Source organism: Pristiophorus japonicus, chromosome 27 (genome assembly GCF_044704955.1).
Source record: "Pristiophorus japonicus isolate sPriJap1 chromosome 27, sPriJap1.hap1, whole genome shotgun sequence".
In the NCBI taxonomy this organism is placed as follows: Eukaryota; Metazoa; Chordata; class Chondrichthyes; family Pristiophoridae; genus Pristiophorus; species Pristiophorus japonicus.
Window position 1 is genome coordinate 21,995,492 of NC_092003.1, and position 137,067 is coordinate 22,132,558.

Consider the following 137,067-nt stretch of genomic DNA (forward strand, 5'->3'; position numbering starts at 1 on the left):
AATCAGACACTCCGCGGCGGCGTACAAAAGTCGGATCCGGGCGACGAAATGCGTCCCGAACCCGAAAGCGCGCAGAGTTCCGAGCAGATAGTCGTGATCCACCCTGTCGAACGCCTTCTCTTGGTCGAGGGATAGGAAGGCGACCGACAGACCAGCCTCCTGGGAGCAATGGATGAGGTCCCGGACCAGATGGATGTTGTCGTGGATTGTCCGGCCCGGGACCGTGTATGACTGGTCGGGGTGGATCATGTGGTCCAGCACGGCACCAAGGCGAGCAGACATCGCCCTGGCGAAGATTTTGTAGTCCGTGCTGAGGAGGGAGACCGGGCGCCAGTTCTTAAGGAGGCGGAGATCGCCCTTCTTAGGCAGCAGGACGATGACTGCCCTGCGCCAAGAGAGGGGCATCTCCCCGGTCGCCAGACTTTCCCCCAGGACCCGCGCGTAGTCGCCCCCCAGGACGTCCCAGAACGCCCTGTGGAACTCCACGGTCAGCCCGTCCAGCCCCGGGGATTTTCCCCTCGAGAGCCGGGCGAGGGCACCGGTCAGCTCCGCCAGGCTTAGCGGAGCTTCCAGATTTTCGGCGCCCTCCGGGCCGACCTTCGGCAGGTCCTCCCACAAAACTCTACGCGCTTCCTCGCTGGACGGATCCGGAGAGAACAGAGCCCCGTAATATTCACGGACCCTGTTGTTGACGCCCTCCGGATCCGAGACGAGAGAGCCGTCGTCGGCCAGCAGCGTCAAGAGCTGCTTACGGACACTCTGCCTTTTTTCCAGCGAGTAGAAGAAGGGGGAGCCGCGGTCCAGATCCCGCAGGAACCGGATCCGCGACCTCACGAACGCGCCTCGGGACCCGACGAGCTGCAGGTCCTTCAGCGCGGCCTTCTTCGCTTCGTACACCGTCCGCAGGGCCGGGTCCTGGACGACTTGACCGAGACGGGCTTCCAGGTCGAGCACCTCTTTTTCTAGGCGCCCGACTCTGGCCGCCCGCCTCTTGGTCGACCCCCTCGCGTACTCTTGACAGAAGACGCGGACGTGAGCCTTGCCCACGTCCCACCATAGCCTCAAGGAGGGGAAGCCCCCCTGCTTCCTTCTCCAGTCGGACCAGAATCGACGGAACGAGTCCTGGAACCGCACGTCCTCCAGCAGCCGGTTGTTAAAGTGCCAGTACGCGGACCCCGTCCTCGCGCGGAGCGAAGCGAGCTCCGCCCACACCAGGTGGTGGTCCGAACACGGCACCGGCCGCATGGAGGCCGCCGGGACGCAGGAAACGTACGCCCGAGACACGTAAAGGCGGTCGACTCTAGACCATCCAACTCCAGGCCTCACCCAAGTAAAGGCGCTGGAGTCGGGGTGGAGATTTCGCCAGACGTCCACCAAGTCGAAGGACCCGACCAGGTCCCTCAACTTCTCCATCGCCGTCATGCACTGCGGGGCACCGGAGCGGTCCCTCGCCTCGAGGGTGCAGTTAAAATCCCCCCCGAGGACAATGCAGTCGCCGACGTCGACGGAGCCAAGAAGAGCGGACACCTCTTCAAAGAAGCGCGTTTGCTGCGGGCCGGGATGAGGGGCGTACACGTTCACGAGATGGAGCGGCACGTCCCCCAGGCGAACCGTTACGTGCAGCAAGCGGCCTGGCACGGGCTCCTCGACCCCCAAGATCTCCGGCTGAAAATGCGGGCCCAGCAAGATGGCCACCCCACTAGAAATGGCGGTGAGGTGGCTCATGCGGACCTCTCCTTGCCATTCCAGGAGCCACGTGGCTTCGTCTCCCGGAACGGTGTGGGTTTCTTGCAGGAAGCACACCGCATATTTCCCCTCCCGCAGGAGCGAAAAATTGTCAAATCTACGGCGTGCCCCTCTGCCGCCGTTGATGTTGAGGCTGGCTATGGTTATCTTCATGGCAAAAGCATAGTGCAACCTCTACCTTAACCTATTGTGGGGGAGGGAGCGGAGTCTTTTGTTGAACTCCGCTCCCTCCGCAGCCCAGCGAGGAGTCCCTCGAGCTCGCGCAGCTCAAGGTGCTGCTCCTTTGTCAAGGGCCCGCCCGCGGCCAAGGTTTTAACGGCGGCGCGGACGGACCCCTTGATCAGCTCCGGCTCGGACCATTTTTCCAGGGCCAGTCGGGCTTGGTCGCGGCGACCCCGGCTCTGGGCCAAAAAGTCCCGGAGTTCCTTTGCAGGAACGAGGAGGGCCTCAGCGGCGGCCGCGAGCAGATCCACCGCCTCCCTGGCGGTGGTCTCTAGGTCTTCACCCGCGTCCCCCACCGAGTCCCCGTCCTCCTCCGGGAGGTGGCCGCCAGCAGCCGGCCCATCGACCGCACAAGGTACGGCAAATGAACCGGCCGCTCCAACCGGCCCTGGCACTGCCCCGATCCCACCCCCAGGATCGTCGGCAGAGGAGTCCCCACTGGGCTCTTTTAAAAATGGTGCTGGGTCGGGAAATGACAGCGGAAGGGGTTCCCCCTCCGCCCCAGGAACCGGAGAACAAGGAGAGACCCGGCCATAGGAAATCCCCAGGCCCTCCAAGTGCTCCAGCTCCAAAGTAAGGGGCGAGGGTGGGTGTTCCTCCCCCTCCCCGCTGCCACCCCCCGGCCCAGCATCTACAGTGTCATCGTTATTTGTTTGTATTTCTGCCGGGTCGAGCGACTCCCGGGGGAAGTTGGATAATAGCCGGGCGGGCTCAGGTTCGGCCTTTTCGGCCCCGCCCGCCTCGGTCCCCGGGACGCTCGACCCGGCGGCTACGCATTCCTCCGCGGTCCCCACGCCCCCCACGACAGGCAGATCTTCCACTCCATCCCCGGGAGGCAGAGGCTGGGCAGCCTCAACTGTCTCACCCTCCCCGGGGAAAGACTCCTCGCGCCTGCAGCGCAATTTGGGGGCGCTGGTGGGGGACGCGGGACACGCGGCGGGCACCGACTCCTCCGCGGAGGGATGTTGTTCCCCCTCCGCCTCATTGGGGCGGTGCCTCTTTTTGTTCCTGGGGGCGCGCGGAGTCAGGGAGACCTCCATGTCTGCCGAGGCCTCCCGCTCCGCCCCCCCCTTTTCCTTTTCTTGCCCGCGCCTGGGCCCCTCTGTGGTGGTATTCAAGGGCCCGGGCACGGGCTCGGGGCACCCCGCGCTCGCCGGTGACTGGGTTGGGCTGAGCGCGGTGGTCAGACTTTCCGGCGCACCGAGGGGACCCGCCTCGAGATGTTTCGCCTTCTTCCGCGCCTTCTTTCCGGTCGAACGCTCTCCCTCCCCCCCGCCGGAGGCCCTGAAAACAAAGGCCTCCGACGATGCCCGCGCACCCATGGCTCCCGGCACGCGGACGCAACTAGGGGGAGGGGTGGCGGCGGTGCCAGCCTTGGCCGCCTTCGGTGGTTTGGCGGCCTTGGAGGCGGGGCAGTTCTTACGAACATGCCCCACCTCCCTGCAGGCATGGCACCGCACGCCGTCCGACGTCCAGAAGACGCGGTAGGCAGTCCCCTCGTGCACCACATTAAAGCTCCCCTCCGTCGTCTCCTCCCGCGCCAGCCGGACAAAGAGCTGGCGGCGGAAGGAGAACACGTGGCGCAGGCTGTTCTCCCTGAGGCCGAGCGGTATGGGGTTGATCCCTGACCTTACCTCCCCCAGTTGTTGTAGGTGAGGGAGGAGGAGCTCAGCGGAAACAAAGGGCGGGACGTTTGAAATGATGACCCTCTGCGCGGTGGCCTCGAGAGGGTCCACCGGCAGGAACGTCCCGCCCACCGTGAGCCCCTTTTCAAGGGCCTGGGACACCGCCCGCTCCGACCCCAGGAAGAACACGGCCTTCCCAGACATCTTGGAGGCTGCGACAATGGCCGAGGGGCCGACTACCCCAGCCATCGCCCGCACGCACTCCTCAATGCTCATTGTGGGGTGAGTGTAGCTCTTGACCCCGTGTTTCCTGGTTATAAGTCTGAACGGTGGCAGGGCAGCGGGTGGCGCAGGAGGTGCCGTGGATGTGGACACCGCCTGCGCATACGTCCTTGCTGGCCCTGCCACCGGCGTGGATGGGGTCGCCATCACGGGGTCCCTTTAAGGGCTACACCCACCCCAAAGTCACAGGCCTTAATGGTCTTTAATGGCCTCTTATGTTAACTGAGCAGAGGAGCCCTTAACGAGGCACCTCTCCCCTCGTTGACAATTGGGGAGAGGCCTTGCTCCCTCTGCTCAGTTGTCTTAATTGGGTTTTTTTTTATTAATTTGGAAGGAAAGGGTTCTCAGAGAGAGAGGGGAGAAACAGAGGGTAACGGAGAAAGAGAGAGGGGGGTGGGAAGGGGGGGGGGGGGCTGCGAGGGCAGGTCTCCCCTCGCAGCTGTGGGTGGGTGCACTCCCCAGATGGCAAAACACAAAAGTCTTTGGGGTGGTCTTCAGGTGGGGGGAGAAGATGTCTTCACCTGGGGTAGCTGGAGCCACCAGGCACTCCCAACGATCCTCAATAGGGTGATTAATGACTCTTCAGCCTGGTAGCTCCAGCTATCCCAGGCTAGGCAAATGTGGGGGGGGTGGGGGGGGTTCCAATTGTGGGGGGGGCCCAGTTGTAAGCACAGCCCCCACGCACACTACCACACACACACACACACCCCCCGCGATGTTCCGGCCCTCAGTGGTCTTCTTTCCTCCCCCCACCGATACAACAAAGTCTGTTTGGGGAAATGCACCCACACCCACCTGTAGAAATGTTGAGTCTCCCTCCTTCCACACTGGATGTTGTTTGTCTTTTCCCCCTCTCTCCAACTCCTTGCAGAATGATGAAGTTGTTAAAGTTTTCTGTTCTCCTCCTCTCCCTCTGGGTAAAGTTGGTGGTGAAACCCCTTCCTTCCTTCTCTTCCTGGGCTGGTCTCAGGGCTCCCCAGGCAGGAGCTCAAGTTGCTTGCTGCTCCTCTCCACTGCTCACAGCTCCAACTGAGCAGGACACGCCTCCACTGCTGCACAATTGGTCCTTGTGCATGAAACTCTTTTTGGAGTTCACCTGCAAAAACATAAAACATGTATCCGTGCCACCCGACCTGGATGACACACACAAGACATTTACAAGGCCCCTTTTTTATTTATTTTTTTGTGTTTTTTTTTTTGGGGCACTAAAATCAAATTTTTCCTTTTTCCAGTGCCCCCTATAAAAGGAGAGGGGGACACTAAAAGCACCGGCAATTAAAACAAATTAAACTTTAAAACGTAAAATCAAATTAAAATTTGGTTGCCGGGCGTGATGATGCACTCCAGTCCCTCCGGTGCCCACCTCTCGCGGAAGGCCGCGAGCGTACCGGTGGACACCGCGTGCTCCATCTCCAAGGACACCCTGGATCGGATGTAAGAGCGGAAGAGAGGCAGGCAGTCAGGTTGAACGACCCCCTCGACCGCCCGCTGCCTGGACCGGCTGATGGCACCCTTGGCCGTGCCCAGGAGCAGTCCTACGAGGAGGCCCTCGGACCTACCCGCTCCCCTCCGCACAGGGTGCCCAAAGATCAGGAGAGTGGGACTGAAGTGCAGCCAGAATTTCAGGAGCAGCCCCTTCAAATAGTGGAACAGGGGCTGCAACCTTGTGCATTCAATAAAAACATGGAACACGGACTCCTCCAGACCGCAGAAATTGCAGGCGGCCTGGGAGTCCGTGAACCGGCTTAAAAATTTGTTGCACGGCACTGCTCCGTGCACCACCCTCCAGGCCAAGTCCCCGATGAATAGTGGGAGGACCCCTGCGTAGAGTGCCCTCCATCGGGGACCCCCGCCTCCTCCGGACGGCAAGATGGTACGCCATGGCGCGTCCGGACGGCCGGCGAGGATGGCAAAGTTGAGGGTGTGCAGGAGCAGCCCGTACAGGAAACCCCTCCGCGCGGAACTGAAAGGCACGGAGGGGATTTCCCCGAGGCGGCTCAAGTTGTGAGGCGCCGGCCCCCGAGGGAGGTTCCGGGGTTTGGCGCCGATGAGGAATTCCGTCCGGACGGGGGTCAGTTCGGACGGGATCTCCCCACGTGCTTGAGCCTCCTCGATACACCTAACGGAGTCAGGGCCCAGAGCTGTTTTTAGCGACTCGATGGCATCGGCCGCGCGGCGGACGTTGGCAGAATTTAGGCGCCGCGCCAGCGTGACTGGCGCCATCCAGCCCGCTCCTCCGCCATCGAGCAGGTCCCTGACCCTGGTCACCTCACCAGCCACAGCCCTCTCTTCCGACCGCCACATGAAGCCTCGGCCGTGGAGGTACGGATTCCCGAGCAGCGGTTCCTGCAGGACGGCCGCCACTCCAGCCGGCGGAGAGCTGCGCTTGGTGGAGACTTTGTTCCAGACCCTGATGAGTTCCCTGTAAAAGACAGGCAGCTCCCGGAGGGCGGTCCTGGCACCCCCCAAGTTCACAAACAGGAGCTGCGTGTCATAATTGAGGTCGAGCTGCTGGCGGAAGAAATACCTCGCCAGAGCACACCACCTAGGAGGGGGCTCGACGTAAAGGTATCTCTGCAGGGTCTGAAGACGGAAAGTCGCGAGCTGGGCGCTGACGCACACCAACGACTGACCGCCCTCCTCAAGCGGGAGACTCAAGACCGCGACAGAGACCCAGTGCTTCCTGTTGTTCCAGAAGAAGTCCACCAGCTTCTTCTGTATCTTGGCGACAAACGCAGGGGGAGGGGTCAAAGTGACCAGCCGGTACCACAGCATTGCGGCCACCAGCTGGTTTATGACTAGCGCTCGACCCCTGTAGGACAGCACTCGGAGCAGTCCTGTCCAGCGCCCTAGGCGAGCGGCGACCTTGGCCTCCAGCTCCTGCCAGTTCGCCGGCCAGGCTTCCTCGTCGGGGCTAAGGTAGACTCCCAGATAGAGGAGATGGGTCGTGCTCCAGGCAAAAGGCCTGAGCTCCTCCGGCAGGGAGTCCACCCGCCACTGACCCACCAGGAGTCCGGAACATTTCTCCCAGTTGATCCTGGCGGAGGACGCGGCCGAGTAAATCTCCTGGCACTCACGCATCCTCCGCAGGTCAGCGGGATCCTCTACCGCGAGGAGCACGTCATCGGCGTAAGCCGAGAGGACGACCTCCACGCCCGGCCCTTGCAGAGCCAGTCCCGTCAACCTCGTCCGCAAGAGGCGCAGGAAAGGCTCCACGCAAACGGCGTATAACTGGCCGGACATGGGGCATCCCTGGCGCACCCCTCTCCTAAAGCGAAGGGGCGCCGTCAAGGACCCGTTAACCTTAATCAGACACTCCGCGGCGGCGTACAAAAGTCGGATCCGGGCGACGAAATGCGTCCCGAACCCGAAAGCGCGCAGAGTTCCGAGCAGATAGTCGTGATCCACCCTGTCGAACGCCTTCTCTTGGTCGAGGGATAGGAAGGCGACCGACAGACCAGCCTCCTGGGAACAATGGATGAGGTCCCGGACCAGATGGATGTTGTCGTGGATTGTCCGGCCCGGGACCGTGTATGACTGGTCGGGGTGGATCATGTGGTCCAGCACGGCACCAAGGCGAGCAGACATTGCCCTGGCGAAGATTTTGTAGTCCGTGCTGAGGAGGGAGACCGGGCGCCAGTTCTTAAGGAGGCGGAGATCGCCCTTCTTAGGCAGCAGGACGATGACTGCCCTGCGCCAAGAGAGGGGCATCTCCCCGGTCGCCAGACTTTCCCCCAGGACCCGCGCGTAGTCGCTCCCCAGGACGTCCCAGAACGCCCTGTGGAACTCCACGGTCAGCCCGTCCAGCCCCGGGGATTTTCCCCTCGAGAGCCGGGCGAGGGCACCGGTCAGCTCCGCCAGGCTTAGCGGAGCTTCCAGATTTTCGGCGCCCTCCGGGCCGACCTTCGGCAGGTCCTCCCACAAAACTCTACGCGCTTCCTCGCTGGACGGATCCGGAGAGAACAGAGCCCCGTAATATTCACGGACCCTGTTGTTGACGCCCTCCGGATCCGAGACGAGAGAGCCGTCGTCGGCCAGCAGCGTCAAGAGCTGCTTACGGACACTCTGCCTTTTTTCCAGCGAGTAGAAGAAGGGGGAGCCGCGGTCCAGATCCCGCAGGAACCGGATCCGCGACCTCACGAACGCGCCTCGGGACCCGACGAGCTGCAGGTCCTTCAGCGCGGCCTTCTTCGCTTCGTACACCGTCCGCAGGGCCGGGTCCTGGACGACTTGACCGAGACGGGCTTCCAGGTCGAGCACCTCTTTTTCTAGGCGCCCGACTCTGGCCGCCCGCCTCTTGGTCGACCCCCTCGCGTACTCTTGACAGAAGACGCGGACGTGAGCCTTGCCCACGTCCCACCATAGCCTCAAGGAGGGGAAGCCCCCCTGCTTCCTTCTCCAGTCGGACCAGAATCGACGGAACGAGTCCTGGAACCGCACGTCCTCCAGCAGCCGGTTGTTAAAGTGCCAGTACGCGGACCCCGTCCTCGCGCGGAGCGAAGCGAGCTCCGCCCACACCAGGTGGTGGTCCGAACACGGCACCGGCCGCATGGAGGCCGCCGGGACGCAGGAAACGTACGCCCGAGACACGTAAAGGCGGTCGACTCTAGACCATCCAACTCCAGGCCTCACCCAAGTAAAGGCGCTGGAGTCGGGGTGGAGATTTCGCCAGACGTCCACCAAGTCGAAGGACCCGACCAGGTCCCTCAACTTCTCCATCGCCGTCATGCACTGCGGGGCACCGGAGCGGTCCCTCGCCTCGAGGGTGCAGTTAAAATCCCCCCCGAGGACAATGCAGTCGCCGACGTCGACGGAGCCAAGAAGAGCGGACACCTCTTCAAAGAAGCGCGTTTGCTGCGGGCCGGGATGAGGGGCGTACACGTTCACGAGATGGAGCGGCACGTCCCCCAGGCGAACCGTTACGTGCAGCAAGCGGCCTGGCACGGGCTCCTCGACCCCCAAGATCTCCGGCTGAAAATGCGGGCCCAGCAAGATGGCCACCCCACTAGAAATGGCGGTGAGGTGGCTCATGCGGACCTCTCCTTGCCACTCCAGGAGCCACGTGGCTTCGTCTCCCGGAACGGTGTGGGTTTCTTGCAGGAAGCACACCGCATATTTCCCCTCCCGCAGGAGCGAAAAATTGTCAAATCTACGGCGTGCCCCTCTGCCGCCGTTGATGTTGAGGCTGGCTATGGTTATCTTCATGGCAAAAGCATAGTGCAACCTCTACCTTAACCTATTGTGGGGGAGGGAGCGGAGTCTTTTGTTGAACTCCGCTCCCTCCGCAGCCCAGCGAGGAGTCCCTCGAGCTCGCGCAGCTCAAGGTGCTGCTCCTTTGTCAAGGGCCCGCCCGCGGCCAAGGTTTTAACGGCGGCGCGGACGGACCCCTTGATCAGCTCCGGCTCGGACCATTTTTCCAGGGCCAGTCGGGCTTGGTCGCGGCGACCCCGGCTCTGGGCCAAAAAGTCCCGGAGTTCCTTTGCAGGAACGAGGAGGGCCTCAGCGGCGGCCGCGAGCAGATCCACCGCCTCCCTGGCGGTGGTCTCTAGGTCTTCACCCGCGTCCCCCACCGAGTCCCCGTCCTCCTCCGGGAGGTGGCCGCCAGCAGCCGGCCCATCGACCGCACAAGGTACGGCAAATGAACCGGCCGCTCCAACCGGCCCTGGCACTGCCCCGATCCCACCCCCAGGATCGTCGGCAGAGGAGTCCCCACTGGGCTCTTTTAAAAATGGTGCCGGGTCGGGAAATGACAGCGGAAGGGGTTCCCCCTCCGCCCCAGGAACCGGAGAACAAGGAGAGACCCGGCCATAGGAAATCCCCAGGCCCTCCAAGTGCTCCAGCTCCAAAGTAAGGGGCGAGGGTGGGTGTTCCTCCCCCTCCCCGCTGCCACCCCCCGGCTCAGCATCTACAGTATCATTAAAATCAATTGTTTCATTCTCTGCCGGGTCGAGCAAATCCCGGGGTAAGTTGTGTATTGGCTGGGCGGGCTCAGGTTCGGCCTTTTCGGCCCTGCCCGCCTCGGTCCCCGGGACGCTCGACCCGGCGGCTACGCATTCCTCCGCGGTCCCCACGCCCCCCACGACAGGCAGATCTTCCACTCCATCCCCGGGAGGCAGAGGCTGGGCAGCCTCAACTGTCTCACCCTCCCCGGGGAAAGACTCCTCGCGCCTGCAGCGCAATTTGGGGGCGCTGGTGGGGGACGCGGGACACGCGGCGGGCACCGACTCCTCCGCGGAGGGATGTTGTTCCCCCTCCGCCTCATTGGGGCGGTGCCTCTTTTTGTTCCTGGGGGCGCGCGGAGTCAGGGAGACCTCCATGTCTGCCGAGGCCTCCCGCTCCGCCCCCCCCTTTTCCTTTTCTTGCCCGCGCCTGGGCCCCTCTGTGGTGGTATTCAAGGGCTCGGGCACGGGCTCGGGGCACCCCGCGCTCGCCGGTGACGGGGTTGGGCTGAGCGCGGTGGTCAAATTATCCGGCGCACTGAGGGGACCCGCCTCTTGATGTTTTGTCTTCTTCCGCGCCTTCTTTCCGGTCGGACGCTCTCCCTCCCCCCCGCCGGAGGCCCTGAAAACAAAGGCCTCCGACGATGCCCGCGCACCCATGGCTCCCGGCACGCGGACGCAACTAGGGGGAGGGGTGGCGGCGGCGCCAGCCTTGGCCGCCTTCGGTGGTTTGGCGGCCTTGGAGGCGGGGCAGTTCTTGCGAACGTGCCCCACCTCCCTGCAGGCATGGCACCGCACGCCGTCCGACGTCCAGAAGACGCGGTAGGCAGTCCCCTCGTGCACCACATTAAAATGACCTTCCGTCGTCTCCTCCCGCGCCAGCCGGACAAAGAGCTGGCGGCGGAAGGAGAACACGTGGCGCAGGCTGTTCTCCCTGAGGCCGAGCGGTATGGGGTTGATCCCTGACCTTACCTCCCCCAGTTGTTGTAGGTGAGGGAGGAGGAGCTCAGCGGAAACAAAGGGCGGGACGTTTGAAACGATGACCCTCTGCGCGGTGGCCTCGAGAGGGTCCACCGGCAGGAACGTCCCGCCCACCGTGAGCCCCTTTTCAAGGGCCAGGGACACCGCCCGCTCCGACCCCAGGAAGAACACGGCCTTCCCAGACATCTTGGAGGCTGCGACAATGGCCGAGGGGCCGACTACCCCAGCCATCGCCCGCACGCACTCCTCAATGCTCATTGTGGGGTGAGTGTAGCTCTTGACCCCGTGTTTCCTGGTTATAAGTCTGAATGGTGGCAGGGCAGCGGGTGGCGCAGGAGGTGCCGTGGATGTGGACACCGCCTGCGCATACGTCCTTGCTGGCCCTGCCACCGGCGTGGATGGGGTCGCCATCACGGGGTCCCTTTAAGGGCTACACCCACCCCAAAGTCACAGGCCTTAATGGTCTTTAATGGCCTCTTATGTTAACTGAGCAGAGGAGCCCTTAACGAGGCACCTCTCCCCTCGTTGACAATTGGGGAGAGGCCTTGCTCCCTCTGCTCAGTTGTCTTAATTGGGTTTTTTTTATTAATTTGGAAGGAAAGGGTTCTCAGAGAGAGAGGGGAGAAACAGAGGGTAACGGAGAAAGAGAGAGGGGGGTGGGAAGGGGGGGGGGGCTGCGAGGGCAGGTCTCCCCTCGCAGCTGTGGGTGGGTGCACTCCCCAGATGGCAAAACACAAAAGTCTTTGGGGTGGTCTTCAGGTGGGGGGAGAAGATGTCTTCACCTGGGGTAGCTGGAGCCACCAGGCACTCCCAACGATCCTCAATAGGGTGATTAATGACTCTTCAGCCTGGTAGCTCCAGCTATCCCAGGCTAGGCAAATGTGGGGGGGGTGGGGGGGGTTCCAATTGTGGGGGGGGCCCAGTTGTAAGCACAGCCCCCACGCACACTACCACACACACACACACACCCCCCGCGATGTTCCGGCCCTCAGTGGTCTTCTTTCCTCCCCCCACCGATACAACAAAGTCTGTTTGGGGAAATGCACCCACACCCACCTGTAGAAATGTTGAGTCTCCCTCCTTCCACACTGGATGTTGTTTGTCTTTTCCCCCTCTCTCCAACTCCTTGCAGAATGATGAAGTTGTTAAAGTTTACTGTTCTCCTCCTCTCCCTCTGGGTAAAGTTGGTGGTGAAACCCCTTCCTTCCTTCTCTTCCTGGGCTGGTCTCAGGGCTCCCCAGGCAGGAGCTCAAGTTGCTTGCTGCTCCTCTCCACTGCTCACAGCTCCAACTGAGCAGGACACGCCTCCACTGCTGCACAATTGGTCCTTGTGCATGAAACTCTTTTAGAGTCTACCTGCGAAAACATAAACATTAAACTGTGCCACCCGACCTGGGTGACACTCCAGACATTTACAAGGCCCATTTTTTTTTCCCCCCTTTTTTGTGTTTTTTTTTTGTTTTTTTTCTTTTTTTTTTGTTTTTTTTTTTGGGCACTAAAATCACAATTTTTCCCCAGTGCCCCCTATAAAAGGGAAGAGGACACTAAAAGCACCGGCAATTAAAACAAATTAACTTTAAAACGTAAAATCAAATTAAAATTTGGTTGCCGGGCGTGATGATGCACTCCAGTCCCTCCGGTGCCCACCTCTCGCGGAAGGCCGCGAGCGTACCGGTGGACACCGCGTGCTCCATCTCCAAGGACACCCTGGACCGGATGTAAGAGCGGAAGAGAGGCAGGCAGTCAGGTTGAACGACCCCCTCGACCGCCCGCTGCCTGGACCGGCTGATGGCACCCTTGGCCGTGCCCAGGAGCAGTCCTACGAGGAGGCCTTCGGACCTACCCGCTCCCCTCCGCACAGGGTGCCCAAAGATCAGGAGAGTGGGACTGAAGTGCAGCCAGAATTTCAGGAGCAGCCCCTTCAAATAATGGAACAGGGGCTGCAACCTTGTGCATTCCATAAAAACATGGAACACGGACTCCTCCAGACCGCAGAAATTGCAGGCGGCCTGGGAGTCCGTGAACCGGCTTAAAAATTTGTTGCACGGTACTGCTCCGTGCACCACCCTCCAGGCCAAGTCCCCGATGAATAGTGGGAGGACCCCTGCGTAGAGTGCCCTCCATCGGGGACCCCCGCCTCCTCCGGACGGCAAGATGGTACGCCATGGCGTGTCCGGACGGCCGGCGAGGATGGCAAAGTTGAGGGTGTGCAGGAGCAGCCCGTACAGGAAACCCCTCCGCGCGGAACTGAAAGGCACGGAGGGGATTTCCCCGAGGCGGCTCAAGTTGTGAGGCGCCGGCCCCCGAGGGAGGTTCCGGGGTTTGGCGCCGATGAGGAATTCCGTCCGGACGGGGGTCAGTTCGGACGGGATCTCCCCACGTGCTTGAGCCTCCTCGATGCACCTAACGGAGTCAGGGCCCAGAGCTGTTTTTAGCGACTCGATGGCATCGGCCGCGCGGCGGACGTTGGCAGAATTTAGGCGCCGCGCCAGCGTGACTGGCGCCATCCAGCCCGCTCCTCCGCCATCGAGCAGGTCCCTGACCCTGGTCACCTCACCAGCCACAGCCCTCTCTTCCGACCGCCACATGAAGCCTCGGCCGTGGAGGTACGGATTCCCGAGCAGCGGCTCCTGCAGGACGGCCGCCACTCCAGCCGGCGGAGAGCTGCGCTTGGTGGAGACTTTGTTCCAGACCCTGATGAGTTCCCTGTAAAAGACAGGCAGCTCCCGGAGGGCGGTCCTGGCACCCCCCAAATTCACAAACAGGAGCTGCGTGTCATAATTGAGGTCGAGCTGCTGGCGGAAGAAATACCTCGCCAGAGCACACCACCTAGGAGGGGGCTCGACGTAAAGGTATCTCTGCAGGGTCTGAAGACGGAAAGTCGCGAGCTGGGCGCTGACGCACACCAACGACTGACCGCCCTCCTCAAGCGGGAGACTCAAGACCGCGACAGAGACCCAGTGCTTCCTGTTGTTCCAGAAGAAGTCCACCAGCTTCTTCTGTATCTTGGCGACAAACGCAGGGGGAGGGGTCAAAGTGACCAGCCGGTACCACAGCATTGCGGCCACCAGCTGGTTTATGACTAGCGCTCGACCCCTGTAGGACAGCACTCGGAGCAGTCCTGTCCAGCGCCCTAGGCGAGCGGCGACCTTGGCCTCCAGCTCCTGCCAGTTCGCCGGCCAGGCTTCCTCGTCGGGGCTAAGGTAGACTCCCAGATAGAGGAGATGGGTCGTGCTCCAGGCAAAAGGCCTGAGCTCCTCCGGCAGGGAGTCCACCCGCCACTGACCCACCAGGAGTCCGGAACATTTCTCCCAGTTGATCCTGGCGGAGGACGCGGCCGAGTAAATCTCCTGGCACTCACGCATCCTCCGCAGGTCAGCGGGATCCTCTACCGCGAGGAGCACGTCATCGGCGTAAGCCGAGAGGACGACCTCCACGCCCGGCCCTTGCAGAGCCAGTCCCGTCAACCTCGTCCGCAAGAGGCGCAGGAAAGGCTCCACGCAAACGGCGTATAACTGGCCGGACATGGGGCATCCCTGGCGTACCCCTCTCCTAAAGCGAAGGGGCGCCGTCAAGGACCCGTTAACCTTAATCAGACACTCCGCGGCGGCGTACAAAAGTCGGATCCGGGCGACGAAATGCGTCCCGAACCCGAAAGCGCGCAGAGTTCCGAGCAGATAGTCGTGATCCACCCTGTCGAACGCCTTCTCTTGGTCGAGGGATAGGAAGGCGACCGACAGACCAGCCTCCTGGGAGCAATGGATGAGGTCCCGGACCAGATGGATGTTGTCGTGGATTGTCCGGCCCGGGACCGTGTATGACTGGTCGGGGTGGATCATGTGGTCCAGCACGGCACCAAGGCGAGCAGACATCGCCCTGGCGAAGATTTTGTAGTCCGTGCTGAGGAGGGAGACCGGGCGCCAGTTCTTAAGGAGGCGGAGATCGCCCTTCTTAGGCAGCAGGACGATGACTGCCCTGCGCCAAGAGAGGGGCATCTCCCCGGTCGCCAGACTTTCCCCCAGGACCCGCGCGTAGTCGCCCCCCAGGACGTCCCAGAACGCCCTGTGGAACTCCACGGTCAGCCCGTCCAGCCCCGGGGATTTTCCCCTCGAGAGCCGGGCGAGGGCACCGGTCAGCTCCGCCAGGCTTAGCGGAGCTTCCAGATTTTCGGCGCCCTCCGGGCCGACCTTCGGCAGGTCCTCCCACAAAACTCTACGCGCTTCCTCGCTGGACGGATCCGGAGAGAACAGAGCCCCGTAATATTCACGGACCCTGTTGTTGACGCCCTCCGGATCCGAGACGAGAGAGCCGTCGTCGGCCAGCAGCGTCAAGAGCTGCTTACGGACACTCTGCCTTTTTTCCAGCGAGTAGAAGAAGGGGGAGCCGCGGTCCAGATCCCGCAGGAACCGGATCCGCGACCTCACGAACGCGCCTCGGGACCCGACGAGCTGCAGGTCCTTCAGCGCGGCCTTCTTCGCTTCGTACACCGTCCGCAGGGCCGGGTCCTGGACGACTTGACCGAGACGGGCTTCCAGGTCGAGCACCTCTTTTTCTAGGCGCCCGACTCTGGCCGCCCGCCTCTTGGTCGACCCCCTCGCGTACTCTTGACAGAAGACGCGGACGTGAGCCTTGCCCACGTCCCACCATAGCCTCAAGGAGGGGAAGCCACCCTGCTTCCTTCTCCAGTCGGACCAGAATCGACGGAACGAGTCCTGGAACCGCACGTCCTCCAGCAGCCGGTTGTTAAAGTGCCAGTACGCGGACCCCGTCCTCGCGCGGAGCGAAGCGAGCTCCGCCCACACCAGGTGGTGGTCCGAACACGGCACCGGCCGCATGGAGGCCGCCGGGACGCAGGAAACGTACGCCCGAGACACGTAAAGGCGGTCGACTCTAGACCATCCAACTCCAGGCCTCACCCAAGTAAAGGCGCTGGAGTCGGGGTGGAGATTTCGCCAGACGTCCACCAAGTCGAAGGACCCGACCAGGTCCCTCAACTTCTCCATCGCCGTCATGCACTGCGGGGCACCGGAGCGGTCCCTCGCCTCGAGGGTGCAGTTAAAATCCCCCCCGAGGACAATGCAGTCGCCGACGTCGACGGAGCCAAGAAGAGCGGACACCTCTTCAAAGAAGCGCGTTTGCTGCGGGCCGGGATGAGGGGCGTACACGTTCACGAGATGGAGCGGCACGTCCCCCAGGCGAACCGTTACGTGCAGCAAGCGGCCTGGCACGGGCTCCTCGACCCCCAAGATCTCCGGCTGAAAATGCGGGCCCAGCAAGATGGCCACCCCACTAGAAATGGCGGTGAGGTGGCTCATGCGGACCTCTCCTTGCCATTCCAGGAGCCACGTGGCTTCGTCTCCCGGAACGGTGTGGGTTTCTTGCAGGAAGCACACCGCATATTTCCCCTCCCGCAGGAGCGAAAAATTGTCAAATCTACGGCGTGCCCCTCTGCCGCCGTTGATGTTGAGGCTGGCTATGGTTATCTTCATGGCAAAAGCATAGTGCAACCTCTACCTTAACCTATTGTGGGGGAGGGAGCGGAGTCTTTTGTTGAACTCCGCTCCCTCCGCAGCCCAGCGAGGAGTCCCTCGAGCTCGCGCAGCTCAAGGTGCTGCTCCTTTGTCAAGGGCCCGCCCGCGGCCAAGGTTTTAACGGCGGCGCGGACGGACCCCTTGATCAGCTCCGGCTCGGACCATTTTTCCAGGGCCAGTCGGGCTTGGTCGCGGCGACCCCGGCTCTGGGCCAAAAAGTCCCGGAGTTCCTTTGCAGGAACGAGGAGGGCCTCAGCGGCGGCCGCGAGCAGATCCACCGCCTCCCTGGCGGTGGTCTCTAGGTCTTCACCCGCGTCCCCCACCGAGTCCCCGTCCTCCTCCGGGAGGTGGCCGCCAGCAGCCGGCCCATCGACCGCACAAGGTACGGCAAATGAACCGGCCGCTCCAACCGGCCCTGGCACTGCCCCGATCCCACCCCCAGGATCGTCGGCAGAGGAGTCCCCACTGGGCTCTTTTAAAAATGGTGCTGGGTCGGGAAATGACAGCGGAAGGGGTTCCCCCTCCGCCCCAGGAACCGGAGAACAAGGAGAGACCCGGCCATAGGAAATCCCCAGGCCCTCCAAGTGCTCCAGCTCCAAAGTAAGGGGCGAGGGTGGGTGTTCCTCCCCCTCCCCGCTGCCACCCCCCGGCTCAGCATCTACAGTGTCATCGTTATTTGTTTGTATTTCTGCCGGGTCGAGCGACTCCCGGGGGAAGTTGGATAATAGCCGGGCGGGCTCAGGTTCGGCCTTTTCGGCCCCGCCCGCCTCGGTCCCCGGGACGCTCGACCCGGCGGCTACGCATTCCTCCGCGGTCCCCACGCCCCCCACGACAGGCAGATCTTCCACTCCATCCCCGGGAGGCAGAGGCTGGGCAGCCTCAACTGTCTCACCCTCCCCGGGGAAAGACTCCTCGCGCCTGCAGCGCAATTTGGGGGCGCTGGTGGGGGACGCGGGACACGCGGCGGGCACCGACTCCTCCGCGGAGGGATGTTGTTCCCCCTCCGCCTCATTGGGGCGGTGCCTCTTTTTGTTCCTGGGGGCGCGCGGAGTCAGGGAGACCTCCATGTCTGCCGAGGCCTCCCGCTCCGCCCCCCCCTTTTCCTTTTCTTGCCCGCGCCTGGGCCCCTCTGTGGTGGTATTCAAGGGCCCGGGCACGGGCTCGGGGCACCCCGCGCTCGCCGGTGACTGGGTTGGGCTGAGCGCGGTGGTCAGACTTTCCGGCGCACCGAGGGGACCCGCCTCGAGATGTTTCGCCTTCTTCCGCGCCTTCTTTCCGGTCGAACGCTCTCCCTCCCCCCCGCCGGAGGCCCTGAAAACAAAGGCCTCCGACGATGCCCGCGCACCCATGGCTCCCGGCACGCGGACGCAACTAGGGGGAGGGGTGGCGGCGGTGCCAGCCTTGGCCGCCTTCGGTGGTTTGGCGGCCTTGGAGGCGGGGCAGTTCTTACGAACATGCCCCACCTCCCTGCAGGCATGGCACCGCACGCCGTCCGACGTCCAGAAGACGCGGTAGGCAGTCCCCTCGTGCACCACATTAAAGCTCCCCTCCGTCGTCTCCTCCCGCGCCAGCCGGACAAAGAGCTGGCGGCGGAAGGAGAACACGTGGCGCAGGCTGTTCTCCCTGAGGCCGAGCGGTATGGGGTTGATCCCTGACCTTACCTCCCCCAGTTGTTGTAGGTGAGGGAGGAGGAGCTCAGCGGAAACAAAGGGCGGGACGTTTGAAATGATGACCCTCTGCGCGGTGGCCTCGAGAGGGTCCACCGGCAGGAACGTCCCGCCCACCGTGAGCCCCTTTTCAAGGGCCTGGGACACCGCCCGCTCCGACCCCAGGAAGAACACGGCCTTCCCAGACATCTTGGAGGCTGCGACAATGGCCGAGGGGCCGACTACCCCAGCCATCGCCCGCACGCACTCCTCAATGCTCATTGTGGGGTGAGTGTAGCTCTTGACCCCGTGTTTCCTGGTTATAAGTCTGAACGGTGGCAGGGCAGCGGGTGGCGCAGGAGGTGCCGTGGATGTGGACACCGCCTGCGCATACGTCCTTGCTGGCCCTGCCACCGGCGTGGATGGGGTCGCCATCACGGGGTCCCTTTAAGGGCTACACCCACCCCAAAGTCACAGGCCTTAATGGTCTTTAATGGCCTCTTATGTTAACTGAGCAGAGGAGCCCTTAACGAGGCACCTCTCCCCTCGTTGACAATTGGGGAGAGGCCTTGCTCCCTCTGCTCAGTTGTCTTAATTGGTTTTTTTTTTATTAATTTGGAAGGAAAGGGTTCTCAGAGAGAGAGGGGAGAAACAGAGGGTAACGGAGAAAGAGAGAGGGGGGTGGGAAGGGGGGGGGGGCTGCGAGGGCAGGTCTCCCCTCGCAGCTGTGGGTGGGTGCACTCCCCAGATGGCAAAACACAAAAGTCTTTGGGGTGGTCTTCAGGTGGGGGGAGAAGATGTCTTCACCTGGGGTAGCTGGAGCCACCAGGCACTCCCAACGATCCTCAATAGGGTGATTAATGACTCTTCAGCCTGGTAGCTCCAGCTATCCCAGGCTAGGCAAATGTGGGGGGGGTGGGGGGGGTTCCAATTGTGGGGGGGGCCCAGTTGTAAGCACAGCCCCCACGCACACTACCACACACACACACACACCCCCCGCGATGTTCCGGCCCTCAGTGGTCTTCTTTCCTCCCCCCACCGATACAACAAAGTCTGTTTGGGGAAATGCACCCACACCCACCTGTAGAAATGTTGAGTCTCCCTCCTTCCACACTGGATGTTGTTTGTCTTTTCCCCCTCTCTCCAACTCCTTGCAGAATGATGAAGTTGTTAAAGTTTTCTGTTCTCCTCCTCTCCCTCTGGGTAAAGTTGGTGGTGAAACCCCTTCCTTCCTTCTCTTCCTGGGCTGGTCTCAGGGCTCCCCAGGCAGGAGCTCAAGTTGCTTGCTGCTCCTCTCCACTGCTCACAGCTCCAACTGAGCAGGACACGCCTCCACTGCTGCACAATTGGTCCTTGTGCATGAAACTCTTTTGAGTTAAACTGCAAAAACATAAAACATGTATCCGTGCCACCCGACCTGGATGACACACACAAGACATTTACAAGGCCCCTTTTTTATTTATTTTTTTTGTGGTTTTTTTTTGGGGGCACTAAAATCAAATTTTTCCTTTTTCCAGTGCCCCCTATAAAAGGAGAGGGGGACACTAAAAACACCGGCAATTAAAACAAATTAAACTTTAAAACGTAAAATCAAATTAAAATTTGGTTGCCGGGCGTGATGATGCACTCCAGTCCCTCCGGTGCCCACCTCTCGCGGAAGGCCGCGAGCGTACCGGTGGACACCGCGTGCTCCATCTCCAAGGACACCCTGGATCGGATGTAAGAGCGGAAGAGAGGCAGGCAGTCAGGTTGAACGACCCCCTCGACCGCCCGCTGCCTGGACCGGCTGATGGCACCCTTGGCCGTGCCCAGGAGCAGTCCTACGAGGAGGCCCTCGGACCTACCCGCTCCCCTCCGCACAGGGTGCCCAAAGATCAGGAGAGTGGGACTGAAGTGCAGCCAGAATTTCAGGAGCAGCCCCTTCAAATAGTGGAACAGGGGCTGCAACCTTGTGCATTCAATAAAAACATGGAACACGGACTCCTCCAGACCGCAGAAATTGCAGGCGGCTTGGGAGTCCGTGAACCGGCTTAAAAATTTGTTGCACGGCACTGCTCCGTGCACCACCCTCCAGGCCAAGTCCCCGATGAATAGTGGGAGGACCCCTGCGTAGAGTGCCCTCCATCGGGGACCCCCGCCTCCTCCGGACGGCAAGATGGTACGCCATGGCGTGTCCGGACGGCCGGCGAGGATGGCAAAGTTGAGGGTGTGCAGGAGCATGACAGAAGGATAGTTTGCAGGTGAAGCAGGTAATCAGGAAGGCAAATGGAATGTTGGCCTTCATTGCGAGAGGGATGAAGTACAAAAGCAGGGAGGTCCTGCTGCAACTGTATAAGGTATTGGTGAGGCCGCACCTGGAGTACTGCGTGCAGTTTTGGTCACCTTACTTAAGGAAGGATATACTAGCTTTGGAAGGGGTGCACAGACGATTCACTCGGCTGATTCGAGAAATGAGGGGGTTACCTTATGATGAGAGATTGAGTAGACTGGGTCTTTACTCCTTGGAGTTCAGAAGGATGAGGGGTGATCTTATAGAAACATTTAAAATAATGAAAGGGATAGACAAGATAGGAGCAGTCAGGGAGACAAGAACTAGGGGGCACAGCCTCAAAATACGGGGGAGCCAATTTAAAACCGAGTTGAGAAAGAATTTCTTCTCCCATAGGGTTGTGAATCTGTGGAATTCTCTGCCCAAGGAAGCAGTTGAGGCTAGCTCATTGAATATATTCAAATCACAGATAGATAGATTTTTAACCAATAAGGGAATTAAGGGTTATGGGGAGCGGGCGGGTAAGTGGAGCTGAGTCCACGGCCAGATCAGCCATGTTCTTTTTGAATGGCGGAGCAGGCTCGAGGGGCTAGATGGCCTACTCCTGTTCCTAATTCTTATGTTCTTATGTTCTGAAAAGCGCGAGACAAATGCAATGTTTTGTAAACTGCTGTTGGGAATCCGGCGCAGGCGCACTGGGCCATCCACGCACTGTGCGGGGGCTCTGTGACGTCACGCGCGCGGCCGGCCTCGCGGAGCGGCGATTGAACAAGTCCCACCGCCGCAAAGGTTCATCCCAGCAGCCACGTGACTCCGAGCGGCGGAGCGGCTCTCCGATTGGTGAGAGCCGATGTCAATCCCCTGCGGGTATCCAATGGGAGTGGCGGACTCGCTGAGCGTGCCTCGGCGGCCTCAGTGCGCATGCTCCGTGCACTCCCCCCTTTCCCCTCCGCTGCGAACTGTGCGCGGCTTCCTGGGGAAGTTTTGTTGCTCAAGCCCGGAGAGGCGGCCGGGGTTCGGAGTGGAAGGTGAGCGGCCTCCATTGCGTGGGTGGGTGTCCGGGAATGAGAGCAGCGGGGCCGGGGCAGGGGAACAGAGTACCCCCTCACCCCGGGGCACAGAGTCGTCCTCCCGCTATTCCCCCCCCCCCCCCCCCGGGGGCGCAGGGTCCCCCCCCCACCCCCGGGGGGGCAGAGTCGCCCCCGTCGAGCGCTCCTCCTTGAGGGCACAGAGTGATCAGACAGGGTGCAACCTGGGGAGGAAAAAGTTTGTGAATTATTCGACAATTAACTTTTATTTCCATTGAGCAAACAAAAGTGTCGGTTAGATTCTACTTCACACGGTCAATATTTGGTCCATTTCCTGTCCTGCCAGATTTAGATCTCCCGGTGAACGGCGGAGTGATTGAGAGCAGGCCACAGCTGGAAGTAAACAGGGATCGTGGAATGAGGACCAACAGCAGGATCGTGAGAGCAGCAACCAGACCGACCCCTTCCGATTCAAAGAGCTTCCATCGATCGATCGGGGAGAAAGGTCAGAGAGAGTCCCATTGACTCAGATACACACTGGTCTTGGGGGACTGAGGAGAAAGGTCAGAGAGGTTCTCATTGACTTAGATACACACAAAGTGGGAGGAGACTGTGTTGGAATAGTCAAGTCAATAGTTAATAAAGGCATGGATATAGACACCCGACAGGACTCAGATACATTGTGAACCTCCATACACACCTGGCAGGATCCTGATACACTAAATCCCATACACACCTGGCAGGATCCGGATGCACAGTGATATCCCATAAACATCTGGCAACATGCTGATACACTGAAACTCGATGCACACCTGGAAGGATACTGATATACTGTGAGACCCCATACACACCTGGCAGGAACATGATACAATTAAACCCCAGACACACCTGGCAGGATCCTGATACACTGAAACCCCATACACACCTGGCAGGTTCCTGATACACTAAAACCCCATGCGCACTTGGCAGGATCCTGATACACTGAAACCCCATACGCACCTGGCAGATTCCTGATACACTGAAACACCATGCACACCTGGCAGGATCCTGATACACTGTGAAACCTCATACACGTCTGGCAGGATCCAGATGCACTAAAACCCATACACATGGTAGGATCCTGATACACTGAAACCCCATACACACCTGGCAGGATGATGATACACTGATACCCCATACACCCCTGGCAGGATCCTGAAACATTGAAACCCCATACACACCTGACAGGATCCAGATATACGAAACCCCTTGCACAGCTGGCAGGATCCTGTTACACGGAAACTCCATAGACAACTGGCAGGATCCTGATGCACTGAAACCCCATGCAAACCTGGCAGGATCCTGATACACTGAAACCCCATGCATATATGACAGGGTCCTGATACACTGTGAAACCCCATACACACCTGGCAGGATCCTGATGCATTGAAACCTCATACACATCTGGCAGGATCCTGATTCCCTGAAACCCCACACACACCTGGAAGGACCCTAATACACTGTGAAACCCCGACACACCTGGCAGAATTTCAATCCACTGTGAAACCCCATACATACCTGGAAGGATTCTGATGCACTGTGAAACCCCATACACACCTGGCAGGTTCCTGATACACTGAAACCCCATACACACCTGGCAGGATCATGATACACTGAAACCCCATACACACCTGGCAGGAACCTGATACACTGAAACTCCATACACACCTGGCAGGATCCTGAAACATTGAAACCCCATACACACCTGACAGGATCCAGATACACGAAACCCCTTGCACAGCTGGCAGGATCCTGTTACACTGAAACTCCACAGACACCTGGCAGGATCCTGATGCACTGAAACCCCCTATACACCTGGCTGGATCCTGATACAATGAAACCCATACACACCTGGCAGTTTCCTGATACACTGAAACCTCATACACATCTGGCAGGATCCTGATACACTGAAACCCGATACATACCTGACAGGATCCTGATACACTGTGAAACCCCATACACAACTCGAAGGATCCTGATACACTGAAGCCGCATACACACCTGTCAGGATCCTGATACACTGTGAAACCCCATACACACCTAGCAGAATCCTTATACTAAAACCCCATACACATCTGGCAGGATCCTGATACACAGCAACCCCATACACACCTGGCAGGATCCTGATACACTGTGAAACCCCATACACACCTGGCAGGATCCTGATACACTTTGAATCCGCATACGCACCTGTAAGTATCCTGATATGCTGTGGAACACCAATCGATAAATGGCAGGACCAGGCCATGTGATAGTGTATCAATAAAGATCTATTTATTTTCTGTGTTGGAGGATGTTCAATCTATTGGACTCTCAGTACTGAACACTTTTATGGAGCTGAAGCATCTGACAGTGGCGTTGGTTATCGAGCTGCTAAAATGCATTGGTAAAATGACTCCCGAAATTAATGGAAGGAAATATCTGGAAAGTGCAACTGGGCCCTGAAACTGCCCCAGAACCAGATTAATGCCGACACACTGGACCACAGCACCACTGCAGGGTCCTGAACACTGCCCACATATAATGTGTTTGTGTATTGCTGCGGTTAAATCCCATTCGCAGGACAGCACTGTGCCGCTCACACACAACACAAGAAGTTTCTGGGCAAGTGTTGTCCTGTCCCACCAGGTGTGTGTGGGAGAACTGCTGGGACTCGCCCGGCACTGGCAGAGACTCCCACACAACACCAGGGAAAGCCTTGTTCTCACCAGGCTCACTGTCCATTTAACAAGATTATTATTTTATCTACGGATGGGGATATTGTTTGCGATCTAGAATGCAGGTCCGTCAGTTCAACGTCAGGGCTGGGGGTAAAATCAGCAATTTCAGCACATTTGTAATTGACATGTAACAAATTATTTCAAAAATGTGTCTCTTTTACTGAACTTATTTGGAACAGGAAGAGATAAATTAAAATCTCTAATCACCTTTGTTGACAGATTTGTTGGCAGTGTGTTGTCAAATCGGTTGGATTTGATTTCTCCAGAAAGGCCGCTCCCTGTTCTGAAACGCGTGAGGAATGTTTCAGTTCAATCCTCCGAGGGCTGGCAGCAGAGCTCTGAATCTCTCAGAACACGGAGCAGATCAAATTCACAATTTGTGATTTGCTCAAATCAAACGGGGAACCTCTACCTGATTGGTTGCAGTGCAATAACAAGGATATACTTGGCAAAATCTGCACAGAAATAGAGACGGGCAATCCTTGCGGCATCGAGGTAAGGTAGCTGCTAAGCTTCATTGCTGTGTTTTATTCTTCCATACCTCCTTATACTCTTCCTCTCTAAAGCCTGTTTCCCGCGGTCTGATGTGTTCCCCAGCGCCGGGGATGCAGCTATTCTGAGAGTGTGGGTTCAGACCGTGACTGAGGGTAATCCATTTTACACCGGGGATTTCAGGGTTAAACCCACTACGCGTCTCCCCCAGTCTCCTCACAGACACATTTTAAAGCGGTTGTGGGACAGAAAGCAGTAACACGAATGATGGAATTTACACCATCCTGGTCCAGTGTTGCCTCCTCCCTATTGTAGAATTTACAGCTCAGACAGACAGGGTTGGAAACCTGGATCCTTCTAACTCGGTCTGAATGTTTTATTGACTCTCTCACTGGATCGTTTGGTGCCTAGTACAATTTTATTTAACTGAACAAAGGCGGGTCCAGCAGTTCAGACTGAACACACAGTTCAGCTCAGTAAATGGTGAACACATTCTCACTGGCCGATTATCGCTCTGTGCCGAGAACCTGGAAAATCAGCCTCTGGTTACCCGAGGGTGGACTGACCGTGATCCAGTCACAGGATCAGAGCAACTTCGGAGATAAAATCTGTCCCCAGTTAATTATAATAATTAATTAATGTTTAATGCGGTGATATCAGCTTCACTCAGGAACGGATATAAATTAGGGGGAGAATGGAGCAGGGATTTTATTAGTTGAAATAATTTCACTTTAATGAGGCAGTTATTTGTCAAACTGGCTGAAAAAAAGAGCGACTGCTCTCTTTCGAGAGAAGCACATTTCAGGAATGTTTAAGAAGGAAACCCGGTTCAGGGTAGAAACCATGTTTCACACAGATAGGAGAATCCTGATCGTTAATCTTCATAAAATTAATTGCTGAAATTACCAACAGGTAGGTGGGCCCTATCACCAAACCTTATATAGAAATAATTACTGAAATTACCAGCAGGTAGGTGGGTCCTGTCACTAATCTTTATATAGAAATAATTACTGAATTTACCAGCAGTTAGGAGGGTCCTGTCACCAAACCTTCTATTGAAATAATTACTGAAATTACCAGCAGGTAGGTGGGTCCTGTCACTAATCTTTTATAGAAATAATTACTGAATTTACCAGCAGGTAGGTGGGTCCTGTCACCAAACCTTCTATTGAAATAATTACTGAAATTACCAGCAGTTAGGAGGGTCCTGTCACTAATCTTTATCTTAAAAGTAAATACTGAAATTAGCAACAGATTGGAAGTTCCATCACCGATGTTTTTACAATGAGTAATGGATAGGATAAAGGAAAAAAAAGGGGGGCTTATGACAGATACCGAGGGCTAAATACTGCAGATTCTCTAGGAGTATAGAAAGTCCAGGGGTGAAATTAAAAAAGGTTATTAGGAAAGCAAAGAGAAAGCATGACAATTCTTGGCAAGTAAATCCCAAAGATGTTTTATAAATACATTAAGAGCAAGAGGATAACTAAAGAAAGGATAGGTCCTATTGGAGACCATGAGGGCAATGTGTGTATGGAGGCGGAAGATGTGGGTATGGTTCTTAATGAATACTTTGCGTCTGTTTTCACAAAAGAGAGGGGCGATGCAGACTCTGCGATCGAGGAGAAGTGTGAAATATTAGATGCAATAAACATAGTGAGAGAGGAGGTATTAAGAGGTGTAGCACTTTTGAAAGTGGATAAATCCCCAGGCTCGGATGAAATGTATCCCAGGCTGTTAAGTGAAGCAAAAGAGGATATAGTAGAAGCTTCATGTGTGGTGCCAGACGACTGGAGGACTGCTAATGTGGTACCTTTGTTTAAGAAGGGTGAAAGGGATAGATCGAGTAATTACAGGCCAGTCAGCCTAACCTCTGTGGTGGGAAAATTATTGGAAAAATCCTGAAAGACAGGATACATCTTCACTTGAAAGGAATGGATTAATCAAGGCCAGTCAGCAGAGATTTGCTGAGGGAAGATCGTGTCTGGCTAACCTGACCAAATTTTTCGAGGAGGTAACCAGAAGGGTTGATGAGCGCAGTGCATATGATGTAGTGTACATGGATTTTAGCAAAGCTTTTGATAAGTTCCCACATGGCAGACTGGTCACAAAAGTAAAAGCCCATGGGATCCAGGGTAAAGTGGCAAGTTGGACCCAAAATTGGCTCAGAGGCAGGAAGCAAAGAGTAATGGTGATGGGTGTTTTTGCGACTGGAAGGATGTTTCCTGTGGGGTTCCGCAGGACTCAGTACTGGGTCCCTTGCTTTTTGTGATATACATCAATGATCTTGATTTGAAAAACTGGTTATGATTAAGAAGTTTGCAGATGAGACTAAAATCGGCTGTGTGGTTGATAATGAAGAAGAAAGCTGCGGACTGCAGGAGGATATCAACCAACTGGTCAGGTTGGCAGTACAGTGGCAAATGGAAGTTAATCGAGAACATTGAGAATTGTGAGGTAATGTGTTTTGGGAGGGCTAACAAGTAAAAGGAATACAGATTAAATGGGAGGACACTAAGAAGTGAAGAGGAACAAAGAGACATTGGAGTGCATGTCCACAGATCCCTGAAAGTAGCAGGCCAGTTAGATAAGGTGTTTAAGAAGCCATACGGAATGCTTGCATTTATGAGCCGAGGTATAGAATATAAGACCAGGAGGTTATGCTTGATCGGTATAAACTACTGGTTAGGCCACAGCTGGCATACTGCGTGCAGTTCTGGTCACCGCATCACAGGAAGAACGTGATTGCACTGGAGAGGGTACAGAGGAGACTTATGAGGATGTTGCTGGGAGTAGAGAATCTTGGCTATGAGGACATATTTGATAGGCTGGGTTTGATTATCTTGGAACAGAGGCGGCTGAGGCGAGACCGCATTAAGGTGTATAAAATTATGACGGGACTAGATATAGTGGATAACAAGGGCCTATTTCACTGAGCAGATGGGTCATCAACCAGGGAGCATACATTTTAATAATTTGTATAAGGTTTACAGTGGATTGAAGGGGACATTTCTTCACAGAGGGTTGTGGAGGTCTGAAGCACTGCCTGAAATGATGGTAGAGGCAGAAACCCTCACCATACTTAAAAAGTACTTGAATGTGCACCTGAAGTGCCGTCACCTGCATGGTTACAGACCAAGAGTTGGAAAGTGAAATTGGGCTTCACAACCTCTTGTTGGCTGTCATGGACACGATGGGCCGAAATGTCCTCCTTCCATGCTATAAACCTCTGACTCTATGAAATCAGGCAGGCTTTCAGCTCCTGATCACGATCCAGTGATCACTGGGTTAGAAAGAGGGGAATATCAGCCAGGGTTCCTGCTCCTGATCAATGTCCAGTGACCCCAGGGTTATAGAGAGGGGAAATCTGCCAGAGATCCTGCGCCTGATCAATGTCCAGTGACCCCAGGGTTAGATCGAGAGAGGGGAAATCAGCCAGGGTTCCTTCTCCTGATCACTGCCCAGTGACCCATGGGTTAGAGAGTGGTGAAATCAACCAGGTTGACTGCTCCTGATCACTCCTCAGCGACCTGTGAGTTAGAGAGAGAGTGATGAAATGAGCCAGGGTTCTTGCTCCTCATCACTTTCTAGTGATCCCTAGCTTATAGAGAGGGGAAATCAGCCAGGGTTCCAGCTCTTGATATCTGGCCAGTGACCTCTGGGTTAGAGAGGGAAAATGAGCCAATCTTCTTTCTTCTGATCACTGGCCGGTGACTCCATCGGTTAGAGAGAGAAGGGAAATCAACCAGGCTCCCTGCTCATGATCACTGCCCAGGGATACCTGGGTCAGAGCGGGGAAATCACATTGGTCCTGCTCCTTATCACGGCCCTATGACCCCTAGGTTAGATAGAGGGCGGAAATAATCTAGGGTTTCTGCTCCTGATCCCTGAACAGTGAGCACAGGGTTAGAGAGACAGAGGAAATTTGCCAGGGTTCTTGCTCCTGAACATTGTCCAGTTACCAATTGGTTAGAGAGAGGAGAAATCAGCCAGGCTTCCTGCTCCTGATCACTGCCCAGTGACCCCTGGGTTAGAGAGAGAGGAAATCAGCCAGGCTTCCTCCTCCTGATCATGTCCCTGTGACCTCTCGGTTACAGAGAGGGGAAATCAGCCAGCGTTCCTGCTCCTGATCACTGTCCAGTGACCCTTCGGTTAGAGAGATGGGGAAATCTGCTCGGGTTCCTGCCCCTGATCTTTGCCCAGTGAACCCAAGTTTAGACAGAGGGGAAATCAGGCAGGCTTCCTCCTCCTGATCATGTCCTTGTGACCTCTCGGTTACAGAGAGGGGAAATCAGCCAGGGTTCCTGCTCCTGATCACTGTCCAGGGATACCTGGGTCAGACCGGGAAAATCAGCCCGTGTTCCTGCTCCTTATCATTGCCCTATGAACCCTAGGTTAGATAGGGAGCGGAAATCAGCCAGGGTTCCTGCTCCTGATCCCTGTCCAGTTCCCCATGGGTTAGAGAGATGGAGATCAGCCAGGGTTCCTGCTCCTGATAAATGTCCAGTGACTCCTCGGTTACAGAGAGGGGAAATCAGCCAGGCTTCCTGCTCCTGATCACCGTCCAGTGACCCTTTGGTTAGAGAGATGGGGAAATCCGCTAGGGTTCCTGCTCCTGATCATTGTCCAGTGAACCCAAGTTTAGACAGAGGGGAAATCAGGCAGGCTTCCTGCTCCTGATAAATGTCCAGTGACCTCTGGGTTAGAGTGGGGAAACCAGCCAGGTTTTTTACGCATGATCACTGCCCATTGTACCCCTGGGTTAGAGAGGAGAAATCAGCGAGGGTTCCTGCTCCTGATCACTGCCCAGTGAAACCTGGGTTAGAGAGAGGACAAACTCTGCAGGGGTTCCTGCTCCTGATCACTTCCAGTGACCCCTGGGTTAGAGAGAAGGAGATCAGCCAGGGTTCCTGCTTCTGATCACTGTCCACTGATCCCTGTGTTATAGAGAGAGGGGAAATCAGCCAGGGTTCCTGCTCCTGATCCCCGCCCAATGACCCCTGGGTTGGAGAGAGAGGAAATCAGCCAGGATTTGTGCTCCTGATCACTGCCCTGTGACCCCTGGGTTAGAGAGAGGACTAACTCCGCAAGGGTTCCTGCTCCTGATCACTGTCCAGTGAACCCTGGGTTAGAGAAAGTGAGAAGAAGTCAAACCGGGTTCTTGCCCCTGATTACTGCCCAGTGAACCCTGCGTTAGAGAGAAGGATATCAGCCAGTGTTCCTGCTCCTGATCAATATCCGGTGACCCCTGGGTTTGGGAGCGGAAATCAGCCAGAGTTCCAACTCCTCATCAGTGACCCTTGGATTAGACAGAGGGGCAGTAATCAGCCAGGGTTCCTGCTCCTGATCACTGCCCAATGTACCACTGGGTTAGAGAGAGAGAGGAAATCAGTCAGGGTTCCTGATCACTGCCAAGTGACCCCTGGGATCGACAGAAATGGTAAGTTAGCCAGCTTCCGTGCTCCTGATTACTGTCCAGTGACCCTCCGGGTTAGAGAGAGGGAAATCAGCCAGGGTTCCTCCTTCTGATCACTGCCCACTGACCACTGAGGTTGAATGATCAGCCATGATCTTATTGAATGGTGGTGCAAGCTCGAAGGGCCGAATGGCCTGCTCCTGCACCTAATTTCTATGTTTCTATGTTTACTTAATTAGAGAGCGGGGAAATCAGCCAGGGTGTCTGCTCCTTATCATTGCCCAGTGACAACTGGGTCAGAGACCCATGGGTTAGAGAGGGGGGAAATTAGCCAGGGCTCCTACTCCTGATCACTGCCAAGTGGCCCCTGGTTTAGACAGAAAAGGTAAGTCTGCCACCGTTTGTGCTACTGATCACTGTTTAGTGGCTCCCGGGTTAGAGAGAGGAGAAATCATCCAGGGTTATTGCTCCTGATCACTGCCCAGTGACTCTCTGGTAAGACAGAGGGGGAATCAGGCTGGCTTCCTGCTCCTGATATATGCCCAGTAACCTCTGGGTTTGAGTGGGGAAACCAGCCAAGTTTCCTACGCCTGATCACTACCCAATGTACCCTGGGTTAGAGAGTGAAGGGAAAGCAGCCAGGATTTCTGCTCCTGATGACTGCCCAGTGACTACTGGGTTAGAGAGGGAGGAAATCAGCCAGGGTCCCTGCTCCTGTTCACTGCCCACTGACTCCTGGGTTAGAGAGAGTGGAATCAGCTAGGATTCCTGCTTCTGATCAACGCCCAGCGATCCCTGGGTTAGAGAGAGAGGGAAATCTGCCAGAGTTCCTGCTTCTGATCACTGTCTACTGACACTTGGGTGGAGAGAGGGAAATCACCCTGGGTTCCTGCTTCTGATCACTGCCCAATGACAAGTGATTTAGAGAGGGGGGAAACTAACCAGGCTTCCTCCTCCTGAGCACGTCCCAGTGACCCCGGGTCAGACAGAGAAAAATCAGCCAGTGTTCCTGTTCCTGATCACTACTCAGCGACCTGTGGGTTGGAGAGAGAGGGAAATCCTGCCAGAGTTCCTGCTTCTGATCACTGTCTACTGACACCTGGGTGGAGAGAGAGAAATCACCCTGGGTTCCTGCTTCTGATCACTGCCCACTGACAAATGATTTAGAGAGAGGGGAAACTGGCCAGGCTTCCTCCTCCTGATCACGTCCCAGTGACCCCGGGTTAGAGAGAGGGGAAATCAGCCAGGGTGACTGCTCCTGATCACTGCCCAGTGAAACCTGGGTCAGACAGAGGAAAATCAGCCAGTGTTCCTGTTCCTGATCACTACTTAGCGACCCGTGGGTTAGAGAGAGAGGGAAATCAGCCAGGGTTCCTGCACCTGAGGACTGTCCATTGAGCCCTGGGTTAGAGAGAGGACAAAATCTGCAAGAGTTCCTGCTTCTGATCACTGCCCAGTGACAAATCGGTTAGAGAAAGAGGAAATCAGCCAGGATCCCTGCTCCTGATGATTGCCCAGTGATCCCAGCTTTGAGAGAGAGGGAAATCATCCAGGGTCCCTGCCCCTGATCACTGTCCAGTGAGCCCTGGATTAGAGAAAGAAGGTAGATCAGCCAGGATTCCTGTACATGAACACTGCCCAGTGAACTCTGGGTTAGAGAGAGAGGAAATCAGCCAGGGTTCCTGCTTCTGATCACCGGCAAGTGACAAATGGGTTAGAGAGAGGGGGAAATCAGCTGCAGTTCCTGCTCCTGATCCCAGTCCAGTGACCCCTGGGTTAGAGAGGGGGAATCGGGCAGGGTTCCTGCTCCTGATCACTGTCCAGTGACCCCTGGGTTATAGAGAGAGACAAAATCAGCCAGGGTTTCTGCTGCTGATCACTGCCCAGTGAACCCTGGGTTAGAGAGGGGAAATCAGCCAGGGTTCCTGCTTCTGATCACCTGCAAGTGACAAATGGGTTAGAGAGAGGGGGAAATCAGCCATGGTTCCTGCTCCTGATCCCAGTCCAGTGAACCTTGGGTTAGAGAGAGAGGGAAATCAACCAGGGTTCATCCTCCTGGTGTAATTGGTATCACGGAGACATGGCTCAAGGGCGACCAAGGCTGGGAACACAACATTCAGGGGTATTCAACATTTAGGAAGGATAGGCAGAGAGGAAAAGGTGAGGTGGTGTTGCTGGTTGAAGAGGAAATTAATGCAATGGTAAGGAGGGACATTAGCCTGAATGATGTGGAATCGGTATGGGTGGAGCTGCGGAATACCAAAGGGCAGAAAACGCTAGTGGGAGTTGTGTACAGACCACCAAACAGTAGTAGTGAGGTTGGGGACAGCATCAAACAAGAAATAAGGGATGTGTGCAATAAAGGTACAGCAGTTATCATGTTGATCTACATGTTGATTGGGCTAACTAAACTGGTTAGCAGTGCAGTAGAGGAGGATTTCCTGGAGTGTATTAGGGATGGTTTTCTCGACCAATATGTTGAGGAACCAACTAGAGAGCTGGCCATCCTAGAGTGGGTGATGTGTAATGAGAAGGGACTAATTAGCAATCTTGTTGTGCGAGGCCCCTTGGGGAAGAGTGACCATAATATTCTTTATTAAGATGCAGAGTGACACTGTTAATTCGGAAACTTGGGTCCTGAACTTAAGGAAAGGTAACTTCAACGGTATGAGGGGAGAATTGGCTAGAATAGACTGACAAAGGATACTTAACAGGTTGACGGTGGAAAAGCAATGGCAAACATTTAAAGATCACATGGATGAATTTCAGCAATTGTACATCCCTGTCTGGAGTAAAATTAAACGGGGAAGGTGGCTCAACCGTGGCTAACAAAGGAAATTAAGCATAGTGTTAAAACTAAGGAAGAGGCCTATAAATTGGCTAGAAAGAGCAACAAACCTGAGGACTGGGAGAAATTTAGAATTCAACAGAGGAGGACTAAGGGTTTAATTAAGAGGGAGAAAATAGAGTACGAGAGGAAGCTTGCAGGGAACATAAAAACTGACTGTAAAAGCTTCTATAAATTTGTGAAGAGAAAAAGATTAATGAAGACAAATGTAGGTCCCTTGCAGTCGGATTCAGGTGAATTTATAATGGGGAACAAAGAAATGGCAGACCAATTGAACAAATACTTTGGTTCTGTCTTCACGAAGGAAGACACAAATAACCTTCTGAATGTGCTAGGGGACAGTGGCTCTAGTGAGAAGGAGGGACTGAAGGATATCCTTATTAGGTGGGAAATTGTGTTCGTGAAATTGATGGGATTGAAGGCTGACAAATCCCCGGGGCCTGATAGTCTGCATCCCAGAGTACTTACGGAAGTGGCCCTAGAAATAGTGGATGCATTGGTGATCATTTTCCAACAGTCTATCGACTCTGGAACAGTTCCTATGGACTGGAGGGTAGCTAATGTAACACCACTTTTTAAAAAAGGAGGGAAAGAGAAAACGGGTAATTATAGACTGGTTAGTCTGACATCAGTAGTGGGGAAAATGTTGGAATCAATCATTAAGGATGAAAAGCAGCGCATTTGGAATGCGGTGACAGGATCGGTCCAAGTCAGCATATGAAAGGGAAATCATGCTTGACTGATCTTCTGGAATTTTTTGAGGATGTAACTAGTAGAGTGGACAAGAGAGAACCAGTGAATGTGGCGTATTTGGACTTTCAAAAGGCTTTTGACAAGATCCCGCACAAGAGATTGGTATGCAAAATCAAAGCGCATGGTATTGAGGGTAACGTACTGACGTGGATAGAGAACTGGTTGGCAGACAGGAAGCAGAGAGTTGGGATAAACGGGTCCTTTTCAGAATGGCAGGCAGTGACTAGTGGGATACCGAAGGGCTCAGTGCTGGGACCACAGCTCTTTACAATATACATTAACGATTTAGATGAAGGAATTGAGTGTAATATCTCCAAGTTTGCAGACGACACTAAACTGGGTGGCGGTATGAGCTGTGAGGAGGACGCCAAGAGGCTGCAGGGTGACTTGGACAGGTTGGGTGAGTGGGCAAATGCATGGCAGATGCAGTATGATGTGGATAAATGTGAGGTTAACCATTTTGGGGGAAAAAACACGAAGGCAGAATATTATCTGAATGGCGGCAGATTAGGAAAAGGGGAGGTGCAACGAGACCTGGGTGTCATGGTTCATCAGTCATTGAAAGTTGGCATGCAGGTACAGCAGGCGGTGAAGAAGGCAAATGGTATGTTGGCCTTCATAGCTAGGGGATTTGAGTATAGGAGCAGAGAGTTCTTACTGCAGTTGTACAGGGCCTTCGTGAGGCCTCACCTAGAATATTGTGTTCAGTTTTCGTCTCCTAATCTGAGGAAGGACGTTGTTGCTATTGACGGAGTGCAGCGAAGGTTCACCAGACTGATTCCAGGGATGGCTGGACTGTCATATGAGGCTCTCCTGGATCAACTGGACCTTTATTCACTGGAGTTTAGAAGGATGAGATGGGATCTCATAGAAACGTATAAGATTCTGACGGGACTGGACAGGTAAGATGCGGGAAGAATGTTCCCGATGTTGGGGAAGTCCAGAACCAGGGGACATAGTCTTAGGATAAGGGGTAGGCCATTTAGGACTGAGGTGAGGAGAAACTTCTTCACTCAGCGAGTTGTTCATCTGTGAAATTCCCTGCCGCAGAGAGTTGTTGATGCCAGTTCAGTGGATATATTCAAGAGGGAGTTAGATTTGGCCCTTACGGCTAAGGGGATCAAGAGGTATGGAGAGAAAGCAGGAAAGGGGTACTGAGGGAATGATCAGCCATGATCTTATTGAATGGCGGTGCAGGCTCGAAGCTACGAATGGTCTACTCCTGCACCTATTTTCTATATTTCTATGTTCACTATCCACTGTGTTTCTATGTTTCTATGACCCTTTGGTTCGATTGAGAGAAGAAATCAGCCAGCTTCCTGCTCCTGATCCATGTACAGTGATCCCAAGGTTAGAGAGAGAGAGAGAGGGGAAATCAGACAGGGTTCCCGCTCCTGATCAGTGCCCATTGACCCCAGTGTTAGAGAGAGGGAAAATCGGCCAAGGTTTCTGCTCCTGATCACTGCCTACTGAACCCTGGATTAGAACGAGGGAAATCAGCCAGGGTTTCTGCTCCAGATCACTGCCCAGTGACCCTTGGGTTAGATGGAGAGAAGATATCAGCCAGGGTTTCTGCTCCTGATCACTGTCCAGTGACCCTTGGGTTAGAGATACTGTGGAAATCATGCAGGATTCCTGCTCCTGATCACTGCCCAGTGAACCCTGTGTTAGAGAGAGGGGAAATTAGCAATGTTTCCTGCTTCTGATCACTGTCCAGTGACAACTAGGTTAGAGAGAAGGGAAATCAGCCAGGGTTCCTGCTCCTGATCACTGACCAGTGAACCCTGGGTTAGATAGAGGTAAATCCGGCAGGGTTCCTACACCTGATCACTGCCCTGTGATCCCTAGGTTAGAGGGAGGGAAATCAGCCAGGGATCCTCCTTATCACCGCCCAGTGAAAAATGGGTTTTAGCGAGAGGGAAATTAGCCAGGGTTCCTGCGCATGATCACTGCCCAGTGACCCCTGGTTTAATGAGAGATGGGAAATCGGCCAGGGTTCTTGCTCCTGATCACCACCCAGTGACACATGGTTTGGAGAGAGAGGGGAAATCAGCCAGGGTTCCTGCTCTGGATCACTGTCCAGTGACCGCTGTGTTGCAGACTGGGGAAATCAGCCATAGTACCTGCACCTGATCACTGCACTCTGATCCCTGGGTTAAAGGTAGTGAGGGGAAATCAACCAGGTTTCCTGCTCTTGATTACTGCCCAGTGATCCCTGGTTTAGCGAGAGTGTTGACACGGATTATTTTCCCTCAATCTGTCTCAGTGAAAACACTGACACGAACACCAAGTTACTCTGAGTTATCATTTATTAATGCGACATCGATGCTGGCTTGTCTTCACCAGGGAGTTCCGACTCTCCGGGAGTCAGTTATCCCTCGCAAGACAAGCCAAAAGTTAGTACAAACATACAGTAGTTATACATTTTCCAGACAATACACAGTTAACTGACACTCGGCTTGTCCAATCCCTGTCTCTCCGTTCTTCATTCTGGGCCAATAGGGCTTTTCTGCTGCACACGGTTCGGCAGACACAGCCCGCCTCACTTTAGTTTCCTCCCCCTCTGCACTCGAGACTATGTTCACAATATATCGGTACTGCACCATCTGGTTCTGCTACACCGACCTTATCCTGTTATCTGCACCACATTTTTAGCTGATTCATGCTGACTTAGCACCCCAACTGCTGACCAAAGTCTGTGGACACATGGCATTTTATTATGTTCAGTCCCTTATACATATTTCACATTCTTTCAACATTCCTCTATACTTTCTCACATTCTCATTAGCAGGGTATCTGCTGCTGATCAATGTCCAGTGACTCCTGGGTTAGAGAGGGAAAATCAGCCAGGGTTCCTGCTCCTGATCACCGCCCAGTGACTGCTGGGTTTTTTGGAGAAGGGGAAATCAGCCAGGGTTCCATGTCCAGTGATCCCAGGGTTAGAGAGACAAAAACAGGAGATAATCCCGGGTTCCTGTTTCTAATTACCGCCCAGTGACAAATGGGTTAGAGAGACAGGATTAATCAGCCAGGGTTCCTGCTCCTGATCATAGTCTAGTGCCCCCTGAGTTAGGGAGAGAATAGTCAGCCAGGGTTCCTGCTGCAGATTATTGTCCAGTGACAGCTCGTTTAGTGAGGGAGAGGAAATAAGCCAGGGTTCCTGCTCCTGATCATTGTCCAGTGACCCCCGGGTTAGATATAGGCGAAATCAGCCAAGGATTCTGCTCCAGATCACGGCCCAGTGAACCCTGCGTTAGAGAGAGGGGAAATCAGCCAGGCTTCCTGCTCTTGATTACTGCCCAGTGATCCCTGGTTTAGCGAGAGCAGAAATCAGCCGGGGTGTCTGCTGCTGATCAATGTCCAGTAACCACTGAGTTAGATAGAGAGGAAATCAGCCAGGGTTCCTGCTCCTGATCACTGCCCAGTGAAACCTGGGTTAGAGAGAAGGGAAATCAGCCAGGCTTCCTGTTCCTGGTCATGATCCAATGACCCCTTTGTCAGAGAGGGGAAATGAGCCTGAGTTCCTGCTTCGGAGCACTGCTCAGTGACACCTGGGTTTTATATAGGGGGAAATCAGCCAGGGTTCCTGCTCCAGATCTCTGCCAAATGACCCCTGGGTAAAAGAGGGGAAATCAGCCAGGGTTCCTGCTCCAGATCTCTGCCAAATGACCCCTGGGTTAAAGAGAGGGAAATCAGTCTGGGTTCCTGCTCCTGATCACCACCCGCTGACAAATGGTTTAGAAAGAGATGGGAAATCAGCCAGGATTCCTGCTTCTGATCACTGCACTATGATCCCTGGGTTAGAGATAGAGAGAAGAAATCTGCCAGGGTTCCTGCTCCTGATCACTGCCCAGTAACCACTGGGTAAGAGAGACGGAAATCAGCCAGGGTTCCTGCTCCTGATCCCTGTACAGTGACCATTGGGTTTTTTGGAGAGGGCAAAATCAGCCAGGGTTCCTGCTCCTGATCACTTCCCAGTGATCCCTGGGTTTGAAAGAGGAGGAAATCAGCCTGGGTTCCTGCTCTTGATCATTGTTCCCTGGGTTAGAGAGAAGGTAACTCAGCCAGTGTTTCTACTCCTGATCACAGCCCAGTGAAGCCTGGTTTAGATAGAGGGAATCAGCCAGGGTTCCTGCTCCTGATCACCGAAGCCTGGTTTCGATAGAGGGAAATCAGCCAGGGTTCCTGCTTCTAATCACCGCCCAGTGATATATGGTTTAGAGAGCGATAGGAAATCAGCCAGGATTCCTGCTCCTTGTCATGATACACTGACCCCTTTGTTAGCGACGGGAAATGAGCCTGAGTTCCTCCTATGGATCGCTGCTTAGTGACACCTCTGTTTTAGACGGGAAAATCAGCCAGGGTCCCTGCTCCTGATCACTGTCCAGTGACACCTTGTTTAGTGAGAGAGGGTAAATCAGACAGTGTTGAAGCTCTGGATCACTGCCCAGTGACTCCTGGATTCGATAGAGGGAAATCAGCCAGGGTTCCTGCTCCTGATCACTGCCCAGTGAACCCTGGGTTAGATAGAGAGAGGGAAATCAGCCAGGGTTCCTGCTCCTGATCATTGTCCAGTGAAATCTGGTTGAGAGAAAGTGGAAATCAGCCAGTGTTGCTGTTCATGATCACTATCCACTGACTCCTGGGATAGAGAGAGGGAGATCATCCAGGGTTGCTGCTCCTGATCACTGTCCAGTGACACCTGGTTTAGAGAGAGAGGGGAAATCAGCCAGGAATTCCTACTCTTCATTGCCCAGTGACCCCGATGTTAGCACAGATATGTTAAGTGAGGTCGTGTCTGACTAACTTGATTGGATTTTTCAAGAAGGTAACCAGTAGGCTCGATAAGGGCAAAGTGTATGATGTAGTGTATATGGGTTTGATCAAAGCTTTTGATTAGGTCCCACATGGCAGACTGACCACAAAAGTAAAAGCCCATTTGATCCAAGTGAAAGTGGTAAGTTGAATCCAAAATTGGCTGAGGCAGGAAGCAAAGAATAATGGTTGATGGGTATTTTTTTGACTGGAAGGATGTTTCCAGTAGGGTTCTGCCATGCTCAGTACTACGGCCCTAGCTTTGTGTTATACATCAATGAACTTGACTTGAATATAGGGGGCATGTTTAAGAAGCTTGCAGATGTAGGGGTGTGATTGGGAGTTTGTTTGTGTATACTATAATAGGTGTGTGTGTGTGTGTGTGTGTGTGTGTGTAAAACACTACAATAGATGTAAATCTCTCACCTTCTCATCCTCCCCACTTTGTGTGGGTGATGTAAACACAGAAACATAGAAAATAGGTGCAGGAACAGGCCATTCGGCCCTTCGAGCCTGCACCGCCATTCAATAAGATCATGGCTGATCATTCAACCTCAGTACCCCTTTCCTGTTTTCTCTCCATACCCCTTGATCCCTTTGGCCGTAAGGGCTATATTTAACTCCCTTTTGAATATATCTAACGAACTGGCCTCAACAACTTTCTGCGGCAGAGAATTCCACAGGTTAACCACTCGCTGAGTGAAGAAGTTTTTCCTCATCTCGGTCCTAAATGACTTACCCCTTATTCTTAGACTGTGACCCCTGGTTCATGAACTCCCCAGCAATGGGAACATTCTTGCTGCCTCTAACCTGCCCAATGCTGTCAGAAGTTTATGTGTTTCTATGAGATCCCCTCTCATTCTTCTAAACTCCAGTGGCTACAAGCCCAGTTGATCCAGTCTCTCCTCATATGTCAGTCCTGCCATCCCAGGAATCAATCTGGTGAACCTTCGCTGTACTCCCTCAATAGCAAGAAAGTCCTTCCTCAGATTAGGGGACCAAAACTGAACACAATATTCCAGGTGTGGCCTCACCAAGGCCCTGTACAACTTCAGTAAGACCTCCCTGCTCCTATACTCAAATCCTCTAGCTATGAAGGCCAACATGCCATTTGCCGCCTTCACCGCCTGCTGTACCTGCATGCCAAACTTCAATGACTGATGAACCATGACAGCCAGGTGTCATTGTACCTCCCCTTTTCATAATCTGTCACCATTCAGATAATCTGTCTTCCTGTTTTTGCCACCAAAGTGGATAACCTCACATTTATCCACATTATGCTGCATCTGCCATGCATTTGCCCACTCACCTAACCTGTCCAAGTCACCCTGCAGTTTCTTAGCATCCTCCTCACAGCTCACACCGCCACCCAGTTTAGTGTCATCTGCAAACTTGGAGATATATCATTCAATCCCTTCATCTAAATCATTGATGTATATTGTAAATAACTGGGGTTCCAGCACTGTACCCTGCGGCACTGCCTGCCATTCTGAAAAAGACCCGTTTATTCTGACCCTCTGCTTCCTGTCTGCCAACCAGTTCTCTATCCATGTCAATCCATTACCCCCAATACCATGTGCTTTAATTTTTGCACACTAACCTCTTGTGTGGGACTTTGTCAAAAGCCTTTTAAAAGTCCAAATACACCACATCCACTGGTTCTCCCTTGTCCACTCTACTAGTTACATCCTCAAAAAATTCTAGAAGATTTGTCAAGCATGATTTCCCTTTCGTAAATCCATGCTGACTTGGACCGATCCTGTCACCGCTTTCCAAATGCGCTGCTATTTCATCTTCAATAATTGATTCCAACATTTTCCCCACCACCGATGTCAGGCTAACTAGTCTATAATTCCCGGTTTTCTCTCTCCCTCCTTTTTAAAAAAAAAGTGGTGTTACATTAGCTACCCTCCAGTCCATAGGAACTGATTTAGAGTCGAGAGATTGTCGGAAAATGATCACCAATGCATCCACTATTTCTAGTGCCACTTCCTTAAGTACTCTGGGATGCAGACTATCAAGCCCTGGGGAGTTATCGGTCTTCAATTCCATCAATTTCACCAACACACTTTCCTGACTCATAAGGATTTCCTTCAGTTCCTCCTTTTTGCTGGACCGTCGAATACCTAGCACTTCCGGAAGGTTATTTGTGTCTTCCTTAGTGAAGACAGATGCAAAGTATTTGTTCAATTGGTCTGCCATTTCTTTGTTCCCCATTATAAATTCACCTGATTCTGTCTGCAAAGGACCTACGTTAGTCTTCACTAATCTTTTTCTCTTCACATATCTATAGAAGCTTTTGCAGTCAGTTTTTATTTTCCCAGCAAGCTTCCTCTCATACTTTATTTCCCCCCCTCCTAATTAAACCCTTTGCCCTCCTCTGCTGAATTCTAAATTTCTCCCAGTCCTCAGGTTTGCTGCTTTTTCTCGCCAATTTATATGCCTCTTCCTTGGATTTAACATTATCCCTAATTTCCCTTGTTAGCCACGGTTGAGCCACCTTCCCCTTTTTATTTTTACTCCAGACAGGGATGTACAATTGTTGAAGTTCATCCATGTAATCTATAAATGTCTACCATTGCCTATCCACTGTCAACCCTTTAAGTATCATTTGTCAGTCTATCCTAGCCAATTCAAGTCTCATACCATCGAAGTTACCTTTCCTTAAGTTCAGGACCCTAGTCTCTGAATTAACACTGTCACTCTCCATCTTAATAAAGAATTCTACCATGTTATGGTCACTCTTCACCAAAGGGCCTCGCACAACAAAATTGTTAATCAGTCCTCTCTCATTACACAACACCCAGTCTAGGATCGCCAGCTCTCTAGTTGGTTCCTCGACATATTGGTCGAGAGTGCCATCCCTAATACACTCCAGGAAATCCTCCTCCACCGCATTGCTACCAACTTGGTTAACCCAAATCTATATGTAGATTAAAGTTGCCCATGATAACTGCTGTACCTTTATTGCACGCATCCCTAATTTCTTGTTTGATGCCATCCCCAATCTCACTACTACTGTTTGGTGGTCTGTACTTAACTCCCACTAGCATTTTCTGCCCTTTGGTATTCCGCAGTTCTACCCACACAGATTCCACATCATCCAAGCTAATGTCCTTTCTTCCTTTTGCACCTCTTTAACCAGCAACGCTACCCCACCTCCTTTTCCTTTCTGTCTATCCTTCCTGAATGTTGAATACCCCTGGATGTTGAGTTCCCAGCCTTGGTTACCCTGGAGACATGTCACCGTAATCCCAATTATATCATCGTTAATAGCTGCCTGCGCAGTTAATTCATCCACCTTATTACGAATACTCCTCGCATTGTGGCACAGAGCCTTCAGGCTTGTCTTTTTAACACTCTTTATCCCTTTAAAATTTTTCTGTAATGTGGCCCTTTTGAGATTTTTGCCTTGGGTTTCTCTACTTTTACTATTCTCCTTTCTATCTTTTGCTTCTGCCCTCATTTTATTTCCCTCTGTCTCCCTGCATAGGTTCCCACCCCCCTGCCATATTAGTTTAACCCCTCCCCAACAGCACTAGCAAACACTCCCTCTAGGACATTGGTTCGGTCCTGCCCAGGTGCAGATGTCCAGTTTGTACTGGACCCACCTCCCCCAGAACCGGTTCCAATGTCCCAGGAATTTGAATCCCTCCCTCTTGCACCACTCCTCAAGCCACTCCAAGTCATCTGAGCTATCCTGCAATTCCTACTGTGACTAGCACGTGGCACTGGTAGCAATCCTGAGATTACTACCTTTGAGGTTCTACTTTTTAATTTAACTCCTAGCTCCCTAAATTTAGCTTGTAGGACCTCATCCTGCTTTTTACCTTTGTAGTGGTATGAGGAAGTGTATAAGACACATTGTGGGCCACCCCAGCCTGCGAGAGAACACCACCGCCGGTCGGGAGTATAAGAGCTGGAACATGCCACTGCAGCTTCAAGCGCGAGCCGCTCCAAGTGGGCGACGGCTTCGAGATGGGCGACTGGGTGATGTCATCACAACACAGGTCGCCCTTTGAAGCTTGGGCAGGAGCATCGGCTGGGCCCTGTTAATGCAGTGGAGCGGAAAAGTCATGGCAGACTTGCAACGAGTGATCAGGGCGGAGGAGCGATGAGGGATCGTGGCAGAGATTTGATGGGTAATCGTGATGGAAGTTCTGAGAATGTTTGCGGAGGGAGATCGTGGCGGAGTTGTGGTGAATGTTTTTGTGGCGGAAGAACAGCGAGAGATCGTGGTGGAGGTGCAGCGAATGAGGGTACGGGGCACGGAAGTGCCGAGGGCCCAGGGGCAGCACGAGGCCAGCCCACACTGAAATGTGTGCGCACTTCGTGCTTGCAGCAGAGCTGATCTCCAGTCGTCCTGGTTAACCCGTGCCACTGGATAAACGTAGAGCTCGACCAAGCCCGTGTGGTAGCTGATGTGCAACGGTCACCACACGTTAAAAATAATTCACGCACAGGCATCTTCCATTTCCTCAATTGGAGTTCAGGACGGGAACATCGGGTCCTTCATTGAAACATCTGTGAACCCATGTGGAAGCAAGTCATCCTCGTTCGAGGGACCGCCTATGATGATAACACACTGTATACCTATAACACACCACAATAGATGGGAATCACTCAACTCCCCCTCTGTGTGTGTGAGTGATGTAGGGGTGTGCGGGGATGTAGGGGTTTGTGTATGTTGTGTTTGCACTAACTTTTAGACTGAGTACTGTTAACTTCAAAAGGTGTAACCTTGGCTCTGCTTTGTTAAGGTCCAAAGTGAGGAATATACAAAATGGCTGGCGTTTTACACTTGGACTGCACTACGTGCATGCAGCCCAATGGCCTCCAACAGTGACGCCATCTAGTGGCAAACATACATACATGACAATACACCCCTCTAAGATATTAGCACAGTCTTTTACAAATTGAGACGGTCCGGTGTTTTACGCTCCCGGGTTGACCACCTCAGTTCGACCCCACCTTGGGTGAGTGTTCAGAGTCTGTTGCGACTGGGGACTGGGTAGCTGATCTGGGGGGAGTGGTCATGTTGGGGTTAGAAAGGCTAGATTCATTGACCATGTCAATGATTGAAAGTCCAGTTTCATTGATAACCGCGGAGTCCTCTAATGCTTGGGGGTAGGTTGGTTGGTCATCGATTGTCTCTTCCTCAGACTGTTCCGGTTCATCTGTGTGTTGCAGCTTTGTCTCATTCATATGCTCCCTGCATGTTTGCCCATTTTTGAGCCTGACGATAAAAACTCTGTTGCCCTCCTTGGCCATGACCGTACCGGCGATCCACTTGGGACTCTGACCATAATTGAGTACATGTACAGGATTATTTACAGAAATGTCACGTGACGCAGTGGCGCGATCATGATACCCTTGCTGACTTTGTTGTCTATTCAACATGATTGCTCAAGTCAGGGTGTACAAGTGAGAGTTTTGTCTTGAGAGATCTCCATCATAAGTTCAGCAAGAGAAACCCCAGTGAGTGTGTGGGGTCTTGTCTTGTAACTGAGCAATATGCATGACAAGCAAGTCTGCAGGGACCTTTGAGTGACCCGTTTCATACTCTGCTTGATGATTTGGACCGCACGTTCTGCTTGACCATTGGATGCGGGTTTGAAAGATGCTCACCTTACATGTTTGATACCATTGAGTTTCATGAACTCGAGCAACTCCTGACTGGTGAAGCAGGATCCGCTGTCGCGAACAACGATGTAAGGACCCATGTGTCGTGAACATGACATTGAGCTTTTCAGTGGTAGCTGTGGATGTGCCTGATGACACGATTATACGCTCTATCTACTTAGAATACGCATCCACCACCATTCGAAACATCTTCCCCAGGAAGGGACCTGCAAACCTGCAAAGTCGATGTGGATCCTTGACCATGGTTTAGATGGCCACGACCACAGACTCAACGGTGATTCTGCTGGTGCCTTGCTGAGCTGCATGCAAGTGTTGCACTGGTGCACACATAATTTCAGCTCAGAATCAATTCCAGGCCACAATGCATGAGACCTGGCAATGGCTTTCATCATTACAATGCCAGGATGTGTTCGAATTTTTCTCTGCCTTTCATAACAACACGATTTCCCCCCAGTATACAATCTGACTGACTAGACAGTTTGTCTTTGCGATGGATGTCGGGTTTGGTCTCATCGCACATTTGCTTAGGTATGGCAGACCAATCACCTTTGAGGATGCAACTTTTAACAACCGACAGTATTGGGTCCTGGCTGGTCCAGGTCTTAACATGTTGGGCCGTGATAGGGGTTCCTTCACTTTCATGACTACTAATAGGTCCGCCGGTTGTGGTGTTCCCACCTCCGGTGTGGGCAACGGCAGATGGCTCAATGCATCGGCACAATTCTCAGTGCCAGGTCGATGGCGAATGACATAATCATAAGCAGATAATGTCAGTGCCCACCTCTGGATGCGGGATGAAGCATTGGTATTGATGCCTTAATTCTCAGCAAACAATGAAATGAACGGCTTGTGATCTGTTGCTAGTTCAAACCGAGGATTGAATAGGTACTGGTGCACCTTTTAAACCCCATACACACATGCTAGTACTTCTTTCTCTAACATGCTGTAGGCTCTTTACGCTTTAGACAGACTTTTTGAAGCATAGGCGGCTGGCTGGAGTTTGCCCAACCCATTAGCTTTTTGAAGTACGCAACCCACCCCATATGATGAGGCCTCACAGGCCAATACTAAACGCTTACAAGGATCATAGTGTACCAGCAGCTTGTTGGAACAAAGTAGATTAGTGGCTTTCTGAAAAACTCTGTCTTGAGACGCACCCCAAACCCAGTTGTCACATTTCCTTAGCAGCAAGTGCAGTGGCTCTAATAATGTGCTCAATTTAGGTAAGAAATTACCGAAGTAGTTGAGTCGACCCAGGAACGAATGTAGCTTCGTCACATTCTGAGGCTTGGGTGCATTTTTGATGGCCTTGCTTTTCGCATCCGTGAGCCTGATGCCGTCAGCAGCGATTTTCCTCCCCAGGAATTCAACCTCCGGTGCCATGAAGACGCACTTCGAGCATTTCAGTCTGAGTCCCACTTTGTCCAGACAATGTAGAACCTCTTCCAGGTTGTTCAGATGTTCCGCAGCATCAAGACCTGTGACCAGGACGTCATCTTGGAACACGACAGTTCTGGGACTTCAATAGACTTCCCATGGTCCTCTGAAATATGGCTGCAACCGAGCGAATTCTAAAAGGGCACCTGTGATAAATAAATAGTCCTTTATGCGTATTGATGCATGTAGGTCTCTTCGACTTCTCGAACAGCTCCTGTGTCATGTAGGCCGACATCAAGTCCAGCTTGGTAAATGACTTCCTCCCCCGGCTAGCGTTGCAACCAAATCATCCGCCTTCGGTAGCGGGTACTGATCCTGTTCCGAAACCCTGTTGATAGTAGTCTTGTAGTCTCCACAGATCCTGAATGTGCCATCGCTTTTCAGCACCGGAAAAATGGGGCTGGCCCATTCATTGAATTCGACCGGTTATATAATCCCTTCACGTTGGAGTCTGTACAGTTCGATTTCAACCTTCTCCCTCCTTATATACGGAACTGCCCAAGCTTTATAATGGACGGGTCTTGCATCCATGTCCACGTGGATCTGCACCATGGCTCCCGTGAAACAGCGAGGGGAACTTGCTCAGTACTTGAGCACATGTATCATCTTCCGACGACAATGCTTTGATGTCGTTCCAGTTGCATTTAATTTTTTCTAGCCAGTTCCTGCCGAACAGCGTTGGACCATTGCCTGGGACAATCTATAGCGGTAACACGTGAACCGTACTGTTATACGACACATTAATTGTAGCATTGCCAATCACTATTATGAATTCTTTTGTGTACGTACACAACTTGGCATTGGCTGGACTCAGCCTAGGCCTCATAGCCTTTGTATTCCACAACTTGTCGAATGCCCTCTGGCTCATTATTGATTGACTCGCACTCATGTCCAGTTCCATCGATACCGGCACCCCATTAAATTTCACATTGATCATTATCGGTTGGCTCTTAGTTAGGAACGAGTACATTCCATACACTTCCTCCTCTGTTATCTCTGATTGCGTATCTGGATCCGCGCTAGACCGTTCATCACCCTCCACGTGGTGTGACGCGGCACGCTTGCTTAATTGCGGACACTCTGGAGATGCCCACTATCAAACAGCCTTTGCAAATATATTGCTTGAATCGACACCGATGGTGCCGGCGATTTCCCCCACAACACCAACACGGTGAAATCGGATAAATTCCCATTGGCAGACTTTGGGCAGCCACAGGTTTCGTGTACGCAGCCAGATAGGCCCTGCCATGTGCCACTCTGCCGAACGCCGAATCAATCACGTTTGCAGTACTTGCCGAGCTGCGATTTCTGGAAGATATCTGCCTTAAGCTTTTGTCCGTCGTCATGCATGACTGAACGATCGTGATGGCCCTGTTCAAATCCAACATTTCCACCACCAGCAGTTTGAGCAGGATCACCTCGTGGTTGATGCCGATTAAAAAGAAGTCCCGCAGCATGTCTGCCAGCGCAGTACCAAACTTACACGATCCAGCTAGACGTCTCAGGTCAGCAACGAATTCCGCCGTGTTCTGGCCCATCCAAGTGAATGTGCGTGTAAAGCCTGTATCTTGAGATGATGAAGATGATGCCTTCGTCTGGCTTGAGGTGGTCATGTACCAGGGTACACAATTCTTCATAATTCTTTTCTGTTGGATTTGCAGGCAAGAGCAGATTCTTTATCAGTTCATAAATTTTTGGGCCACAGAGCATGAGGAGGACCGCTTGGCGCCACTCTGCGTCTCCTTCCCCCATCATGTTGGCCACAAAGTACTGGTTTTAACGGGCTACAAAGTCTTCCCAATCTTCTCCTTCCACGAATCGCTCCAAAAATCCAATTGTGCTCATTCTTGCATGCAAGGGTTCTTGTTACCTCGTCGCCAAATGTTGTGTATGCAATAACTTGTTAGACTGAGTACTGTTAACTTCAAAAGATACAACCTTGACTCTGCTTTATTTAGGCACAAAGTGAGGAATATAGAAAATGGCTGGCCTTTTATACTTGGGCTGCACCATGTGCGTGCAGCCCAATGGCCTCCAACAGTGACGCCAGCTAGTGGCAAACGTCCATACGAGTGTGTATAACACACTACAATAGATGGTAATATCTCACCTTCCCTTCTTCCTCTGTGTGTGTGTGTGTGTGTGTGTGTGTGTGTGTGTGGGTGATGTAGAGGTGTGAGGAGGTATAGGGGTATGTGTATAACACACCGTATATCTAACACACTATAACAAGCATGGGTGACGTGTGGGGGTGTGAGCTGGTGGTCCTGGGGAGACAGTTCAAAGAGTCCCATCGACTCAGATACACACTGGTCCTGGGGATAGACTGGGGAGAAAGGTCAGAGAGTGTCCCATTGACTCAGATACACATGGGGACTGGGGGATAGACTGGGTAGAAAGGTCTGAGAGTCCCATTGACTCAGATACACACTGGTCCTGGGGGACTGGGGAGAAATGTCAGAGAGAGCCCCATTGACTCAGGTACACACTGGACCTGTGGACAGTGCACAAAGGTTACAAGTTAGGGCAGGAAATTATGAGAATGAGACTGGCAGTGTCTGACCACCAAAGAACCAGCACGGTGGGGCGAATGGCCTCCTTCTCTGTTCTACAATTCTGTGATTATATGATAATACTTTGACTTTGCAATACTGCAATACTGCTGGCGACACTTGTCCACTGGCGAGACACATCAGTAAATCGCGCTTGGGCTGCCCATGGTTAATTTATCGTTTACTACCCGCTGAGGAACAAAGAGTCGGAGGTCGATTTCATCGCAGCAGAGAATGATCCAGCACAGAAGGCCCATGGAGCCTGTGCCAGAACTTTAAAAGGGCCGTCCAATTAGTCTCACTCCCCTGCTCAGTGCGCTGAGCCCTATAATTAGCTCCCCTTCAATTATTTTTCCAATTCCATTTAAAAGGAATTATTGCATCTGCTTCTACTAATCTTTCAGGCCTTGCATTCAGGAAACATTGGGCCAAATATTGCCGTCGGAGGCTTCCCGTGGGCCGATGCCACTGACCGAATGTTTTAACGGAAGAACCTGGTGGTGCCTGGAGAACGAACAATTGCGCTCTAAGCTTCGATGTGCAGCCCTGCGCAGAGGCCCATGTATTCCGGGAGGGACGTGCATCCTGGGATCATGTGGGACTGGCCCACCAATCACCATGTAGTATTCCCATTCACAGCAGTGGGAGCTCCGAGCTCACGTTACTATCAATGAGGACATTGCTAAAATCAAATAAAATAGCATCATAATTAAAAAACAAACACTTAAAAAAAATGCATAGAAATTTCAATGTAAAAATGTATTTTTTTGAACTTTTTTATTAGTGTTAAAAAATAAACTTGCCTTCATAGATAGGGTTTTTATATAAAGATAAGTAAAAGCATTTATATTTTCTATCTATTAAAACTCTTATGCTGGTAAAGACTGGCCTTGTACCTGCTTTTACCAAGCCTAAGAGTTTGAAGGACATTCGCTCGGCAGGAGTTGGGCAAATAACCAACATCTCTGCCCAACTCCTGCCGAGGATTCATGCAATCTGTGAAGTCATTTTGACAGATCGCAAGTGCCTGGTTCAGGTAAATGTGCTTTGCGTGCCTAAACCCGAGAATTGTGGGGCCCTTTCGGGCACGGGGCACATCGTAAGCACCCGGAGAGTTCGCAATTTCAGGGCCAATAACTCGATGCCTGAAACAAATCTCACCTCTGGCTCTTTGGCCAATTTCATCAAATCTCTCTCCTATTCACACCGACCCTTCAGCCCGTAGATACAGTTTCTCCTTAGTTATTCTAACAAAGTAGCAAAATGCCTCATGATTTTGAACGCCTCTATTAAATCTTGTGTTAAACTTCATTGATTTATGGTGAACAATTCCATCTTTTCTAGTCTCTCCATGTAACTGAAGTCTCTCGTCCCCGCACCCATTCTGATAAATCTCCTCTGCACCCGCTCCAAGGGCCTGAGAGCCTTCCTAAAATTTGGTGCACAAAATTGGACACACTGCTCCAGGTGAGGCCTTGCCAAAGTTTAGCCTAACTTCCCTGCGTTGCACTCTGGGGAAAAGCGTGACTGACGGAGATCAACGTGGGAAAGTGTGAGGTCATTCACATTGAATCTAAAAAGGATGGATCAGAGTATTTTCTAAATTGTATTGAAGTTTTAAACTGTGAATGAGCAGTGGGTGTTACGGGTCCAAGTACAGTAATCACTAGAAGCTAGTTGATAGGGAAAATGCCTATGGAATGTTGGCCTTTATCTCAGGAGGGCTGCAATACAAAGGTTATGTTCCAGCTGTACAGAGCTTGGGTTAAATTCTGGGCACTGCACCGGAGGATGGACAATAAGAAACATCAGAACATAAGAAGCAGGAGTAGGCCATACGGCTCCTCGAGCCTGCTCCACCATTTATTACGATCATGGCTGATCTGATCATGGACTCGAGTCCACTTCCCTGCCCGCTATCAATAACCCCTTATCCCCTTATCGTTTAAGAAACTGTCTATCTCTGTCTTAAAGTTATTCAATGACCCAACTTCCACAGCTCTCTGAGGCTACGAATTCCATAGATTTACAATCCTCAGAGAAGAAATTCCTCCTCATCTCAGTTTTAAATGGGAGGCCCCTTATTCTAAGATCATGCCCCCTAGTTCTAGTCTCCCCCATCAGTGGAAACATCCACCTTGTCAAGACCCTCATTACCTGATATGTTTCGATAAGATCACCTCTCATTCTTCTGAATTCCAATGAGTAGAGGCCCAACCTACTCAACCTTTCATCATAAGTCAACCCTCTCATCTCCAGAATCAACCTTCTCTGAACTGTCTCTGAATCAAATATATCATTTCTTGGCTGCCTTGATTGTGGAGATGGTACAGCACAGATGCACCAGGATGATACCAGGGCTAAAAGCTTTGAAGATTGATTGTATAGAATGAAGCTTTGATTCCCTTGATTGTACAATATTAAGGGATGATCTAATTGAGGGGTTTAAGATGATCTAAGGAACTGATAGGATAGAAAGAGTTAACATATTCCCTTGGGTGGAGTAGTCCAGAACAAATAGGCATAACCTTAAACGTAAAGCTCAGCTGTTCAGTGGTGATGTCAGAAAGCAGTTCTTCAAACACAGTGTAGTGGAAATCTGGAACGCTAGCTCTCAAAAACCTGTTGAGGCTCGGTCAATTGAAAATGACAAACTGTGATAGATTTTGTTAGGCAATGGTATTTAGGGTTATGGAACCAAGGTGGGTAGATAGAGTTAAGATACAGCTCAGCCATTATAGAATAGAACGGAGGAACACACTCGTGCGAATGGTCCTATATTCCAATATTCTTATGCCTCCATTTATAAAGCCAGTGGTCCTGTCCTGTCACCTTCGAAGATTTCTGTATGTATATCCTGAGTGTTTTATGTTCCTGCAATCCCTCTTAAATTGTACCATTTTATTTATATTGCATCACCTAATTTCTCCTTCCAACATGCATCATTTCACCTGCCATGTGTCTGCACATTTCACCGGAGTGTCGATGTTCTCCTGAAGTCCTCTGCTATCCTGCACACGGTTTACAATGTTTCCGACTTTCATGTCATCTACAAACTTTGAAATGATGCCCTGTATATCCAAGTCCAGGTCATTAATATATCAAACAGAGCAGTGTTTCAAATACTCTCCCTGGGGACACCATTGTATACTTTGGTCCAGTGTGAAAAATATCGGTTCACAACTACATTCTGTTTTCTGTTCCATCGTCAGTGTATTATCCACGCTGACATTAATATCATTGGCTTCAATGTAGTTAACCAATCTATTATGTGATACTTTATCAAATGCCTTCTGAAAGTCCATATAGATAACATCAACTTCACAACCTTCATCAACCCTCTCCTATTTCATGCATTAACTCAAATCAAGTCAGCCAGACCTCACCTGTCTTTAAAACAAATCCATTTTGCGTGTCGCTAATTAAAACAAGTTCTTCCAAGTGACAATTAATTTTGTTTTGGATTTTTGTCCCGAGAAGTTTCGTCAACACTGATGTTGGGCTGAGTCACCTGTAGTTATTTGGTTTACCTCTACCCTCTTTTTTGAAGAGGGAAGTAACATTTGGAACTCCCCAGTCCTCTGGCACCTCTCCCATATCCAAGGATTGGACGATTGTGGCAGAGCGGGTGACTTTTCTACTTTGAGCACTGCCAACTGTTTTAGTATATTGTCCTAATCTATTGATATGTTGTCTAATTTCTCTACCGCCTCCTCCTTTACAGTAATATTGGAAGCATTCTCCTCTTTAGTGAATACAAATGGAAAGTATTACTTTAGTAACTTAGCCCTGTCCACTGCTTCCACAAGATGATTGTCTTTTTGGTCCTCAATCTTGCCCCACCTTTCCTTGAACTATTCTTTATATGTTTATAAAATATGCTATTGTTCCCTTTTATATTACGGCTAATTATTTCTCATACATTCTCCTCGTCCCTCTGTTGTTGCTGTTGTGGGTTTATTACACTAATGGCAGTGTTAATGAAAGTGAATTTTACAAAGTCTCAAACTGGTTATAAATTAACCGAACCACTTTTACATTGCCACTTTGGGGAGAGAAAATGACGCTAACCAATAATTTGATTGGGCACACGTACGTGGGCTCACACACAGCGAGATACGTGCACAAGTGGAGAATAATGATTGTAAAACAGTCGTCAAATCTACCACTTTTATATTTGTGGTGTTTTCTGTGATCCCAGAATTAACAGCTGTAGTACTGATAGGGCAAGAAGGACTGGATATAAAGTTTAACTAAGCAACGTTCTCCTCATGTTATTATTTCCCTCTAACCCTTCTATTAAAATTATATTTATTACAGAACAACTGAATCTGGGAACGCCTGTCACCACCATGGCTGAAGGTCCAAACAGGGGAGAAGATCCAACATCTTCAAAACGAATGAGAATGTACACAGGTAGGTTTACAAAATACTTTAAATACAATTTCTGTCCTGGCAAAGGGTCCAGATCTCAAGCAAGAACCTGCAGCTCACACAGGGAGAGGGGACAGTACAGGGGCTGAGCAGAAGGAAGGAAGGGCATGACCATATGGAGGGGGTGAGAGGTGGAAGGAGACCCTGAGTACTGGAACTATCCAATAGATACCTGGCATTGGGGAGTGTAAGGTGGATAGAGACAGTGAGGTGAGGGAACTGAGTACTGAAACTGTCCAATAGATACCTGATATTGGGGAGTGTAAGGTGGATAGAGACAGTGACTCAGAGAAGGGCCTTCCTGAGCAACAGTTTGACACCAGGGAGCAGGAGGTCACCCTGAGTGGGGCGGGGGAGAGAGGCAGGTGGGGCACAGGAATAGGAGAGCGATAGTGCTGGAAGGATCTATAATCGGGAATAGGCAGCCTCTTCTGCAGCCCTGAGCAGGTCCCAGGTGGTAAATTTCCCCGGTGGTGCCAGAGGGAAGAACATCTTGAAATATGTGGTGCCATCTATGGGAAGGAAAGGAGAGCAGAAAATCGCCATGGTCTGCACCAGAAACACGGACAGAAATACCTTAATACAGGGAATATTAAGGCTGAGGCATTAGACAAAAAACAAAACAGTGCCTCAAGGTGGATATCTCTGGACTGTTTTGCACTGAACCGCTTGTGGAGGCAGGTCAATGTGTGGCTGCAGGGCTGGAACTTGAGGGACGTTGTCATGTTCTTCGGGCACTGGAGTGAGTTCAGGGAGAAGGGAAGGGACAGCCTTGGGGCAGCAGTGAGTTCAGGGAGAAGGGAAGGGACAGCCTTGGGGCAGGAGGGAGTTCAGGGAGAAGGGAAGGGACGGCCTTGGGCATTGGAGCGAGTTCAGGGAGCAGGGAAGGAATGGCCTTGGGGCAGGAGTGAGTTCAGGGAGAAGGAACATGACGGCTGTGATCTGAACCGATCAACAACCATCATTTTCCAGAATGGGTTAATGGAGTACTGCAAAGGTTATGACTGCAGGATGGGAAATAGCGAGATCTGAAACTAGAGAGCAAAATTAATCAAACTGTTGAAACAGGAACACTTGGGGAAGGATTTCCATGATATTGGCCCAGCAATGATGACGGAAAGGCGATATATATCCAAAGTCAGGCCGGTGTGTGATTGGAGGGGAAATGGGAGGCGATCGTGTTCCCAGGCACCTTCTGCCTTTCACCTAGGTGCTGTGATCTATTTACAATGAGACAGGCCTTGGGTTTGAACGTGAATTGGAGCAAAACGATCCTAATTCTAACATTTTGAGGAGAATGAAAACATAGTTGTGGATTCCAGTATTACTAAACTGTTCTATGTCTGCACTGGAACAGGAGGATATTCCCTAGAGTTATGTTACGATAAAATCTGTATGTATACTGATAAGGAATAGGAAGAGAAATAGCACATTTCTTGGAGCATTTTGCAGGCTATTGAGTAATATCGATGAGATAGAGGGGAATGACTGTAGTGTGAGCAAACTCTTGGAATCTGTATTTTGAGGTGGAATTCGTGAACATTGACAGATACAGGGGATGATCAGGCGAGGCTGGAACCGATAAGCTATGGATAAGTTGTGTTTGAGAAATGTGTTCACTGTTTATAAGAAGTTACTACATAGATTGATGGATTGTAGAAAATGCGCTGATTGTGGGTTTTAAGAAGGTGTTTTTTAAAGTGGTATTTTGTATTTACAGAACCGAAATCTACCAGTACTGGTCTCTTGACAAAATGTGATGATTACCAGCTGTTCCAGTTGACGAAATTTTACCGAGACAGAATGGAACAGGCGATTGAAGAGGGTGTGGAGGGATTCGGTTTATCGTTAACGGGCGAGGACCATTTCAGTGGACAAGAGTATCAAGTAAGCGACAGGGTCACAGGATGACCGATTATTGTAACATCACAGAGCTGACAGGATATCCTAACATAAGAACAAGGGAATTGCTCGATGAGAAAGATTGTATAACTCCCCTCTTTATATCCTGGTAGTTGCATCCTACATAGAAAATAGGTGCAGGAGTAGGCCATTCGTCCCTTCGAGCCTGCACCGCCATTCAATAAGATCATGGCTGATCATTCCCTCAGTACCCCTTTCCTGCTTTCTCTCCATACCCCTTGATCCCCTTAGCCGTAAGGGTCATATCTAACTCCCTCTTGAATATATCCAATGAACTGGCCTCAACAACTCTCTGCGGCAGGGAATTCCACAAGTTACCAACTCTCTGAGTGAAGAAGTTTCTCCTCATGTCAGTCCTAAATGGCCTATCCCTTATTCTAAGACTATGTCCCCTGGTTCTGGACTTCCCCAACATCGGGAACATTCTTCTCGCATCTAATCTGTCCAGTCCTGTCAGAATCTTATACATTTCTATGAGATCCCCCCTCATCCTTCTAAACTCCAGTGAATAAAGGCCCGTTGATCCAGTCTCTCTTCATATGACAGTCCAGCCATCCCTGGAATTAGTCTGGTGAACCTTCGCTGCACTCCCTCAATAGCAAGAACGTCCTACCTCAGATTAGAAGACCAAAACTGAACACAATATTCTTGGTGAGGCCTCACTAAGGCCCTGTACAACTGCAGTAAGACCTCCCTGCTCCTATACTCAAATCCCCTAGCTATGAAGGCCAACACACGATTTGCCGCCTTCATCGCTTGCTGTAACTGCATGCCAACGATCAATGACTGATGAACCATGACACCCAGGTCTCGTTGCACCTCCCCTTTTCCTAAATCTGCCGCCATTCAGATAATCTGTCTTTGTGTTTTTGCCCCCAAAATGGATAACCTCACATTTATCTGCCATGCATTTGCCCACTCACCTAACCTGTCCACGTCACCCTGCAGCCTCTTAGCGTCCCCCTCACAGCTCACACCACCACCCAGCTTAATGTCATCTGCAAACTTGGAGATATTACACTCCATTCCTTCATCCAAATCGTTAATGTATATTGTAAAGAGCTGGGGTCCCAGCACTGAGCCCTGCGGCAATCCACTAGTCACCGCCTGCCATTCTGAAAAGGACCCGTTTATCACGACTTTCTGTTTCCTTCCTGTCTGCCAACCAGTTCTCTATCCACGTCAGTACATTACCCTCCATGCGCTTTGATTTTGCACACCAATCTCTTGTGCGGGACCTTGTCAAAAGCCTTTTGAAAGTCCAAATACACCACATTCACTGGTTCTCCCTTGTCCACTCTACTAGTTACATCCTCAAAAAATTCCTGAAGATTTGTCGAGCATGATTTCCCTTTCATAAATCCATGCTGACTTGGACCAATCCTTTCACTGCTTTCCAAATGCACTGCTATTTCATCATTAATAATTGATTCCAACATTTTCCCCACTACTGATCTCAGGCTAACCAGTTTATAATGACCCGTTTTCTCTCTCCCTCCTTTTTTAAAAAGTGGTGGTACATTAGCTACCCTCCAGTCCATCGGAATTGATCCAGAGTCGATAGCAGACTGTTGGAAAACCATCACCAATGCATCCACTATTCATTAAGTACTCTGGGATGCAGACTATCAGGACCCGGGGATTTATCGGCCTTCAATCACATCAATTTCCCGAATACAATTTCCCACCTAATAACGATATCCTTCAGTTCCTCGTTCTCACTAGATCCACTGTCCCCTAATACATTCTGAAGGTTATTTGTGTCTTCCTTTGTAAAGACAGAACCGAAGTATTTGTTCAATTGGTCTGCCATTTCTTTGTTCCCCATTATAAATTCACCTGAATTCGACTGCAAGGGACCTACATTTGTCTTCGTTAATCTTTTTCTCTTCACATATTTATAGAAGCTTTTGCAGTCAGTTTTTATGTTCCCTGCAAGCTTCCTCTCGTACTCTATTTTCCCCCTCTTAATTAACCCTTAGTCCTCCTCTGTTGATTTCTAAATTTCTCACAATCCTCAGGTTTGTTACTTTTTCTAGCCAATTTATATGCCTCTTCCTTAGTTTTAACACTATCCTTAATTTTCCTTGTTAGCCACGGTTGAGTCACCTTCCCCGTTTTATTTTTACTCCAGACAGGGGTGTACAATTGCTGAAGTTCATCCACGTGATCTTTAAATGTTTGCCATTGCTTATCCACCATCAACCCTTTAAGTATCCTTTGCCAGTTTATTCTAGCCAATTTATGCCTCATACCGTCAAAGTTCCTTTCCTTAAGTTCAGGACCCTAATTTCCGAATTAACTGTGTCACTCTCCATCTTAATAAAGAATTCTACCATATTATGGTCACTCTTCCCCAAGGGGCCTCGCACAACAAGATTGATAATTAGTCCCTTCTCATTACACATCACCCAGTCTAGGATGGCCAGCTCTCTAGTTGGTTCCTCGACATATTGGTCTAGAAAACCATCCCCAATACATTCCAGGAAATCCTCCTCTACCACACTGCTACCAGTTTAGTTAGCCCAATCAATATGTAGATTAAAGTCACCCATGATAACTGCTGTACCTTTATTGCACACATCCCTTATTTCTTGTTTGATGCTGTCCCCAACCTCACTACTACTGTTTGGTGGTCTGTACACAATTCCCACTAGCGTTTTCTGCCCTTTGGTATTCCGCAGCTCCACCCATACCGATTCCACATCATCCAGGCTAATGTCCCTCCTTACTATTGCATTAACTTCCTCTTTAACCAGCAACACCACCCCGCCTCCTTTTCCTCTCTGCCTATCCTTCCTAAACGTTGAATACCCTTGGATGTTGAGTTCCCAGCCTTGGTCACCCTGGAACCATGTCTCCGTGATGCCAATTACATCATATCCGTTAACTGCTGTCTGCGCAGTTAATTCGTCCACCTTATTCCGAATACTCCTCGCATTGAGGCACAGTGCCTTCAGGCTTGTCTTTTTAACACACTGCCCCTTTAGAATTTTGCTGTAATGTGACCCTTTTTGTTTTTTGCCTTGGGTTTCTCTGCCCTCCACTTTTACTGTTCTCCTTTCTATCTTTTGCTTGTGCCTCCATTTTATTTCCCTCTGTCTCCCTGCATAGCTTCGCATCCCCCTGCCATGTTAGTTTAACAATGATAATGGAGTTGTGGACTAATCTATCAATGAGCCTACAACAGACGCGGACACGAGGTGAGGAAACGCCATTTGTGGAGATCTTTGGGAACCACAGGGCCAAAGTCACCTGTTCCTCCCCAGCACGCTACACTTACCACATGTCATGTCTCCAGTTACTCATATACTACACCAAAAACTGTTATGTTCTGAAATAAATCTCCAATATGCCCTTTAAAGAATCAATACTAACTGCTTCACCATCGCCCTAGGGAGCCAGTTTGACCACTCGCTCACTGAAATATTGTTTCCACGGGTTAGTTTTGAATTGAATCTCCTTCAAGTATAGGCCGTGTCGTCTGTACTATACTGGACAAAGTGAAACTGCAAGTATATCATCGCAACCTTCTCTTTTTTTTCCAGTAAGAGCATGCCCAATTTACACTAACTGCTAATCCAACTCCTCCATCCTCTCAATCATTCTAGTTGCCAGAGAGACCAGAGGCGACAGACGGGGACTAGAGGGAATGCAGTCAGCAGGAAAGTATTTGATAGTAAATCCGGGAGCTGTTAAATGACACACACAAATCAATTAATGAAAAGACATTAAACAATCAGAAGAGCTCCAATGGTAAAATATAGTGGTACACAAAGCCAGACAAGAAGCCAAAAAAGCAGTGTGGGATAACCGACTGTCCCCTATCAATATTGCGCAATTGTTTGTGTTCTCCTCCCTGGGTCATCTACTCTGATCCCAATCTCCATCTCACTACCCATGACGGTTAATATGGTTTGGAGGCAGTTCAGAGAAGGTTCACCAGGTTGATTCCGGGGATGAGGGGGTTGACTTATGAGGAAAGGTTGAGTAGGTTGGGCCTCTACTCATTGGAATTCAGAAGAATGAGAGTGTAAATACAGATTATTTTCCCTCAATCTGGTTCAGCAAATTCACTGAGTCGAACACCGTTGCCGCTTATAACAAAGCAGACTTTATTAATTGTTTCACCGGCCGGGACTTATCAGAATGAAGGAATGCTCTCCCTATAGAGTGCACCCACTCCCTACGGACAAGTCCTGTTACAATGTAAGGGCGCAACAGTTATACATTTTCAGTACATGATACAATTAGAGTGACATTCAGTTCAGCCTATCCACTTATGATCCCTCCTTCCCTTTGTCCACTCATGAGCCGACATCTGTATGGGCGTTTTTTATACAAAGAGCCTTTCAGAGCCTTTCTCACCCTTTATTGTTTCAAGTTTACTGGTGTGACTCAGCAAGACCTTGAGCCAGTCTGTTATTTGTGCCAATGTTGTAACATTTGCAGTCTGACATTCTTAAGGCTATTCCCCCATGAATCCTTTGTTCAATTTCACTGTCTCTATACATTTTCCCACATTCTCAACTTCAATGTCTGTATACATTCTCAAGAGGTGGTCTTATCGAAATGTAAAAGATTATGAGGGGACTTGACAAGGTGGATGTAGAGAGGATGGTTACACTGATGGGGGATGTTATGCTTATAATAAAGGATGAAACTGGGTACGTAAGCAATGAGTAAGTGTGACCTTAGCTCCTTTAATTAGATTCCAGAGTGCAGGTACCACGTGGGTGGCCTGCTTATATACAGTGCTCCCAAGGGGTACTGGGATCCCTTGGACTCCAACAGCTAGGCCATCTGGTGGTGGTATGATACAGGTTGCCAAGGGTTAAATACATAACAGGGGAGACTAGAACTAGAGGGCATGATCTTAAAATAAGGGGCCGCCCATTTAAAACAGAGATGAGAAATTTCTTCTCTGAGGGTTGTAAATCTGTGGAATTCGCTGCCTTAGAGAGCTATGGAAGTTGGGACAATGAATAAATTTAGGACAGAAATCGACAGTTTCTTAAACGATAAGGGATTAAGGAGTATGGAGAGAGGGCAGGGAAGTGAAGCTGAATCCTTGATCAGAACAGCCGTGATCTTATTGAATGGCGGAGCAGGCCTAATTCTTTTCCTATTTCTTATGGTCTTAATATCCCATCCAGTCTAATCCCAACCTCCTGCTCACTGCCCATTACCATTAATATCCCACCCAGTCTAATCCCAACCTCCTGCTCACTGCCCATTACCGTTAATATCCCACCCAGTCTAATCACAACCTTCAGCTCACTGCCCATTACTGTTAATATACAACCCAGTCTAATCCCAAACTCCTGCTCACTCCATCAACTCTAACCTTTTTTTCTCAAACAGTCGAATTATCTTTGATAAGAATTGGTCGACTTGCGTTTGCAACATTTGCTGGGAGTTAATTATGCATTCTAATCACCGTGTACGGAACTAATTGTATCCAGTCTCACGCTTAATACTTTGAATTAGCCTAACTTTGTGGCCTCTGACCCAAAAGTGGAAACAAGCTGTAAACATTTATTTCATCATAAATTTTCAGAAACTTGACGTTCTCCATCAACTGCTCATGTAATCCGCTCTATTTGCATAGCATGAGCCCTAAATTCTCAACCCCCCTCTGTAACAGTATCTGCACACCTCAGTAACATCCCAGTCAACCTGCTCAACAGTTTTTCAATTGCTTTTATCTTCTTCCTATAATTGAGTTTCCAAAACTGTACACAACTGGGTAAATTACCTGCCCCTGTGTTCTTGGTGTGGAACATTACTCTCCATTATCCTCCAGTTAAACATTGGGAAAACTGATGCCATCATCTACTATCCCCCATAAACTCCCCTCCTCGACTACTGCCTGATACTAAGCCAGGCTGTCCGCAATCTCCCTTCTAACCACGAGCTGAACTCCCAATCCCGTGCACTCGCTGTCACACACATCCCCTACTTCTATCTCCCTAACATTGCCCGGCCCTGCCTCACCCCATCTCCTGCTGAAAACTCATCCTTGCCTTTGTTAGGTCCACACCCGACTGATCCAATGCTCTCCTGGCCAGCCTCCCACCTTGCCCATTCTGTAATTTTCAACTACACCAACATTCTGCTTCTTGCAACCTGTCCGGGTTTGAATCAGATATCACTTGTGTGCTCACTCGCCTTTAACTCCCGGTCCTCGAATGCCTTTTTAAAATTCACTCAAAGGATTGTGAATCTTTGGAGTTCTCTTTTCAAATAACTTAATGACCTTGACCTTCCCCATCTCTGTAACCACCTCCAGCTCTACAGCTTCCCGTGTCCCTGCAATTCTCCGTTGCTCTATGTCTGACCCCCTTCCTTCACACCGCCACTGGTGGTTGAGCTCGGCTCTCTTCGGCCCCATGGTCTGGCATTCACTCTATCAACCCCTCCGCCTCTCCAGCTCCTTAAACCTTACCTTTCCTCCAGCTTCTGGCAACCGTTGCTAACTTATTCTGCTTTGTCTCGCATTCATTGTCTGATTCCACCTCTGTGGAATACACTGGGTCGTTTTGCTACTTTAAAAGTCCTATATAAATACAAGCTGATGATGGAAATCGTGACTCTCCATTGCTGTACACGTGCTCCTGTTTACCAAGGTTTCAAACCAGCAGTGGGTATACAAAGAATTGAGTGCCTGACATTTAAATTACCGAGGATGCAAGGATTGGACATGGTGCCGCAGGACTGGAGGCCTGCTAATGTGGTACCATTTCTTTAAGCAGGGAGAAACGGATAGGCTGAGTAATTACAGGCCTGTCAGCCTAACTTCAGTGGTGGGAAAATTATTGGAAAAAATTCTGAAAGACAGGATAAATCTAGATTTAGAAAGATAAGGTTGAATTAGGAACAGCCAGCACGGATTTGTTAAGGGATGATCGTGTTTGACTAACCTGATTGACCCTCCTGGTTACTTCCTCTCAAAATTCAATGAGGTTAGTGCGTACGATGTGGTGTATATGAACTTTAGCAAAGCTTTTGATAAGGTCCCACATGGTAGACTTGTCACAAAGGTTAAAGCCTATGGGCTCCAGGGCAAAGTAGCAAGTTAGATCCAAAATTGGCTCAGAAGCAGGAAGCATAGGGTAACAGTTGATGGATGTTTCTGTGACTGGAAGGATGTTTCCAGTGGGGTTCCGCAGTGCTCAGTACTGGGTCCCTTACTTTTTGTGGTATACGTCAATGATCTAGATTGAATATGGGGAGTATGATCAAGAAGTTTGCAAATGACATTAAAATTAGCTGTGGAGTTGATAATGAAGAGTAAAGTCATGGACTGCAGGAGGATATCAATCTAGTGGTTAGGTGGGCAGAACAGTGGCAAATAGAATTTAATTCAGAGAAGTGAGAGGTAATGCATTTGGAGAGAGCTAATAAGGAAAGGTTATACACATGAGGAAAGGGACCTTGGAGTGCTTGTCCAGAGATCGCTGAAAGTAGCAGGCCAGGTAGACATGGTGGTTAAGAAGTCATATGGAATGCTTGCCTTTAATAACCCAGGCATAGAATACAAAAGCAGGGAAGTTATACCTCAGTTGTATAATATTCTGGTTAGGCAACAGCTGGAATACTGCGTGCAGTTCTGGTCACCGTATTATAGGAAGGACATGATTGCACGAGAGAGGGTAAAGAGGAGATTGACTAGGATGCTGCCGTGAGTGGAGAATCTTGGCTATGAGGACAGATTGGATAGGCTGGGTTTGTTGTCATTGGAACAGAGGAGGTTGAGAGGCGATCTCGTTGAGGTGTACAAAATATTGAGGAGCCTGGAGATAGTGGATAGCAAGGGCCTATTTCCCTTGGTGGAGGAGTCAATTATAAGGGGGCACAGTTTTAAGGTGGTCGATGTAAGTTTCAGAGGGGATTTGAGGGGAGCCACCTTCACACAGAGGGTTTTGGGGGTCTGGAGCTCACTCCCTGGAAGGGTGATGAATGCAGACACCCTCACCACATTCAAAAGGGGCGCCTCAGCCTGCTCGGATAGGCCGCCATGCTGCTCCATCCACTCCCGCCCTGCTCCTATAGTGCTTGCAGGCGGGGAGCCTCTCAGCCTGCTGGGCTAGGCTGCCATGCTGCTCCATCCGCTCCCGTCCTGCTCCTATAGTGCTCGTAGGCTGGGGGCCATTATTATTAGTCAAGTGATATGCAGGGTAAGATTTTTTTTTAAAGGCAGACTTGTGACAGATACCGAGGGCTTAATACTGCAGAAATTCTAGAGGAGTATAGAAAGTGCAGGGTGAAATTAAAAAGGAAATTAGGGAAGCAGTGAGAGAGTATTATAAACCTTTTTGGAAAGTAAAACCAAGGAAAACCCAAAGATGTTTAATGAATACATTAAGAGCAAGAGGATAATTAAAGAAAGAGTGGGGCCTATTAGAGACCATTAAGGTAATCTGTGTGTAAATGGAAGACGTGGGAATAGTTTTAAATGAATACTTTGCATTTGTTTCCACAAAAAAGAGGAACAATGCAGACATTGGAATCGGGGAGAAGTGTGAAGTATTAGATGAAATACACATAGTGGGAAGTATTAGGGATTTAGCTGCTTTGAAAATGATGCCCAGATGAAAAGTAGCCCAGACTGTTGGGAGAAGCAAAAGAGGAAATAACAGCGGCTCTGACCATCATTTTCCAATCCTCTCCAGCTGCAGGTTTGGTGCCGGAGGACTCCTAGGCAGTCCCTCGGGATCGAGGAAGACTTGCTTCCACTCTTAGCATGAGTTCTTAGGTGGCTGTTCAGTCCAATATGAGAACCACAGTTTCTGTCACAGGTGAGACAGATAGTCGTTGAGGGAAAGGGTGGGCAGGGAGCCTGGTTTGCCGCACGTTCCTTCCGCTGCCTGCGCTTGATTTCTGCATGCTCTCTGCGACGATACTCGAGCTCAGCGCCCTCCCGGATGCACTTCCTCCACTTGGGGCCGTCTATGGCCAAGGACTCCCAGGTGTCAGTGGGGATGTTGCACTTTATCAGGGAGGCTTTGAGATTGAAGGACTGCTAACATGCTACCTTTGTTTAAAAAGAGAGAAAGGGGTAAACTCAGTGGTGGGAAAGTTACTGGAAAAAATTCTAAAGGACAGGATAACTAACTGTTCATTTAGAAAGACACGGATTAATCAAGGTCAGTCAGCATGGATTTGTTCAGGGAAGATCGTGTCTGACAAACTTGATTGCATTTTGAGAGTAGGTAACCAGGAGGGTTGATGAGGGCAGTGCATTTGATGTATATGGATTTTAGCAAGGCTTTTGATAAAGTCCCACATGGCAGACTGGTCACGAAAGTAAAAGCCCATGGGATCCAGAACAAAGTGGCAAGTTTGATCCAAAATTAGCTCAGAGGCAGGAAGCAGAGGGTAATGACTGATGGGTGTTTTTGTGACTTTAAGGCTGCTCCAGTGGGGTTCCGCAGGGCTCGGTGCTGGATCCCTTGCCTTTTGTGCTATGTATCAATGATTTAGACTTGAATGTAGGGGGTATGATTAAGAAGTTTGCAGATGACAGTAAAATAGGCTGTGTGGCTGCTAATGAAGAAGAAAGCTGTAGACTGTCGGAAGGTATCAATGAGAACTGGTCATTTGGGCAGAACAGTGGCAAATCGAATTTAATCTGGGGAAATGTGAGAGAATGCATTTGGGGAGGGCTAACAAGGCAAAGAAATACACATTAAATGGTAGGACACTGAGAAATGTAGAAGAACAAAGGGACCTTGGAGTGCATGTCCACAGATCCCTGAAAGTTGCAGGCCAGGTAGAAACTTGCCTTTATTAGCCAAGGCAGAGAATACAAGAGCAAGGTGGTTATACTTGAACTGTATAAAACAATAGTTAGGCCACAGCTGTGTGCAGTACTGGTCACCACATTACAGGAAAGATGTGATTGCATTAGAGAGGGTACAGAGCAGATTTACTAGGATGTTGCCTGGACTGGATAATAATAGCTATGAGGACAGATTGGATAGGCTGGCTTTGTTTTTTTTGGAACAGAGGTGGCTGAGTGGAGACCTTATTGAGGTGTATAAAAGTATGAGGAGCCGAGATAGAGTGGATAGGAAGGATCTATTTCCATTAGCAGAGGGGTCAACAACCAGTGGGCATAGATTTAAAGTAATTGGTAGAAGGTTTCGAGGACATATGAGGGGTAATTTCTTCACGCAGAAGATGGTGGGGGTCTGGAACTCAGTGCCTGAAGGGTGGTCGAGGCTGAAACCATCACCATATTTAAAAAGTACTCGGATGTGCACCTGGAGTGCCGTAACCTACAGGGCTACAGACTGAGAGCTGGGAAGTGAGATTAGGCTGTCCAGCTCTTGGTCGGGCAGTGCGGAAATGATGGGCCGAAATGGCCTCCTTCCGTGCTGTAAATTTCTATGATTCTATGATTTGAAGATTCTCCTTCCCGATAGCTGTGGTCGTTTCGATTAGTCAGTGTAATTTTTCACAGTTTGCTAGCTGCTTCCCTCACCAGAATCGTCCCTTCACGGCCACTTGAGCTTTGATTCGCTGCTGTTTTTATTCTCCGTAAGTCATAGTGTGACCGCAGGAAGTAAGTGTGAAAAACAAGTGCATCGTATTGTCAATCAGTAATCTGATCATGTTGGACACTGAAGGACAGAGAAAACTAATCGCATTACACCTACTGCAGATTCTCAGTGATTCCTCACTCTCCCAGAACAATATTCTGATTTCTGTTTTACTTTTATTGAATTTATTTCCTGTTAACGGCTGAATGAAGATATTTACAGATTATTGAGCCTATAAGAACATAAGAAATAGGAGCAGGAGTCGGCCATACGGCCCCACGAGCCCGCTCCAACATTTAATAAGATCATGGCTGATCAGCGACCTCAACTACACTTTTCCGCCTGATCTCCTTTCACTTGATTCCCCTAGAGTCCAAAAGATTCACAACCCTCTGAGTGAAGAAATTACTCATTTCTCTCCTACACCTTATCCTGAGACTGTGCCCCCCTAGTTCTAGACACTCCAGCCAGGGGAAAGAACTTCTCTGCATCTAAAAGCAAGGGACCCAGCACTGAGCCCTGTGGGATCCCACTGGATACAGCCTTCCAGTCACACAAACATTCATCAACCAATTACCCTTTGCTTGCTACATCTGAGCCAAGTTTGGATCGAACTTTCCACTTTGCCCTGGGTCCTATGGGTTTTTACTTTTGTGAAATTGTGTGACCTCATCAAAAACTTTGCTAAAATACATATACACTACATGTGCGCACTGCCATCATCGACCCTCCTGGTTACTTCAATCAAGTTATACAGACACGACCTGCCCTTAACAAATCCATGCTGACTGGCCTTGATTAATCCATGTCTTTCCAAATGAAGATTTATCCTGCTCCTCAGGATTTTTTTCAGTAATTTTCCCACCACCGAGGTTAGGCCAACTGGCCTGTAATTACTCGGGCTATCCCTTTCACCCTTTTCAAACAAAGATACAACATTAACAGTCCTCTGGCACCACACCTGTAGCCAGAGAGGATTGGAAAATTATTGTCCGAGCCTCTGCTATTTCCTCTTTTGATTCTCTTCACAACCTGTGATACATTTCATCCGGGCCTGGGGATTTATCCACTTTCAAAGCTGCTAAACCTCTTACTACTTCCTCCTTCTCTATGTTTATCTTGTCTATTATTTCACACTCCTCCTCCCTCATTGCAAAGTCTGCGTCGCCCCTCTCTTTTGTGAAAATCGATCCAAAGTAGTCTTTAAGAATCATATCCACGTCTTCTGCCTCCTTACACAGATTTCCTTTATGGTCTCCAATAGGCTCCAATCTTTCTCTAGTTATTCTTTTGCTCTCAGGTTTTCCCTGATTTTAATTGCCAACGTTATTTCATGCTCTCTCCTTGCTTTCCTGTTATATTTAAATCCAGCTCTTCACTTTACACCAGTTTTCTGCAGTATTGAGTTCTCGATAGTTGTCATAAGCTTCCCTTTTTTACTTTATCTTTCCCTGTATGTCCCTGGACATCCAGGGGGCTCTAGATTTGTAAGACCTCCCCCCCCGCCCCACCTTTTAGTTAATCGAACATACTTGATCTGTACCTCAGGATCTCCACCTAGAATGCCTCCCACTGCTGTGACACTGATTTACCATCAAGTAGCCATTTCTAGTCCACTTTGGCCAAATCCCATCTCAGCTCAGCAAAATTGGCTTTACCCCAATTGAGAACTTTTATTTCTTGGTCCACCTTTGTCCTTTTCCATAACTAACCTAAATTTTACTGAATTATGATCACTAGCACCAAAATGTTCTCCTTCTGATACCCCTTCCACCTGCCGCTCTTCATTCCCTAAAATCAAGTCCAGAACTGCCCCCTCCCTTGTTGGGCTTGTTACATACTGGTTAAAGAAGTTCTCCTGAATGCATGTTAGGAACTCTGCAGCCTCTGTACCATTCATTACACTTTTTTCCTAGTTAATGTTGGATAGGTGAAATCCCCCACTATTACAGCTCGATAGTTTTTGCACTTCGCAGCAATTGCCCACATATTTGTTCTTCTATCTCCCTCTGTCTGCATGGGGGTCTATTGTACAGTCCAGAAGTGTGGTCGCCCCTTTTTTGTTCGTCAAAAACCCATACGGCCTCATATGACCCCTTTAACTTATCATATCCCTCCTCACAGCTGTATTTTTTCTTTAATTATTGCTGGGACTCGCCTCCTTTTTTACCCCCATCTATCCCGTCTGAAAACCCTGTAACCAGGAATGTTGAGCTGCCATTCCTGCCCTCCTTTCAGCCATGTCACAGTAATAGCGATAATATCGTACTGCCAAATGTCAATCTGTGCTCACAGCTTATCTGCCTTATTCCTCATACACCTTGCATTGAAGTATATACCATTTAGTTATGCCAAACTCCCCTGTTGTCTATTTTTTAGCCCTTTTTTTCCTCAGTCTTAAAAATTCCCTTTCTTTTCTGCTGACCAATTCCAGCTTTGCTTCTATTCCCACTGATTCAATTCTCTGGTTCCCATCCCACTGCCAAGCTAGTTTAAACCTTCTCCTGCGGCGCTAGCAAAATCTCCCATGAGGATTCTTGTCCCGGCTCTGTTGAGGTGCAACTTGTACAGGGGCCACCTCCCCCAGAAGCGGCCCCAATGCCTCAGAGATCTTAAGCCCTCCCATCTGCACCATCTCTCCAGCTACACATTCATCTTCTCTATCCTCTTATTTCTGTACTCACTAGTACGTCAGTAATCCGGCGATTACTACATTTGGGATCCTGCTTTTTACTCTCTCCTATCTCCCTATATCCTGCCTGAATGACCTTATCCCTCTTTCTACTGACATTGTTGGTACCGATATGGACCACGACCTCTGGCTGTTCACCCTCACTTGCAGGCGCTCGGTGACATCCTTGACCCTGGCACCAGAGAGGCAACATACCATCCTGGAGTCAAGTCTGAGGCAACAGAAACACCTGTCTGTTCCGCTACCACTATAGCTCTTCCATTCTTCTTCCTCCCCACCCTGTGCAGATGAGCCACTTATGGTGCCATAGACTTGATTCTCGCTGCACTCCCCAGAGTCACCATCACACTCGCCAGTACTCAGAACAGAATACTGGTTGGAGAGCGAGGTGGACTCAGGTGACTCCTGCACTAGCTGCTTCATCCTCCACCTTCTGTCTGATGGTTACCCACTTCCTCTCTGCCTGCTCACTCCTTAACTGCGGGGTGACCACCTCTAGAAACGTGCGCTCCACGATATTCTCAGTCTTGCGGATGCACCGCACTGACTCCAGCCGCCACTCAAGCTCCTAAACGTGGATCTCAAGTTGTTGACAGTTCCCGCACACGTACTCGTCCAGGCTACATGATGCATCGAGGGCTTCCCACATGGCACAGAATGTGCACTCCACGGGAATGTGCTCCCCTGCCATGCCTCTAGTTAATAGACTCGGAACTATCGAGCAGAAATAAACTATAAACACAGCAAAACACACTCAGCAACTACGCACCAATCCGCCCTTCCCCTCTATTTTATAGGCAATGAAATACTTATCAGAAAATAACTTAAAAATATTAAAATATATATATATCTTATTTATTTAATAAGGTGTTTTAGTTTGGAAATATCACTTCTCTATTTTTACTTTTTAAATCACGTCTCTTAATTTTCACCAATGGCCAAGGTTAAAAAAACAAATACATTACCTCCAATCCCATGAGCCCTTATCTCATGTAATAACCTTTTATGTGGCACCTTATCGAACGCCTTTTTGAAATAAAAATAAAGTACGTCCTCAAAAAAGTTAATAAATTTGTCAGACATCAGTTCCCTGTCATAAAAACATGCTGACTCTGCTTAATGATATTATCTAAGTGCCCGGATACCATTCGCTTACCAATGGATTCCAGCATTTTACCAACAACCGATGTCCGATTAACTGCTCACTAGTTCTGTTTTCTCTCTTCCCTCCTTTCCTGAATAGCAGTGTTATATTTGTTGCCTTCCAATCCGCTTGGACCGTTCTAGAATCTAGGGAATTTTGAAAGATCAAAACCAATGCATCCACTATCTCTGCAGCCACCTCATTGCGAACCCTACGATGTAGGACTTCAGGTCCGGGGGATTTGTCGGCTTTTGTCGGATGTTCAGGATGGATCAGTACCTGGCCCAGTGACTGCTTTCTGTGTTCAAAACCACAGGGTGATCCCATCACTGAGCAGATCATTTCCTTCCCGTTCTCAGTGTTTCTCTTTCACTCCGCTCCTCAATATATTCATTATTATTCTTTACAGAAAGTCACTGAGCTCGTGGAGAAGGGAAACCGGGCGGACAGTTCCAAACTTCTCCTCAATCTGGTGATGGAGAAAGGCTCTAAGGCCCGAAGGGTGATGTGGGAATCCTGTGTGAAAATGCGCCACACGTTACCGAAATTGAACAAAATACTGAAAGAAATACAGGAACTTGGTACGGTAAAATCACACACTGCATTAAATTTCAGATTCAAACACTGCAGATTTTAATATAATATCACACAGATCTGATTTCATCAAAGTTAATTGATTTCAACAGGTCCTGATCCATCTGGTTACATGAACATCGCACGAGGTTTATCCGAAGTACCCACTCACCTGGAAGGTAAGTGAGGACATGGAGATTTATTTTACTTGAGTATCAGAATGTTTGACTCTATTTATACGTTGCCTGAATGTGGGAATCTTATGATTTGTGATTAATCCAAAAAGCTTCTGTGTACGCTCAATATACAACTGAATCCAATTTTTCAATTATTGGTAAATTTGAGTGTCTTGTAACATAGAAACATAGAAAATAGGTGCAGGAGTAGACCATTCGGCCCTTCGAGCCTGCACCACCATTCAATAAGATCATGGCTGATCATTCAACTCAGTACCCCTTTCCTGCTTTCTCTCCATACCCCTTGATCCCTTTAGCCCTAAGGGCCATATCTAACTCCCTCTTGAATATATCCAATGAACTGGCATCAACAACTCTCTGCGGCAGGGAATTCCACAGGTTAACAACTCTCTGAGTAAAGACGTTTCTCATCTCAGTCCTAAATGGCCTACCCCGTATCCTAAGACTGTGTCCCCTGGTTCTGGACTTCCCCAACATCGGGAACATTCTTCCCGCATCTAACCTGTCCCGTCCCGTCAGAATCTTATACGTTTCTATGAGATCCCCTCTCATCCTTCTAAACTCCAGTGTATAAAGTCCCAGTTGATCCAGTCTCTACTCATATGTCAGTCCAGCCATCCCTGGAATCAGTCTGGTGAACCTTCGCTGCACTTCCTCAATAGCAAGAACGTCCTTCCTCAGATTAGGAGACCAAAACTGAACACAATATTCCAGGTGAGGCTTCACCAAGGCCCTGTAGAATTGCAGTAAGACCTGCTCCTATACTCAAATATATGAAGGCCAACATCCCATTTGCCTTCTTCACCGCTTGCTGTACCTGCATGCCAACTTTCAATGACTGATGAACCATGACACCCAGGTCTCGTTGCACCTCCCCTTTTCCTAATCTGCCGCCATTCAGATAATATTCTGCCTTTGTGTTTTTGCCCCCAAAATGGATAACTTCACATTTATCCACATTATACTGCATCTGCCATGCATTTGCCCACTCACCCAACCTATCCAAATCACCCTGCAGTCTCTTAGCATCCTCCTCACAGCTCACACTGCCACCCAGTTTAGTGTCATCTGCAAACTTGGAGATATTACACTCAATTCCTTCATCCAAATCATTAATGTACATTGTAAAGAGCTGGGGTCCCAGCACTGAGTCTTGCAGCACTGCACTAGTCACTGGCTCCCATTCCGAAAAGGACCCATTTATCCCGACTCGCTGCTTCCTGTCTGCCAACCAATTCTCTATCCACGCCAGTAGATTACCCCCAATACCATGTGCTTTGATTTTGCACACCAATCTCTTATGTGGGACCTTGTCAAAGGCCTTTTGAAAGTCCAACTACACCACATCCACTGGTTCTCCCTTGTCCACTCTACTAGTTACATCCTCAAAAAATTCCAGAAGATTGTCAAGCATGATTTCCCTTTCATAAATCCATGCTGACTTGGACCGATCCTGTCACTGCTTTCCAAATGCACTGCTATTTCATCCTTAATAATTGATTCCAACATTTTCCCCACTACTGATGTCAGGCTAACCGGTCTATAATTACCCGTTTTCTCTCTCGCATCTTTTTAAAAAAGTGGTGTTACATTAGCTACCCTCCAGTCCATAGGAACTGATCCAGAGTCGATAGACTGTTGGAAAATGATCACTAATGCATCCACTATTTCTAGGGCCACTTCTGTAAGTACTCTGTTGATGCAGACAATCAGGCCCTGGGGATTTATCGGCCTTCAATCCCATCAATTTCCCTAACACAATTTCCCGCCAAATAAGGATATCCTTCAGTTCCTCCTTCTCACTAGACCCTCGGTCCCCTAGTACTTCTGGAAGGTTATTTGTGTCTTTCTTCGTCAAGACAGAACCAAAGTATTTGTTCAGTTGGTCTGCCATTACTTTGTTTCCCATTATAAATTCACCTGAGTCCAACTGCAAGGGACCTACGTTTGTCTTCACTAATCTTTTTCTCTTCACATATCTATAGAAGCTTTTGCAGTCAGTTTTTATGTTGCCGGCAAGCTTCCTCTCGTACTCTATTTTCCCCCTCCTAATTAAACCCTTTGTCCTCCTCAGTTTCTTCTAAATTTCTCCCAATACTCAGGTTTGCTGCTTTTTCTGGCAAATTTATGTGCCTCTTCCTTGGATCTAATACGATCCTTAATTTCCCTTGTTAGCCACGGTTGAGCCACCTTCACCATTTTATATTTACTCCAGACAGGGATGTACAACTGTTGAAGTTCATCCATGTGATCTATAAATGTTTGCCATTGCCTATCCACCGTCAACCCTTTAAGTATCATTTGCCAGTCTATTCTAGCCAATTCACACCTCATGCCATTGAAGTTAGCTTTCCTTAAGTTCAGGACCCTAGTTTCTGAATTAACTGTCACTCCATCTTAATAAAGAATTCTACCATATTATGGTCACTCTTCCCCAAGGGTCCTCGAACAACAAGATTGCTAATTAGTCCCTTCTCATTACACATCACCCAGTCTAGGATGGCCAGCTCTCTAGTTGGTTCCTTGACATATTGGTCAAGAAAACCATCCCTAATATACTCCAGGAAATCATCCTCCACTGCATTGCTACCAGTTTGGTTAGCCCAATCAATATGTAAATTAAAGTCACCCATGTTAACTGCTGTATCTTTATTGCACACATCCCTTATTTCTTGTTTGATGCTGTCCCCAACCTCACTACTACTGTTTGGTGGCCTGTACACAACTCCCACCAGCGTTTTCTGCCCTTTGGTATTCCGTAGCTCCACCCATACCGATTCCACATCATCCAAGGCAATGTACTTCCTTACTATTGCATTAATTTCCTCTTTAACCAGCAATGCCACCCTGCCTCCTTTTCCTTTCTGTCTATCCTTCCTAAACGTTGAATACCCCTGAATGATTCAGTTAGTCCAACTGTACATGTGGACACTTACATGTGACAGGATCCTGATACACTGAAACCCCATACACACCTGGCAGGAATCTGATGCACTGAAAATCTAGTGCCTTGAACCAGATGTTAAGGTTTACCTGCATACCTTGAAATATGTCTCACTGTAATCTGTAGGGAGATAGGAGGAGCAATGCAAACCATTAAAATGTTATCATTTCACAGCACAGGACAAGATGTTAGGAAGTGTTGGATCCGATCTGAGAAAGTGTACAGAAGTTCACACAGTTGAACATTAATCTGTGGAGGATTGCGAGGAAAAGACAGTGTTCAGCGTGAATGGGAAGTTATTGGCTAGCTTCCTAACGACCGCATAATGAAGAATCTCATTCTACTCTCAGAATAGTTATTTAATTCAGGAGTCATTTTTCGACTCCATGTAATGACGAACGGAAACACAGTTGTAATTTCTCAAAGCTTCACTATAGGAATGTAAGACGACAATGGAAGAAGGGAGTGTAATTATTGGTAGGACGACTTAAATGAACGGTAAATGTTTTTGCTCTATCATTGCAATGAGCGAAGTGGGTGTAGTTCTATTTCTGTTTCTGATCGGTGATATGACAGGACTGTTATAAATACACATTCAATTAATTTATATGTAAAACTACGGACACATGTTTCTCATTCTGAAACACAAATAGCTGGATAATGATTATGGACAAGGAAAAACCATTGGACCCAAAGAACCATGTCCCTGGTGGGGATGAACCCACCTACCCCTCCCCTCGCTGTATCCACAGAAACATGTTCCATTGTCACTTGACTCCAGTAACATTGTCCCTTTAGTGTCCGTCCAGGTTCCACCCACGCTATTATCTTTTGGGTGAAAGCATTATTCTGACTTCCTTCTGACTTTCATTTTTGCCCCCTTTATTAATTATTTTGCTTATTCCGAGCCTGTTTCCTGTACTAAAGTTGTGAATTCCATTAAAACATTTCAGTAGCAATCTCTTGCCCAAACAAAATATATCAAATCCCCTCACCGTTCCCTCAACCTCAACCTCAACTCCTAATGCCTTAAACCATCTTTCCCTATCGCCTCTGTACATCAGAATGGCAGTAATCTTTACCAGTGATCAGATTACTACAGAAGTGCTGGTCATACCCCACATAACCTGCCCGAGACCTGAAGCAACAGCAATTTATCTCCTGTCTCTGCACAGTGTGCTCTCTCTCTCAGTGCACACAATACCCCAGATAATCTGTCCCAGTCCTAGAACAGCAGCAATTTATCTCCTGTCTCCTCAGTGTGATCCTCTCTCAGTAAGGAGAAGCTTAGGGAGGCTCGTCCAGAGCTTAGTGCTGAAGTTGGAGACACGGCCGCCAAAGGTGGAATGATAAAAATCAGGGATGCGCAAGAGGCCAGAATATGAAGGGGCGCAGAGATCTCTGAGGTTTCTTGGAGTGGAAGAGTTTACAGAGATTGGGAGGGGTAGAGGCCATGAAGGTATTGGTACTGAGAATTATTTAATCGTGGCATTACCGGACCAGTAGCTGATATAGGGATGATGGGTGACCGGGACTTGGTGCACGTCAGGAAATGAGCAGCGCAGTTATGTATGAGCTGAATTTTACAGAGGGGGCAGCTCACGTTTATGGAGGGTCCAGGGTAATAGGCCGATCCACAGATACCAGAGATATCCTGTTCAAGTCCCAATGCTGTAACAATGGATATTCTGTACATTTACAGTCTGTCCCTCACCCAGTGCACACACTACACCAGATACCCTGCTCAAGACCAAATACAGTAACAGTGGATATTGTGTATATTCACAACTGTCCATCTCTCTGAACACAATACACAAGATACAATGCTCAAGGCTTCATCTGATAACAATGGGACTCCTGACCATTCACAGACTGCTCATCTCCAACTGATATCCAATGTCATATTTCCTACTTCTGCAGAAGGTAGGCACCACTAATGGTTCTAAAGATTGATCCACTAGAACCTCTACTGACGTATAACCAGGATCATGTGTGGATTGTAATGTGATGTCTACAGAACCAGGCAGACAGGATAGTATTAACCACCAGAAGGAAAATATCACCTTCATATAAATCTCCATGTTAAGTAAATATTAGAATCAACTGCGGATTTGGAACTGTTCTGGGGCATATTTCACTTTCAAGGTTTCCATTAAGTGAGTTATAATTTCTATTATATTCATGTCTGTTCAAGCTGTGAATTAAATCTTGCACGATTCTAGTGAATACTAAAGTGGTCTATACAATATGTTTTTATATCAATATAACTAACATTGAAACCATTCCTATCTGTTCTAATTGAAGATGTTCAACAGAAACACAGGGAAACACTGCGGGCACAAACTGAAACACTGAGAGTGAACACTATTCTAATAAAGGAGAAGGTTAGGGTTTTCCAGCTGGTTGATCGATACGCTGAGCTAACGGTCATTTCTGCTGTTCGAGATCGGACACTTGTAGAACATGAACTGCTGGCAAGAGGCCGAGACCATGAAGAGTGGACAAAGAAACATCTCCGGAACGATCTGGAGAAAATCCGAACTGATCAACTGTTCCACAGCAGTTTTTCCTGGAAAAAATCCAAATCTGGGAGTTCAGCAGCAGTGAGCGGAGTTGCGGGGATTGGAAAAACTACACTGGTACAAAAGATCGTTCATGACTGGGCCACAGGGAAAATATATCCACACTTTCAATTTGTTTTCAGCTTTAAATTCCGGGATTTGAACACTATTAATTGTAGAATAAACCTGAGGAACCTGATACAGGATCAGTATCCTTATTTTGGGAATATTCTGAGAGCGCTCTGGGAGAACCCAGAGGTATTGCTGTTTATATTCGATGGTTTGGATGAATTCAAGGACAGGATCGATTTTGCTGACAATCGGAGAAATACAGAACCTCAGCACAGGTGCACAGATCCCGAAGACTGGTGTGAAGTGTCTGACATTGTGTACAGTTTAATCCAGCACAAGCTGCTCCCAGGATGTTCAGTGCTAGTGACCAGCCGTCCCACTGCATTACATTTATTGGAAAAGGCTGAGATCAGTCTCTGGGCTGAAATCCTGGGATTTGTTGGTGAAAAACGGAAGGAATATTTCAACAAGTTTTTTGAAGATCAGGCGGTGGCAGCAGCTGTTTTCAAACACGTGGAGGAGAACGAGATCCTGTACACCATGAGCTACAACCCTTCCTACTGCTGGATCCTCGGTCTGTCACTGGGTCCCTTCTTTAGACAGAGAGACAGGAAACAGCAGCGAGTTCCTAAGACCATAACACAACTATATTCCTACTATATCTACAACATTCTGAAAAACCACGGCCGAGAGATTGAAAGCCCCCGTGATGTGTTGCTGAAGCTCGGTGAGATGGCCTTCACAGGAGTCTCCGAGAAGAAGATTGTGTTTCGAACTGGAGATTTGATCCAGTACAATCTGCAACCTTCCCAGTTCCTGTCTGGGTTCATGATGGAGCTTTTGGGGAGAGATGATTCTGCCCAGAGCGTGGTATACACATTCCCACACCTCACCATCCAAGAGTTTGTAGCTGCACTCGCAAAATTCCTGACTCCCGATCCTGGGGACATCCTGAACCTCCTCCGTGAAGCCCACAGCAAGCAGGATGGGCGATTTGAGATATTTCTCCGTTTTGTTGCTGGTCTCTCCTCCCCACATACCGCTGGGCCCCTGGAGGAGTTTCTGGGTAAATTTCTTCATCAAACCATTTGCCGTGTGATTGACTGGGTGAAGGAGATGTTTGAAGGACAGATTGGGAACATACAGAGTGTAACTGGTAAAAAGAAACTCCTGAACACATTCCACTACCTGTTTGAGTCACAGAATACAGCACTGGCTCGGCTCATAGTGGGATCTGTGGAAAGACTTACATTTAGTGGATTGACATTGACCCCAATTGACTGTGCGGTCCTGTCTCATGTCATTGGACTCTGTGATACAATAAAAGACCTCGATGTGGAGCGATGCTACATTCAGTGTGAAGGACTCCAGCGGCTGGGACCCGTTCTGCACAAATGCCAGGTGTTGAGGTAACTGTTTATTTGTCTCTAACTGTTGGGTGAATTGTGGAACAGTCACGGATTGTGTTATTGCTGTGTAATGAAGGGAAACAAACAGTTCAGTTAAACCCAGAGAGAAGCACACATATGACCAGTAATTAGAGGATCAGTTAGTAATTCTCGAAGAGCTGGAGAATCTAGAACTGAACCTTGTGAAAAAATAGGGATTTTACACTCTTTATCGCATCAACAAATGCAACTCACTGAAAGAATCTGAAAACATAATTACAATGGCCTGAAATTTGCGGTCGGTGGCTTCCTGTAGGCAGTCACCTCCGACCGAAGAAATATTCTGAAAGTACCTGGTGGTCCCGGAGGAACATATACTTCTGGACCTAGGCCTTGATGCGCCGCCCGGCGAATGGGCTCACACATCCCAGGAACCTAAGCGCAACCTGGGGTCACATGGCCTGGACTACAATGAACATCCAGTATTCTCATTGATTATATTGGGAGTTCATTTTGTATGAGCGCCCAGTACTATCAATAAAAATACCCCCGAAACACAGAAACACAACACATTAAAAAAACACGTTAAAAAATTTTAAAATATTTAAAATTAATTGAAATTGATTTGTTGTAAATATGTTTTAAGAGGGTTAAAATATTTTAATGCACAGGGTTTTTAAAATAAAAACTAGTGATCAGTTTAATTGTTCTATGTTTTAAAACTCTTACCCTGGCTACGCCTGCCTTTACCAGGCATAAGAGTGTGAAGGACAGTCGCTGGGCAGGGGTTGGGCAAATAGCCCAATCTCTGCCTGTGAATATCCTTCTCCTGGGGATGCTTACAATCTGTCAAAATACATTTAAACACATCTCAACTGTAGGTTCTCAGCACATGTGCCCTGCGTGCCGAGAACCTGCATTTGTGGGACCTCTTCGAGTATGGGCGCATATCGTACGCACCCCGAGAGTCCGCAGTTTACGGCCCAAAATCATATTTACTGATGCTGCACAGTGGAATGTAAATATAAAATATAACGAGGCAGTAAAGATCAAATTAATTACAAATGTTTTCCACATTCACCATTTCAACTGGGAACAGGAGAGAAACCCAGTTTAAACCACTAACACTTAGATATTTGCTCCAATACTGTGCAGTGTATATCTTGGTGAGGGCAAGTTTCCTGGATTGGGAATATTTGGGATCGGGAATTCTTTCAGCTGTAAATGTTTAGAATTATTTACAGTCCTGAACATTAAGACAAGATTTATATTCAGGATCTTCAACCTCCGGTAAAAAGGTTCCAATCTAGTGTGGTGTGGGGTATTATCCCCGAGTACAGACACACACCGACCAATCTAGCGTGGTGTGGGATATTATCCCCGGGGTACAGAGACACACTGGCCAATCTAGTGTGGTGTGGGGTATTATCCCTGGGGTACAGACACAAACTGGCCAATCTAGTGTGGTGTGAGGTATTATCCCTGGGGTACAGACACACACCGACTAATCTAGCGTGGTGTGGGGTAATATCGCCGGGGTACAGACAGACACCGGCCAATCTAGTGTGGTGTGGGGTATTATCCCTGGGGTACAGACACACACCGGCCAATCTAGTGTGGTGTGGGGTATTATCCCTGGGGTACAGACACACACCGGCCAATCTAGCGCGGTGTGGGGTATTATCCCCGGGGTACAGACACACACTGGCCAATCTATTGTGGTGTGGGGTATTATCACTGGGGTACAGGCACACACCGGCCAATCTAGCGTGGTGTGGGGTATTATCCCTGAGTACAGACACACACTGGCCAGCGGTGGAGTCTCACACAGAGCGGGCGGCTCCCGGGTAAACCGGGGACAGTGAACCCGGGAATTCCCCATAATCCACCCCGTGTGTGAGGCCCCGCTCGGGGAGGGAACTTCCGAAAATTTTCCCAAACTGTCGGGCCAGTTACCCCTGGAATACATGTAGTGCCAGTTTAATGGGGAATAAGTGAGAGACTCCCCTCCCCTAAAACTAGGAGTACAGAGATATTTAAACCTTGTAATGGGACAGAATAAACTCTCCTTGTTACATAAAATTCTGAGGGTGGATTATAGAGCAGCAGTTAGCGACGTTTCACAATATAACTCACCCCGAGATATTATACAGATTATTATAATGCAGAGTATAAAATGTAGGGAATTGCCGCTATATCCTTTAATTCTGGGAAAATCCATAAAAGCCACAAATTAGGAGCTGCAAAGATGAAACAAGTTTCCCCAAACATGACAGGTCTGGTAACTGAGCTCCAGGCGGGTAATTCTGATCATCAGGGAATGAGTCTGGACTGAGGGGCATTGAAAGGTTCACACAGACAGCACTTTATTTAATAAACAAATTTACTGACAGCCCCTGAATATATGGGGAGTGGGACAGAGTGAGATTGAATATTGCGGGAGGTCAGTGGGCGTGATCGGTGGCGGGTCAGGTGGAAAATTATTTATTTGATGGTGGGTCGGGACCCCGCTGTGAACCTGCCCCACATGACTTTCCCAAATGTCGGGTCTGTCAGCACTGAGCAGATCTGACACACAGCGGCGGGGGAGGCAATTTAGCTCATTATCACCTTGTTAACAACTCATTTCAGACCACCTTCAGAGTTTGCCAGGTCACCCACGGGGTCCACGCTGCTCAGGGATTACGCCGGGTAACCAGGGCGGGAGTTGAATGGCCATGGAATCATCTCATTACTCGAAAGCTGGAAATACGCTATAAAAGCTCCAATCTCACAGCACTCACTTTCCAAGTTCAGAAGCTGTTGCTGCATTTGAAAGACGTTATCTTTACGCAGGTTGCAAATGTTTGGAGAAAGTTCTCCATCCATTGTCACCTTTTAACCATTGACAGATCGGTTCTGTTATCTCAAGTTCACCTGCCATCTATTATATCAGAATGGGTGCGGCTTATACTGTCTCCCCTTGGTCTTCAGATACTGACCATGATCACCGCCCCCGCCCACACCAGCAGCACCAACAAACACACCGATCTTCTCTGCAATCACCTGATGCTGCACAGGTCAGAGGGCATCAGCACCCGACCACATTTCTACCCGGGAGGTCAGGGCTGGCCTCACCATGACCAGATGTCCTTCATTTGACGCTGTACGCTGGCTGCCACACGATGCGCCAGGTTAGCACCACCCCACACCAACAACATAAAGCACCCCGACAATGCCCAAACCATTCTCTACACACTCATCAACATTGCAGGTGTACCATTATGTATCACCATTCACTGCAACTCACTCAGTCACTTCCAAAGGTTCACACAGGACTGCCCAAGCATGGAAAGTATTGAAAATATAGATTTCAATGCTTGCCAGCATACTAACAGAAACGTCACACAAACATCGGCTAAAAGAGACAAGTGCCGACTGTTGTGTGTTGTTAGTTGGTGTGATTGGACTAGGATGAGTGAGTGTGAGGGGTAGCTAGTGAGATGGGGAAATTTTAAGGTAGAATAGAGAGGGATAGGTGCAAGGTAAGTTGGTGTGAGTAAGGATCTGCAGGAGTCAGGTTAGAAGGCAGAGTGATGGGGATGTAATGAATGGCAGAGCAGGATGATGTTCAGTTTGGCTTTGCAGTAATGTCTCGTGATCCACTGACATCATTGAAAGGTTTGCACCACTGCAGCGTGGTCCTCCTGACTATATTCGTGCTTGTGCAATGTGCACTCAGGCTACATTGGACTCTTGAGGAGGTCTCTTCCGCCCATGTGAAGGGAAGAGGATATCCCTGTGTGTTGTGAATTTCTCCATAGGCATATGGCGGGAGTGATGGGAGAGCAAAGGTGCAGCCATCAACTTCTTTGCAGTGCTTGTCAGTGTTTGCAGCATCATCATCATGGGCAGTCGGGAGGCGGGAGTTCGTGAGGCGAACGGGCTACAAAAGGCCCAACAGTTTGAGGAGAGCGGCGGGAGGCGGGAGTTCGTGAGGTGAACGGCCGACAAAAGGCCCAACAGTTCGAGGAGAGCGACGGGAGGCCGGAGTTCGTGAGGCGAGCGGCCTACAAAAGGCACAACAGTTCGAGGAGAGCGGCGGGAGGCGGGAGTTCGTGAGGCGAGCGGCCTACAAAAGGCACAACTGTTTGAGGAGAGCGGCGGCAGTCACAAACTCCCGCCTCCCGACTGCCCATGATGATGATGCTGCAAACAATGAAAAGCACTGCAGAGAGGTTTATGGCTGCACCTCTGCTCTCCCATCACTCCCCCCATATGCCAATGGAGACATTTACAGCACACAGAGAGATCCTCTTCCCTTCTTTATCTGTCAGTAACATTTAGCATTGTTGTTGCCAAATTAAGTTTATCTAGGGTTAAGTCATGGCAGGACAGCTCGGACACGTGTTATGCTCCTCCTGTACTATGTGGGAAGTCAGGGACGCTTCCCGTGTCCCTGACAACTATGTGTGCGGGAAGTGTATCCACCTTCAGCTCCTGACGGACCGCATTGCGGCACTGGAGCATCCACAATGCTGAGAAGGACGTGAATAGCACATTTAGTGAGTTGGTCTTACTGCAGGTAAAGGGTCCACAGCCAGATAGTAAATGGGAGACCAACAGGAAGAGCAGTGCAGGGGTCCCCTGCGGTCATCCCCCTGCTAAACAGATACACCGCTTTGGGTACTGTTGAGGGGGATGACTCATCAGGGGAGGGCAACAGCAGCCAGGTTCATGGCACCGTGGGTGGCTCTGCTGCACAAGAGGGCAGGAAAAAAAGTGGGAGAACGATAGTGATAGGGGATTCGATTGTAAGGGGAATAGATAGGCGTTTCTGCGGCCACAACCGAAACTCCAGGATGGTATGTTGCCTCCCTGGCGCAAGGGTCAAGGATGTCTCGGAGCGGGTGCAGGACATTCTGAAAAGGGAGGGTAAGCAGCCAGTTGTCGTGGTGCACATAAGTACCAATGATATCGGTAAAAAACGCGATGAGGTCCTCCGAGACGAATTTAGGGAGCTAGGAGTTAAATTAAAAAGTAGGCCCTCAAAAGTAGTAATCTCAGGATTGCTACCAGTGCCACGTGCTAGTCAGAGTAGGAATCGCAGGATAGCTCAGATGAATACGTGGCTTGAGGAGTGGTGCAAAAGGGAGGGATTCAAATTCCTGCGACATTAGAACCGGTTCTGGGGGAGGTGGAACCAGTCCAAACCCAGACGGTCTGCGCCTGGGCAGGACTGGAACCAATGTCCTAGGGGGAGTGTTTGCTAGTGCTGTTGGGGAGGAATTAAACTAACATGGCAGGGGGATGGGAACCTATGCAGGGAGACAGAGGGAAATAAAATGGAGGCAGAAGCAAAAGATAGAAAGGAGAATAGTAAAAGTGGAGGGCAGAGAAACCCAAGGCAAAGAACAAACAGGGCCACATTACAGCAAAATTCTAAAAAGACAAGCCTGAAGGCTCTGTGCCTCAATGCGAGGAGTATTCGGAATAAGGTGGACAAATTAACTGCGCGGACAGCAGTTAACGGGTATGACATAATTGGCATCACGGAGACATGGTTCCAGGGTGACCAAGGCTGGGAACTCAACATCCAGGTGTATTCAACATTTAGGAAGGATCGGCAGAGAGGAAAAGGAGGCGGGGTGGCGTTGCTGGTTAAAGAAGAAATTAATGCAATAGTAAGGAGGGACATTAGCCTGGACAATGTAGAATCGGTGTGGGTGGAGCTGCGGAATACCAAAGGGCAGAGAACGCTCGTGAGAATTGTGTACAGACCACCAAACAGTAGTAGTGAGATTGGGGACAGCATCAAACAAGAAATAAGGGATGTGTACAATAAAGGTACAGCAGTTATCATGGGTGACTTTAATCTACATATTGATTGGGCTAATCAAACTGGTAGCAATGCGGTAGAGGAGGATTTCCTGGAGTGCATTAGGGATGGTTTTCCAGACCAATATGTCCATGAACCAACTAGAGAGCTGACCATCTTAGACTGGGTGATGTGTAATGAGAAGGGACTAATTAGCAATCTTGTTGTGCGCGGCCCCTTGGGGAAGAGTGACCATAATATGGTAGAATTCTTCATTAAGATGGAGAATGACATAGTTAATTCGGAAACTAGAGTCCTGAACTTGAGGAAAGGTAACTTCGACGGTATGAGGCATAAATTGGCTCGAGGATTTGCGTATAGGAGCTGGGAGGTCTTACTGCAGTTGTACGGGGCCTCGCCTCGAATATTTTGTTCAGTTTTGGTCTCCAAATCTGAGGACGGACTTTCTTGCGATTGAGGGAGTGCAGCGAAGGTTCACCAGACTGATTGCAGGGATGGCTGGACTGTCATATGAGGAGAGACTGGATCAACTGAACCTTTATTCAATGGAGTTTAGAAGGATGAGAGGGGATCTCATAGAAACGTATAAGATTCTAACGGGACTGGACAGGTTAGATGCTGGATGAATGTTCCCGATGTTGGGGAAGTCCAGAACCAGGGGACATAGTCTTAGATAAGAGGTAGGCCATTTAGGACTGAGATGAAGAGAAACTACTTCACTCAGAGCTGTGAACCTGTGGAATTCCCTGCCGCAGAGAGTTGTTGATGCCAGTTCATTGGATATATTCAAGAGGGAGTTAGATATGGCCCTTACGGCTAAAGGGATCAAGGGGTACTGAGGGAATGATCAGCCATGATCTTATTGAATGGTGCTGCAGGCTCGAAGAGCCGAATGGCCTACTCCTGCACCTATTTTCTATCTTTTCCTCGAACGAGGATGACTTGCTTCCACATGAGTTCTCAGATGTTTCAATGAAGGACCCGATGTTCTCGTCCTGAACTCCAATTGGGTGGGTGGAAGATGCCTGTGTGTGGATTTTTTTAACGTAGTATGACCGTTGCACATCAGCCACCTCACGGGCTTCACAGAGCTAGACGTTAATCCAGTGGCAAGGGTTAACCAGGACGACTGGAGATGAACTTTGCTGCATGGACCTAGTGTGCACACATATCGCAGTGTGGGCTGGCCCCGTGTTGCCCTGAGCCCTCATCTCTTCTGGGCCCTGTACCCTCATTCGTCGCACCTCCGCCACGATCTCTCGCCGCTCCTCCGCCACAAACATTTGCCACACCTCCGCCATGTTTCATCACCGCACCTCCGCCACAAAAACAATCGCCGCACCTCTGCCACGATCTCCCGCCGCATCTCTGCATCAAACATTCGCCGAACCTCCATCACGATTACCCATCAAATCTCCTCCACGATCCCTCATTGCTCCTCCACCCTGATCACTCATCGTAAGTCCGCCACGACCTTCCCGCTCCTCTGCTGTACCTGGGTCCCGCCGATGCTCCTGCCCAGGCTCCAAATGGCGACCTGGGTCCTGGTGACGTCATCCAGTCGCTCACCTCAAAGCCGTTACACACTCGGAGCGGCTCGCTCTGGAAGCTGCAGTGGCTCGCTCCAGCTCTCAGCCTCCCGACCTGTGGTGGTGTTCTCTCGCAGGGCGGGGCGGCCCACTATGTCCCAGGACCCTGAGCTCCAGCTCTTATGCTCCTGACCTGCAGTGGTGTTCTCTCGCAGGTCGGGGTGGTTCTGCTGTTTGCAGCAGCACACTGAGGCCATAACTGTTTGTGCACAGTCCTTTTAAGAAATCCGGCTGATGGCGCGTCACCAGACCCACTTCCTTCAATTGGCTGGGAACCGCGCTGGGCGGGGCATAACACGGCCAATCAGGTGAGTCTCACAGAGCGGGCTGGAGCCGGCTGCGAGATCAGGACCCGCCACTGACCCTGGTTACACCGGACCCGCCCAGATGGGCTATCACGGCCCAAAACCAGATATTACTTTACTGACGTACTTTCAGTGATTGCTGTAATTTCCGAGAGAGAAAATATGTCAGATTGGGGCTTTTGTTCAATTTTTTTCTCTCTCTCTTTGTGTTTAGACTGAATCACAATAAACTGGGAGATTCAGGTATGAAACTGCTGTCTGCGGCTCTGAGGGTCCCTGACTGTAAAATACAGGAACTGCGGTAAGTACCAGACACTGAGATTATGTTTATAATCACTGGATGTCTGACACTGAACTTGTCATTAGCATCAGTAATAGTGTTACGAATAATAATGTTCAGTGTTTATTAATATCAGTAATAGTGTTATTAATACACACTGGGGATTTACTCTGATTCCTGTTATTTCTCTCTCTGATCCCCAGGCTGGGTGCTGTCGGTCTCACAGATTCTTGTGCCGAGGATCTTGCCTCCGCTCTCAGTACAAACCACTCACTGATGTGTCTGGACCTGAGTGATAATAAACTGGAAGATTCAGGAGTGAAACTGCTGTCTGCGGCTCTGAGGAACCCGAACTGTAAAATACAGGAACTGTGGTAAGTACCAGACTGTGTGAGATTGTGGTTATAATCACTGGATGTCTGTCTGACACGGCACATTGTTATTAGTATCAGTAATAGTGTTACTAATAATAACATACAGTGTTTATTAATATCAGTAATAGTTACTAATCAGTGTTTATTAATAACACTGCTATTAATAATATTAATTGTTTATTAATACTATTACTGATAGATATTCAGTGTTTATTAATCAGTAATACTGATAATAATGTTCAGTGTTTATTAATAACACTATTATTAGTTTTATCAAAAAACACTGATCATTATTATTAATAGTAGTGTTATCAATAAAACTGGGGTTTTACTCTGATTCCTGTTATTTCTCTCTCTGATCCCCAGGCTGTGGGATGTCGGTCTCACAGAATCTTGTGCCGAAGATCTCGCCTCTGCTCTCAGTACAAACCGCTCACTGACGGATCTGCACCTGAGTCACAATAATCTGGGAGATTCTGGAGTGAAACTGCTGTCTGCGGCTCTGAGGGACCCGGACTGTAAAATACAGGAACTGCAGTAAGTACCAGACTGTGTGAGATTGTGGTTATAATCACTGGATGGCTGACACTGTATATTATTATTAATATCAGTAATAGTGTTATTAATAATTTTCAGTGTTTATTAATAACACTATTACTGATACTAATAATCAGTGTTTATTAATATCAGTAATAGTATTAATAAACACAGAACATTATTATTAGTATCAGTAATAGTGTTACTAATCAGTTTTTAATAATAACACTATTACTGATACTAATAATGTTCAGTGTTTATTAATATCAGTAACAGTGTTATTAATACACACTGGGGATTTACCCTGATTCCTGTTGTTTCTCTCTCCTATCCCCAGGCTGAATTTTAACGATCTCACAGATTCTTGTGCCGAGAATCTCGCCTCCGCTCTCAGTACAAACCGCTCATTGACGGTTCTACACCTGGAATCAAGCTCCTTCACAGACCGATCTGTCGCCGCTCTTCGCCGCCTCATACTGACCTGCAGAAGTCTGGAGCGGATCGTGTGAGTGTTTGTGTGAATGTTTAATGTAATACAATATAAATAGGTTTCAGTCACTATTTATGAGTAATGTGTCTGTAATTATTATAGAAATATTAACCCCAGTCTTCGTTATTTACACTGTTGTTCAATCTGTTTATTTCCTGTTTAATCTTTAATCTGTTTCAGGCTGACGGGTAATCAGTTCAGTTCAATCGGACAAAAACAGCTGAAGTCACTGCAGGGAACAAGACCCGAACTGAGTGTAGATGTGTGAACATTACACTGTATGACCATCACTGCTCTCATTGTGTGAACATTTCACTGTATGACGTTATGTATGGAGAAAGAGTCTGACTGGATACTGTGAGCTCAAAGTAAAGTGTGACCGTAGTCTTTTATTGCAGGTCTCCAGAGTGCCTCTCCAGCCTGTGAGGCCTCCTTAAGTACGTGTACTCGCAAGCGATTGTGGGATCCCATGGGACTCCAGAGGATGAGCCCTCTGGTGGCTACACAACATATATACAGGTTTTCATATATAACAACACACCCACTCCCCCCCCCCCCCCTGCCCCCAAGTCAACAGTGTAATTATTTACAAGGTGAGTCAATATGGGGCCTTTCTTTCCCTGGTTGATTGTCTCGGTGCAAATGCTGGCTTTGGTGAGTCGTTTGTTGGGCCCTCGCTGGGCTGCTGTGCAACTGGCCTTGCTGGGCTGCCTGGCGTGGTGAGTCCTGCTGCGGGTGATGGGTTCTGCTTCGTGGTCAACCGTGGTGTTGGCTGCCATTGGTGTGTATGTTGAGGGGGTCACAGAAGGGTAGGGTCTATTGTGGGTTGCTTAGGATAGTCCGTGAATCTGAGTTTGATTTGGTTCAAGTGTTTCCACTGAATGAGTCCATTTGAAAGTTTGAACCGAAATACCCTGCTCCCTATTTGGCCACAATAGTGCCAGGAAGCCACTTGGGACCTTGCCATAGTTCAACACAAATACAGGATCATTGATTTCAATTTTGCGTGGCACATTTGCGCTATCGTGATATGTACTTTGTTCTACCTGTTCATGTAGATCAGGGTGAACTAACGAGAGCCTTGTCTTAAGTGCCATTTTCATGAGCAGTTCAACAAGTGGAATCCCAGTGAGCGAGTGGGGTCTAGTGCAGTAGCTAAGCAGGACCCGGGATAGGCGAGTCTGCAGTGAGCCTTCAGTTACCCTCTTCAAGCCCTGATTGATGGTTTGCACTGATGTCTCTGCCTGACCATTGGATGATAGTTTGAATGGGGCAGATGTAACATGTTTGATCCCATTACGGGTCATGAACTCTTTGAACTCGGCACTGGTGAAACATGGCCTGTTGTCGCTCACAAGGACATCAGGCAGTGGGTGAGTGGCAAACATGGCCTGCAGGCTTTCAGTGATGGCAGCGGACGTGCTTGCCGACATTTTCTCACATTCAATCCCTTTGGAGTATGCATCTACAACCACAAGGAACATTTTACCCAAAAATGGGCCTGCATAGTCGACATGAACCCTGGACCACAGTTTGGAGGGCGAAGAACATAAACTTAGTGGCGCCTCCCTGTGAGCATGTGTTACTCTTTAAGTCCACATCGATACCAGGCCATCACACGTGGGATCTGGCTATCGCTTTCATCATTACAATCCCTGAGTGAGTACTGTGGAGGTCAGTGATGAAAGTGTCCCTGCCCTTCTTGGGGACCACTACCCGATTACCCCACAGAAGGCAGGCTGCCTGTATAGACATTTCACCTTTGCGCCGCTGGTACGGCTTTATCTTTTCCTGCATTTCCACTGGGACACTGGACCAGCTCCTGTGAAGCACACTTTTTTTTTACCAGCGACAGTAAGGGGTCCTGGCTCGTCCAGGTTCTAATCTGTCAGGCTGTGACGGGTGATTGCTCACTCTCGAATGCTTCCATAACCGTGACTAAATCTGCGGGCTGTGCCATTTCCACCCCCATGGTGGGCAATGGCAGCCTCCTTAGAGTATCGTCACAGTTTTCTGTGCCTGGCCTGTGGTGGATGGCGTAGTTGTATGCGGACAACGTGAGCGCCCATCTCTGGATGCGGGCTGATACATTCGTATTTATCCCCTTACTTTAGGAAAAAAGGGATATCAGTGGCTTATGGTCGGTTTCCAATTTAAATTTGAGCCCAAACAGATATTGATGCATTTTGTTTACCCCATAAACACAAGCTAACGCTTCTTTTTCAATCATGCTGTAGGCTGTCTCAGCCTTAGACAGACTTCTGGATGCATAAGCAACCGGTTGCAATTTCCCAGATTCATTAGCTTGTTGCAATACACATCTGATGCCGTGCGATGACACTTCACATGCTCGTACCAAACGCTTACATGGATCATACAACACCAGCAATTTGTTTGAGCATAACAATTTTATAGCTTTTACAAAGGCATTTTCTTGGCTTTTGCCTCATACCCATTCGTCTCCGTTATAGAAACATAGAAAATAGATGCAGGAGTAGGCCATTCGGCCCTTCAAGCCTGCACCGCCATTCAATAAGATGGCTGATCATTCCCTCAGCACCCCTTTCCTGCTTTCTCTCCATACCCCTTGATCCTCTTAAGGGCCATATCTAACTCCCTCTTGAATATATTCAATGAACTGGCATCAATAACTCTGCGGCAGGGAATTCCATAGGTTAACAACTCTTCAGTGAAGAAGTTTCTCCTCATCTCAGTCCTAAATGGCCTACCCCTTATCCTAAGACTATGTTCCCTGGTTCTGGACTTCCCCAACATCGGAAACATTCTTCCCGCATCTAACCCGTTAGAATCTTATTGGTTTCTATGAGATCCCCTCTCATCCTTCTAAACTCCCGTGAATAAATGCCCAGTTGATCCAGTCTCTCCTCATATGAAGTCCAACCATCCCTGGAATCAGTCTGGTGAACCTTCGCTGCACTCCCTCAATAGCAAGAACGTCCTTCCTCAGATTTGGAGACCAAAACTGAACACAATATTCTAGGTGAGGCCTCACTAAGGCCCTGTACATCTGCAGTAAGACCTTCCTGCTCCTCTACTCAAATCCCCTAGCTATGAAGGCCAACATACCATTTACCTTCTTCACCGCCTGCTGTACCTGCAGGCCCACTTTCAGTGACACCCAGGTCTCGTTGCACCTCCCCTTTTCCGAATCTGCCGCCATTCAGATGATATTCTGCCTTTGTGTTTTTGCCCCCAAAATGGATAACCTCACATTTATCCACATTATACTGCATTTGCCCACTCACCTAACCTGTCCAAGTCACCCTGCAGCCTCTCAGCGTCCTCACAGCTCCCACCGCCCCACCCAGTTTAGTGTCATCCACAAACTTGGAGATATTACACTCAATTCCTTCATCTAAATCGTTAATGTATATTGTAAAGAGCTGGGGTCCCAGCACTGAGCCCTATGGCACTCCACTAGTGACTGCCTGCCATTCTGAAAAGGACCCGTTTATCCAGACTCTGCTTCCTGTCTGCCAACCAGTTCTCTATCCATGTCAAAACTTACCCCCAATACCATGCGCTTTGATATTGCACACCAATATCTTGTGCGGGACTTTGTCAAAAGCCTTTTGAAAGTCCAAATACACCACATCCCCTGGTTCTCCCTTGTCCACTCTACTAGTTACATTTTCAAAAAATTCCAGAAGATTCGTCAAGCATGATTTCCCTTTCATAAATCCATGCTGACTTGGTCTGATCCTGTCACTGTTTTCCAAATGCGCTGCTATTTCATCTTTAATAATTGATTCCAACATTTTCCCACTACTAATGTCAGGCCAACCAATCTATAATTACCCGTTTTCTCTCCCTCCTTTTTTAAAAAGTGGTGTTACATTAGCTACCCTCCAGTCCATAGGAACTGATCCAGAGTTGTTAGATTGTTGGAAAATGATCACCAATGCATCCACTATTTCTAGGGCCACTTCCTTACATACTCTGGGATGCAGACTATCAGGCCCTGGGGATTTATCGGCCTTCAATCCCATCAATTTCCTGCTTAATAAAGGGTATGCAGTAAGGCGTGCAGTGGTTTTACCAGTGTGCTGAGACCCAGTAAGCAGTTAGCAAATTAGTTCAGGAGTGCTAGAAACAAATGTAGCTCCGTCACATTCTGTGGCCTTGGTGCGTTCTTGATTGCCTCCATGTTCGAATCAGTGGGCCTGATGCCGTCTGCCTCGATTCTTCTCCTCAGGAACTCCACTTCAGGCGCCAGGATAACGCACTTCAAGCGTTTTAACCTGAGCCCCACGCGGTTGAGTCGAAGAAGAACCTTCTCCAGGTTCTGCAGATGCTCGACTGTGTCCCGACCTGTAACCAAGATGTCGTCCTGGAAGACCACCTTGCGCGGGACCAACTTCAATAAGCTTTCCATGTTTCTTTGAAATATCGGCGCGGCTGATCGAATCCCAAATGGGCATGTGTTGCAAATGAAAAGACCATTATACGTGTTGATGCAGGTGAGGCCCTTCGCTGATTCCTCCAGCTCCTGCGTCATGTAGGCCGAGGTAAAGTCCAGCTTCGTGAATGTCTTTCCTCCTGCCAGCGCTGCAAAAAATGTCATCAGCCTTTGGTGGTGCGTATTGATCCTGCATGGAGAAACGATTGATAGTTACTTTATAATCACCACAGATTCTGATGGTGCCGTCTCCCTTGAGGATTGGAACAATTGGACTAGCCCACTAGTTGAATTCGATCGGCGAAATGATGCCCTCTCGTTGCAGCTGGTCCAGCTCGATCTCTACCCTTTCATCATGTACGATCCCGCTCTCACCAAGTGATGGATGGGTCGGTCGCGCCCCGGGAATTAGATGGATCTGCACTTTTGCTCCTTGGAACTTCCCAAAATGAACTTGTTTAAGGCCTGAGCACACACTGTCGTCAGCGAGTGAGAGCGCTCGGACATCGTCCCAGTTCCAGCGTATCTTTCTCAGCCAGCTCCTGCTGAGCAGCGTGGGACCATCGCCCAGTACCACCCAGATTAGTAACTTGCGCACCGCTCCATCGTAGGAGACAGTAGCACTGCCGATTACGGGAATCGGTTCCTTTGTGTAAGTTCTCAATTTTGTGTGAATGGGAGTCAAGACTGGCCTTGAGGCCTTGCTGCACCACAATTTATCGAAAGTCTTTTTGCTCATAATGGACTAGCTCGTGCCCGTGTCCAGCTCCATGGACACCGGGAGTCCATTTAATTCATCCTTCATTATCGGGGGGCACTTTGTGGTGAAGGTGTGCACCCCGTATACCTCTGCCTCCTCGGTCTGAGGCTCTGGTTCGTCGTGATCCACCGTGGATCTGTCTTCTGCCACATGGTGGTTTGCAGGATTAACTGGGTTTGCAAGTCGCCTGCACATACGTTGGAGGTGTCCCAGACCTTGCAAACGTACCCTTTAAAGCGGCATGAATGGAAAAGATGATAACACCTTGTTGGCGCTGCAGGGGTGAACGGCGTAGCATTCATCACCCTTGATGGTGGACTCGGACATCTGCGGACGTGCAGGTGCAGGCATTTGGGGCCTTCCCAGGGTACGTTGCGATTTGAAAACATCGCTTTGCTCACAGTACTTGTAGCAGCAATTGTGCTGAGAGATTTGCTTAGCATTGTCATTGGGTGGCAATGAGCGCTTGGGCTATCGCTATGGCTTTACTCAAGGTTGGAGTCTCTACAGTCAAAAGTTTGCGAAGTATCACTTCATGGCTAATGCCAAGTACGAAGAAGTCTCTGAGCATGTGCTCCAAATGTCCTTCAAATTTGCAATGTCCTTCAAGGCGTCTTAGCTCGGCGACATAACTCGCCACTTCCGGGCATTCAGACCTTTTGTCGGTGCAGAACCTGTGCCGCGCCATCAGAATGCTTTCCTTTGGGTTCAGATGCTCCCGGACCAGTATGCACAAATCATTGTACGATTTCTCTGTCAGTTTTTCTGGAGGAAGCAGATTTTTCATGAGGCCATACGTTGCTGCCCTGCAGACGGTGAGGAGAATCGCCCTTTGTTTGGCAGCATTCGCTTCACCTTCCAGCTCGTTGGCCACGAAGGTTTCGCAATCATCTCCCTCCGAGAATTTCTCCAGGATGCACAGTGTTCTCTGCATCGTTGTGTATTTTGTCGCCAATTGTTATGTATGAATAAAGCGTCTGACTGGATACTGTGAGCTCAAAGTAAATTGTGACCATAGTCTTTTATTGCAGGTCTCCAGAGTGCCTCTCCAGCCTGTGAGGCCTCAAGTACCTGTACTCCCAATGGATTGTGGGATCCTTTGGGACTACAGGAGATGAGCCCTCTGGTGGCTACACAAGGTATATACAGGTTTATATATATAAAACAATGACCATCACTGCTCTCATTGCTTGAATATTTCACTGTATGACCACTGCTTTCATTGTGTGAACATTTCACTGTCTGACCATCACTGCTCTCATTGCATGAATATTTCACTGTATGACCATCACTGCTCTCATTGTGTGAACATTTCACTGTTTGACCATCACTGCTCTCATTGTGTGAACATTTCACTATGATCCTCAGTGTGGCACAGTCCCAGCCTGCAAGACCATTAGCAGACCAGGTCCATTGGAGGGAGCAGCTTGAGGCGGCATACCACTGCTGCTGCAGGAGGGGGACGGCTACGAAGCCAGGTCGCTGATTGCAGTGTAGGCAGGCACAGCAGGAGGGATGAAGGAGCGGCAAGAGTCCATAGAGGAAAGTGACTCGGGCCCAGGAGAGGCAAGAGCCCAGGGGCAGCACAGGCCAGCTCACACTGTAGTATGTGTGTGCGCTCGGTTTGTGCAGCAAAACTGGTCTCCAGTTAGTCTTGGGTAATCCTTGCTACTGGACCAAGCCCGTGTGGTAGCTGGTGTGCAACGGCCACCACCCATTAAAAAAATCCAAGCACAGGCATCTTCCACCGTTCACGATGTAGTTCGGGATTTGGATCCTTCATTGAAACATCTATGAACTCATCCCTCTTTGGCGTGAATGCAAGTCATCATTGCTTCGAGGGACCGCCTATGATGATCATCATCATCTGACCATTTGGGCCGATATCCTGCCGTTCTCCTTTATCCCCTCCCCCAGACCCAGGCTCCGGGTTTCACCCTAGCGGCCCCTTTAAAGGTTTCCCGCTCAGCGCGCGTCATCTCCCATTGTGGCGTCAGAGGCCCTACCCCAGGGTCACGTGACCTCCCCACACACAAACAGCGCTGCTTCTGCAGGATATCTGGGGTGAATGTTCCCCAATGGGGCACTGGAGAAATGCACAGAGAGGGGCTCAGTCTGGGCTGCAGTGGGGAAATGACAATTGTGCTCAGTGTTCCTGGGTGTGTCTCCCAGTGAGGAGTCAGAATCTGTAACAAGTGTCCCTGTGTACAGTGTGTGTCTCCCAGTGAGGAGTCAGACTGTGTAACAAGTGTCCCTGTGTACCAAGTGTCCCTGTGTACAGTGTGTCTCCCAGTGAGGAGTCAGACTCTGTAACAAATGTCCGTGTACAGTGTCTCCCAGTGAGGAGTCAGACTCTGTAACAAGTGTCCCTGTGTACCAAGTGTCCCTGTGTACAGTGTGTCTCCCAGTGAGGAGTCAGACTCTGTAACAAATGTCCGTGTACAGTGTGTGTCTCCCAGTGAGGAGTCAGACTCTGTAACAAGTGTCCCTGTGTACAGTGTGTGTCTCCCAGTGAGGAGTCAGACTGTGTAACAAGTGTCCTTGTTTACAATGTGTGTCTCCCAGTGAGGAGTCAGACTCTGTAACTTGTCGCTACAGCCCTCCGAGATCTCTCCACTCCTCTGACATTTTGGGCATCCTCGATTTTCATCAGACTGGCGCCCATGTTGTCAGCTGCCAAACTCTAGAATTCCCTCCCTAAACCTCTTCGTAGCTCCACCTCGTTCAAGTGCTTCTTAATCCTCCCACTTCACTGAGCTTGTCATTTGTTCTAACATCTCTATGTGGCTCAGTGTCAAATTTGGTCTGGTAATTGTCTTGTGACATTTCATTACATTGAAGCCGCTATATAAATGCAAGTTGTTGTCCCAGTGTTGTGTTAATAAAACTCCACCGCTTACTGCAGCTAGCGCCTGGTGGTCTCGTTATTATCAGTAAAAATAGCTTCATTGTTTGAATATATTAAATAAAAGTTCCTTCTCCAAATGACAGTGTAGATGCGACTTGCCGGTCTGTGAGTCTTACTCGGGGGCTGGATAAGTAATTTACAGACAATGATGAGTGATTGGGAACAGAAGAGCACAGCTGGGACTCTGAAAATACCACCCCTCAGGTTAATGGGAAATAGCCCCATGAACCAGCAACAAATCAGAGAATCATACAGCCATTTGGCCCTTCCATCCTGTCTGAAAGAGCAATCCAATCAGTGCCTCTCCTGGCCCTGCAAACTGTTTCTTTCCAATTATACAGAACAAATCCTCCTCATCTCTGCTCTGATTCCATTCCTAATTATTGCAAACCTGTGTCCTTTGGTTCCCCACCCTCCTGCCACTGGAAATAGTAGTTCCCGAATTACTCTATCAAACCCCCTCAAATGGCCTGCATGTCCCCTCCAAATTGTCACATTGCTCCCAAACACGAGTATTATTTTGAACGGTCCCTCCATAGGTTCATGTTTCCGACCTTACTCTCCTCTTAACTCGTTGTGCGCTGAAAAGGGGCTAACATGTGTTTGTCGCATTGCCAGCCGGGTAACCTCTTCAAGACACAAGGGACGCAATTGCACAAGAACTGTTAACCCGAGGTAACAAAACCAGGGCCCAGAGTAGGAATTAAACCCCCAGTTATAAACAGACAGAACTCACGTGAGCCCCATTGGGTACAAACTGGAGGGGGTCTGGGTCAGTCCCCTGGGGAGAGGGACTCGGACAGTCCCCTCTGGAGAGGGTCTCGGTCAGTCCCCTGGAGAGAGGGTCTCGGTCAGTCCCCTGGGGAGGGGGGTCTTGGTCAGTCCCCTGGGGAGAGGGTCTCGGTCAGTCCCCTGGGGAGGGGGTCTCGGTCAGGCCCCTGGGGGGAGGGGGTCTCGGTCAGGCCCCTCGAGAGAGAGTCTCAGTCCCCTCTGGAGGGGGTCTCGGTCAGTCCCCTGAGGAGAGGGGTCTCGGTCAGTCCCCTGGGGAGAAGGACTCGGTCAGTCCCCTGGGGAGGGGGGTTCTCGGTCAGTCCCCTGGGGAAGGGGGTCTCGGTCAGTCCCCTGGGGAGAAGGACTCGGTCAGTCCCATGGGGAGAGGGTCTTGGTCAGTCCCCCTGGAGGGAGAATGTCCCTATGGGACTGACGGATACCCTCTCCAGAGGGGACTGATCGATAACATCCTCCTAAGGGACTGAGCGCGACCCTCTCCAGAGGAGACTGACCGATAACATCTCCGCAGTGGACTCACCGCGACCCTCTCAAGAGGAGACTGACCGAGACCCCCGACCCAGCTATCTCTCTTTCTCTGTCACCCTCTCTCTCTGTCTCTCCCTTTGTATCTCTCCTTTTCTGTATCTCTTTCTCTCTATATCGCTCGAACTCTGTCTCTCCATCTCTGTCTATATCTGTCGCTCCGTCTCTGTCTCTCTCGATCTGTATCTCTATGTCTCGGTCCTAGTCTGACTGTGCCACTCTATATCCGCTTCTCGCTCTGTTTCTGTCTCTCTCCCTCTTCTCGCTCTCTAACTCCCTCTCTTTCTCGCTGAATGTATCTCTGTATCTGTCTGCATCTCTCTGTTACTCTGTTTCTCCCTCTCTCACTCTCTCTGTCTCTCTCCCTCTCTCTCCCTCTCTGTCTCTCTCCCTCGCTCTCTCGCTGTTTTTCTCTGTCCCACTCTGCCTCTTCCTCCCTCTCTTTCTCTTTCCCTCTCTTGCTTTCTCTCTGGCTGTATCTCTCTCTCTCCCCCCTCCCTCTCTCTATCTCCTACACTCTCTGTCTCTCTATCTCCTAAACCCTCTTCCTCTCTCTATCACTATGTCACTCTATCGACGTATCACTCAATCTCTGCCTGGATCTGTCCACATATCTCTGTCCCTCTCTCGGTTCCTCTCCCTCTCTTTATTGTCTATCTCCGTCTCACTACCTCTGTCTCTATGACTGCCTTCTCCTTTCCCTGTATATCTGTGTGTCTTTCTCTCTGCCTCTCTTTCTCCAGCTCTCTGTTTCTCTCTCTCTCCACCTTTCTGTCTCAATCTCTGTCCCTCTGTCTCTCTGACCCCCTGCACCCCCCCCTTTCTGAACATCCCTAGATCTGTCTCTCTCACACTCTGTCTATCGCTGTCTCTCTTTCTCTCTGTGTCTGTCTCTGTCACCCTCGCCTTCTGAACGCCATAAATGAGCGGGAGCAGAGAGAAGAGGAATGCCATTAAAATGTGTTTGGGTTACAGAGACCCAGAATGCAGTGATGGATGTGCCTCAGCATTGACCCTGTCCGACAGGTAGAGGTACTTGCTTCCTGTGATGATGAGGAAAAGGCCAGCAGGGAGGATGGGCAAACTGGCCAAGGCACTGTGGTACGGGGTGCCATCCAAGTGGCGGGAGAAGGAAGGACTGTGTTAGGGGACAATATAGTCAGGGGGATAGTTACTATTCTCTGCTGCCGAGGCAGGGAGCTCTGGAGGTTGTTTTGCCTGCCCAGTGCAAGGGTTAAGAATATCTCCTTGTGGCGGGAGAGGAACGTGGAATGGGAGGTCGAGGGTCCATTATTATTGGCCCATGTAGGAATTAATGATGTGAGTAGAACTAAGAGTGAGGTTCTGTTGGGGATTTTTAGGAGCCAGGGACTAAATTATTACACTGAATCTCAAAGGTATTAACCTCTGGATTACTATCTGCGCCATGCGCAGATTGGCACAGGACCAAGCCAGATACGAGGTTGAAAGAATGGTGTGGGTGGAAAAGTTTTAATTTCATCGGGCACTGGCACCAGTACTGGGAAAAGTGGGAGCCGTTCCGTCGAGATGGGCTCCATTTAAACAGTGCTTGGGACCAGCATCCCGCGAATCGAATAACTAGAGCTGTACATCGAGCTTCAAACTAAAACATGGGGGGAGGGGTCAGCTGAGGGGGAACTTGGCTATCTAAAGAGAAAGTTCAATGCAATAGAGTAATTTAGCGATTTGGGTAAAAATAAGCAGAGTATGAAGGGAAGGGACAGAGATTTTAATGGTAGCAGTGCAGCAGAGAATAAGGTCAATGCAGGGAATCATTTTAAATCAAATCTTTATCTGAATGCACGAAGCATTCGTAATAAGATGAATGAACTAGTGCCACAAATAGAGATAAATGGGTTTGAAACCAATAGCCCATACAGAGACGTGGTTGCAAGTTGTCCAAGGTGGAAACTAAATGTTCCAGGGAAATTGACGTTTCAAAAAGACAGTCAGAATGATAAAGGATGGGGAGTATCCCTGATAATACACGATGAAACAAGGACAGAAGAGAAAAAGGATCTTGGCTCGGAACATCAGGAAGTAGAATCAGTATGGGTGGAGAGAAGGAATAACAAGGGGCAGAAAACACTAGTGGGAGGAATATATAGCACCCTAAAACTCGGTATACCATTGGATAGAATATTAATCAAGATAGAGTAGGAGCTTGTAAAAATGCAATAATGGTGGGGGACATGAATCTACATATAGACTGGATAAATCAAATTTGTAATCATAGTCTGGAGAATGATTTCAGCGAATGCATTTGGGGCTGTATCCGAGAACATTACGTATTGAAAGCAACCAGGAAACAGGCTATTTTGGATATTGTATTCTGTAATGAGACAGGGTACATTAACAATCTCATAGTGAAACGTCCTCTCGGGCAGAGTGAACGCAATATGATAGAATTCCACTTTACGTTGGAGAGTGACTTGCCCAAGTCCGAAACTAGATTCTTAAACTTAAATCAAGCCAATAACATAGCTATGAATATCATGCTGGCTAAGATAGATTGGAAAAATAGATTAAAAGCCATGGCAATAGATAAGCAGTGGCCAGCACTTAAATAAATATTTCATATTTCTCAACAAAAAACATTCAATTGAGAAGCAAAAACTCCACAGTGAAAGTGATCCATCCGTGGCTAACTGAAGAAGTTAAGGATAACTTTTGATTTAGAGAAGAAGCTTATAATGTAGCGATACATAGTAGTAAGCATGAGGATTGGGAGAATTTCAGAAACCAACAAAAGGTGACAAAGCATTGATAAAAAGGGAAAAAAATAAAATATGAGAGAAAGCTAACAAGAAATATAAAAACAGGTTGTAAGCGATGATACAAGTATGTAAAAATGAAGAGAGTAGCAAATATAAAAAAGGAGGGAGAGAGAAAACAGGGAATAATAGACCGGTCAGCCTGACCTCAGTAGTGGGTAAAATGATGGAATCAATTATTAAGGATGTCATAGCAGCGCATTTGGAAAATGGTGACATGGTAGGTCCAAGTCAGCATGGATTTGTGAAAGGGAAATCATGCTTGACAAATCTTCTGGAATTTTTTGAGGATGTTTCCAGTAAAGTGGATAAAGGAGAACCAGTTGATGTGGTATATTTGGACTTTCAGAAGGCTTTCGACAAGGTCCCACACAAGAGATTAATGTGCAAAGTTAAAGCACATGGGATTGGGGGTAGTGTGCTGACGTGGATTGAGAACTGGTTGTCAGACAGGAAGCAAAGTAAGAGTAAATGGGTACTTTTCAGAATGGCAGGCAGTGACTAGTGGGGTACCGCAAGGTTCTGTGCTGGGGCCCCAGCTGTTTACATTGTACATTAATGATTTAGACGAGGGGATTAAATGTAGTATCTCCAAATTTGCGGATGACACTAAGTTGGGTGGCAGTGTGAGCTGCGAGGAGGATGCTATGAGGCTGCAGAGTGACTTGGATAGGGTAGGTGAGTGGGCAAATGCATGGCAGATGAAGTATAATGTGGATAAATGTGAGGTTATCCACTTTGGTGGTAAAAAGAGAGAGACAGATTATTATCTGAATGGTGACAGATTAGGAAAAGGGGAGGTGCAACGAGACCTGGGTGTCATGGTACATCAGTCATTAAAGGTTGGCATGCAGGTACAGCAGGCGGTTAAGAAAGCAAATGGCCTGTTGGCCTTCATAGCGAGGGGATTTGAGTACAGGGGCAGGGAGGTGTTGCTACAGTTGTACAGGGCCTTGGTGAGGCCACACCTGGAGTATTGTGTGCAGTTTTGGTCTCCTAACTTGAGGAAGGATATTCTTGTTATTGAGGGAGTGCAGCGAAGATTCACCAGACTGATTCCCGGGATGGTGGGACTGACCTATCAAGAAAGACTGGATCAACTGGGCTTGTATTCACTGGAGTTCAGAAGAATGAGAGGGGACCTGATAGAAACGTTTAAAATTCTGACGGGTTTAGACAGGTTAGATGCAGGAAGAACGTTCCCAATGTTGGGGACGTCCAGAACCCGGGGTCACAGTCTAAGGATAAGGGGTAAGCCATTTAGGACCGAGATGAGGAGAAAGTTCTTCACCCAGAGAGTGGTGAACCTGTGGAATTCTCTACCACAGAAAGTAATTGAGGCCAATTCACTAAATATATTCAAAAGGGAGTTCTATGAACTCCTTACTACTTGGGGGATCAAGGGGTATGGCGAGAAAGCAGGAAGGGGGTACTGAAGTTTCATGTTCAGCCATGGACTCATTGAATGGCGGTGCAGGCTGGAATGGCTGAATGGCCTACTCCTGCACCTATTTTCTATGTTTCTATGTTTCTATAAACATTGGTCCCTTACAGACCGAGGCAGCATAAATGATTATGATTAAGGAAATTGCAGAAAATTTAAACAAATATTATGTACATGTCTTCAGAGTACAAGATGCAAAAAGCATTCCTAAAATGGTGGGAAACCCAAAGCGAGGAACTCAATGTAATTAATATAAGTAGAGGAAACGTATCTAGAGAATCTGTTGGGAATAAAAGACGAGAGATGGCTGCAAAGTTAATGGATGCTTTGGTTTTGATCTTTCTAAATTCCTTAGATTCTAAACAGGTCCCCGTGGATTGTAACGTAGCAAATGTAACACAGCTATTAAAGAAAGGAGGGAAAGAGAACACAGGGAACTACAGGCCAGTTAGCCTGACATCAGTCATCGGGAAAATGCTGGAATCCAATGATAAGGAAGTGGTGTCAGGTTACCGAGATAAGCAAAACATGATTAGGCATGGTCCACGCAGTTTTATGTAAGGAAAATCGTGTTTGACAAATTAGTAGAGTTTTTTGAGGTTGTAAGTAGCATTGTGGATAAAGGGTAACCAGAGGATGTTATATATTTGGAATTCCAAAAGACATTGGATAAAGTGCTACATAAAAGGTTATTACACAAGAGAAGGAATCATGCGATTGGAGCTCATGTAATATATGGATAGAGGATTGGTTAATGGATAAAAAATGGAAAATAGTGATAATTGGCTTTGTTTCAGATTGGTAGTCTGCAACTGGTGGGGTGCTGCAAGGATCAGTGCTGGGGCCTCAGCTATTTACAATCTATATTAATGACCTAGATAAAGGGATCGAGTGTAATGTATCCAAGTTTGCTGACGATACAAAGCTAGGTGAGACAGTAAGCTGTGAGGAGAACACAAAGTGTCTGCAAAGGGACAAAGATAGAATTAGTGAGGGGCAGTATGCTGGCAGATGGAGTATAATGTAGCGAAATGGGAGGTTATTCACTTTGGTAGAAAGAATAGAAAAACGGAATATTTTTTAAATGATGAGAAACGTTTACATGTCGGTGTGCAGAGAGATTTGTGTGTCCTTGTCAAAGGAACACAGAAAGCTAGCATACAGGTACAGCAAGTAATATGGATGGCAAATGGAATGTTGTCCTTTATTGCAAAGGGATTGGAGTACAAGTGTATGGAAGTGTTGCTACAATTATGCAGGGCCTTGCTGAGACGACACCTGGACAACTGTGCATAGTTTTGGTCTTCTTTTCTGAGGAAGTATATATTTGCCTTAGAGGTGGTACAACAGAGGTTCACTAAATTAATTCCTAGGATGAGAGGGCTATCTTATGATGAGAGATTCTGCAGAATGGACCAATACACTCTGCAGTTTAGAAGAATGAGAGGTGATCTCATTGAATCATACAATATCCTGAAGGGGATTAGCAGGGTGCTTGCTGAGAGGTTGTTTCCCCTAGCTGGAGTGTCGATAATTAGGGTTCACAATCTCTGGATAAGCCGGAGGCCATTTAAATTGTGATGAGTGTAGTGAATCTTTGGAATTATCTACCCCACAGGTCTGTGGATGCTGAGTCTCTGCATATAGTCAAGGCGGAGATAGATATCTTTTTGGGGAATTCAAGGGATTTGGATGTCGGGCGGGGAAGTGGAGCCGAGGTCGATGATCAGCCATATAATGTCTGAGCAGGGTCGTTGGGCCATAGGGAGTACACCTACTTCGATTCATTATGTTATGTTTCTTATGTTCTTAAGCCACATAAAAATTCCAGAAATAAGGGGGCACTAAAGGTGTAAGAATGTGGAACTTAAAGACATTAGTGTAACTAAATATAGTACTAGAAAAATGAATGGGAGTAAGTGGCGACAAATCCACTGGAACCGACGACCTGCATCCTAGGTTTTTAAAACTCGTAGCTGCAGTGATAGTGGGTTCACTGATATCAACCGTATATAATTCCATAGATTCTGGAATAGTTCCTAAGGATTGTAATGTAGAAAGAAATAACAGTTTATTTAAGAAAGAAGGAAGAGAAAAAAACTTGAAACTATAGTCCAGTTAGCCTGACATCAATAGTTGGGAAAATGATCGAATCGACTATCAGGGAACTGGTAGATGGGACTTTGAAAATCTTAATATGGTTAGGCATAGTCTACACGGAATTATGAAAGGGAAATCGTTTTTGACAAATCTGTTAACGTTTTTTTGAAGATGTAACTAGTAGGATGCACAAGGAGGAATCGGTGGTGTGGTTTATTTGGATTTCCAAAAAAGCATGCGATAAGTGCCACACAAGAGGTTGTTACACAAAATTAGGACTCATGAGATTGGGGAATATATTAACATGGAGTGATGATTGTTTAATGGACAGAAAACTGAGAGTAGGAATAAACGTGACATTGTCAGATTTCTCCTTACCTAAGGAAAGACATACTTGCCTTAGAGGGCCACTTGACTGGTTCCTGGGATGATGAAATTGCCCTATGAGTTGAGATTGAGTAGACTATCCCTATATTCCCTAGAGTTTAGAAGAATGAGATGTGATCTAATTGAAACATATAAAAATCTATAAAATATAAAAGGGGGTTTACAGGGTTAATGCAGAGAAAATGTTTCCCCTGTCTGGGGAATCTAAAACAGGAGGTCACTCTCTCAGATTAAGGGGATAGCCATTAGATACTGTGATGAGGAGAAATGTCTTCAGTCAGTGGGTTGTGAATAATTGGAATTCTCTAGCCCAGGCGGCTGTGGATGCTGAGTTATTGATTATATTCAAGATAGAGGACGATACATTTTGGGGAACGAACGGAGTTCGGGGATTTGTGGAAAGTGGAGGAAGGTGGAGTTGAGGTGGATACTCGTGTTGAATGGCAGAGCAGGCTCGAGTGGCCAAATGGCCCAATGCGGCTCCTATTTCTTATATAAGTGATCAGATCTTATATCAGCACAAGTAAATGATCGAGTGCCCTAAAATTGACCAATTGACGATCAAATAACCCAGCTTAAGTTAATTGGGCCAACACACTAACCAAGTTGCTATCAGCTCATCCAACGAAAGAAAATTGGCCAAATATGATGAAAATAATCATCAATTAAACCAACACAATTAATACGACCCAACAGCTGGAAATTGACCAAGTGGTCGTCACATAACCAATCACACGGAAACTGTCCTAGAATGCCGAAACTGAACACATGACCATCATCTAACCAAGCACACATAAACTTACCCACACAGTTTAAAATGACCGTGTCACCAGCACATCGCCCATTACTGGTAAACTGGTCTACACCCAGAAACTAACCAATTGACCATCACCTAACGTAGCTCATATAAACTAACTCAGTACTCAGTACCAGAAACTGATGAAATGATCAACCTCAAACACAGCACACATCAACTGAACCAGCACCCAGAAACTGACTTAGAGATGATCACCTAACCCAACACACATCATCTGTCCCAACACACAGAAACTGATCAAGTGACCATCACCTACTGCAGGTGCATCAACTGATACATCGCCCAGAAACTGATCATGTTAACCACAGCCATCGCAGTACATGTAAACTCAATGAGTACCCGGGGACTGGTCAGTTGTAAATCACTGCACCAAGCAGACTTAAACTGACACAACACCCAGGTACTACCAATTTATCATCACCATGCCAGGATGCAAAAACTATCCCAGCACTCAGAATTTGTGCAAGTGGCCATCACCTAACCTAATACATGTAAATAGGGTCAGTATGAGGAAACTGATAAGTTGATCACAACTGAACCCAACACATTAAGTTGAACCAGCTTCCTTGATCTGATTAACTGCAGGAACAGACTCAGCATTCCGGCGGTGGGGGAGGAAATTCCTGCTTCTCAAAAAACTAACTTTTATGAGTAATGTCTCAGGGAATGAAATGTTATCCCCACATCAGTTGGGTGGCAGTGTGAGCTGCGAGGAGGATGCTGTGAGGCTGCAGAGCGACTTGGATAGGTTAGGTGAGTGGGCAAATGCATGGCAGATGAAGTATAATGTGGATAAATGTGAGGTTATCCACTTTGGTGGTAAAAACAGAGAGACAGACTATTATCTGAATGGTGACAGATTAGGAAAAGGGGAGGTGCAAAGAGACCTGGGTGTCATGGTACATCAGTCATTGAAGGTTGGCATGCAGGTGCAGCAGGCGGTTAAGAAAGCAAATGGCATGTTGGCCTTCATAGCAAGGGGATTTGAGTACAGGGGCAGGGAGGTGTTGCTACAGTTGTACAGGGCATTGGTGAGGCCACACCTGGAGTATTGTGTACAGTTTTGGTCTCCTAACCTGAGGAAGGACATTCTTGCTATTGAGGGAGTGCAGCGAAGGTTCACCAGACTGATTCCCGGGATGGCGGGACTGACCTATCAAGAAAGACTGGATCAACTGGGCTTGTATTCACTGGAGTTCAGAAGAATGAGAGGGGACCTCATAGAAACATATAAAATTCTGACGGGGTTAGACAGGTTAGATGCAGGAAGAATGTTCCCAATGTTGGGGAAGTCCAGAACCAGGGGTCACAGTCTAAGGATAAGGGGTAAGCCATTTAGGACCGAGATGCGGAGGAACTTCTTCACCCAGAGAGTGGTGAACCTGTGGAATTCTCTACCACAGAAAGTTGTTGAGGCCAATTCACTAAATATATTCAAAAAGGAGTTAGATGAGGTCCTTACTGCTAGGGGGATCAAGGGGTATGGCGAGAAAGCAGGAATGGGGTACTGAAGTTGAATGTTCAGCCATGAACTCATTGAATGGCGGTGCAGGCTAGAAGGGCCGAATGGCCTACTCCTGCACCTATTTTCTATGTTTCTATGTTTCTATGAAGAATCGACAATGATTTATAAATATGAGCAAGTGAGCTGCAGGGAAAGCCCTTTCTGCTAGAACAGTGTTGGCTTAGTGTCAGGTACACAGAGAATAGGGAAACAGAGTCTCGTCTGTGTACCTCTGGCTTAAAGAGGTACAAAAAATCGCAGTCATGAAAAATGTGGGTTAGCAAATGTTCTCAATAAGTTATGTATTACTTCGAAGGGGTTCGCATATTTTAATGATCACTCCGATTGTTTTCAATTTCACGAATTTGCATCAAATTATACATCACGAACGCAGCACAATAGCCATTGCAGCGATTTAACACACAGTGCAGTGTGAGCAATTTAAGAATTTAAACTGTTGCGCGCTGCCTTTGTTTCTCCGCACAGGTTCAAATCTTGCTCGCAGCACGTCTGTTCATTGTTGGTCTCAATGTGTCATAGTTTATATTCTTTAATCCACTTACTCTAGAAGGGTTTTGGCATTTCAATAACGCTTTTAAGGGTACGAAAGAATTGTTGTATTACTGACCTGCTAAAGGTGCTGAGGTCGGTTACAAATATTAATTCAACAAATGAACTGTGAAACTAACTGTTCAAGATCGCTTACTGGGAAGCTTGGCCAATTCCAAAAGTTTGACTCAGGCTTTCTGGAAAGCTACAGATAAGGAGGCTTCAAGAGCCTGTGGGGAACCGCTGCCAACAGCAGATACTGTCTGGTAACTTCAGCCTGTGTAGCCATGGGGAAGAGAGAATAGAAAGGCAATTGCCTTGACTGTCAGTCGCATGTTTCTGTCAGCAGGAATACTATCAGAGCAGCCATTCTGAATGGACAAAGAGACCACATTCCATGGGTCAGACCAGGAGAAAGACAAACGGGGGAAGACCTTGAAGAGGCATAAAACATAATACCAAGGAGGACATCAACAAGTAATGACGTCTCTCGAAGCAGTTGAATTGCCAATTCTGAGTTATAAATTGCAACACTGACTTAAAGGTGGTCTGAATCGTCATCTGTCTGCTGCGGCTCAGCAGGTAGCGACTCGCACCTGAATTAGACAGTTCAAGCCCTCTGTAAATGTCATGTCTCAATAAGTTTGCTTCTTAATTCTTCTAATAACCAGAGAATATAGGCCAATTCTATGCACCCTCTACTCATAGGATAGAACACATCTAAGGAATTAATCTAGCATACCTTCACCTCTGAAGATGATTTTTCATTTTCTTAGATAAGCAGACTAAAACTGCACACAGTACAAATTCTCCATTATTGTCTCGGCACCGATGTGATGGGTCATGAAGGGAGAGATGGGCCCGAAGACCCATTGAGCCACAGTGACCCCGACCTGCAGGCGAACATAAATATAGTTTAATCTCCAGCAGCGAGTCCAGAATCAGGGAGATATTTTCAGATACTGTTGCTGAAACTCATTTAGAGCAAACATTCATTGAACTCTGCTGAGGAATTCAAAGCTGGGGGCCACCTGTGAAATCAGTCAAAAATTTGAAAGTTCAAACCGACCAATGGAGTCTTGAACCAGTGACGCTGAAATTAAGAAATGCAAGCTCTATCCATTGAGCGAGCCAGAACTAAACCAACAGCGGAAAGTTAACAAGTGACCATCAACTAACCCAGCATATGTAAACTGACCCATCACCTGGAAACTGATCAATTCAGCATCACCTAAACCAACATATGTAAGCTTATGCATTATCCAGAAGCTGACCGAGTGACAATCACCTAACCCGGCACAAGTAAACTGACTCAGCACCCAAAAATTGGAAAATGACCCCCTTCCCAAACAAATGCAAACTAACCCAACACCCAGAAACTGCTCCTGTATCAATGAACTGAAGCAGAAACATTAAAATAACCCATCGCCCCAAAATAATGGCAGACCTCCATCTGAGTCAGAAATCGGTAAAAGTTGAACTAAAACTTTAATTACTGATGTTGGAGATTCCAAGATTATTCCAGCCTGAACCAAGCGATAACATGGAATAAGTAGTAAAAGGTAAATGCACGATATTCTCGGCACTGTCCTCACTAAACAGCTGCCTGTTTAAGAAACAGCTCGGAATGAAGCAGCTGACACCTCAGATCGCCCGGTGAGAAGCAGATATATATTACAGAATACAAGCTGTGCAGAAGAACTTAGCACACAGGTTGAGGAAGAAACGCATAAATCATATTTAGCAGCAATAACGACCGAATCGTCTGGCATTTCATGTGAGAACTGGTGATTTCTGTCCTTCTTGGAGAGGCTGCTGATATACACATAAAGGAAACCTGCACTGAGACTCTCAGCTTACATTCGCCTATTAGTGCCAGTCAGTTGGACACAGCAGCGTTATTCCCGCTCATGGTTACAACAGAACAACATATACTTAAACAGAAATATTGAGGATGGACACGCAGAGCAATTCAGCAGTACAGTCACTTTAATCTTCAAAGTCCCCTAGTGGAACCCCTGAATCATGTTGATCACACGGAGACAGGGAAACCCACCTGTTTAACTGCGGGTACAGGCTCAGCAATGAATCTTAGATTCCCGGAAGTGAAGGACAAATACCTGCTTCAGAAAAAAATGACTTTTAAAAGTAATGTCTCACGAAATGAAAAGTTCTCCCGCCATCAGTCTTTATGGAGATGAAGGATGGACAATGGTTTACTAATAGGAGTAAGTGAGCAGCAGGGAAAGAAAGCCCTTTCTGGTAGAACAGTCCCAGCTTAGTGTCACGTAGACAGAGAATATGGAAATAGATTCTCATCCATGTATCTGTGGCTGAAACATGTAACACAAATCGCAGAAATAGAAATCATATTGTAACGAATATGAATAAAATGCAATGTGTGTTTGCAACTGTTCTCAACATGCTCCATTACCATTACATTTCAGAGGGTTTAGATTATTGTAATGGTTGCTACGAATCTTTTCGATTTCATGAAATTGCATTAAATTGAACATCAGGAGCGCAGCACAATTAGCATTGCAGCAATTTAACAGAGCAGGCCAGCGATTTGAGAATTTAAACTGTTGGGTACTGCCTTTTGTTCCACCCACCGGCTCAAAGCAGATCTGCTCAGTCTTGGCCTCAATTCCTATAAGGGTTTATATTCTTTAAACCGCTTCCTCTAGAAAAGTTTTGAACATTTCAATAACGCTTTTAAGGATAATTTAGAATTGTTGTATTACTGACCTTCTAAGGGAGCTGAGGTTAGTTAATTGTAACTGTCATGTATTCAACTATCATTGCAACCCATGTATTAGCTGACCTAAGTTGTACACCTTGAGAACATTGGCCACAAGGGGGCGAACTTGTGGGAGACACTTCTAACCTGGACTTTCCGGTATAAAAGGGGAAGCTCCACCCACCTTCATCACTTGAGATCTTGGTAATAAAGGTAACTAGTCACAGAGTGACCTTCTCTCAAGTATGGGCCTCATGTGCATTTATACTGTATAGTAAGGATGTTAATTCCTGGATTCTTTTACTTCAATCTGGTTCAGTAAAATTACTGAGTCGAATACCTCTTGTGCTTTGAACAAAGCAGTCTTTATTACCGGCCAGTAAGACCTATCAGACAGAAGATATACTCTCTGGATAGAGCGTACACACTCCCTACGGATAGGTGAAGTTACATCGTAAAGCGTTAACAGTTATACAGTTTTGAAATCAGATAACAAAATACAAATGGATTGACAGTCTAACTCAGCCACTCATTAGTCAATCTATATGAGATGTTCTTCTTGAAAGCTCAAGTATTGCCTCCAAATGTTTCAATCTAATGGTGTGACTATTTACTGAGACCTTGCAATTCTGCAGATGTATTTCATGTTACAATTATATATTATTGGCAGGATTAGTGACTTGAAACCTTGAGACAGACTGTTAGCTATGCTGATGTTGCACTATTTGCAATCTGACATTCTCCCAGCTATTCTACCATGGCTTATACATTTTCATATATCCCGTTTACTTTACTGTCCTTAATTCCATATATTCCGTTCAGATATCCACATCCCCCCTTTTATCATTCTATGATAACATTTAGGATCATTCTATGAGTATTGCATTGTTGAGTAGTTCTCTAGTTTGTTGGATCATAACCCGGGAACCCTTGACCACAAGAGGGTCTGCTAACCTTGTCATTGCTTTACAGCAGAGGTTAAGGCAACCAACAGTCAAACAGCAGGTAATTATTATGATGAGAACAATTGCCCCATGTATTAGATAGGATCTCCAAGATCCACCCAGAAACCAATCAAACCTGCTAAGTTCTTTTGCTGGTGTGGATAACTTTTTCACCTCCCTCCTTATGTGATCGGCAAGGTGGGTTATGTTTTCTGAACTATCAGGAATGTAAGTGCAACATTCAGATCCTATCAGGGCACACGTTCCCCCTTTCTCAGCTAACAGGTAATCGAGGGCCATTCGGTTTTGTAATGCTACGGTCCTTATCGCTACCATTTCAGCTGTGATGCCCTCCAGAGCCTCAGCAGTGCGGTTAGCTACCTGTTCCAATATCGTTTCTTTGAATCCATCTAACAGTCTCAGTTAGGGTCAGGGGAACGGTGCGCAAAGGAATTCCCACTTTAGAATGTATAGGGATATGTGAACACACCCAACATCTAGTGAAGTGCCCTTTTTCCGCATAAACGTAAGACATATGCAAAAAGGTGTTTACATGGAGCTCTCGCCTTTGTCTTCCTTCCCGTGCACCAAAACTGTCATATATCAACACTATTATGCAGACAGTAGCATACAGACACAGTCTCATCTTATAAATAGTCCAATTATTTAGCTGATAAAAAGAGTTCTGTTTTCACGTTTCCCTTCAGGTCTCCGTCAGTGTATTTGGCTGTCTGACAGGTAAGAGTTCAAACTGATCCTCCTTCAACTGCCTTGTTCAGCTATAGGGAGGAGGAGATCTGGAACAGAAACAGGAATTAGACTAACCAGCAAAATTTGTTTAAATGGTGATGAGCTTGCAGTGGTGCAGGTGAACCCAGGCACTTTTCCCCTCAACCTTGGCTGCAGTGGGGGTAGTGAGTGACACCTAAAAAGGCCCCTCCTATTGTGGCTCTAATCCCTTCCGAATCCATACTTCCCTGGTGCCACGAGGGACAATTCGGGTAAAACTGGGAGGTCGAGGTGAGCATCTTGAACCTGGTTGTGAACTAGTCGCAAAGCCTGAGTCAGAGAAAGAACATAGGTGGTCATCAGTCTAGCTGAGATCTCATATCTAGGAACAATTTCCCTCATTAACACCTTAACAACAGTCTGAGTCTTATTGTCCAAGTTAGGGTAGGCTTCAATCCATCTGCTAAACATATCTACTATTACTAACACATATCTGTAACACTGAACTTTTTGCAACTCAATGTAGTCCAACTGAAATGTCTCAAAGGGACCTTCGGGTAGGGGCGTTTTACCCCAATCACAGTGGACTCCCTTCCCTGGATTATGTTGCTGGCCAACCAGGCAACGACTACTGATGTTCTGGGTGAGCGCCTGGAGTTTAGGGTGCCACCAAGTAGCCAAAAGTGTGTCACTCGTGGTCCTTGCTCCACAATGAGTAGCAAAATGCAGACATTCTATAACCCATGAGGCCAACTCGTCAGACATGCAAGTCTGTTCCGCGGGAGTGGTCCAGAGTTTAGAAACATTGTCATAAGTACATGCATAATATTTCCACAACAGTTTATCTTTTTCAGGAGCGTCCCCCTGTGCTTTTATAACATCTTGGATGGTTGGCATTGGTTTTTCCGAGGCTAACTTATCCTTCGCAGGATTTTTAGTCTGACTCATAATTTTGGGCACTACCATCTGTTGGTCACGAGAGGCCTGTTTGGCCTCTTGGTCAGGACAACGATTCCCTATATCAACCAGAGAATTTCCGGTAGTATGGGCGGTACATTTGACAATGGCAATGCGTTTGGGAAACATGAGGGCTTGCAACAAATCAGATACTAACTGTTTGAGATATCTCATTCCCCTGTGAGGTTAGGAATCCCCTATTTTTCCATAATTGTCCGAAATCATAGGCCACCCCAAAGGCATACCTAGAGTCGGTATAGATATTGACTTTGAGTTCTTTGGCCAAGATACAGGCTCGGGTGAGGGCGAATAGTTCAGCTTGTTGAGCAGAATTCCAAGACCTGATTCTCCTGGTTTACTATGGCGTATCCTGAGATTCGTGTATCTTCTGGATTAATAGAAGTAATTCCGTCAACATACATAAACAATCATGACTGGGTTCTTCCTCATCTTGGGGTGGCTCAGTAAGAATACAGTCTGGATCTTCCATCAACTAAATCTTCCCTGACTGATGTGGCCTCTTAAATTAAAGATAAGCAATCATGACTGGGTTCTTCCTCATCTTGGGGTGGCTCAGTAAGAAAACAGGCCGGATTAATTGCAGTACAGTGCCGAAAAGTCAGTTTAGGATTGCCTGTGATTTCAGTGGGTTCTGTCGGATAGAGGGCCAGTCCACATTGCCCTGCACTGGGATCTCAATTAATGGGAGTATAACCCACTTGGAAGGGGTCCTCTGCCCACACATGATGATCCACATAATCAGGTATGTCCGAGCCAGTATGATGCCGTAGAGTTGTTAATACTTTCTCGGGGTCCCCATTAAATTGGACTGTTCGGCCATGTTTTACAATTTGCACATCCCGGCTGGTAGGGTCAGCCTCATCTATGGCCTTACGTACCATAACTCCCAAATCTTTAGCATGGTGAGGGGCTAATACTTCACGAGCAATATGCGGTGCCATTGTTAGGGGCTGTTTCCACAGATTCTTATCCACTTCCACAAAATCTGCCTCTCTTTCCAGTCCAGTCACTCTAGCCCTTAATAGAATTCCCTTCACTTCCCCTTCGTGATCCTGATAAAAGTTCTGCAGGTCCTGATTCTTTCCACTGGGATCGTATGCTAGGGTCACGTGATAGGGTACCTGCGGCAGGTCCAGAGACCACCACTGAGGGGTTCTAGTGGTATAATACTGCCGCTTAAGGGTTTCCTGTTTTACAATAATCCCATTATCTCCACACTCCAAATGCAACTGGAATTTGCAAAGGAGGTCTCTGGCCATCAAGTTACAGTCCAGATTGGTTGTGATAACAACTCGATGTTCCACCGATTCTTCCTGGTAACCCATTTTAACCGGTTCTGACACTGGGAATGTCGAGATTTGTCCCAGGAATCCTGAAAGTTCCTGTGTTTCAGTAGAAGCAGGGAGTTTAAGCTTTGATTGTACAGAAGACATGAAGGCTCCCGTATCTATCAAAAAGGGTTGCCACTCATTCAGAATGGGTTCGTCGTCCGGGGAGGATCCCTGCACAATCAAGCTGCGTAGTCAATCGGGGGACAATTGACCAAAGGGGTTGTTCTGGGAGAAGTTAGTGTAAGATCCTCCTCTCCCCCCTTGCCCCCCTCCTCTTCCTCCTCTTCCTTTTCCATGCTGACGGTAGGGGCAATTTTTATTCCAATGTCCTTCCTGCCCACAATTAAAGCAGTCAATTCCTCTTACCCAGTCCCGGCCTCTTCCCATACCATGCCGGGGACGATAGGGAGGTTTATTGGAAGGGCTCGGGCCGTTTGGTTGTTTAGTATAACCGTATCCTTGCTTATCCATCCAATCCTGTATGCCACACTACGGTTCTATTGATCCTTCCTCCCGAGATGGCTCTTCCTTTCTAGTCACGTATTCAGTCTTGACCCGGGTTGGGGACGCACCTCCCCCCTCCCCTTTCTTTTTCTGCCAATAATATCTAACTGCCCTTTCCATCTGTCCGGATAGCGTGAGCAATCAAATAGTTGTTTGAAGATCACAGACATCTATAGAGAGGTGGTCTGCAGCTTGTTGTGCATCAGGGTTTGGCATTGGTCTGACAGGGAATTGGTGTCGGGACTTTGGGATCTTGGAAATCATTTCTAGGCCGGAGGATGTTTCAGAGCTCTCTGACTGATTGACAGTTCTGCGTCTCGATCGGCGGGGGTGTTTGCTATGTCTTTCACAACTTGGACTGGTAGGTTGACTAGAAGATTTACGGGACTGTTTGTGATGTCGAGATATAGTTCTGCCCTTTCGAGTGTGAGATCTGGTCCTTTCGGCTATATTGCTTGTAAACTGGGGATCTGAATCGCTATCAGAGGATGAGGAGTCAGTTTGGGTTTGTTGCTTTGGTGATATGTGGTTGTTCCTAACTCTTTTTACCGGAGTGTTAGGTGGAGGGTGTTGGGAAGAGGACTGGAGCAAGAGGCCAGGGGGTGCGGGAGGCGCCGTTGGGCGCTGAGTCAGTGGCCACTCATCAATTTCATCATCAGCCTCGGTTAACACAAAGCCAGCCATTTTAACTTGTAGTTGATCAATACCTTTCTCAGAGGTCCCAGAGGATCTCTTAGCAAGTTTCTCGTGCGCACATTCATTCTTTTTTTTTTTAAAGACGTCTACAGTTTTAACATGTGTTCCCTCTGTCAATGCAAGTCCTAATTTAATAGCATTTGTTTGCCAACTCGATCGAAGTGATGCATCTTTTAATTTCTGACATAATGTCGCCAGGTTGCAATTACATTTTTTATTCCCTTTTCCTCGTCCCCTTCTCCAAATTAATCCCTGTGCTTTTTTTTTTAACCTCTACGCTTCTAGTGTCACCTAGAGGCCACTGGTCATCCCCTAATAATTTGTTCAGGGCTCCTGATAATTTTCTAAAGTCTTCAGCTCTTTCAGGGAATTCCTCACATAGCTTTTGTAGCAGATTATCCGCATCCGTGGTTTTATCTAACTGATTACCCATTTTCACACTGCCCCTCGTATTACTGTGTCGCTACGCGTTCGTGTCGTCATGCAATTAAAACAAACTTAAAAATAGACACAGACTTTACAGAACTAACACGGACTTTAACTAACTCCAAATAACCAAACTTTACTAATGCTAACACTTACCCGCGTCACCGCGCGATTTCAATACTAAACTACCACGTCGCCTCGCAGTTCACGTCGCCGCGCAATCCGCGTTGCCTCGCAGTTCACGTCGCCGCGCAATCCGCGTCGACCCGTGGCTCGCGTCGCCGCGCGAGTTAAGATACTTTAAACTTTAAAAGATAAACAAGGACTTCTAACACTTACCCGCGTCGCCGCGCGGTTCGCGTCGCCGCGCGATTTACAAAATAGACAAAGACTTCTAACACTTACCCGCGTCGCCACGCGGTTCGCGTCGCCGCGTGATTTCAATACTTAAAACATTACTTAAAACTCTAAACACTTTAAAACTTACAGACTTACTGCCATTAGCACTGACTTTCGCGATTCGCGTTGCTGCGCCTCTGCGTCACTACGCGTCGGCATCACTGCGCGTTTACGTCACCGCGCGTTGACGTCACTGCGCGTTCGCTTCACTGCGCGTTTACATCACTGCGCGTTCGCTTCGGCCCTTCTCCTCTCGGCCGCGCGTTCGCGTCGGCCCTACCTTCTGAGTTGCTGCGGGGTTTTTTTTTAAATTCAATCAGAGCCGAGACGGGCCAAGTGATATACAAGGTCGACGTCGTACCTGAGTTGAACACCTATCTTCTATTTAAATCCCCATTGTATTCCCTGTGAGCCTAATTTTCTAATTTTGATTTCTTATGAGCCTCAATTAATTTCTTTCAGTCTCCAAATTTCCCTATCCTTTCGCGTTACTGCGCAGTTTAAATTCAATCAGTCAATGGAGTTTTTCTGCCAATTGGACAGGAGTGATTTTATATTTTTCATAATTTAAAATCTCAGAAAATTTTTTTTCTTTCAGCACCTATTTAGTACGTTACTTTTTTTTATAACTAGAGAGAAGTCTGGCACGTAGGCTGTGGACTGCTTTTCGTTATCTCAATTGTTCCAGCCTCAAGGTCGTGTTATTTAATATAATTTTTTTTTTTAAATCCTTTTGAATCCATCTCAGTTGTTTTGCTGTGCCTTCTCTGAATGTTTGCTTTCAACAAGTTTTTCTTTTTTTTTAACCACCGAGACCATGTAATTTTTTCTTTTTTAACAAATCTATCCTTTGGGTATTTCCTGGCTCCGCAACTTATCATCCGAATATACGTATTTCAATAAGGTTCACACTCTTAAACTTCCCATATACAGGACAACACTACGAAGGGTTAAAACAAACTTTCATTCTGTTTGAGATAAAACAAACCACAACTCCCCGGCTTTTTTTTTACAGTAAAAGTCACAGAAGCATTTCTCATTTAAACAGACATTCACAAGAGTCTCTTTTCTTTCCTATTAATTTTTTTTGGATCCATGATTGATCATCTATCCCTATCTAGCTCTAACTATCTTTCCAAGTCGCCGCTTGGTTTGCGTCATCGCACAATTTCCCTATCTCTATCCCTATTCTAAGTTTGAAAGGTATTCACCAGATTGTCCTGGATCTCGTTCAGACACTATCTGAGAACAGAACCAGCGAGTGGCTAAACTTTCCTCAGACTTTTGAAACCGGGGGAAACTGGAGCAGTATTGAAATCATACTCACTCCAGTGGCCATTTTCCCCTCGTCTCGTCCAAGGCTAGTCTGGCTCTTAATTCGCAAGTTTTCGGCAGTCGTCCGTTGAGATCCCACTTCTGACACCAAATGTTAATTCCTGGATTCTTTTACTTCAATCTGGTTCAGTAAAATTACTGAGTCGAATACCTCTTGTGCTTTGAACAAAGCAGTCTTTATTACCGGCCAGTAAGACCTATCAGACAGAAGATATACTCTCTGGATAGAGCGTACACACTCCCTACGGATAGGTGAAGTTACATCGTAAAGCGTTAACAGTTATACAGTTTTGAAATCAGATAACAAAATACAAATGGATTGACAGTCTAACTCAGCCACTCATTAGTCAATCTATATGAGATGTTCTTCTTGAAAGCTCAAGTATTGCCTCCAAATGTTTCAATCTAATGGTGTGACTATTTACTGAGACCTTGCAATTCTGCAGATGTATTTCATGTTACAATTATATATTATTGGCAGGATTAGTGACTTGAAACCTTGAGACAGACTGTTAGCTATGCTGATGTTGCACTATTTGCAATCTGACATTCTCCCAGCTATTCTTCCATGGCTTATACATTTTCATATATCCCGTTTACTTTACTGTCCTTAATTCCATATTCCGTTCAGATATCCACAAGGACATATCATTAGCGACGAGAAACTGGGATTTAAACCATGCGAGCATGGCCACTAGCAGCACAGAAGAGAGGAACTCTGTTGGTGATGATTGGGACGACTTTATTGAGAGATTACAGCAAAGTTTTGACACTAAGGAATGTTGGGACAGGATTCGGCTGACAAAAACAGGGCTCATCTCCTGACGGTTTGTGCATCCAGAACCTACTCCCTGATGAATGACCTTCTAGCGCCAGAGAAGCCGGTGGACAAGACGTTCTAAGAGCTCAGTAAGTTGATCGAGGAACACCTTAAACCAGCGAGCAGCATGCACATGGTGAGACACCAGTTTTACACGCACCTGCGGCGAGAAGGGCAAAGCGTTCCTGACTTCATGGCAGACCTCCGGTGACTGGTGAGTCTATGCAAGTTCCCAGATGCATGCAGAGCGGAGCTGCTGCGAGACTTTTTTATTGAGGGCATCGGGCATGCTGGGGTTTTCAGGAAACTGATTGAGACCAAAGACTTGACCTTGCAAACGGCGGCTCTGATAGCACAGACAATTATCTCAAGGGAGGAAGAGACCAGAATGATTTATGGCAAAAATCTTAGCTCAAATGCGGCAAACGACCAGGGAGTCAACATTGTTAATGCGGCATACAGTTCTCTAGGCAGACAAGGGCAATCAGACATGCCCCAGCAGGCAGTCGAACCCAAAGGGGGAATTCAACAGAGACAATGGCTAGCTGAACGGCGATTCATGCCATCGACATGGACAATGCGGCCAGTAATGGGGCCATCAACACCTGTTAATGGTGCACTTAAGGTCAGTTACAGAGACAGTCAGAGGCGATTGACTGGTAATGGACCTTTTGTTTCCAACAATGGGGCTTCTAGATCATGCTGGAGGTGTGGATGCAAACACCCAGCCAGAGCTTGCAGGTATCAACAATATACCTGCAGAAAATGCAATGTCAGTGGTCACTTGGTGCATATGTGCAGGAAGCCTGCAGCCAGGTTGATGTGCAAGGAGGACGGGCCAAATGAATACTGGGGGAAATCGCTGGAAGCTGAAGTTCAGCGAGTTCATGTGGAGCACATATACAGTTCATATACCAGGACGCCACAGATAATGATAAAAGTGCTCCTCAATGGCATCCCAGTGTTAATGGAGCTAGACATGGGGGCCAGCCAGTCTCTGATGAGTATCAAACAGTTCGAAATGTTGTGGGTGTCCAAGGCAAGGAGGCCCAAATCATTGCCGATTGACGCACTGCTATGGACATATACAAAGGAGATCATTCTGGTGCTAGGCAGCGCCATGGTAGCCATGACCCACAAAGATTCGGAGAACAGGTTGCCACTCTGGATTGTCCCAGGGGATAGTCCCGCACTACAGGGGAGGAGTTGGCTTGCTGTTATGAACTGGAAATGGGGCGATGTTAATGCAATTTCTTCTGTGGAGCGAGTATCATACTCACAGGTCCTGGACAAATTTGACTCATTATTTCATGGGGACCAAGGTACTGATTCACTTAAAGCTGGACACCAGGCCAGCACACCACAAGGCCAGAGTGGTGCCGTACGTGATGCGGGAAAAGATAGAATGAGAATTGGGCTGCCTGCTGGGGGAAGGCATCATCTCGCCAGTTGAATTCAGTGACTGGGTGAGCCCGATCATGCCGGTGCTCAAGGCGGATGGGTCGGTCAGGATATGTGGCGATTACAAGGCCACCATCAATCGGGTGTCACTCCAATACCAGTACCCGCTACCGAGAGTGGAGGACCTCTTTGCGACGCTATCCGGTGACAAACCTTTTTCAAAATTGGACCTGACCTCAGCTTACATGACCCAAGAGCTGGCGAGTGAGTCGAAGAAGCTGACCACCATCATGACACACAAGGGGTTATTTGAGTATAACCGATGTTCGTTCGGGATTCGTTCGGCCACCACGATCTTTCAGCGAAATATGGAAAGCCTCCTCAAGTCAATTCCAAGGATGGTGGGTTTTTCAAGACAACATCCTCATCACCGGTCACGATACTGAAGAACACCTCCACAACCTGGAGGAGGTGCTACGCAGACTGGACCGGGTAGCTCTGTGACTGAAAAAGGTGAAGTGCGTCTTCTTAGCTCCAGAGGTAGATTTCCTGGAGAGGAGGGTAGCAGCAGACGGGATCAGACCTACTGCGACCAAAACGAAAGCAATCCAGAGAGCACCCAGACCGTAACATGATGGAGCTGCATTCGTTCCTGGGGCTCCTGAACTATTTTGGTAACTTTCTTCCCAAATTGAGCACGCTGTTAGAACTGCTACACGTGCTCCTACGCAAAGGTCATAATTGGGTCTGGGGGGACAGCCAGGAAAGGGCTTTTGATAGAGCACGCAATTTGTTATGCTCCAACAACCTGTTAACTTTATATGACCCGTGTAAGAAACTAGTTTTAACGTGCGATGCATCGTCCTATGGGGTCGGGTGTGTGTTGCAGCATGTGAATGCCAATGGTCAGTTACAGCCGGTAGCTTATGCCTTCAGAAGTCTGTCCCAGGCAAAAAGGGGCTACGGGATGGTCGAAAAGGAAGCACTCGCATGTGTATATGCAGTAAAAAAAATGCACCAGTGCCTGTTTGGCAGGAATGTTGAGTTGGAGACAGATCACAAACCTCTAACATCCCTTTTGGCCAACAACAAGGCCATGAATGTGAATGCATCGGCCCGCATACCGAGGTGGGCACTTACGCTAGCCGCCTATACCTACACAATTTGGCACAGACCGGGCACTGAAAACTGTGCCGATGCACTCAGCAGCCTCCCACTAGCCACCACTGAGGGGGCAACTGAGCATGATGCTGAGATGGTCATGGTTGTTGAAGCTTTGGAAAGCGAAGGCTCACCTTTGACAGACCGTCAGATTAAAGTCTAGACAAATAAAGACCCGCTACTGTCTTTAGTTAAGAAATGTGTCCTGAATGGGGACTGGGCAGCCACGTATGGGGCATGCCCTGAGGAGTTTAAACCGTTTTATAGGCGCAAGGATGAACTCTCGATTCAGTCCGATTGCCTATTGTGGGGAAACCAAGTCGTCATGCCCCAGAAGGGCAGAAAAGTGTTTATCAGAGAACTTCACAATGAGCACCCGGGCATTGTCATAATGAAGGCAATTGCCAGGTCACATGTTTGGTGGCCAGGGATAGATGCAGACCTGGAACTTTGTGTTCACAGGTGCAACACATGTGCTCAGCTGGGCAACGCACCCAGGGAAGCGCCCCTTAGCCCCTGGTCCTGGCCTGCCAAGCTGTGGTCACGCATCCATGTGGACTACGCAGGTCCTTTCATGGGAAAAATGATTTTGGTTGTAGTAGACGCCTACTCCAAATGGATTGAGTGTGCCATTTTAAATTCAAGCACTTCCTCTGCCACGATAGAAAGTCTATGGGCAATGTTCACCGCCCATGGTCTACCGGATGTCTTGGTCAGTGACAATGGCCTGTGCTTCACAACCACTGAATTGCAGTACTTTATGGCAGGCAATGGAATCAACCATCTCAGAATGGCACCATTCAAGCCGGCCTCAAATGGCTAGGCGGAACGAGCAGTGCAGATAATCAAACAGGGGATGCTCAGAATCCAAGGGGGTTCCCTAAAAAGCCGTTTATCACGCCTCCTGTTGGCCAATAGACCCCGACCACATTCGCTCACAGGGGTTCCACCCGCAGAGCTGCTAATGAAAAGGACGCTCAAAACCAGGTTATCCCTTATACACCCTACTATGAAAAAATTGTTGAGAGCAGGCGTCAGTCACAATGTGACTACCAGGTTATCCCTTATACACCCTACTATGGAAAAATTGTTGAGAGCAGGCGTCAGTCACAATGTGACTACCATGACAGGAATGCAAGGGCGCGATGTATTGATGTCAATGATCCTGTTTTTGTCCTTAATTATGCTGCAGGACTCAAATGGCTTGCAGGCACTGTGATTGCCAAAGAGGGGAATAGGGTTTTGGTAATTAAACTTACCAATGGACAAACCTGCCGCAAGTATGTGGCTCAAACTAAAAGGAAGTTCAGCAACCCCATAGAAGAAGCACAGGAAGAACACAACGTAAAGTTTACTCCACCACAAGTGACCGAACACCGGAACCAAGTGGAGGAGAACCCAGTCACTATGGGCAGTCCGGACAGGCCTGAGGCACCGCAAACAGCAGACACTCAGGCCAGCGCCCAACAACCGGAGATCCAACTCAGGCGCTCTACAAGGGAGCATAAACCACCAGAGAGACTTAACCTGTGATCCCAATAAGACTTTGGGGGCGAGGGGATGTGATGTATTCAACCAGCATTGTAACCCATGTATAAGCTGACCTAAGTTGTACACCTTGAGAACATTGACCACAAGGGGCGAACTAGTGGGAGACACTCCTAACCTGGACTTGCCGGTATAAAGGGGGAAGCTCCACCCACCTTCATCACTTGAGGTCTTGGTAATAAAGGTAACTGGTTACAGAATGACCTTCTGTCAAGTATGGGCCTCGTGTGCATTTATACTGTAAAGTAAGGACATGTCAGTAACAATTCAACAAAGGAACGATTAATCTGACTATACACCAAGGCATACTGGGAAGCATGTCCAAAGTCCAAAAGTGTGATTCAATCCATCTGGAAAGCGAAAGATGAGGAGGACACAAGAGATCATGGGAAACCGTTGTTAACACCAGGTGCGCTCAGGTAGCCTCAGCCTGTGTAACCATGACAACAGAGAATAAAAATCACTGGAAAGCTTGTTTTTGTCAGTAGCAATGGTATTAAAGCAGACAATCTAAGAGAACACATTTCATGGGACAGTGTGCAAAATTAAAGCATATGGTATTGGGGGTAATGTACTGACGTGGATAGAGAACTGGTTGGCAGACAGGAAGCAAAGAGTCGAAATAAACGGGTCATTTTCAGAATGGGAGGCAGTGACTAGTGGGGTACCGCAGGGTTCAGTGCTGGGATCCAAGCTATTTACAATATCCATTAATGATTTCGACAAAAGAGTTGAATGTAATATCTCCAAGTTTGCAGATAGCACTAAGCTGGGTGGCGGTGTGAGCTGTGAGGAGGATGCTAAGAGGCTGCAGGGTAACTTGGACAGGTTAGATGAGTGGCCAAATACATGGCAGATGCGGTATAATGTAGATAACTGTGAGGTTATTCACTTTGTTGGTAAAAACAGGAAGACATAATATTATCTGAATGGTGACAGCTTAGTAAAAGGGGAGGTGCCACGAGACGTGGGTGTCATGGTACATCAGTAATTGAAAGGTGGCATACAGGTACAGGAGACGGTGAAGGCGGCAAAGGGCATGTTGGTCTTCATAGCGAGAGGTTTGAGGCTTAGGAGCAGGGACGTCTTACTACAGTTGTACAGGGTCTTGATAAAGCCATACCTTGAATAGTGTGTACAGTTTTGGTCTCCTAATCTGAGGAACGACGTTACTGCTATTGAGGGAGTGCAGCGAAGGTTCACCAGACTGATTCCCGGGATGACAGGACTGACATGAAGACAGACTGGATCGACTAAGCTTACATTCACTGGAATTTAGAAGAATGAGAGGGGATCTCATAGAAACCTATACAATTCTGATGGGACTAGACAGGTTAGATGCAGGAAGAATGTTCCCGATGTTGGGGAAGTCCAGAATCAGCGGTCACAGTCGAAGTAGGCCATTTGGGACCAAGATGAGGAGAAACTTCTTCACTCAGAGAGTTGTGAGCCTGTGGAATTCTCCACCACAGAAAGTTGTTGAGGCCAGTTCGTTAGATATATTCAAAAGGGAGTTAGATATGGCTCTTACAGCTAAAGGGATCAAGGGATTATGGAGAGAAAGCAGGAATGGGGTACTGAGGTGAATGATCAGCCATGAGCATATTGAATGGTGGTGCAGGCTCGAAGAGCCGAATGACCTTCTCCTGCACCTATTTTCTATGTTTCTATGTTTCTATGCTAATGAACCTCTCTGTCTCCCAAACAAAAGAACTGGCCGTTGTGAGTTTCGATTTACACCACTGAGATAAGGGTTATCTGAACCGCCATCTGCCTGCATGGCTCAGCTGGGGGGCACTCGCCTCTGAAGGTTCATTCCAGCTATACATTTTATAGCTTTCAATGAGATTGCCTCATTATGCTAAACACCAAAAAATATTGGACCATTCCAATCAATCTCTCCACGTAAGACAACACTTTCAGCCCAAAAATTTATCGAGTAATATTTCATAGCTTCACCACTAAAGCACGTGTTTCCTTCCTTAGGTAAGGAGATCAACATGGTGCACAGTAGAACTTCTGTGCTGATTTCTCGGCAGCGATGGGTCATGAGCAGGGAGGGGGGGGGGGCGGGGGCGGGGGTTGGGTGGGCCTCACTGACCCCAAGTTCTTCGTGATGTTAAATAACATTCAGTTTTAAGCAGCGAGATGATGGAGCGTGTCACTAATCAGGAATATATTTCCTGATACTGTCGTTCTCATTTATATCAAACACTCCTTGAAATCTTTGCCCAGGAATTCTTAGTGGATCCCGTGTCAAATCAGCCTAAGCACACAAAGCTCCAACCATCCAATGCGGGGCTTAAAAGCTACGAATCCGAAATTAAGAGATTCATGCTCTAGTGACTGACACAGCCGGGCCTAAGTCAATGGTGGAAACAGGCAAAGCGACCATCAACAAACCCACCGCATGTAAAGTGAGCCAGGACCCAGAAACTGAGCAAGTAACTATTACCGAACCCATCGCACTGTAAAGCTACCCAGCGCCCAGAAACTGTTCCAGTCCCAATTAACTGAACCGGAAAACATTGAAGTTACCCACCGACGGTAAATGATCCCAGCGCTCAGCCTGATAATGAGTTTATTAAAAGTGTGGATGTAAACATTAACCCGGTTTTGTTACTGATGTCGGCGATTTTAAGACTAGTCTAATCTGAATAAAGCGGCCACATGGAATAAATAGTAAAAGGTAAAAGCACGACATTATCAGCACTAACAATACTAAACGGCCGCCTGTTTAAGAAAGAGCTCAGAACAAAGGGGCTGAATATTAATAAAGGCAGTAAAGAAGCGATCAAGGTGGGATGCATATTTGTACAATTAGGCGCTGCTCAGAAATACTCACTGACCACGCAGCGTGATGGCGTAAGGTAGCAGCAGTCTTCAGGCTTAATAACGATTGAATCTTCTCGCATTTTCTGTGAGAAGTGGTTCTTTCTGTCCTTTTTTGAAAGCCTGCTAATCACGTGACTGGACGCCTAACTCACACACAAAGGAAACCTGCACTGAGACTGTCAGGTAACATTATCCTATTAGTGCCTGTCAGGTGGGCCCAGCAGCGTGAGACTATATTCCCAATCATTGTTACAATATATTTAATATATTTAACCAGAAATATTGGGGATGGAAACTCAGAGCCATTCAACAGTACAGTCTATGTCATTTCAATCATCAAACTCCCTGAGTGGACACCCCTAAGGCATGTAGGTCACACGGAGACAAATAACTTCACCTGTTTAACAGTAGAAGTCAGGCTCAGTTATGCAGATTAGCTCTGAGCAGTTGGGGGGAAAGTTTCTGCTTCTCAAAAATCTCATTTTTATCAGTAATGTCTCTGGGTAAGATAACTTATCCCAATCTCAATTGAGCTGAAAAATGGACAAAGGTTGAAATCCATGACTCAGTGAACTGCAGGGAGTGCCCTATCTGCTCGAACAGTGCTACGTCAGTGTCAGGCGATGCAGAATAGGGAACTAGTTCCTCATTTGTGTACCTGTGGCTTAAAGAGTTGCCACAAATCGCAGTCTTGGAAATACCATCGCAATAAACATCAATAAAATGAAACTTGGGTTTCAACTGTTTTCAGCACATTGTGTAACTGGTACATCTGTGGGTGGTTCTGATTATTTTAACTGTCGCTGCAATTTTTTCGATTTTTATTATTATGCAGCAAAAAGCTGCATAATAGTCCTTTCTTAGAAACATAGAAACAGATATATTATAGCACGGAAGGAGGCCATTTCGGCCCATCGTGTCCCTGCCTGCGACCAATAACTATCCAGCCTAATCCCACTGTCTAGCTCTTGCTCTTTAGCCCTGTAGGTTATGGCACTTTACGTATCTATCCAAAATTCTTGAATGTGGTGAGGGGATATGCCTCTACCCACCTTTCAGGCAGTGGGTTCCAGACCCACAGCACCATCTGGATGAAAACATTACCCCTCATATCTCCTCTAAACCTCCCACCAATTAATGCACATCTATATCCCCTCGTTACTGACTACTCTGCCAAGGGAAACAGTTCATTCCTATCCGCTCTATCCAGGCTACTCATAATTTTATTTACCTCGATCAGGTCTCCCCTCTGCATCCTCTGTTCCAAAGAAAACAGACCGAACATCTCCAATCTTTCTTCATAGCCAAAATTCTCCAGTCCAGGCAACATACTTTTAAATCTCCTCATCACCCTTTCCAGTGCAATCACAGCTTTTCCGTAATGTGGTGACTAGAACTGCACACAGTGCTCCAGCTGCGGCCTAACCATTCATTTATACAGTTGAAGTATAACGTCCATACTCTTTTATTCCATCCCTCAACTAATAAAGGCAAGTTTTCTATATGAATTCTTTGCCAAATTTTCGACCTGGCCTGCTACATTCAGGCATCGGTGGACATGCTCTCCAAGGTCTCTTTGTTCCTCTACACTTTTCAGTGTCGTAACATTTCAGAGAACTAGCGCACAGTGCAGGCTCAGCGATTTGAGAATTTAAACTGCTGGGTGCTTCCTTTGTTGCCTGCAAAGGTTCAAACCTTGCTCGCAGCGCATCTGCTCACTGTTGGACTCAATAATTGTGATAGTTGATATTCAATAATCCGCTTCCTCTAGAAGGCATTTGAAGTTCACATTTAATTCAAGATGGAGTTGGATATTGCCCTTACCACTAAAGGGATTGAGGGGTATGCAGAGAAAGCAGGAAAGTGGTACTGGGGTGAATGATCAGCCATTATCTTATTGAATGGTGGTGCAGGCTCGAAGGGCCGAATGGCCTACTCCTGCACCTATTTTCTATGTATCTATGTTTCACATTGATTGGGCTCAGTTTGGGTCTTTTTGTCTTAGTGTCGCACAACTTTTCGGAAGCCCTGTATCTCATTATTCACTGACTCGCACCCGTATTCATTTCCATGGATACTGGAACCCCATTTAATTTAACACAGCATTATCGGAGGACTTTTGGTAAAAGAATGTCCCCATACATTTCTTCGTCTTGTACCTCGTGTTGAGTTGCCTGTGCCGCTTGATCCACACTGGATCGATCATCCTGAGCCACGTGATGTGGTGCAGCATGCTTGTTCGGTTGCGGACACATTCGCTGAAGGTGCCCCATTGTTGTACAGCCTTTGCACATGTATTGCTTGAATCGGCATTGATAGGCTCGATGATAGCCCCCACAACACCAGCAAGGCAAGATTTGATTCACCCCTGATGGCGGACTTTGAGCACTTACAGGTCGTACGAATGCGGACGAGTGGGCCCTGCTATGTGCAGCTCTGCCTGCCGACAATATTATATTATGCACAGTATTTGCTGGTGATTTTCGATGCTGGGAAGATATCTGTTTCGAGTTTTCATCCACGAACCAGCATGGCTGGGCGATCGCAATTGCCCTGCTCAGGTATCGAGATTCAGCAGCCAGCAGCTTTTGAAGGATGACCTCGTGGCCAATGCCAAGCACGAAAAATCCCACCGCATTTCCTCCAACGCAGCTCGGAAGTTGCATGGCCCAGCGAGACATCTCAGGTCCATGACAAATTCTGCCACGTCCTGGCCGTCAGAGCGATTGTGCATATAGAAATTATATTTCACCATGATGATGCATTCCTTCAGTTTAAAGTGGTTCCAAACCAGCATTCACGATTCATCGTAAGTCTTATCCATTGGTCGAGTCAGTGAGAGTAGATTCTTGATGAGGCCTTAAATCTTTGACCCACAAATGATGAGGAGAACCGCCCTGCACTTAATTGCATTATCAGTTCCTTCCAATCCATTGGCTACGAAATACTGGTCGAGGCGATCAGTGAACTCCTCGCAGTCTTCCGCTTCCACGACTCTCTCCAAAATTCCAATGACATGGTTGTGCAAATGTTTGTATTTTTAACTCATCGCCAATTGTTAAGTATCGAATAACTTCACGAGGTTAAGTACGGTGAGCGAGTTCAGGCATGACCTTACTCCAGTTTATTTATTCTCAAATTGAGGATTCAGTGGCTGCCAACGTTATATACGTGGCTTGCACATGTTTGCCAGTAATCATTAGGTCTCAGACAGTCACGCCCTCCGGTGCATTAATGTTTAAATTAACGTAACTTACATTATTATAAGACAATGCACAACAATTATTAAATACAATTAAATGTTTTATTAATATAACAAGAATTTTTAATTTTTAACAACACCCACCCACCAAATATAAACCAACAGTAACAGTAAGATAAAGAGAACACAACAATAACAATAAAAGTCATGACAACAATGAAAATAACAACAATAACATCCCCCTCCCTGCGGTCACGTTTCCCTCCAGATCCTCACCCCCACCGTGTCTTCACCCCACCCGTCCATTTTGGAGCCCGGAGACTGAGACCATGCTGGCGTGCAGCGGGCGACAGAAAGACTTCCTGCTGTGGTGGGGGTGATGGTGGCATGGTCGGCTGATGAGGGGTGAGGGAGGTATTGGAGGGGAAGATGAAGCAGGGGGATCGTCTTCCGAGTAAGAAGGAAGTACTTCCTCCTGACACGCTTGTGTGCTTGGGCTGGAACTCGGACCGAGCGTGACACTTTGTGGTGCAGTGCCGTGCACAGCCAAAAGCACATGACACAAGTTTTGGTGGCAGCGGTCTGTTCACCCAACTCTGCAAGTGTTTGCCTCGCTACCTCCGTATGCTCAGCAAACATCTGTGCAAAGCATCGCGTGTACTGCTGAAAAGCCTGGAGATGCACACGACTTATCGCAACCGTCTCCTCGCACAGAGAGATCAAGCCCTCCAACCGATCGCCCTGAGAGGCGAGTGCAGACCTCGCTGACCCGACCTCCGTGGGGTCAGCGTGCACACTATAATGCGCCTTGCCATTGCCGGCTGCACGCCATTTGGCCCCGGTGCCTCTTCTGTCTCAATAGATACGTCCAAGTTGGCCGCAGGTTCACCCCCTCTGTGGGATCCATCAAATGTTCCTCGTCCTGGTACTTTGGTTCTGTAGTGGTAGAAATCTCATCATCCTCCTCCTCTTGTTCCTCCTGTCCAGGTGCGACCACCAGTGGCGTCTCTGGTTGACCTCCGAAGCAAGCACATTTCAGCTTATTGAGATTATTAGAACATTAGGGTAAACATTACTGAGAGATGTTACATATTAAAGGATCATGTGGATTTCAGTGCCCCAGAAAGCTGTCGCCGCTGCATCAGTCGCAGATGGACAGAAAAAGTAGTGAAGGTTTATACAGAGTGAACAGAGAAGGGAACAGCTGGCCAGATGACCATCCCCTGCTCTTAGTGCTTCTTACGTTGTCAACCTGAGAGTAGCACAGAGGGTGCATGCATGACATGAAATGACATCATTCGTATATTGCATTATAATTACAGGACGTTACATTTATTTTTAAAACTGTTTGACACATTACTCACGAGATGCATAGTGGGGTTCTGCATGACCACAGGTGACGGCCGAATGGCTTTGTTGGCCAAACAGTGCGGCCGCACTCATCTTCCAGGTCTGTCATCGGCTGCACCTGAGCAGTTCGTCCTCCGGTGCACCTCTGCTCCAATCGATTGTTAGACATCTTCTGCTGCAAACGAGAAAAGAGTGTGGCATACGCTAATTGACTAGCTAGTATCATGGAAACACAAAAGATTCAAATGATACATGCAATTAGAATCAAAAATTGATGCATGGTTGCTACAAAGCTCACTGTGTTACATAGAAACATAGAAACATAGAAAATAGGTGCAGGAGCAGGCCATTCGGCCCTTCGAGCCTCTACCACCATTCAATATGATCATGGCTGATCATGCAACTTCAGTACCCCACTCCAGCCTTCTCACCATACCCCCTGATCCCTTTAGCCGTAAGGGCCACATCTAACTCCATTTTGAATATATCCAACGAACTGTACTCAACAACTTTCCCTGGTAGAGAATTCCATAGGATCACAATTTTCTGGGTGAAAAAGTTTCTCCTCATCTCGGTCCTATATGGCTTACCCCTTATCCTTAGACTGTGACCCCTGGTTCTGGACTAACCCAACATCGGGAATATTCTTCCTGCATCTAACCTGTCCAATCCCGTCAGAAATGCATATGTTTTTATGATATCCCTCTCATTCTTCTAAACTCCAGTGAATACAAGCCCTGTCGATCCAGTCTCTCCTCATATGTCAGTCCTGTCATCCTGAGAATCAGTCTGGTGAACATTCCCTCAATAGCAAGAATGTTCATCCTCAGATTAGGAGACCAAACTGCACACAATACTCAAGCTGTGGTCTCACCAAAGCCCTGTAGAACTACAACAAAACCTCCCTGCTCCTAAACTCAAATCCTCTCGCTATGAAGCCCAACATGCCATTTGCTTTCTTTACTGCCTGCTGTACATGCATGCCTCCTTTCAATGACTGATGTGCCATGACACCCAGGTCTCATTAAACCTCCCCTTTTACTAATTTGTCACCATTCAGATAATAATCTTCCTTCCTGTTTTTGCCACCAAAGTGGATAACCTCACATTTATCCACATTATACAGCATCTGCCATGCATTTGCCCACTCACCTAACCTGATAACTCACCCTGCAGACTCTTAGCATCCTCCTCACAGCTCATACTGCCACGGAGCTTAGTGTCATCTGCAAACTTGAAGATATTACGTTCAATTCCATTCTCTAAATCATTAATATATATTGTAAATAGCTGGGGTCCCAGCACTGAACCTTACAGTACCCCACTCGTCACTGCCTGCCATTCTGAAAAGGACCCGTTTATTCCTACTCTTTACTTCCTGTCTGTCAATACATTATCCACAATACCATGTGCCTGAATTTTCACACTAATCTCTTGTGTGGGCCCTTTTGAAAGTCCAAATACATTACATCCACTCATTCTCCCTTATCCACTCTCCTAGTTACATCCTCAAAAAATTTGAGAAGGTTTGTCAAGCATGATTTCTCTTTCAAAAATCCATACTGACTTGGAGCGACCCTATCACTGCTTTCAAAATGCGCTGCTATTCCATCTTTAATAAGTGATTCCAGCATTTTCCCCACTACCAATGTCAGGCTGACCGGTCAAAAATTACCTGTTTTCTTTCTCCCACCTTTTTGAAAAAGTAGGGTTATATTCGTTACCCTCCAATCCATAGGAACTGATCCAGATTTCTTGGAATGTTGGAAAATGATCACCAGTGCATCTACTATTTCTAGGTACTCGTCGTTAAGTACACTGGGATGCAGCCTATCAGGCCCTGGGGATTTATCGGCCTTCAATTCCATCAATTTCCCTAACACCGTTTCCTGACTAATAATGAGCTGTTGAGGAGCTAAAGCTTGACACATACATTTCTCTATACTGCAGCAGCCAGAAAAACTTTAAAAGGGTGCAGCTTCATAGCCCTTTTCAGACACTAACAGGGAATATATATATACATATGTATATATACATATAGAAACATAGAAATATAGAAAATAGATGCAGGAATAGGCCATTCGGACCTTCGAGCCTGCACCGCCATTCAATGAGTTCATGGCTGAACATGCAAATTCAGTAGCCCATTCCTGCTTTCTCGCCATACCCTTTGATCCCCCTAGTAGTAAGGACTACATCTAACTCCTTTTTGAATATATTTAATGAATTGGCCTCAACAAATTCCTGTGGTAGAGAATTCCACAGGTTCACCACTCTCTGGGTGAAGAAGTTTCTCCTCATCTCGGTCCTAAATGGCTTACCCCTTATCCTTAGACTGTGACCCCTGGTTCTGGACTTCCCCAACATTGGGAACATTCTTCCTGCATCTAACCGGTCTAAACCCATCAGAATTTTAAACGTTTCTATGAGATCCCCTCTCACTCTTCTGAACTCCAGTGAATACAAGCCCAGTTGATCCCATCTTTCTTGATATGTCAGTCCCGCCATCCCAGGAATCAGTCTGGTGAACCTTCGCTGCACTCCCTCAAGAACAAGAACATCCTTCCTCAGGTTAGGAGACCAAACCTGTACACAGTACTCCAGGTGTGGCCTCACCAAGGCCCTGTAGAATTGTAGTAACACCTCCCTGCCCCTGTACTCAAATCCCCTTGCTAGTAAGGCCTTCATGCTATTTGCTTTCTTAACTGTCTGCTGTACCTGCATGCCAACCTTCAATGACTGATGTACCATGACACCCAGGTCTCGTTGCACCTCCCCTTTTCCTCATCTGTCACCATTCAGATAACAGTCTGTCTCTCTGTTTTTACCACCAAAGTGGATAACCTCACATTTATCCACATTATACTTCATCTGCCATGCATTTTCCCACTCACCTAACCTATCCAAGTCACTCTGCAGCTTCATAGCATCCTCCTCGCAGCTCACACTGCCACCCAACTTAGTGTCATCCGCAAACTTGCAGCTACTACATATAATCCTCTCGTCTAAATTATTAATGTGCATTGTAAACAGCTGGGGCCCCAGCACAGAACCTGGTGGTACCCCACTAGTCACTGCCTGCCATTCTAAAAAGTACCCATTTACTCCTACTCTTTGCTTCCTGTCTGCCAACCAGTTCTCAATCCACGTCAGCACACTACCCCCAACCCCAAGTGCTTTAACTTTTCACATTAATCTCTTGTGGGGAACCTTGTCGAAAGCCTTCTGAAAGTCCAAATACACCACATCAACTGGTTCTCCTTTGTCAACTCTACTGGAAACATCCTCAAAAAAAGATTTGTAAGCATGATTTTCCTTTCACATATCCATGCTGACTTGGACCTATCATGTCACCTCTTTCCAATTGCACTGCTATGACATCCTTAATAATTGATTCCATCATTTTACCCACGACCGATGTCAGGCTGACCGATCTATAATTCCCTGTGTTCTCTCTCCCTCCTTTTTTTTTAAAGTGGGGGTACATTGGCTACCCTCCACTCCATAGGAACTGATCCAGAGTCTATGGAATGTTGGAAAATGACTGTTAATGCATCCGCTATTTCCAAGGCTACCTCCTTAAGTACTCTGGGATGCAGTCCATCAGGCCCTGGGGATTTATCGGCCTTCAATACCATCAATTGCCCCAAAACAATTTCCCGACTAATCAGGATTTCCCTCAGTTCCTCGTTCTTACTAGACCCTCTGACCCCTTTTATATACGGAAGGTCGTTTGCATCCTCCTTAGTGAATACTGAATCAAAGTACTTGTTCAATTGGTCTTCCATTTCTTTGTTCCCCGTTATGACTTCCCCTGATTCTGACTGCAGAGGACCTACATTTGTCTTTACTAACCTTTTTCTGTTTACATATCTATAGAAACCTTTGCAGTCCGTCTTAATGTTCCCTGCAAGCTTCCTCTCATACTCTATTTTCCCTGCCATAATCAAACCCTTTGTCCTCCTCTGCTGAGTTCTAAATTTCTCCCAGTCCCCAGGTTCACTGCTATTTCTGGCCAATTTGTATGCCATTTCCTTGGCTTTAATACTATCCCTGATTTCCCTTGATAGCCACGGTTGAGCCACCTTCCCTTTTTTATTTTTACGCCAGACAGGTTGTAATTCATCCATGTGGTCTCTGAATGTCTGCCATTGCCCATCCACAGTCAACCCCTTAAGTATCATTCGCCAATCTATCCTAGCCAATTCATGCCTCATACCTTCAAAGTTACCCTTCTTTAAGTTCTGGACCATGATCCCTGAATTAACTGTTTCATTCTCCATCCTAATGTAGAATTCCACCATATTATGGTCACTCTTTCCCAAGGGGCATCGCACAACGAAGATTGCTAATTAATCCTCTCTCATTACACAACACCCAGTCTAAGATGGCCTCCCCCCTAGTTGGTTCCTCGACATATTGGTCTAGAAAACCATCCCTTATGCACTCCAGGAAATCCTCCTCCTTCGTATTGCTTCCAGTTTAGTTAGCCCAATCTATATGCATATTAAAATCACCCATGATAACTGCTGCATCTTTATTGCATGCACCCCTAATTTCCTGTTTGATGCCCTCCCCAACATCACTACTACTGTTTGGAGGTCTGTACACAACTCCCACTAACGTTTTTTGCTCTTTGGTGTTCTGCAGTTCTACCCATATAGATTCCACATCATCCAAGCTAATGTCCTTCCTAACTATTGCATTAATCTCCTCTTTAATGCATGTATCTATGCGTGTATACATTTATGTATGTATGTATGTAAGTAAATAATTTACAGTTACAACAAATAATTAAATCCAGGAGATTTACCATTGTAATTTTCATTAACATCTTCATCAAAACAATATAAAATCTGTACTTACTCTAGCTGACACCACCAGGCTGTTCCAACATTTGTGGCACAGGTCAGGCCCCCCACGCCTCGTGGAATGCCAAGGAGACGACGTCCGCAATCTCCTGTAGGCCCTGGGTGGAGGTTACCCACTGCCAACCCGGGTTAATTCACCTCACCTAGAGTGCACCTTCTGGAAGATGGCCTCATTGGCCTCGTCGGATAAAGGATTTGCGCTTCTCCGACCCCCCCTCCACGCTGTCCGTTGAGGATATTTTTATTCTCCTCTCTTTTATATTTGTTCTCTTTTTTGCAATCTCTCTCCATCTGTCACTCACTCCAACTGCTGTTCTACATTTAATCTCATTTTTTTCAATCGTTTTCTCTCTCTTTCAAATGAAACTGCTTTTATATATTTTATCTAGTTTTTTCAAGCTCTCACTCCCTCTAGTTTTATATATATTTCGCTATTTTTCGCTATTTTATTCACAAGTATTATCTATTTGCTGCTCTCTCACTATCTTAACTCCTCTGCTTTCTCTCTCTCTCCCCCCATCAGCAACGGCCTTCTGCACATGTGTGGATGACCCCTGACCTCCCGAAACTCGGGAAAATCTGTCCACCAAAAAAAAATCGCAGAGGCAGAAGGCCGTTGCTAGGGAAGCGTATGCATTCCACATCACTGGCCGTTTGCTGGGCCCACGTAATATCGCTGACATTTAGTTTCGCCCATTTCACTTCGTTGGACTATCACTGAGGCGAAAATCGTGATCCGAAAAATGGGTAATGTTCCAGCAATCAGTAAGGCTGACACATCGACCATCGCTGTAACATCACCTATTTTTTGTGCGATAGCCAGCAAAGTGGAAATTCAGGAATTAAGAACAAAAACATAGATGGAGCAGCAGGACCAGATGTTGTCCACCGGAGGGTTGTCCGGGAAATGGGACAAGTGCTGCGCGAGCTCCTGGTCTCTTTTTTTTTTAATAGGTCACTGCACTCTGGAACGGTTCCTAGAGATTGGTAGGAGGCTAATGTAGGCCCCATTTAAAAAAAAAGTTGACCAGGCAGACGCGGGAGCTCTAGCCCAATCAGTTTAACATCAATAATAACTATGGTTCTTGAAAGAATTATAAGGAATTATAAGGGATATCAATACTTGGATAGGGAGGGACAGCCAACATGGCTTCATGAAACAGAGGCCATGTCATTCAAATCTAATTGTATTTTTTGAAGAAGTTGCAAAGTTGGTGGATGAGGGAAGCACAGCAGACATTGGCTACATAGATTTCCAAAAAGCTTTTGACTAGTTATTGCGTGGCTTCACTATAAGATCGGAGACTCTGGTATTAGAGGAAATATATTGAGCTGCATGGAGAACTGGCTGGCAGGACGCAGACAAAGAGTAATTATAGATGGATATGGATCTGCTTGGAGACGGGTCACCAGTGTTGTCCCGCAGGGATCAGTGTTGGAACCGTAGCTTTTTATTATTTTTATAATTGATCAGAATTCAGAAGTTGGCGGCATAAGTTGCAAATTTGCAGATGATACCGCACAGATCTTGGTGTGAGCTTCACCTGATTCAGGCATATCTTAATGTGTTGGTAGACTGGACTCAGGCCTGGAAAATGAAGTGAAAGTTAGATAAGTGCAGTTTTATGTATGTGGGCAGGGCAACGGATGAACATTCATAGACCCTTCAGGCAGAGGGATTAAAGATCTTGGAGACAGAAAGAGATTTGGGCATGTTAGTGCAGATATCCTTCAAGGTACACGAGCAATGCCGTGCATCGATAGCTAGAGCAAATAGGGTGTTGGGGTATATCTGTATAGGACAACTGAGTTTAAGGCGAGACATACTGTTTTGTCCTTGTACAAAAGCTTAGACAGGCCGCACTTGGAATACTGCATCCAGTTATGGTCTCCTCACATAATGGATGATATTGAGGCTCTGGAAAGGATGCAGAACACGGCCACTAGATTAATTCCAATTAAAAGAGTTGGGAATCTTTACCTTAGAGCAGCGTAGATTAGGGGGAATAGGATAAAGGTTTATAAGATAATTAAGGGAATAGACAGTGTTCCAGTTGAACGCTTATTGCGATTAAATATGTTAGGCAGGACCAGGGGGCTCATACTTAAGTTGTATAGGGCTAGAATGAGGTTAGATGTCAGGAGATGGTTCTTTTCCCAGAGAATCATACACACTGTAAAACAGTGCCCTCTCATATGATGGATACAGTCTCACTGAATTACTTCAAGCAAAAGCTGGATTGTTTCTGGCTGCGGTGGAAATTAACACTTACAAAAGGTCGGTAGGACAGGAACTTTATTGCCCACAGTGATCTCTTGGACGTTTAGATCGTCTAGATGAGTCCGAGGGGAATTTCCCAGATTTATACCCCTAACCGCGCCCCCCCACCACCTCCTAATTGACTTGGGTTTATTATGTTTTTATTGTCTCTCCCAGGAGATCACATGGTTTTGGGTCGGGTGAAGTGTATAAATTGTGATAGACAAAGAATCGCAATTATGTGGGACAGGCTCGATGGACCAAATGGTCTTTACCAATCTGTCATTGTTCATAGGTTCATTGTTTGTATGTTCGTAAAGATGAGCATTTTGAAATTGATGCTTAAAATCTGAACCTTAAATTAAACCAACTGCCCGCGCTCTCCCCATAGCACTGCAGCAACCACAAAAAAAATCCCAGGGCCCCGTGATCTCCAAATGTTCCTGTGTCAATCCTTAAACTATTCCCACTGCCATGCTATTCACATAGCCCTGCTTAAATACCAAATAATTTCGCAGATCCAGACGATCACCAAAGACAAAGATTGATCCAAATCTAATATTTTCATAGCCCTCTCGACATCCAAACTGAAACCGACTGCCCGCATTTTCCCAGTATTCCATTATCAATATAGAACAATTCAACTGCCACTAATCTCCCCATAGTTCTGGATCAACTCAGCATGAATTCCATTCCCACCCAAGTACTCTGAAATCGCTCTATCATCCCAAACTATTATCACAGACTAGCTCATTCAGCAACCTTGTCTTAATCCCAAAATAATTCCATTGACCTCCTATCACATCATACCCGTATTAATCACAAACACATCCCACTGCCGCACTCGCTCTTTCTCCAACGCCCTCCATCGATTCAAAACAGTTCCCACTACTCCATTATTTTTCCATAGCCCGGTATCGATGCAACATAACTCCACTGCTCCGCTCCCTCTGCATAGGCCTTTATCAATCCAAAACTAACCACATGTCCCGCTCTCTACCCACAGCGCTGCACTAATACTAAACTAAATCCATGGCCCACGCTCTCCTCAGAGCTGATTATCAATCTAAAATTAATCCCACTGAGCAGTATCGATTAAAAATATATGCCACTGCCAATTTTCCTACAGCCCTGAAGCCAATTCATATATAATACCACTGTCCAGCGTTTTCCCATTCTCCTGTATCAATATAAGCTCATCCTATTTCCCTGCAAAGTAGAGGTAGCGCTATATCATTTCTAAATTAATCATACTTTCTACTATTCCACTCTTTCCTGTAACCCTGTACCAATGCTTAGATAATTTCACGAACCATCTCTCAACCAATCAATCTAAGAAGAAACACAATGCACTGCTCTTCGCCCATGGCCTTACATCAATGTCAAACTAATCCTGTAACTGCGCTCTCCCAGCATACCCCGGGATTAATGCCAAAGTTATCTCAATCACCTATAATCTACACATCTCAATCCCAAACTAATATCAGTGCCCATAGCTCTGGATCAACGCAAAAATATGCCAATTTCCTCGAATAAATCACCATAGCCCTGATTCAATCCAAAACTAAAGCGACTGCACCACTCTTACCTTATAGTCTTGTATAATGCCAAACTAACTCCACTGCCTCGCTCTCTACCCTTTGCCTTAGAGCAAGCCAAAACGAAATCCACTTCACCTTTCATTCCCTATAGCTCTTCATCAATCCTAAACTAATCTCAGTACCCCATTTTTTTCTTGGAGCCCAGTCTTATCCCAAACTAATATCCTCGTCCCCACAACTTCGTATCAATCGTAAACAAACTTCATTAACGGACCCGTACCTTTTCTCAGTTCCGGCAGTCCTGCATGAAACCCAAACAAAGATCGTTATCCAATAATCGCAAAAAACGCCTATATCAACCCAAACTATCCCCACTGCGCTGCTCGCTGTCCGTACCCTTGTATGAAACTCAAGGTAATCCTACTGCCTCTCTCTCCATCCTTCCAGAACTAGATCAATCGAAAACTAATCTCCTTGACCTTGTTTCTCCCAATAGCCCAGTATCGAAACTAAACTAATCCCAGACAGAACGACCGTGAAATATAAAGTGGCACAGAGAGACCAGACCGATGGACACCCAATATCAGGAAACATACACAGGATTAAATCAGCAACAGCAAATTATACTGCTTTATTCATGACTAATATACATCTACCAGATCATACGAAAAATAATATCACATGGAAATGTCGTGCAGGCGTAAATGAACACGTCTGGGGCAGACTTTGACTCCAGGGCCTCATGAAGATTCCACCTGAAACAGAAAAATGCAAGACCCAGCACTGCAAAAGTATTGTAGAGTGACTGAAAATTTGACGGTTGTCTGCCAGTAAATTGGGATGTTTGTATCACGGTTACAAGGAGGTCACCTCACAGTAAATTGGGATGTTTGTGCCTCTAGTAGAGGAAGGTCACCTGTCAGTAAATTGAGATGTTTGTGCTTCCTGTAAAGGAAGTTCACCTGTCAGTAAATTGAGATGTTTGTGTCTGCTGTACAGGAGCTTCACCTGTCAGTACATTGGGATGTTTGTGTCTCTGGTACAGGAAGGACCACTGTCAGTAAATTGAGATGTTTCTGCCTCTGGTACAGGAAGTCCAATGTCAGTAAATTGAGATGTTTGTGTCTCTGGTACAGGAAGTTCACC

General features: G+C 48.1%; 1 protein-coding gene across 3 annotated transcripts; it reads left to right on the top strand.

Moving 5' to 3' along the window:
- Nucleotides 1-21,179: 21,179 nt before the first annotated feature.
- Nucleotides 21,180-93,936, top strand: LOC139239507 (NACHT, LRR and PYD domains-containing protein 3-like). 3 transcript variants are annotated; one of them, XM_070868301.1, is made up of 13 exons: nt 21,180-21,269; nt 21,616-21,832; nt 24,248-24,523; nt 52,305-52,400; nt 54,139-54,305; nt 69,134-69,305; nt 69,411-69,476; nt 74,743-76,480; nt 84,386-84,472; nt 84,655-84,825; nt 85,192-85,362; nt 85,700-85,867; nt 86,033-93,936. In XM_070868301.1, the coding sequence occupies exons 4-13, from the start codon at nt 52,337-52,339 to the stop codon at nt 86,118-86,120; spliced, it is 2,892 nt and encodes a 963-aa protein (XP_070724402.1). In that variant the 5' UTR covers nt 21,180-21,269; nt 21,616-21,832; nt 24,248-24,523; nt 52,305-52,336; the 3' UTR covers nt 86,121-93,936. The 3 variants fall into 3 exon arrangements, with proteins under 3 accessions (XP_070724402.1, XP_070724403.1, XP_070724401.1); XM_070868302.1 differs by having other exon boundaries at nt 21,616-21,774; nt 24,248-24,528; XM_070868300.1 differs by having other exon boundaries at nt 21,616-21,774.
- The last annotated feature ends 43,131 nt before the right edge of the window (nt 93,937-137,067 follow it).

Coding starts and splice junctions, on each gene's coding strand:
- LOC139239507 (XM_070868301.1), top strand. CDS start 52,337: ATGGCTGAAGGTCCAAACAGGGGAGAAGATCCAACATCTTCAAAACGA. Junction 69,477..74,742: donor AGTACCCACTCACCTGGAAG/GTAAGTGAGGAC, acceptor TTCTAATTGAAG/ATGTTCAACAGAAACACAGG. Junction 76,481..84,385: donor CACAAATGCCAGGTGTTGAG/GTAACTGTTTAT, acceptor CTTTGTGTTTAG/ACTGAATCACAATAAACTGG.